At 44.9% G+C, this 143,337-nt stretch overlaps 4 protein-coding genes and 1 long non-coding RNA gene across 11 annotated transcripts in view; 2 read left to right on the top strand and 3 right to left on the bottom strand.

Annotated features, from left to right (window-relative positions):
- The window catches only part of USF3 (upstream transcription factor family member 3), an 84,136-nt gene extending 25,177 nt beyond the window's left edge, over positions 1-58,959 (bottom strand). Inside the window, exons 1-5 of one of the 4 annotated variants that reach the window (XM_050932552.1) lie at positions 58,861-58,959; positions 25,989-26,111; positions 24,944-25,036; positions 22,714-22,778; positions 14,861-14,889 (exon numbers count right to left, since the gene is read on the bottom strand). In XM_050932552.1, coding sequence (XP_050788509.1) covers positions 14,861-14,889; positions 22,714-22,778; positions 24,944-24,961 — 112 coding nt within the window. In that variant the 5' untranslated portion in view covers positions 24,962-25,036; positions 25,989-26,111; positions 58,861-58,959. The remainder of the gene's footprint in view (positions 1-14,860; positions 14,890-22,713; positions 22,779-24,943; positions 25,037-25,988; positions 26,112-58,860) is intronic. The other 3 variants (XM_050932561.1, XM_050932580.1, XM_050932571.1) reach the window with 3 other exon arrangements.
- An 8,760-nt stretch (positions 58,960-67,719) lies between these two features.
- On the bottom strand, positions 67,720-88,926 carry NAA50 (N-alpha-acetyltransferase 50, NatE catalytic subunit). 2 transcript variants are annotated; one of them, XM_050932715.1, is made up of 5 exons: positions 88,785-88,926; positions 76,602-76,735; positions 75,558-75,677; positions 74,018-74,084; positions 67,720-71,549 (listed from the first exon to the last, which is right to left on the bottom strand). In XM_050932715.1, the coding sequence occupies exons 1-5, from the start codon at positions 88,790-88,792 to the stop codon at positions 71,369-71,371; spliced, it is 510 nt and encodes a 169-aa protein (XP_050788672.1). In that variant the 5' UTR covers positions 88,793-88,926; the 3' UTR covers positions 67,720-71,368. The 2 variants fall into 2 exon arrangements, with proteins under 2 accessions (XP_050788672.1, XP_050788662.1); XM_050932705.1 differs by having other exon boundaries at positions 76,602-76,738; positions 88,785-88,925.
- Positions 88,927-89,173: 247 nt separating this feature from the next.
- On the top strand, positions 89,174-128,616 carry ATP6V1A (ATPase H+ transporting V1 subunit A). Of its 3 annotated transcripts, none has more exons than XM_050932668.1 (15): positions 89,174-89,290; positions 106,539-106,633; positions 108,173-108,301; positions 110,278-110,492; positions 111,328-111,465; positions 113,210-113,361; positions 114,194-114,356; positions 115,904-116,012; positions 116,930-117,052; positions 117,146-117,260; positions 119,294-119,357; positions 120,249-120,452; positions 123,971-124,065; positions 126,846-127,017; positions 128,431-128,616. In XM_050932668.1, exons 2-15 carry the CDS (start codon positions 106,552-106,554, stop codon positions 128,521-128,523), a joined length of 1,854 nt encoding a protein of 617 aa, XP_050788625.1. In that variant the 5' UTR covers positions 89,174-89,290; positions 106,539-106,551; the 3' UTR covers positions 128,524-128,616. The 3 variants fall into 3 exon arrangements, with proteins under 3 accessions (XP_050788625.1, XP_050788640.1, XP_050788632.1); XM_050932683.1 differs by lacking the exon at positions 89,174-89,290 and adding an exon at positions 99,840-99,902; XM_050932675.1 differs by lacking the exon at positions 89,174-89,290 and adding an exon at positions 102,967-103,127.
- A 5-nt stretch (positions 128,617-128,621) lies between these two features.
- LOC127039310 (uncharacterized) lies at positions 128,622-130,665 on the top strand. Its single transcript, XR_007770945.1, has 2 exons — positions 128,622-128,711; positions 130,489-130,665. It is a non-coding gene; the product is annotated as an uncharacterized LOC127039310 (long non-coding RNA).
- Positions 130,666-136,711: 6,046 nt separating this feature from the next.
- DUSP12 (dual specificity phosphatase 12) lies at positions 136,712-142,779 on the bottom strand. Its single transcript, XM_050932696.1, has 6 exons — positions 142,526-142,779; positions 141,900-142,013; positions 141,676-141,794; positions 141,015-141,111; positions 138,811-138,997; positions 136,712-137,233 (listed from the first exon to the last, which is right to left on the bottom strand). Exons 1-6 carry the CDS (start codon positions 142,762-142,764, stop codon positions 137,072-137,074), a joined length of 918 nt encoding a protein of 305 aa, XP_050788653.1. The 5' UTR covers positions 142,765-142,779; the 3' UTR covers positions 136,712-137,071.
- Between the last annotated feature and the right edge of the window lie 558 nt (positions 142,780-143,337).

Below are 143,337 nucleotides of genomic sequence, written 5' to 3'. Positions count from 1 at the left end.
CACCTGATCACAAAAGAATTCCTCAACCTAATTTTTTTGCTTGTGTTTGTAAACAAGTAAACTCTCTCTTCAAGGCAAAATAATAGAAGATGGGGTTTCTTGAAATCAATAGGAATTAGGCACCTAGGCATTTCTGAAAATACCAGTCAGAACCAATGTGCATCTTTAGGCATCCAAATACCTTTCACATCTGGCCCAAGTGGTCTGAGTCATCCCAGACTTAGGGCTTGTCTACACTACAAAATTAAGTTGACTTTATCTAATTCAACCTCGAGCCCCCGAATTAATGAAATCGATTGTGCATGGCCACACCATGCTCAGTCTCGATAGAGTGCGTCCTCACTAGCAGCACCTGCATCGATGCACAAAGCAGGGCATTGTGGGTAGCTATCCCAAAGTGCAACTTGCTGCGGGTGTTTTGGGAAGTTTGTGCAATGGCAAAACATTGTCACAGGGGAGAATCGGAACACTGCATCAACATCCCATGATGCACTGTGCTCCCTCCCTCACATCAATAGCAAACAACCCAGTGGTTTTCGTGCCTTAAAGCTGCTGTGCATACGCCATAAACCCAGAAGCCTGGAGCCTGCTCAGCTGTGCACTCTTGCTGTGAGCACCTCAAACACTTTGTGCCTTCTCCTGCAGTATTTCCAGAGCCAAAGTACGGTCTGCCACGTGGAACATAGCAATGTCCTGCAAGCAGCTCTGCTGCATGCTATTGAAAAAAACAATCCACCATTCCTGATGGCAGTCACAGAGCAGCTGCACTCTGTTGAGCACCGTTTCCGGTCCTGTGAAACAAGCACTGACTGGTGGGACCGCATTGTTTTGCAGGTATGGGATGACGAGCAGTGGCTGCAGAACTTTTGAATGCGGAAGGCCACCTTCCAGGAACTTTGTACAGAGTTTTCCCTTGCCCTGCAGTTCAGCAACATAAAAATGAGAGCTGCTCTGAAAATGGAGAAGCGAGTGGCAATCACGATTTGGTTGCTTGCAATGCCAGACAGACAGTTACTGATCAGTGGAGAATCCATTTGGACTAGGTAAATCAACCATGGGAGCTGCTGTGCTCCAAGTGTGCAGAGCCATTAATCGATTTCTGTTATGAAGGGTAATAAATCTGGGAAATGTGCATGACATAGTGGATTGTTTTGCCGTGATGGGGTTCCCTAACTGCAGTGGGGTGATAGATGGCATGCATATCCCCATCTTGGCACCAGACCACCTTGCCAAAGAGTACATAAACAGAAAGGATGTTGCAAGTGCTGGTGGATAACAGGGGGCATTTCACAGACATCAACAAAGGATGGTTGGGAAAGGTTCGTGATGCGTGCATCTTTAGGAACTCGGGTCTGTTAAGAAAGTTGCAATCCAGGACTTCCTTTCCAGATGACAAAATCAACATTGACAACGTTGAGATGCCTAGAGTTATCCTGGGGGACCCAGTCTAGCCCTTGCTCCCACGGCTCATGAAGCCATACATCGGCTATCAGAATAGCAGTAAGGAATGGTTCAACTATAGGCTCAGCAAGTGCAGAATGGTGGTTGAATGTGCCTTTGGTTGCTGAAAGAGCACTGGAGAAGTCTACTAACAAGGTTGGGCCTTAGTGAGGAGAACATCCTCATGGTTATAGCTGCCTGCTGTGTGCTCCATATCTGTGCAAAAAGGGAGAAAATTTTCCGCAGAGGTGGGTAGCTGAGACAGATCACATGGCAGCCATTTTTGAGCAGCCAGACACCAGGGCAATGAGAAGAGCATAGCCAGGGGTGTTGCGTATACGCAAGACTTTGAAAAGCTGTTTCAATAATGAGTCACAGTAATGTGAGTTGCTTGTCTGCATTGTGCTTTCCCAAACCTTCACCTGGCTTGTATCACTGTCACTGTTAAGCCAACCCCCTTGATTCTACTCAATAAAGAACTTCTGTTCCTCGAATCCATTTATTTTATTTAATAAACATAAGTAAAGAGGGAGAGCAGAAAGAAAATGTAATCTTGGGAGAAAAGGGGTTGTAAAGTTGGAATAGGAGAAACAATTTCAGACCATCAAAGGTTTGTGAATGGGCCCCTTCTGTTCCTTGTGCCCCCCCCCCACGAAGTTAAATGAAAGGGATGATGGACTTTTTGCCCATGCCTCATGGAATGCTTGGGGGAGGGTCATTCTGTGCCAGGCGATGCTGGCTGTCCACCAGGGTCTGCAGAGGGACTCTACCCTCCAGCTTCTGTTCCTGCAGTTCAAACAGACACCTCAATATGTTTGCTTGGTCCCTCATAATCCAAAGCATCTCATCTTGCACCTCACATACCCGCTCATTGGAAGCTTTCTTGCTCTCCATGTCAATGTCTAACTTCTTGGACGGTGAAATCCTCCATGCTCTCAGCACTGCGTCAGTTGTCCCAGAGGCATTATCTCGGTGAACATAGCCTCTTGCGTTCTTTCTCCTTGTCCTAATCAGCGAAAGTATACTTTCAGGTGATGACCACCCACCAAAGGACACATTTCCAGCTGTCAGTCAAGGGAAAAAAAAAAATAAAGGAGCCATTGTACATGAATAAAATGTTTCCATAGCAAGGCCAGTTTCATAAAATATTCTTTATTACACTAGGTGCAAGGCATAACAATCAGAATCCATAACCGTTTACTGTGCCGTTTTGCTGCTCCCTTAGTGGCTCCCATCGGGCTGGCAGGGGGCTCCCGCTCTGGTGCATATATACCCCTGACGGCCCAACCCTCCCTCAGTTCCTTCTTGCTGGAGACTCTGACAGAGGGGAAGGAGGGTGGGAAGTCTAAGGGACGTGAACAATACATCTCGAAAAACAACAGTTATGAAAAGGTAGGTAACCATTTTTTCTTCTTCAAGTGATTGTTCACGTCCATTACACATTAGGTGACTCACAAACTTACCATAGGAGGAGGGTAGGAGTCAAGGAACAATTGATAGAAGCACAGCCCTGTTGACTGCCGCATGCTCTCTGGCCTGATGATGGACTGCGTAGTGGGCTGTGAATGTGTGCACCGACGACCAGGTGGCTGCTTTACAGATCTCCTGGAGGGGAACCTGAGCCAGGAAAGCCGTTGAGGACGCTTGAGCCCAAGTCGAGTGAGTTGTGATCTTCAGGGCTGGCACTTTGGTGAGCTCATAGCATGCATGGATGCAAACCACGATCCACGATAAAATCCATTGTGCCAAGATAGGGAGGCCCTTCATTTTCTCGGCAATGGCGACGAACAACTGTGTCGACTTGCGGAAAGGCCTCGTTCATTCCAGGTAGAACGTGAGGGCCCTACGGAAATCTAGGGTATGCAGGCTGCAGTGACTCGGGTCCGTGTGTGGTTTGGTAAACAAATGACCTGACCCACGTGAAATTGTGAGATCACTTTAGGGAGGAATTTAGGGTGTGACCTCAGCTGCACCTTGTCCTTATTGGGGTCTACGAAGTGAGGGCCCTCAGCTCTGACACCCTCCAAGCTGACGTAATGACCACCAAAAATGCCACCTTCCGTGAGAGGTGCGTGAGAGAGCAAGAGGCTAGGGGTTCAAAAGGTGGTCCCATGAGCTTAGTTAAGACCAGGTTAAGGTTCCATGGGGGAACCGGTGGGCGAGAGTAGGGAAACATCCTCTCCAGCCCCTTGAGAAATCGGACTACTGTGGGGTTGGAAAACACGGAATGTCCAGACTCCCCAGGGTGGAATGCCGATATGGCGGCCAGATGTACTTTGACTGAGGAGGCGGCGAGACCCTGATGTTTGAGGTGCAGTAGGTATTCTAGTACGGATGGGACGGAGGTCTGAAGAGGCTGTATGAGCTTAAGTTCACACCAGTGGGAGAACCTCTTCCATTTAGCGAGGTATGCTGCCCTTGTGGAAGGTTTTCTGCTACCTAGGAGAATTTGTTGGACCTGGCGGGAGCACCTACTCTCCATAGCGTTTAGCCACAGAGATTCCAGGCAGTGAGATGTAGAGACTATAGGTTCGGGTGCAGCAGGCGACCTCTGTCCTGCGTGATGAGATCTCGGTGCAGAGGCAGGGCAATCGGGGCAGTCACTGACAATTCCAGCAGGTTCGTAAACCAATGCTGGCGTGGCCAAGCTGATGCGATGAGAATCATCAACGCTTTGTCCCTGCGGACCTTGAGCAGGACTCTGTGGATGAGTGCGAGTGGTGGGAAGGTGTCCTTCAGGCTCCCGCCCCACGGAATCGCAAGGCCATCTGCCACCGAGCCGGGGCTGCAGTTCTGGAAGGAACAAAACCGAGGGCATTGGCTGTTGTCCTCAGTGGCAAAGAGATCTGTTTGGGGAAATCCCCACCTCCGGACGATTGATCTCAGGGACGTCTGTTCTTAACGTCCATTCGTGCACTTGATACGATCTGCTGAGGTGGTCCGCCAGCTTGTTTTGTACCCCCAGAAGGTATGACACCACTAGTTGGACTGAGTGGGCTATACAAAAGTCCCACAGAAGAAGCGCCTCGCGGCAGAGAGGAGAAGAACGGGCACCACCCTGCTTGTTTACGTAGATCATGGCGGTAGTGTCGTCCGTCAGAACTGTCACGCTGTGGCCCTCTATGGTAGCATGAAAGATCTGGCAGGCGAACCGCCCTTAGCTCCTTTACGATGATGTGGAGCGACATTTCCTCCCTGGACCACAACCCCTGCATTTGCAGGTCCCCCAACTGTGCTCTCCATTCTAGGTCTGATGCATCTGTTACCAGCGTCAAGGTGGGTTGTGGTGTGGTGAAGGGGTCCCCTTCGCAAACTACCTGCTGATCGAGCCACCAGCGGAGGGAGTCTGAGACTCGAGCCGGGATTGTCACTACAAGGTCCAAGGAGTCTCTGCTGGGGCGATACGTTGCATCGATCTGAGTCTCAGTCGGGCATGTTTGACTATATGGGTGCATGCTGCCACGTGCCCCAGAAGCTGCATGCAGCAGCTGACTGTTGTTGTGGGGAACCGTTGCATAGAGATTACAGTTTGCTGGATGGCTAGGAATCTGGGAACCGGTAGGCTTGCTCGTGCCTGTACCAAGTCCAGGACTTCCCCTATGAAGTCCCGTCTTTGCGTAGGTATCAACAAGGACTTGGGCAGATTGACTAGGAGACCTAGCTTGTGGAACAAGTCTAGTGCCATCGTCACATCAGAATGGACCTCATCCTCGGATCAGCCCGCGAGAAGCCAATCATCCAAGTACAGATACACCCGCATTCTCTTTTTTCGAAGAAATGCTGCCACCACTGACATGCATTTCATGAACACCCGTGGGGCCGTCGCCAGGCTGAAGGGTAGGACCGGTAAACTGGCAATGGTGCTGGTTTATGGTGAACCGCAGGAACCGCCGGTGAGCGGGGTGAATGGCGATGTAAAAGTACGCAACTTTCATATCGAGGGCAGCGTACCAATCCCCCGGATCCAGGGATGGGATAATAGAGCCAAGGGAGACCATGCGGAAGTGGACCTTGACTAGGAATTTGTTGAGTCCAGGTAGGTCCAGAATGGGTCGAAGACCCCACTTTGCCTTGGGGAGAAGGAAGTATCTGGAGCAGAACCCTTTCCCTCTTAGGTCTGGAGGGACCTCCTCCACCACCCCTGCCCTGAGAAGGGCCTGAACCTCCTGCATCAAGAGTTGCTTGTGAGAGGGGTCCTTGAAGAGGGACGAGGATGGGAGGTGGAAGGGAGGGGGCGAGGAGAAGCGTGTATCCCACCTTCACCGTGCGCAGGACCCAACGGTCCGATGCCATACTCAGTCGTGAGCTGGAGCCAGTTCGCATGAGTTCGCAGAAACCAGTTGTTAAATTTAGAAGCCCTTTTAGAACTGGTTATCCTGCGTGGGACAACTGGTTCTAAAAGGGCTTTTAAATTTAAAAACTGGTAAGGCTCCAGCTCCCAGCCCCGGTTCCAGCTCACCTCTGCTTCCTCGGCTCCTCCCCTGAACACTCTGCCCACCTTCTCCTCCCCCTCCTCTGCTTCCAGCGAATCAGATGTTCATGCGGGAAGCCTGGGAGGGTTCAGAAACAAGTGGTAGCTTTGCAAGGTAAGCTGGGGTGGGGGCGGGCGCGAGGAGGGCTCCAGGGAGGCGCGGTGCGGCCCAGCAGAGTCCTGCTCCGGCTGGTGGCTCCGGCCCAGAGCCCTGGCGGCTAGGTATGTTGTTTTGCCTATGTCTATTATCTCTGCCCCTTCTGTGGTAAGTTTCCTGCCTGGGGCGAGGATGGTACTGTCTTTGTTGTGGAGGTTGGGGTTTAAAAGGCTCTCTCTGTGTCGCTGGGGTGTGCCTCCCCAATGACTTGAGGGTCATCCGGGAGTCTTTAAGGCTATGCAGCTTGGCATCTGTTTGGTCTGAGAACAAGCTGGATCTTTCGAATGAGAGGTCTTGGAGGGTGTTTTGGACCTCTGGTGGAAGGCCTGAAGCCTGCAGCCACGCCGAGCGTCTCATCACCACTCCCTACGCTATTGTCCTAGCAGCCACAGCCGCCGAATCAAGCGAGGCCTGCAGGGAGGTTTTGGCTACTGCCTTCCCTTCATACACAATGGCCGTGAACTCAGGCTGTGAGCCCTGGGGCAAGGAGTCCTTAAACTTGGAGACTGCAGCCCATGAATTAAAATTGTGTCTGTTTGGAATCGCCTGCTGATTTGCGATCTTCAAATGGAAGCCTCCAGATGAATAGATCTTTCTTCCAAAGAAGTCCAACCGCTTTGCCTCCTTGGCATTAGGGGTCGGGGCTTGTTGTCCATGCCATTCCTGTTCACTGACTGCAGATACGAGCAGCGAACAGAGTGGCGGGTGATAGAAGAGGAAGTCAAACCCCCTGGAAGGAGCAAAGTACTTCATCTCTACGCCCTTTGCTGTTGGCACACTGGAGGCTGGCGTTTGCCATACTGTCTTATAATTGGACTGTATCGTTTCTATGAGTGGGACCGCGATTCTGGAGGGGCCTTCAGGGCTTAGGATGTCCACCATGGGATCCTCCTGCTCTACCATCTACTCTGCCTGCAAGCCCAAATTTTGGACTACCTTGCGGAGAAGCTCTTGGTGTGCCCTGTGATCAATTGGGGGAGGCTCTGAAACTGCTGTACCCACCATGGCTTCATCTGGTGAGGATGAAGAAGTTAAGGCCTTTTGCACTTCATCCTCTGGCCCTTCCTGTGAACCTTCACAGGCTAGGGGCTCCTCTGGGGTCTGCCCAAACGAGCATGCTTGAGACGGCACTGGGCTTGGTGCCGTACCTGCCCTTTTGCGCTCCGATGCATCTAGCGGTCTGGAAACCGTGGCCTCCTTGTGAGAGGAGGGGTGCCCACGAGGGGAGCGGGACTGATGTCCTGAGAAACTGGACCTCGAGGTTCTGGAGAGGGGCCCTTGTTGCTGGTGGTAGGTCCATGGTGTCCAGAAGGTCCACTACCCTGGCGGGCCCCAGTGCGGGTACCACGAGGTTTGGTGCTCTCTGCTGGCTGGTGCCCTGCGGGCATAGGTAGAGTGGGCTGGGTCCACCTTAGAATCCACGGACGGTAACCTCGAGGGCCACGGCGGTGCCGAGGAACAGTGCCGGTCAGGGACTGGGGAGAGGTCTCACATGGACTGGGATCAGGAGTGGTGCCTTGCCGACCGGGATTGGTACCAGTACCCTGGAGACCGGGAACGATGGCCAGTAGTCGGGCCCGGCCTTCAAATGTCCCAGTGCCTGCTTGGAGAAGGAGCCGGGGAACGCTGGGGTGGGTGCACCATTGCCGGTTTGCCTCTGGATGGCAGTCTCGGAGGCTTCTCCTTGGTCGGGAGAGGGCTCGCGGCGGACAATTCAATGAGGTCCTTTGCAGCCTCAAACATGTCCGGTGTGGAGGGTTGTTCTGGGAGCTCCTCCAGCCCTTCCTCCTCACTGAAGGTTCTTACCCTGGGGCTCGATGGGCCTTTCGGTGCCGGAGCCACTGGTACCAGGGTCTGTCCTGGGGCAGCACTGCCCTTTTGCGCACTCGAGTCCTTCATGGGCGCTGTTCTCTTATGTGAGGAGTGCCTTCAGGCCTTCGGTTGGCCCTTCGACCAGGTAGGTGAAGTTGACCGGGGCCGTTTGTGTTGTCTCGGTGCCGTAGGCTTAAGATGCCCCAACGGTGCTGGATCATGAACAGATGCTGGGGCACTCCACACTGAGGCCGCCGGAGCCATGAGATGGTCCGAAGTTGAGGGCTGTAATGCAGCCGCCATGAGCAGCTGCTTAAGTGGAAAGTCTTTCCTTTTTAGTTCTTGTCTTGAAGGCCTTACAGATTTTGCAGCACTCTGTCTGATGCGATTCCCCCAGGCAACGGAGACAGGAGTCATGGGGTTTGCTAATCGGTATAGGCTTGGGGCACATGGCACAAGCCTTGAAGCCTTGGGCGTGCGGCATGCTCCACTGCCCAGGGCCGGGGCCGGAATTTATCCAAAACCTAGAACAAAGGAAGTTTAACTATCTACTAAGATACTGCTAACTACTAAGAACTAACAATGCTAAGGGACACTCTCAGTCGAGAGATAGGAGTTGCTCCAACGCTGCCACGGATGGTAAGAAGGAACTGAGGGCCGGTCAGGGTATATATGCACCTGAGCGGGGCGCTGTCTGGTGGGGCCCCCCTGCAGGCCAGACAGGAGCTGCTAAGGGAAAAGTTTCCGAAGTCTGTGCATGCAGAGCACGCATACCTAATGTATAATGGACGTGAACAATCACTCGAAGAAGAAATAAGACTGCCCTGCCCAGAAACTTTCTGCAAAGGATTGAATAGTACCTCCATGAAAGTTTCCTAGAGATATCCATGGAGGATTCCTGGGCTATCCCAGTCCACATCAACAGTCTTTTCCGGGGCCACTCTCTGCATAGCTGGAGTGGCCTCTTGTAAGCAGAGAACCACAGCACCTCACTTTTTCTTCACAGTAAACATGCAATACCACCGAATGTGTGTGCCTGCTAAAGTTTAACTGGACTTTCATTTTAAATGTATACTCACCAGAGGTGCCTTCCCTGGCATCACGGTTGGCCACCGTCCTGCCCTGAGACCCACAGGGCTCCAGGGTTAAAAATATTACCTGGCTCTCAGGGAGAATGGATCCATCGCTCGTCTCTCTCCCATTATCCTCCTCTTCCTCTTCCTCCTTCACCATATAATCCTCCTTGTTGTCCTTAGACTCACACACCTGTGAGGTGTCCACATTGCTTGTGGGAGTACTCGTAGGGTCACCCCTAAGAATTGCATGCAGCTCGTTGTAGAACCAGCATGTGTGGGGTTCAGCACCAGAGTGACTGTTCACCTCCCTTGTCTTCTGGTATGCCTGGCAAAGTTCTTTTATTTTCACATGGCACTGCTGTGTCCCCCTTGTGAAGCCTTTCTCCTCTATTCCACGAGCGATCTTTGCATAGATGTGTTTCTTCTGCTGGATCTGAGCTCTGCCTGCACAGACTCTTCTCCCCACATAGCGATGAGATCCACCACCTCCTGTGCAGACCAGTCTGGGCACGTTCCCAATGCTGATCAAACAGGAAATGGGAATTCAAAAGTTCCTGGGGCTTTAGCAGGGGAGGAGCTGTTTCTTGTGTACCTGGCTGCAGTGCAGCAGAGTTGAGAATGATGTCCATAGCGGTCACAGATGAGCATTGTGGGACACCACCTGGAGACCAATTAAGTCAAATTACACAACACTGCGTATGCACTACCTCACAGTCGGCCCATGAAAACTGAACTAAGTGCTACGCCTCTCAAAGAGGTGGATTACAGAAGTCGACATCAGAGGTGACTGAGGTTGATGTAAAGGACCCTGTAGTGTAGACATATACATTAACAGGTCGACTTAAGGAGGCTTCCTTCGACCTAACTCTGTAGTGTAGACCAGGCCTCACACACTGTGCAGTCACATTACTATCTGTGCCAGGTGAGGGCAAAGTGGATTTGCTCAGGTGCAGGGTAGTAAGAATTCATGCCCCAAGACTGGAAAACTTCAGCCCAATAGGTGAAAGTTTTGAAAAAATAAGAGCAACTGAAATCAGGGCCTTAGAATGGCAACACTTTGACAAACTTAAATATATATTTCACTAATTATAATACTAGATTGCAGAAAGTTTATTTGTTAACACTTGGCTAATCTTCTAGCATTCTACATCTTAATAATACTCTGAATTACTATAACACTTCTCATCTCAGGAGCTGAAAGCTCCCTACAAACATTAAATTTCACCACTTTTCTGTAATACGGGGAAACCAAGGTACAGAAGTGCAGAGACTTGCCCATAGCCACTGTAGTAGGACAGTGCCAGAGCTGAAAATAGAAACCAAGACTCCTAATTCCTGCAATTCTGCTCTAAGCACTGAACAATTTTCTTAAGGTTTAGGAATGCCACTAGTTACCACTATTCCAGGTAGGCATAGATTCTGACTGCTTGGAGGCAGAACTGGATCAGAACTCTTGGGATAAACTAGTCCAAACACAGAAGGGACTGCAAGAGTCATCTAGGCTAACCCCCTACCAAGACGCAGGATTTGCTGTATTTAAACTATCCAAGACAGATGGATATCCAGTCTCCTTTTGAAAACTTCCAGTGAAGGAGCTTCCACAACTCCCTAGGTAGCCTGTTCCATTGTCCTACTGTTCTTACAGTTAGGAAGTTTTTTTCCTGAGATTTAATCTAAATCTGTTTTGCTGTAGTTTGAACACATTGCCTCCTGTCCTGCCCTTTGTAGCAAGAGAGAAACTTTTCTTCATCTTTTTTATGAAAGTCTTCCAAGTATTTGAAGACCACAATCACGGACCCCTCTTAATTTCCTCTTTTCCAAACTAAACAGATCCAGTTCCTTCAGTCTTTGCTCATATGGCTTGTGTTCCATCCCTTTGATCATCTTTGTTGCTGGCCAGTTTCTCTATATCCTTTCTATACACTGTTGACCAAAACTGGACATAGTACTCCAGCTGAGGCCTAACCAGTGCTGAGTAGTGATAGTATCACCTCCCATGACTTGCATGACATGCCTGTTAATGAAATCTAAAATTGCATTTGCTTTTTTTTTTTTTGCAACAGTATCGCATTGCTGACTCATACTGAGGGTGTGATCCAACACAACTCCCAGATTCTTCTCAGCAGGGCTGCTGCCAAGCCAGTTATCCCTCATTCTGTATTTGTACATTTGTTTTTTCTTCCCCAAGTGTAACACCTTATTTACATTTGTCTTTGTTGAATTTCATTTTGTTTTCAATAGCCCCGTTCTCCAATTTATCAAGCTCCATTGGAATTTTAGCTCTAGCCTTCAAAGTGTTGGCAAATCCCTTACCACTCAGTTTTGTGTCATCTGAAACTTTGATCAATATGCTCTCTATTCCTACACCCAGATCATCAATAAAGGTGTTAAACAGCACTGGATCCAGAACAGTTCCCTGTGGAACCCCACTTGAGACCACCTTCCAATCTGACATCATTCCATTAATAATTACTCTTTTGTTTGTGGTTGTTTAACCAATTTTGTATCCACTTAATGATAATTTCACCAAGCCCACATTTCTCCAGCTTACCTATCAGAATGTCATGTGGGACTGTGTCAAAAGCCTTGCTGAAGTCCAGGTATATTATGTCCACTGCATTCCCCCTATCCACCAAACCAGTTACTCTGTCAAAGAAGGAAATCAAGCTGGTTTGGAATGATTTGTTCTTAGTAAATCCATGCTGGCTGCTAGTGATCACCCCTTTGTCCTCCATGTATTCACAAATTGAATGTTTTATACATTGCTCTAGTAGCTTCCCAGGTATCGAAGTCAGGCTGACTAGTATATAGTCCCCCAGCTCCTCCTTTCCCTCTCTTTTAAAGATGGGCATTATGTTAGCCCTTCTCCAGTCTTTTGGGACCTCTCCTGTCATCCATCAGTTTACCAATATTATTGCCGGTGGCTGTAAAATCTCTTCAGCTAATTCCTTCAGATACCATGAGGTGTATAGCATCCGGCACTACTGATGGGAATTCATTCAAATTGGTCAGAAGACCTCTGATGTCTTCTTTACTTATCCCATCTGCATCCCTTCTCCTTTATCATCTATGGTAACTTCCCTAGCCATCCAACCACATTACTTTTGTGAGACTAAAGCAAAATAGGCATTGAGCAGCTCGGCTTTCCTATCACCTTCTGTTACCAGCTCATGTTCTCAATTGAGCAGTGGACCCACACCATCCTTGACCTTTCTTTTTTGTCTGACCTATTTGAAGAACCTCCTCTTGTTATCTCAAACATTCCTTCCCAGCTGTAATTTTGCAATAGCTCTCCTGATTTTATACCTACATGCTTGTGCTATTCCCATGTATATTTCCTTGGCAACATACCCCTTTCCATTTTCTGTATAGAATCATAGGACTGGAAGGGACCTTGAGAGGTCTTCTAATCCACTCCCCAGCATTCAAGGCAGGACTAAATATTATCTAAACAATCCCTGACAGATGTTTGTATAACCTGCTCTTAAAAATCTCCAATGACGGAGTTTCACAACCTCCGTAGGCAATTTATTCCGGTGCTTAACTACCCTGACAGTTAGAAAATTCTTCCTAATGTCCACCCTAAACCGCCCTGGCTGCAATTTAAGTCCATTGTTTCTGATCCTATCTTCAGAGGCTAAAGAGAACAATTTTTCTCCCTCCTCCTTGTAACCATCTTTTATGTACTTGAAAACTGTTATCATGTCCCCCCTCGGGTCTCTTCTCCAGATTTAAAAAAAAAAAACACATTTTTTTTCATCTTCCCTTATAGGTCATGTTTCCTAGGTCTTTAATCATTTTTGTTTCTCTTTACTGGACTTTCTCCAATTTGCCCACGTTTTTCCTGAAATGTGAGGCCCCAAACTAGACAGAATACTCTAGCTGAGGCCTAATCAGCGCAGAGTACAGCAGAAAAATTATTTCTTGTCTTGCTTACCAATACTCCTACTAATACATTCCAGAATGAAGTTTGCTTTTTTTGCAACAGTGTTACACTGTTGACTCCTATTTAGCTTGTGATCCACTATGACCCCAGATCCCTTTCTGCAGTACTTCTTCCTAGGTAGCCATTTCCCATTTTGTATACATGCAACTGATTGGTCTTTCCTAACTGGAGTACTTTGCATTTGTTTTTATTGAATTTCATCCAATTTACTTGAGGCCATTTCTCCAGTTTGCGCAGATCATTTTGAATTTTAATCCTATCCTCCAAAGCACTCGCGTCCCATCCTAGCTTGGTATCGTCCACAACCTTGTTAAGTGTACTCTCTCTGTCATTATCTAAATCATTGATGAAGATATTGAACAGAACCAGACCCAGAACTGATCCCTGCAGAACCCCACAATATGCCCTTCGACCTTGACTGTGATCCACTGATAACTACTCTCTGGGAATGGTTTTCCAACCAGTTATGCCCCCACATTTATAGTAACTCCATTTAGGTTGTTAAACTAGGCAAATACGAGAAGGTCATGCGAAACAGTATCAAAAGCTTTACTAAGGTCAAGATTTACCACATCTACCACTTCCCCCCATCCACAAGGCTTGTTACCCATCAGAGAATGCTATTATGTTAGTTTGACATGATTTATTGCTGATAAATCCATGCTGACTGTTACTTATCACCTTATCTTCAATGTATGTATCTGGTTGGTTTTTAGATAGCTAAAAAGCTCCTTGTACAGCCACATTGGCCTCCTGTGGTTCTTCTTATCTTTCCTCGGCATTGGAATAGCTTACTGTTGACTCTCCAGTACTGTATTACATCTTTTAGAAACTGCCAGCCCCCTTCGACTCCTTTATTCCTAATTGGCCTTTCCATGGGACCATGCCTACTATTTCTCTGAGTTGGTTGAAATCTGCCTTTCTGAATGTAACTTGACCCTCCCTGTCCTACGGCTGTGAGTTCCCAAACACTGCTTAAGCTGGGAACCCACAGAGAGGAAAGGGCATGTGTTAGGAGACAGGGAAAATCTCCACAAAGCACAGACTGGTTCTATGGAGGATTTCTGGACTGGTGATGTTCAATGGAATGCAATGGAAGTTTATGCTGCGATGTAATCCCATCTCAAAATATTTAACCCAAGACCTCTAAAAGTTAAAATGCATTCTATGCGTTAGATGCCTACCCCTGATTTCCATATACTTTATATGATTATTCCCAAAAATATATTCACACAAAACCAATATCTGCTTTTGCTTATATCTTCCTTTGTAGCTGAACAGAAATTGTTGATTCACTGAGTTCATTAGCAATGAAATGAAAAGCCAAGGTGTCCACAGAGGTGTTAGGGAGGAACAAGGGACATGAGTGAAGGGTCATAATCAGAGGTCCTCTCCTGTTTATCCAAGGTATTATTTCTATTATTCTATACGTTTTCCATAGTCTAAGCAAACTAAAGGATGGTTACAGCTGTCCATGAAGCAGCCCTGCTTCAGGTGTTCCATGTGAGGCTCTGGAGTCTTTTCATGTAATAGATCCATTCATTGGAGTGTTTCTCCATTCCAAACGCACCAATCCTTGTATGCTTTCAAGCAGACTGGAGTAAGGGCAGGTCTTCACTACCCACCAGATCGGTGGTCAGTGATTGATCTATCGGGGATCGATTTGTTTCATTTAGTGTAGACATGATAAATTGATTCCCGATCGTTTTGCCGTCGACTCCGGAACTCCACCACTGCCGAGAGCCGGAAGCGGAGTCGATGAGGGTGCACTGGCAGTCGACCCAGCGCCCTGAGGACACGAGGTAAGTCGATCTAAGATATGTCAACTTCAGCTACGCTATTCTCGTAGCTGAAGTTGAGTATCTTAGATCGATCCACCCCCTTAGTGTAGACCATGGCTGAGGAACTCAAAGAGCTGTGCAGCTCAACTCTGAACAGTAAAACACTGTAGTTCCTACCTGCATTGTGTGTCTCCCGGTTTTTCTTTCTGTAATACAAGAGAGCAAAAGAAATTACGTGAAATAAAAGGGAAAACCTCCACATGAACGATTGTTTCTTTTATGTTTTAAGGCAATTTCATTGTTATAGTTAAAAAATACATTTAATACAAAATTCTGCTTTCTTGGCAAGAAAGAATATACGGAAGAGAGAAATAAAAACACACTAAAGTAGTTCTTGGTATAGGAATATATTATATTAATGATTTCCGAGAAAAAATCATGACTGTTCAGACTAAATGGATTAGAGTACAATTCTACATGTGTGTTCTGTGTGTATTTGGTACGATTTATACATATATAAGGGCAGGGATGGTTTCTTCCTGTGGGCCCCCGATGCTCACTGGAGTCTTTAGGCACTATCATGATATAAATAAAAACTAAACAGATTTCCAACCAGTGAGAAAGCTCATCTCATGAAAACGTGCTCTGTTTAGTGCAGCTAATTTTTTTTTACATACAGCCATGCTAGAGACAAGTATTTTGTTGTTCCCAGAGCTTAATGGAAAAGGCAGAAAAGGAACAAATTACTTACTTTACAGTAAGTGCAGTCCTTTATGATATTTGTCCACATGGTTCCCACTCTAGGTGCACATGTGCCTTATGTACATAAGACTGGATTCTTTTGGCCAGCAATGTCTGTAAGGGCCATGCCTGAACACTGCATGTCCTCTTGCCCCCTACCCAAGGGCACAAAGGGCAGAGTGGGCCCAGCCACCATTCAGTTCCTTCACCAAGATTAAAGGACTCCACATTAACAGGAAAAGAGGTTCATGGGATCAGCGTGCCTGAGCACTTCCTGTGTGAAGCTTGGAGGTAGTAGATGCTTCTTTTTGATGGAGGGTTTCAGAATCAGACACACCGTTCCAATAAAAATAATTTCAAACAATCATCTTGGACTTTCTAAGGGTGTTTTGAAAAAGGCCTGTATGTTGAAACTTGTCTGGAAGGCAAATAAAACATTTAATATTCCCATCATTTAAGGGAATGGCTGCCTCATAAGCAAGACAGGCATGTTAACCTGCTAGAAAAATACAGAAAAATTAACATTGAACTAATACTAAAGGTAACAAAGAGCTATGAGGTAGCAACTGGACACTGTCCTGTCTTGCTCTCATAAGCAGTAAGAAGGAACTAAGTTGCAGTTGAGACTCACTCTGCTCTGTATGCCCTCGATTAGAGGCATAAGGCCATGCAGGGCGCATGCACTGCCCCAGACACTTGCTGGCCAAAAGATTCCAATCTTGCATGCACAGGTGCATGTGCGCCTTGAGTGGGAGCCATGTGGACAAATACTTGAAGAAGCACAGCTGCTTGTGAGACAAGGAGGGAAGAAATGCAATGGATCTCAACACTCACTTTTATTTAGCAGCAGACTGTGGCCTAGCTTAAAGTAGGCCAAGGCCTCAATTCAGGAAAGCACTTAAGCATGTGTTTAAACACCCTTCCTGAATAAGGACTCCTTCTTGAATCAAAGACTTAAAACAAGAAAAACTTTTCCCATATCCTTTGCCACCAAATAAATAAGTTTTCTGTTGGGAGAGTGAAAATGAATGCTAAATTGCAGATCTCACTCAAATCTCATTGTTGAGATGATCCCATCAGCTAATCCAGTGCCTGCTCCTGGTTCCACTGAAATCAGCAGGAGGACAACACAAGACCTGATCCTCAAGGGTGCTCTCTTTCAGGTGACACATAAAACTGATGACCTGGTGAAATTTCATCTTGGGGAATTACATTCTCAAGCCTGCTAAATGTTGTACCTTGTGTGACACTCACACATTTAGCAGATCTGTCATGTCTTCTCCCACAGCTGATAGAATGCTATGCACTTGAGAAACTCACACACCCTTCCCCAGCCCCACCTCCCAAAACCTTGTAGCCTATGGAATGTGCACTTAATCTTTCCCCCAAGCCCTCTCCACTACTCTTTTCTTGATCACTGGGGACAATACCACCACCCTGCTTGTCAGGGACTACCATAATCTGGGTGTCATCTTCAACTTGGAACTCTCTCTAGGTCCTTACATGCAGGCTATGTCTAAGTCTTGCAGATTCTTTCTGTATAACATCTCTATCCATCCACACAGCTAAAACTCTCATCCAGGCTCTCATCTCAGTTACTGCAATATTCTTATCTCTGACTTTGACAAATGCAGTCTTGCCCTGCTCATATCTATTAGAATGCTGCTGCAAAGACACGTTTCCTAACCCATTGCTTTGACCATGTCACTCCTCTCTTTGCGTCTTTTCTCTATTGTGTCAAAGATAAGCTATTTGTCTTCACTTTCAAGCCTCTTCTCTACCTATTGCCACTCCACTTATCTCTCATTCAAATATCAAAAAGGACGATGTCTGTCTTCATTGCCCGCTTGTTAAACAAGTACTTTCCTGCTTTCTCCAATGCTATCCCTCAGGCTTGGGAGGAGCTCCCTGAAACATCTGCAAAACTAAGTCAATATTCTCCTTAAAAAGATTCCTTTTCCGTGATGCCTACAAAAAACTTGACAACAATTAGGCTGCTGGTACACGGTCTTATTGTTTCCTTGTACTCCCCCATCCGTCTGCCTGCAGCCACCTGTTCTTTCTTGTATTATACTTAGATTGTAAACTCATTGGGGCAGAAACTGTCTTGTTTTCTGTGTTTGTATAGTGCTTAGCACAATGGGATCATGGTATGTGTCTGGGGCTCCTAGGTGCTATGATAATATAAGTAAATAATAATGTAACACCAGGAAACCACAATCTCTAGTCCCTCCTTTCTCCAGTGGCTGCTCTTTATATTTCTATGCATTTCAAAACCTAAATTATGAACCACAAGGTGAAGCAACTGTCTTTCACCCATTTCATGGATAAGAGAGCAGAGAGGTTGTTCATGGTAATTTCAGCCACAGCAGGGAATGAACCCAGGCAACTAATACGTTGGGACTGAATCTGATTTGTTTTGCCGCAAAGCCTTTCTGAATGACTGTGCCAAATTATGTGCTTCAATATGCTGCCTCTACCACACCCTGACCACATTCTGCTTCCAAGAGCCAGGAACAGAACGCATGAATACCTAGCATTATAGCACTGTCTCATGTGGAAGAGGCTTGTGTTGTGGATCTGAGGGTCCTGGGTTCAAAGCCTACTCTTAGGGAAAAAATAGTGTATAGTTATGTGATTAAAGACTAGGGGTAACATTTTCAAAAGCATCTACATGACTTAGGTGCCCTAAATACTATTGACTTTTAATGGACTTAAGCACATTTGAAAATTTTATCTTGTATCCTAAAGCATCATAATTGAAGTGATACGGCTAACCTGAATTCTGGAATTTTCTAGCTTTTCTATGCTGACTTTGCAACCTTAATTTTATCTTCTACCATAATTTTAAATGTTTTATATATATACAGTCATATATATAATACACACACACACACCTCTCAAGCTAGTGTGAGGAACCTAGAATAATCTTAATTGTTGAAATGATATTAGAGGTGAATGTGGATAATGCATTAATAGTTATTTTATTACTGTATTATTATTTATATTTTTGTTAATGGAAGCTGTCCCTTCAAGAACAACAGTGTGTTTGATGTAGACAAAGCAGTATGTGGGAGATTTTGCCTGTGTCCTCAGAGTGGGAGACCGTGCATGTGCAAACTCCAAAGAGATTAGAATTTGATTTAATAAACTTCTCTCTCCAAAACATAAGCCTCATTCTTGAAGGTTAGCACTTACTGGGGGACTGGATACTTCAGTGTATTGCTAAGGACCTACAGAACCTTTTGACAGTTTGAAGCCAGCCTAGCTTAGCGGTAATTTGAAAGTTGTTTCCATTTAACAGATATTTAGTGGCCCCCTATGTGAGTCTGATGGGTCTTAACTCCACATCAAAACCCGCCATCACATATGGCGGTAATTGGCAGACCTAGACTAGAACCCAAGAATTGTATGGGCCACAGAGACTGAATTACCCCATTATCTCTAGAGGAAGCTACCGCTAGATCAGAACTGGGGCATACTCAGCAGGGTAGTTAGTATATGTGAGAAAAAGAAGGTCACTCACCCTGTGCAGAAACTGAGGTTCTTTGAACTGTGTCCCCCGATGGCTGCTCCACTGTAGGTGCAGCAGTGCCCCCTATGCCTGGGATCGGAGATCTTTGGTAGCAGTACCCATTGGACCACATATGCGCTTCTGCCTATCTTGTGCCACAAACGTAGTGAACATATAGTGCTGTGCAGTCCAACTGCTCTCAATTCCTTCTTGACTGCAGGGCTTATCTTTCAGCTCCAAAGCAGAGGGGAGGAGGGTGGGTAGTGGAGTACCTTAGAGACACACATCTCAAAAGAACATCAATTACTGCACTGGGTGAGTAACCTTCTCTTTTTCCTTCTTCTTCTGATGTCCCTATGGGTGCTCCACTATAAGTGACTGTAAAGCAGTGACCCTAGTTGGAAGCCTCGGGCTTCAGAGCAGCGTTTAGTGAAGACGACAGGACAATGTGTCCTAGCAGGGCAGCTGATGCTGAGTAGTAATTGTGCAGTGATGGCTAAAAGTGTCTGTGGAGGCCCAGGTGGCCGCTTTGCAAATGTCAATAATTAGGATATTGTTGAGAAAGGCAATCGAGTTGGAAAGAGAGTGGGTAGAAAGTGCTCAAGTTCCAGAAGGAGACTGTTGATTGTGTAATTGGTTGAAAAAGTGTATACATTGGGAAATTTGCTTGGAAAGGCATTGTTTGGTTATGGCCTTTCTATCTTTTGACCATTGATAGGAAATAAGCATGGCTATTGTGTGAAAGATTTAGTTCTATCCAGGTGAAAAGCTAATGCTTGCCTGACATCCAAGGTGTTGCTATGTGATTCGGCAAAATGCAGGGAAGGTGGATAGGTTGATTTAAATGGAGGAAGTTGCTACCTTGGGTAAGAATTTTGGATGTAGACATAAGGTGACCTTGTCTTTATGAAAAATTGTGTACTGGGTGTATGTCCTGAGAGTGCCAATTTCTCCTACCTGTTGAGCCGATCTGATGGTGATGAGAAATGCTGTTTTCATGGACAGATGAATATAAGAGCATGTTGCCATGGGCTCCAACAGTGGTCTGGTGAGGCAGCGCTAGATGAGGCCAGGGTCCCAAACTGGGGTCTGAACTCATATGTGAGGGTAAAAGTTTTGGAGATCTTTCAAGAATCTCTTCATGAGTGGGTGGGTGAAGACAGAGTGGCTGTCTATATTGGGATGAAATGTTGTGATGGAGGCTATGTGTACACAAATGGAACTTGTGGATAACCCTGATATTTTTTAAGATCCAAAATATAGTCCAGAATGAGTAAAAGAATATTCATCACCATGACATGATTGGTGGTGCACCAGGATCAGAACCTTGTCCATTTCTGGAGATAAGTGCGTTGAGTTGTGTCATGTGTGCTAATCAAGCGGACCTCTTTTACTGCCTCTGAACAGGTCATCTCTGAATCCTGAAACCAGGGAGGACTCATGCCTTCAGATATAGGGGATGTGGATTGGGATGGAGGTTTTGACCCACATCCTGTGAGAGGAGGCACTGAGCTGGTCACAGAGTAATCAGAGGACATATCTCCTTCGCATGATGGTGGGTATACCAAATTGGACATAGCCATGTTGGAGCTATAAGGATGACTTGGGCTCAGTCCCCCTATATCTTATGAAGCACTCTGAACAAGGGGGGAATGGTTCGGACGGCGTAGAGTAGCACGGCATCCCACGTAATGAGGAACACATCTTACAGGTACCTGAGGGTGTAGGCCTGCTCTTGAGCAGAATTGAGGGCATTTGATATTCTTCTGTATGGCAAAGAGATCTATGGTTGGGAATCCCCAGCGGCTGAATATGTGGTGTAGGGTTTTTGTATCTAGCTCCCATTTGTCATCTTGGGAGAATTTCCTCCTCAATGAGTCTGCCAAGGTGTTCTGATGTCCAGGGAAGTATGCAGCTGAAATGCTGACGTTGTGTTGGATACATCATTTCCATAATTTCAGGGCTTCCGAAAACAGGGAGTTGGACCTTGCTCCACCTTGTCTGGTGATGTAGAACATGCAGGCGATATTGTCCATCATATCTCATATAGTGTGATGTCTGATCAGTGGTAGAAAATGCCAGCAGGCACTGTGGACCACCCATTGCTCTAGAAGATTGATGTGCAGGATGATTCCACTAGGGACCATCTGCCCTGCACTATATGGGTGAGACGGTGTGCTCCTCCACCGATTAGGGAGGCATCAGTTGTTAGTACCAGGGATGGTGCTGGTTGAAGGAAAGGAACCCTGACACAGATGTTTTTGGATTGTGTCCACCAGAGTAGTGAGCCATTGACCTTGAAATGCATGGATAGGAATTTGTGAAGACTGTGCCTGTGAGGTACATAGACAGTGCGTAGTCACGCCTGGAGACAGCACTCATGCAACCTGGCGTGCTTTACCACAAATGTGGCTGCTACCATGTAGCCAAGCAGCTGGAGACATGTCCTGGCAGAGATCTGGGGACAGGTTCTCACTGTGGACACAAGGTCAACTACTCTTGAAAATCTGTTAGCTGGAAGAAAGCTCTGGCCAGTATCACATCCAAGTGTGCCCCAATAAACTCCAGCTGTTGTACAGGTGACAGCATCAATGTTTGTATGTTTATATGGAGGTAGAGATTTGAGAGAAGGTTTGTTGTCTGCTCTATGGCATGAACTGAGTCAGGTTTGGATGAAGCCTTGAGGAGACAGTCATCTAAGGATGGGAATATGACAATGCCTTGTTTGCATAGGTAGGCTGGCACTTCTGCAAGGACTCTGAAGACGACTCAGGGGGCTGTAAAAAGTCCAAAGTGAAGTACCTTGTACTATTCATGATTGGTCCCCATGATGAATCTGAGGAACCATCTGGTGATGTGAAAGGCAGAGAACCAGTCCCGCTGTTTCAGGGCTGGGATAATGACGGATAGCGTAATCATCTTGAACTGTTGCAGTTTGATGAATTTGTTGAGATTTCATAGGTCTAGGATTGGTCTCCGCCTGCTGGATTTCTTTTGGATCAGAAAATAATGGGAATAAAAACGCTTCCCTCTGTGTTGGGATGGGACTGATTCTATGGCTCCCATTTGCAGGTAGTTTATTTCTTCTCATGGAAGGTGTTCATGAGAACGGTCCCAGAAGAGTGACAGAGAAGGGTGTGGGCAGGTGAGATAGATAGGAATGGGATGCAGTATTCTTTGTTGATGATTTCTAGGACCCACTTGTCCAAAGGGAAAGAGCTTCCTGGTTGGGAAGGGCAGGCAGTGCGAAAGATGTATTCTAAGCTAAATACTAACTGGGAGGGAAGAACAAGGGAGATTTTTTTTTTGGGGGGGGGGGGGGGAAGGGGACATTTAAAGGAAACTACTAATTACTAAGCTAAACAGGTAAGGATACTATCTAAAGACTCAAAGGACAGAAAGGCTCTGCTCCAGATTCCATCCCAGACCAAAACCAGTTGAGAAAGAACTGAGACTCGTTGGACCACACAGAGCTATATATAGATCCTGCTCACCATGCAAGATGGGGAGGAGAACATGTGAGGTCCAACAGACAATGCTGCCAAAGATCTCCAATCCCAGGTGCAGGGAGTGCTGCTGCCCTTACAGTGGAGTAGCCATAGAGACATCACTCAAAGAAGATTTTGTCTGTCTGCTGCCCTGTAGATAATCAGAGGACTTCACTTAGGTTGCCAAGGTATGTTTTCCTTGGACAGATGGTCTAGCAGTACAGCAGAGGCTCTATAGAGTTTTCGGCTAGACAACACGTGCCAATCAATTGGCCACAGATACTTACCGGTGCTGTTTCTTCATAGGAGTCTCATTCTCAGTCATCTCTGGCATGGTTTCAGAGAGAAGGGCCTGAAGAGGAATGGGCAAAAGAATTAGCAAATACAGACCTCCCCAGAACTGTATTAGCACAAGAAAGCGTCAGCTCAATCTTTAAGATTTCAACTATAAGGGCACGTCTATACTACCCACCGGATCGGCGGGTAGTGTTCGATGTATGGGGATCGATTTATCGCATCTCATCTGGACACGATAAATCGATCCGCTAATCGACGTCCGTACTCCACCTCGGCAGAAGGAGTAAGCGCAGTCGACAGGGGCGCCGTAGCAGTTGACTTGCCGCTGTGAGGACGGCCAGGTAAGACGAACTAAGATACTTCGACTTCAACTATGCAAATAGTGTAGCTGAAGTTGCGCATCTTAGTTTGAACCGCCCCTACTAGTGTAGCCCAGGCCTAAGTGCAAGATCTATTTGAATGAGCCAAGAAGTCCAGCACCTTGATTTAGCACATCTTTAGGCAAGAGCAAATCAAAAGAGTAAGTGTGGTCCCTGTAGTGCACTGCTGCTATATGTGTTGAACAAATTTCCATTCCCTGAGGAGTGTGGCTTTAAAAAAACAAAAAAATCCAGAAGCAACTACGAAAATTACACCATTTGGTTGTTGGGCGGAGGGTGTTGAATTCTTCATGACATACTCACAGAAGATATGATGAAACTGGACAGTCTTTCATTCTAATATGTCTACAGTTCCCAGTTTTGAATAAAGTGAATAATAATTGCTGAGCAAAGTAACAAACTAGATTGAGAATATTTTATTAAATAAAAAGTATATCAGTGGCAATGTGGTTTTTCTTGTCAGCTCTTGTTTTTGTACAGATGATATATAAAAGCACTTTCATCAGTGTTTCTTGGTTTAGTCTACTAAGTAAGTATTGGACTCCTTTTGAGCATTACTGTGGCAAATATTCAGAGCTGAGCCCTAGTATAATTAGACAAAAAAAACAAACCCTACATCAGTATACAGTTAAGGTTGCTACAAATAGTATACCATGTTCTCACAAACATCAAAGTCAGTAAAAACAAAGATAAATATGACTATGTTTCCCAATGCACAACATGACTTTACATATAACCATTCCAAAGAGAGAATACAATCTGTGCAGTTTGTACTAAGACCATTAAAAATGCTAAGGTGACATGATAGTACGGTTACATGAATCTGAAGATGAAGTTATGCCAATGATGGCTATTTTATTTATATACATTGTGTACAATCTCTAAAATCTTTCCTCTCCATAATGGCACGCACATATATATGTGGGCATGTGCGCGCACATGCCATTATGGAGAGAAAAGACTTTAGAGCAGGGGTCGGCAACCTTCAGAAATGGTGTGCCGAGTCTTCGTTTACTCACTTTAATTTAAGGTTGTGTGTGCTGGTAATACATTTTAATGTTTTTTAGAAGGTCTCTCTCTATAAATCTATATATTATGCAAACTAGTGTTATATTGTAAAAGAAACAAGGTTTTCAAAATGTTTAAGAAGCTTCATTTAAAATTAAATTAAAATGTTGACTTACGCCACCGGCCTGCTTAGCCCGCTACAGCAGCGTGCCATTAAAAAATCGGCTCGCATGCTGTCTTTGGCACGCATGCCACAGGTTGCCGAACCATTTTAGAGATTGTACATAATGTGGAATGTGCTGTAGATGACAGCAGGAAGATTATTTCTTACAGAATTTTTTGTAATGTTCTTTATCCTAAAATTTAAATATGTTTTATGTATGCTACTGTGTTTGTATGGAGGGATGTTTCCAGTGACCTGTAAATGAAGTGGAGATGTCAAAATGTATTCAAAACTACATTATCAATCAATTAATATTGACATTTAAAATAATTCTTAGCTATCAGTTAGCTTCCAGTACCTAGACTCTATTTACATTTAATTCAATTCTAAAAAAAACAGGATAGGGGATTTCCCCAGACCTCTGTTCACCCACTTTTCTATGCACAAACTAGAACCAATATAACCATTTGTTGTTAAGTCAATTTTTTACTAACTTAAATCAAAATTTGCGACTCAGTCTGAAATAAGAGCGTCTACATGCAGACTTGCACCAAAATAACCAAAAGGTGTGGCTTACAACCAGTTTAGTTATTTTGATTACAGGTTCTGCAAAAATAAGCCCTTAGGTAGCTTGAAGGATCACTATGAAGAAATGTAATACACACATACCAACATGCAGGAAAACATCACTCTGCTCCACACAATGAAAGAGTTGTGTGATGAACGTTTGTGGATTAAACAGCAGTAAATCTTCTGTGTCTCCTTCAAAAGAACCAACACAAACCCAACTGTCTACTCACAGAATCACAGCTGCAGAATCAGTCACGGTCAGTTTCATTATCTGAATAGGACTTTTCAAAATTCCTTGACCATGAAAAAAATTACTGTGCAAGGAATCTAGGTTACCTGGGTGTTAAAAACACCCAAATACAATAATGGGCCAGACCGTGTTTCCCCCTGATATACACTGTTGAAGGTGGGCTCAACTATCTTCACGGCATTGTTCCCCCTGAACCAGATGAAATGCAGATCCCTGAATTCTCTACACAGTTCAGTGGTCTGCACTTGGGGAAGGGCAGAGTCTTGGCAGGAGGAGTGAATAGGTTGTAATGTGCAAACATTTAAATTAATTTAAACTCTTCTGAAGTTTCCATGTCTCAATCAACATATGGTTAGAGCAAGGAAACTCATAAAGTGAAACAAACTAGATATCAAAGTGAAACACCAAACAGGTATGCACTGACCAAGTAGAAGGACATGCAAAAACGTCAACTGAAAAAAATACTGAAAAGTCAACTAAATTTATTTAAATCATTTCACTTAAAATAAGAAAAACAACCTTTTAACTGTCTTTTTATCTTGTCATTTTCCTGGTAGGTGAGAAAAATCCCTTACCTGTCGTATGATGGCCCCAAATGAGCAAGATACTTAAGCAGATGAACAGTCCCTCTGCTTCAGAATTTGGCACATGCTTAAATACCTTGCTGACCTCAATCCCAATATTTGGTTACTTTACACCCTTTTGTTGGGCTGCATCCCCTTTCTTATATTAGTCAAAAAAGTGGCCTCTAAAGGAGAAAGGAGCATGCTACAAAAGGGTATTTGAGATGGATTTAGAAAGCAATGTGTGAAGCCCAAAACACAGTATCTCATATTATCAACTGGGTATGGTATCCAGTAGACCTTTGGATCGTGCTAATATCCTTTCACTCACCAACCTGTAGCTGGAATTCTTCACATGAATTCTCAGACTCCTCCAGCTTCACCTCACATCAGTTTCTGATCCAGACACATCAGGTTCCACTGGCAGACTTCTTAGGTTTAACTTTTTTTGTTACTATACAGGAGAAAAAAAAAGTTATATTAAATTTAGACACCAGGCAATGTTTGAAGTTTCTGTAACTTGACCCAGATGATACTGATGTTACAAGTAAGAAGATTGCATAAAGTCTAAAAGTCAGCCATCTAAAGAGCGCCAAAGTTTAGAACTGTATATATGAGAGAATTGAGGGAAGGCATACAGAGGCACTGTAAAAAAAAAAAAAAAAAAAAAAAATCTGAAGAAATGGGGTTTTTTTACCCACGAAAGCTTATGCCCAAATAAATCTGTTAGTCTTTAAGGTGCCACTGGACTCCTCGTTGTTTTTGTGGATACAGACTAACAGGGCTACCGCTCTGATATAGAGGCACTGTATCTACTGCACACAGAAATTAAGTTCAGACTCTAAGCCTCTTATGTCCTAAATAGATGACTGAACAAGAGACCTATACTTATCAAGACAACCAAGAAAAATATATTCTAGCTCTGAAAGTTGTACATCTCTAACATCCCTTCCCTGAGCATGAGATGGATACAGGGAATATCACCAGCCTGTGGAGGAAAAAAAAAAAAACAACCTGAGGTCATGTCTAGTTGGAGATACTTAAGATCCAATTCTGCAAAATTCCATACACCTTCAACTCCTCAGTCAGACTTGATGGTGCTCAGAGCGTCATAAAATTGCATCCTTAATCACCTCTAAATCAAGTTTCCACAGTGTCACCATATCCCAATTGGTATTATACATTACCCAACTTCACCCCATCTAAAATACAGACATCAAATGACCTTCCTATGACCTGACAGATGCATGTGGGTTCTTTGCTGCTTTTACAGATCTAGACTAACACGGCTACCCCTCTGAAAGTTGAAAAGTGTTTTAATTATATAATCACCTGTGGCTGGCCCATGTCAGATAACTCTGGCTTGCATGGCTTGGACTGCAGAGCTATAAAACTGCAGTGTAGACAATTGGGCTCAGGCTGAAGTTGAGGCTCGGCTCCAAGACCCTACCTTTCACAGGATCCTATAGCCTAGGCTGCAGCGCAAGCCTGAACGTCTACAAAGCAATTTTATAGCCCTGCAGTCCAAGACCTGTGAGCCCAAGTCAGCTGACATGAGCTAGCTGCAGATGGTTTATTGCAGCGCAAACATAGAGTAAGAGTTTGGACGTCTGAGGGTATTTCCCTAATATTAATGTTTTTTCTAAGGCCTGGTCTACACTACAAATTTAGGTCGGCATAAGCCAGCTTAACTCGATCTAATAATGTATATGTCTACACTACCAAGTCCCTTCCGCCAACCTAAGTGGCTGTAAAGTCGACTTCTGTACTCCACCTCCACGAGAGGCGTAGCACTTGATTCGACATACACGGGTTGACATGAGGACAGTGTAAACACTGCATTGCATAATATCAATGAATTGGTCTCCAGATGTCTCACAGTGCTCCACTGTGACCGCTCTGGAGAGCGCTTTCAACTCCACTGCACGTTAGCGAGGTACACAGAAGGCAGACAATCATTTTGGTTCTGCCCCACAGACATGACACTTTATGAGGCGCTGCATGCGATTCTCGGTGATGACACTACTACCCCAAAAAGCTCTATGGATACCAGGGTGTCCTCAAGCAACAACGAGCACATTGTTGATGAGGAAGAGGAGGAGGAGAATGTGAGGCAGGCAAAGGGAGGATCCATTCTCCCTGACAGCCAAGAACCGTTTTAACCCTTGAGTCCATCCCTTCACAGGACCAGCAGGCAGCGGAGCATGATGCAGGGGAAAGCATTTCTGGTGAGTCCACATTTCCAATCATGCTATTATTACATGCTATTATTTTTTATGTTTAATCTGAACAAAAAAGTATGTGTCATGCGTATCAGTGGCCACTCCAGCTACGCAGAGGGTGCTCGCTGACAAAGACTGTTTATGTTCATGGGAATGGCCCTGGAATCCTCCATGGAGAACTCTAGGAAGCTTTCAAGGAGGTACTCTGCAATCCTTTGCAGAAGGTTTCTTGGAAGGGCTGTGTCATAGTATAATTCCCAAATCTAAACCTTAGGGTCCAAAATATGGGTACTAGCATGAATTTTCCTAAGCTTAATTACCAGCTTAGATCTGATAGGCTGCCACCAATCAGGACTTAGGTAGAGCACCTGATAGACTCTGGTCTCCCCAAACCCTTCCCTGGGGACCCCCAAGACCCAGATTCCCTGAGTCTTACAACAAAGGGGAATAAACCATTTCCCTTCCTCCCTCCTTTCTTCCTCCCAGCTCTTTCCCGCCCTGGGTACACTAGGAGACCACCGTGATTCAAATCCTTGAATCACCCCTTCCCCCTCCCTTCTTCCCCGGAGAGAGATACAGAGATAAACGCAGAGAGCAGGTTTTTCTTCCCTCCTCCCTTTCCTTTCTCCCACCAATTCCCTGGTGAGTGCAGACTCCCCTCCCTGGAGTTTTACAAAAGATAACCAAAAAATCAATTAGATTCTAAAAAAGAGAGGAAAACTTTAATAAAAGAAGAAAAAAACATAAAACTTGTCTCTGTAATCAAGATGGTAAATATACAGGGTTTTTATAGCTTATAGACAATAGAAAGCAGCTTTCTCCAGCAGAAACACAATTTCAGGTACTTCCAGCAAGTACACATCTGCAAATAAGAAAAACAAATTAAAAGACTATAACCACCTTTTTTTCTCACTCACTATTCTGAATAGATAAGAGACTGTAGCAGGGAGATTGGCAGAAACCTGGTTGCACCTCTAGTCCCGTCCAGGACCCCGAGAGAACAACCCACAAACCCAAAACCCACAAACAAAGGCTTCCCTCCACCTAGATTTGAAAGTATCTTGGTTTCCCGATTGGTTCTCTGGTCAGGTGTTTGGGTCCCTGTTTGTTAACCCTTTACAGGTAAAAGAGACATTAACCCTTAACTATCTGTTTATGACAGGCTGCCTTATTTCGTCCACCATAGTGGGGACACTCTCCCGCGTCACTCCAGCATTAACTCAGCTGGCATCATTGCAGCACACAGCATTGCAGCATAAGGACCAGGTCTGTACATGCTTGAGCATCTGCTCCCCTGTTGCCTCTGTTACCCTCAGGAGAGTGATATCGCATAGGATCACGTATGGGAAGCGGGAGAAGTTTTGAATGCTAGCCCTTAAACTGAAAACAATTCAACAAGTAATCCACCCCGTTTTGTGAAATCCGGGTCACACAACCACGCTTTCCCAAAAACACTGTGGTTGTGGTTGGAAGAGAACACCGTGCATCGCAAGCCACATTAAAAAAAAAAAAAAGGGTGGGTGGGTGGGGATGGCAGCTTCCTCTTTGTCTCCCTTCCCCCCAAACTCAGTGCCGCTTATGTAAAAAACAAACTATTGGGGGGGGGGGGGCTTTACACTGGTGCCTGTCCTCAAGGACCATCCATTTTACTAGGGGCAAGGAGGCTTTTCTAAAGTTCCAACCTGTGATCCCAAGGATGTGCCAAGAGATCTTGTGAAGACAAGACCTCTTGGTCATGCCTCATGGACTTACTCACCATGGCTGTTGCAGCAAACTGTCTCTTGCAACAGCCAGCAGTTGTGATTAGTGAGGTGTACTGAGGAGTGTTTTGTTTTTTTAAATAAAAAGAATTAACCTTGCCAGAAACACTGTCAATGCTACCCTTGTGCTCTGTATTCCTTGCAGCTGAAACCTTGTCCGTCGGCACATCCTCCACACTGGGACAGAGACTTTCCCAGATTAGAAGGCAGAAAAAGGAGACTCAGGAGGACATGTTCAATAAGTTAATGCACACAAGAGTGACAAGACAGAGCTCAGAGAATAAAGGATCACACTGTCTGAGAAAATGGACATGGGCATGAACAGGAAGGACAGCAGAGCATGCAGGGAACAAGAGCGTGCCATGCAGGAAGAGATGCTGCGTATTATGAAGGAGCAATCAGACATGTTCAGGCATCTGGTTGAGGTTCAAGAAAGGCTGCTAGAATACCTCTGCAGCCTATGCTGAACCTGCTGCCATCATCGCCCAGTTCTACATCCTCCTCCCCTAAACATCCCATGGGGGAGGAGGAATTTGGTATCCCTTGCACTCAACACCAGGGAAGGGTACAAGGACCAGAAGGCACCCATTTCCACACCTTTGATTGTTACAGATGCACTGCAGTAAGCAAGTTTTCCTTGTTTCTCCCCCTCCAGTTTTATCAGCCCTTTTGCTCCCAGTTATCTTACTTTTCTTTGCTGTCTCTCTGTGTGTGTGTGCATAATAAAACTTCATGGATTGAGGAGAAAAGGCTCTTTATTTGCTCAATACACAGTGGTTGGTGTGGGTGGAGTTTACAGGGCAGAAATGCACTGGAGGGGACAGTTTGGTAAGGTACAACACTGATAAGCAATGAGCCACACTCAGCAATGAGCCAGAGTAAACCCGTTTTCAAAGCCTCACAGAGATGCAGATCCCCTCGATGTGCTCTTCTTACTGCCCTGGAGTCAGTCTGGCAGCCAATTCTGAGCAGCCAATCTGCCTCAACCCCCTCCCTCCCACCAGAAACTTTTCTCCCTTTGTTTCACAGATATTATGGAGCACAAAGCAGGCAGCAATAACAATGGGGTATTGCTTTCACTGACGTCTAACCTAGTAAGCAAACAACGCCAGTGACGTTTTAAACGTCCAAAGGCACATTCCACCACTATTCTGCACTTGCTCAGCCTATGGCTGAACCAGTCCTTACTGCTGTTCAGGCTGCCTGTGTACGGCTTCATGAGCCATGGGAGCAAGGGGTAAGCTGGATCTCCGAGGATCACAATTGGCATTTCAACATCACCAATGGTTATTTTGCAGCCTGGAAAGAAAGTCCCTGCTTGTAACTCTCTGCACAGACCTGTTTCCCTAAGGATGCACACGTCATGCACTTTTCCCAACCATCTCCCGTTGATGTCAGTGGAACAGCGCTGGTGAGCCACCAGTGCTTGCAACACCATTGAGAAGTACTCCTTTTGGTTTTTATACTCTTTGGCAAGGTGGTCTGGTGCTACAATAGGGATGTGTGTTCTGTCTATCGCCCCACTGCAGTTAGGGAACCCCATCATGGCAAAACCATCCACTATGTCCTGCACGTTGCCCACAGTCACTACTCTTCTTAGCAGAAGTCTGTTGATGGCCCTATAAACTTGGATCATAACAGATCCCATGGTAGATTTACCCACTCCAAATTGATGGCCCACTGACCGGTAGAAGTGTGGCATGGGAAGCTTCCACAGAGCTATTGCTACTTGCTTCTCCACTGTCAGAGCAGCTCTCATTTTAGTATTGCTGCACTTCAGGGCTGGGGAAAGCTCTTCACACAGTTCCTGGAGAGTGGCCTTACGCACTTGAAAATTTTGCAGCCACTGTTAATCATCCCATAGTTGCATAATGATGCGGTCCCACCAGTCAATGCCTGCTTCCAAGGCCCAAAAATGGCACTCAACCATGTCAAGGTGATGCATGACTGTTGCCAGCAACTGTGATTTGTTCTGCTCTAGGTCTTCCACCAGGGCTGCTTGCGTGGCATCACGTTGTTCCATGCAGCGGCTCCTGTATTAGCTGTGTAAATAGTGCAGGATTAGGCACAAGGTGTTTGTAATGCTCACAACAACAGTGTACAGCTGAGTGGGGTCCATGCTTATCATGATATGGCGTCTGCATGGGTAACCCAGGATTACAAAAAAAGGCATGAAAAAGGCTTGGTTTGTTTGATGCTGATTTCAGGGAGGGAGGGAGGGAGGTAAGTGCATAATGGGAGGCTAACGCCATTTCCCATAACCATTTGTGCCAACATTTTGGTCCCATAAGGCATTGCAATCCCAACCCAAAATTCCATTCCATTATGTGCATTGTGGGATGGCTACCCACAGTGCAGTGCTCCATGCGTCGATACAATCTCTGCTGGTGAGGATGCACTCTACCGACACAATGAGCGTAGTGTGGACACGTAAGATTGACTTGCTTAAATCGGAGGCTCAATGTCGACTTACATGAAGTCGACTTAACTTTGTAGTGTAGACATGGCCTAAATTTTGCATTCCCTACTTTGGTACTGTCTATTCCCATGACTATTTCTTGAGAGAACTTAATCTCTCTCAGCACAATTACATTTTGAAAGTAATTTAAATACTTTCTATTAAGAATTCTGTGGTTGGGTCCATATTAAAGGGATAGTACCAAAGCCTGCTACTAAGGTTGCCCCACACTTTCAAATATAAAACCATGTTTTCAGTTGCTTACAACAGTGGTTCTCAAAGTCGATCTGCCACTTGTTATTTGAAGCCCCTGGGGGCCCGGGCCAGTTTGTTTATCTGCCGCATCTGTAAGTTCGGCTGATCGCAGCTCCCACTGGCCACAGTTCGCCGCTCCAGGCCAATGGGGGCTGCAGGAAGGGCAGCCAGCACATCCCTCGGCCTGTGCTGCTTCCCGCAGCCCCCATTGGCCTGGAGCAGCAAACCGTGGCCAGTGGGAGCCGTGACTGGCCAAACCTGTGGACGCGGCAGGTAAACAAACCGGCCCAGCCCACCAGGGGCTTTCCCTGAACAAGTGGCGAACTGGCTTTGAGAATCACTGACTTTGAAAAGCCTAAACGGTTTGGGCTGAAATTTTCCATGCCAGCTCTCTGCCTCTGGAAATTTTTCAGGCAAAATGGTTTAGCCATGTCAGAGAACAAGGCTAGGAAAAATAGTTATTGTTTTGTTGTTAAAGAAATTTGAGACTCTTTTTCTGAACAGCTCCAGCACCCCATGCTTTGAAGCAGGGACTTGAAATTTCACATGGTCTTGGCTTTGGCCTTTGTGTCAGGGATGTCATCTTCAAAAATCTGTACATATCTAGCCAAGTTATAAGCTTTTGAAAAATGGCAGCTCACACGTGCTCATTAGAGACTTCTATTTTAACTTTTAAAAACTCTGAAGAGTCCATCCTCACTGTGCATGCTCGATCCCCTCACAGCTTCTATGCTTGGTCAGATGGTGCCTGTGCCATTTCCACCGAGTTAGTGATCATTCCAGCCAAAGCCTATAGGGGCTCAGAAGAACCTCCGTGTAATGGCTGCTCCAGGCCAGGGTGGAGCCAAGCACTGGAACTGAAAGCAGTGAGCCTGTCTATCCTATGCTCTCAATGACCCATCCCCTCCCCGAACCCCAGCTGGCAGCTAGGCTGCCTGAAGGAGGAAGCCATCAGATCTGAAAATATAAGGGAGGGAAAGAAGTAGATTGAGACAAGGAGTCTGATGAGCGAGGGATCGGAGTGGTGATGGGTGAAATGTAACACCCCCATTATTATCTCTTTTCATTTTGTCTGGCAGATAAGTTATTCAGGGTATTGACAACTTAAATTCTACTGGAAGGATGGGGCACTGTTGTGCAAGAATGTTAGTAGATGCTATCAACCATTTCTTTCATCTTTAGAGGATTACCTGACGGAAGTTGCTTGGACTACTAACCAGATGCCAGGGGACCAATGTAACCCCCATTTTCCTCTTCGTGTTTAGACTGTCACCAAAATAAACAGAGTTCTACCAACTGATATATATAACATTCCCCTAAATTTTGGAATTGATTGGATGTGGTGTTCAAAAGTCTTCTGTTGCATCCAAAACAGAAAAATACTATCAAGTTGTATACAGAGTTTTGGAAGCCTGGCCAATGACTAAAAGTATGTGTACGTTTATATTCCTTATTCTCCAATTTAAATCTCCCTGTACTCCTCCATAACCAAAATTTGTTCTGAGGGTTACCATAGAATTATCTATTTAAGGTGAGAGTTTTTAAAGGCTTGCAAGAATTAAGCACAGGGCTGTCACAATTTTGGTTGAACGTATTCCTGGAGGTATCATCACATGACAATCTTTAATCAGATTAATCTTTAATTCCTGGAAATTCCAGAACAATTCTAGAGGGTTGGTAACCCTAAACAAGCAACATTTCTGACACCCTCCATCCCCTCAATATTTCCAAGTGTTTTTATTTGTAGCACACAGAAAAAATAAAAAAAAGACACAAGGCAGCCAGTTAACACGTATAGCACATCATCTTCCAAAACAATTCATATGAAGTTCATTCCAGATTTTGACTGCCTCCTGGAATTTTTGCAGAACAGGGAAGTTAATCTTATAACGTGTCTACTGTGTCAGTTATACATAACTAAGTGTTTTATTTTTGTAGAGGCCAATGAGAAATGAGAGCAAGTTTTGATTTTCACTGTCGTTTCTTTCTTCACATTGATAGACAATAACATTGTGTTTTGCCTCATATTTTAAAACCCAAGACATGACTAAAGCTAGCAAGTCCCTGGAGAGGTACAAGTATTGAAGATAAGGGTTATGTAAGATATAATAAAATGTCATCTGCACAGAAGGTATTTTTGTTCCATGGTTTTCGTTTTGGGTCCTGTAACATTTGTAGTAAGTCCAGACAGCTGCTTTGTAACTAGAGCAAATAAAAATAGTGAACTTGGACATTCTCATTTTACTCCTCTTTTAAGGGATTCACTTACTAGAATACTAGCTTTCTGAGTTTAGTATAAGGCATTCACTTGTTTTGTAAAACTGGACATTTTGTGCAAGTCAAGCTATTAAAAATGGTCACTCAACTCAGCTCAAGGTCTTCTCTGCATCAACAGATAAAAAGAACGAATTCCTGTTTCTTCAACCGATTGAAGGGATGCAATTGAACATACATCACAGGCTGGCTTTATAGCCATCCAGTCCTGGGGTTTTCTAAAGCTTTAAGGTGTTCATTCATAGCACTTTAAATCTTGGCTCTAGATACGGGGTCTTCTAATTTAATTAAATAATCTTCTGCTAGAAATGACAGAGGTGGTTTTTAGAGGATATGGTGTGGGGAGTAAATATTAATTTTGCCAATGCTGTAGGATTGTGACATATAAAAATGGGATAGAAATCCTGAAAAAGATGATTTAACTGATCTAAAAATCTCTCATCCCCCCCCTTCCTGTTTTGACAAATTACCTTCTTATGAGCTCTCCTTCTCAGACAAAAATTCAGAATGTTATCAGTTGTCTCACCCTACCATAAAAAGGTTATTTTAGCTAACTTTATTTGATACTATCTTTTCACTCAGTAGTATAATAAATTACCGCTTTAAATTTTATACGTGCTCTGTACTGCTTTTAGATTTAGCATATCTTTGTGAAGAGCTTCCACTTTTGCAAAATAATTATTTCCATTTGTTTTTTCTTTAAATTATTAGCTATATCAAACAATCTTCCTCAGATTACTGCTTAAGCTGTTTCACAAGGATCAGCATCACTTGTATCTTCCACCTAATTTGTTTTTATATATTTGTGTATCTTTTTTTAAACATCGTGATGATTCTAGTTCTACAACAGAATATCATTTTTATTTGTATCATTGTAATGGCTAGGAGCCCTACTCATGGACCAGGACTCTCACTGTACTAAGTACTGTACAAAGAAAAGAAAAAAAAAAAAAAAACTATCATTCAATGTCCAGTGCTTGCCTTATTTTTCCTCCTTTACATTCTGTAAAATACCCCAAAACAGGGGCATGATCTGTTACAATAATACTGCTGATACCAACTTCACAAATCTTATATAGATTACTTTACCCTTTCACAGTCCTGGAATGGTTCAGTTTCAGAGAATGAGCATTGATTACGCAAACAAAACAGTCAAGTTTTCTCTCCCCCAAGATGTAGCTCTCTCTACATATTCACTAACTACATTATAGTGATTGCTTTTGAGTCTTCTATTAACATGTTCCCCAAACTCAATGTACTTTTTTTTTTTTAACCAGACTAACTAAAATCCACTATCGTAAATGAAATGCTTTTGAAACGCATGGCAAGATTCAGATATATGTTAACTATGGTGCATTTTTTAAATTGGGTTTACACAGATTTATAAAGGGAAATGTCTAGATCATCAACAGTTGCCTAAGGTATGTTTCTATACTCCCTATCACATAAGACCTGCATTACTTGAACTGGTAAGGAAAGAAGCCCCTTTTGGTATTTTCCTCTCTTATAAAAGAGAATACACAGATTTCCAGTCTAATCTTTTTTCAGCCCACTTTACGATCCTCCAGGAAGATGAGGTTCTTGTATACTTGCAGTATCTGGATGTAATTTTTTTTTTTTTTTAAAGATAGCTGGGTATCTTTTTCCCTACCCCTTTCCTGGATTATTAGATAGATTAACATTCAATTAGACTATTGCATAAATCCTGTTTATCTGCATTATGTGGTAAAATCTAGAAGACGTAAATTTTTCCTTATTTCCCAAAACCTTTAAGAGGGAAAAAACCTCTATTAACAAGATTTAACATTTTAATGGGTATGCCTACACTTAAAACCAACTACCTATACCAATGGGAGGGGTTCTCCTGTGAAGGAAGATAATCCACCTGCCTGAGAGCTGGTAGCTAGGTCAATGAAAGAACTCTTCCATCAACCTGGCACTGTCTACGCCAGAAGTTAGGTTGGCATAGGGATTTTTTACACCCCAGAGAAACATAGCTATGCCAATACAAGCAGAGTAGCCCTTAGATATTGATACAATTAGATACTAAACAATCACTTTTTCCCTTCTCATAAAACAGTTGCCTTATTTAAACAATGTTTAAAAATATCGTAACAAATAAAAAATGTACACAGTTGTAGTTGCTAGATGCTGTATAAAAATATTTTAAAGTAAGAAAATAAAGGAGACATTGATGCTTTTCAGAGCTCATTTGTGATCTTCTCATCTAGTTTCTGTTAATGGAGAGCACACATTCATTGCTTAAATCCATCTTGATTTTCCACAAGCTGCAGAAATGTCATCAATTCCTCCAGATTATTAAAGATTTTAAACTGATTCCAACACAAGGCATGATACCATATCTTTTTGTCTGAGAAAAAAGTTTCTCCTTCTGTAATTAAAGTTTTCTTCCCTGGCTAATTTTAAGATTTTGGAAGGATGAAGAATTTTATTATTGCTCTTGGTGGTTTGATCATGTGATTTCAAGAAGGTGCTGTAGTGGGTTCATCCATCTTTAAAAAAAAAAAAAGAAAAGAAACCCCACCCAACAGCATCATATTTGCTTAAATTACAAAAAAGCAACTTCATTCCTTCCTCTTCTTCATGGAGACCCACTGTTCTTACAAGACCTCTTGTTTTATCCTCCAAGCTACCCAAATTTTCTTAGATCCTAGCAATTTCAGTTGAGTTTTACAGATTTAAGCTTGGGGTGAAGCTTTTCCTCTTTCAGTGTTCAATCTCTGATAAACTTGTGGAAACCACCCATACTAGGTATAATATCTACATTTTAATGAAGAGAAGTCATTTTGTTCAGAAGGAAATATATTGCCTTTCTGAATTTTGTGTTTTGCGGAATTTGTTTTTCCACACATGGACCTCTCTGCTCAGAAAGACAAGGAGGGGTCAATTCCCCATCACAGCTGTCTAGTCAATCTTAAGGAAAAATAAAGGTAAATTCCTGATTTTTAATCACCTCCCTGAGTTAAAAATATGGCAAATTTTAAGATCTGATGACCCAGTGAACCCTAGTAATGCATTCTTAGTCCATTCAGCAGAGCTATAAGCCCTCTGCTACCTTGGGTGACAGTTTGTGTCACAGCCTCCAGGATCATCAATTGAATGACAAGGACAGGTAAAAACTCTGGCTAGGATAAAAATTTGTGAAAGATTGCTCCTCCACCTCTCACTTTTATAACAGATGATTAACAGCATCTCTACCTGCAGGCTAATGGAAAAAATATATAGCTGGGAGAACCCCCTTCCTCCCCCACAAAGAGCTGAAAAAAAAACCTTCCCTATTTACATAGCTTTTAAAAATAATTTTGCAATACATTAAGTCAGTCAACCAAGCTGAGAATAACTATAATAAATGACTATTTTTGAAGTGACAGATTCCAAGGCCACAAGGGGCCATTATGATCATATAGTCTGACCTCCTGTATAACACAGGCCATAGGACTTCCCCAAAAGAATTCCTAGAGTAGATCTTTAGAAAAAACCATCTAATCTTGTTTTAAAAATTGTCAGTGATGGAGAATCTACCACTACCATTGGTAAATTGTTCCAAAAAAAATTTGAAGGTACATAACAAAGGACACCCACCAAAAGTTGTCTGAGCAATGCAACACCAACATTAAGCAAGGTGGAAAATCCAGACTTCAATCTAGACATGGCATAAAATTTTCAAAAGCATTTAAGTGACTGAGGAGCCCAAGTTAATTTTTGTCTAATTCTGCATATATGTTAGGCCTTGTTCACATTGCAATATTTTAAACAATTTAATGGGAAGTTAGATGGTTTTCAGTACTTATATGATTTTCATCATCAAACAACAAAGCAGAAGTCTGTAGAGAGTAAGCTCAAAGATCTGCAATTTGCACCTGTGCATAGCTGAGGGAACTGGTAAATGGCTAGGTCATTAGTGGTCTTCTCTAGGATGGCTTTTCACTGTTATGTATGAAATGAGTGTGATGGTTCCAGTTGCGTCTGGAGTGGTCAGATGCTCCCATCACTAATGGTGACACGCAAATGATTGTTCAAAAATTGAGTTTGTGGGGGTTTTTTTGGGTTTTTTTTTTTGCTTCTTCATGATGGATAATGTGATAGATTAACTTTCACTGTCTCTTATTGGATCAACATTTACACCAAGTCTCTAATTATAGAATTTTCCAGATTACATACTGCATGAATTTTGAGAAAGACCCTTTTCAGTCCTCTTTATACACAGTTAGGAAACAAAAAAGTGCAGGGACAGGATAACTGTTTTAGAATAATGAAAAATCAGCATCCTTGGTAACAGCAGCTAAGGTGCCAAGCATGGACAAGGTTCCTTAGTATTCACAGTCAATATTTATCTGAATCTCTAGAGAGGATCATTCTATGAAATGGTTTAGGTGAGGATTTCCTAACTTTTTAAAGCTTATGCTTCCCTTCAGAAAATGAAACCCAATTAATTCTCCACCTTCAACTCCAGCATATGTTAAACGCCTACTCACAATTTTAATTAAAATTATAAAATATTTTAAAATATGTCCTTATTTTTATTTTAAGGAATGACACTTAATTAGAAATTAAAAAAGGTCTGAAATTCTTGTTGGAAAAGTTATTTTAATATTTAACACTGAAATAGAACACTTTCAAGTTTACAATAGGAGCAAAAACTAAAAAAAAAATCACTAGTAGGTAGCAACATTTAGATGGTTGCTTAACACATTACCTCTCTTGTGAAGCGTCAATCCAGGTTGTTGCATGTGTTCAGCAGACGGCAGTAAGGAATTGTCTCCTCACCACAGCTGCCAGGCATGCACCAAAATGATGGTTATTTGGTAAACTGTTTGAATCTTCATAATATGATATTTTCTCCTTCTCTTACAAGCTTTGATCAACTGTGAAATACCATCCTTGGCTTCCGAGTTTGCACTCACAGAAATAAATGGTGAAGTTGACACCTCAGAGCTATTATTTCAGACTCTACAAATTCAGAGACCTAGTCTACAAAACAATTTTGTACCAGAGACGTGTCTATCTTGGTTACACACTGATCACATTTGGAAGGTTCTCTTCCCAGCTGCAACAGCTGGACACTTAGATCTGTTTTTCCTTTAAGTTTTGCTGGCACAGTTATGTCAGTGAAAAAGCCACACTGCTAACAAATAAAGCTATGCCACTAAAATTCCTAGCGTAGAGGCAGTTATTCTGGCAAAAAAAAGGGTCCTTTGGAAGAATAGCTTATTTAGTTTAGAGAACTGTCAAATAAAGATATACAGAAAAAAGAATTCTTGTGAGAATTTAACTTCCAATTTTAAAGGATGCCTTTTTGCTCCACCATTTACTATGTTGACACTTTTTTGGTCCTCTTACTTTTAAAAAAAAAATTATTTAGGGATTTCATTTAGTTTGAGCTTCTATTACGGTATTTTACATAGCCTCCATGCAGCTTGCACACATTTCACCCTTGTGACTATTCCTTTTAAATTTCTGTTTAACTAGCTTCTTCACAAGAGAGTTGCCTCTCTTCCCTTGTGGGTTCCAGGACAGGCTGCTCCAAGAAACAGTTATTTACGGTGTACATAAAGTTTATTTCTGAATCCATTACTCTAGCAAAGTCACTGAGAATAATTGAATTCACCCATTATTACCGTGTTTTCTGCCTTTGTGAAACACTCAGGAAGATTAGAAAGGCTACAATTACCAGCATGTTGACAGTCAGGTAGTTGGTAGCATATTCCTATTACTATACACTTATTGTTCAAGCACGGAATTTCTATTGCTAGAGACTATGGTATAGTTTGATTTAAGATTTTTATTTTAACTCTATGCTTTCTTTCACCTATACTGCCACTCTCCCACTAGCACTTCTACCCAGGACATGAGTAAGGCTACTTTTCTAAGCAGCAGAAAAAGTTTAATGCTTTACACACACACTCCAACTCTTTCTATCTGCTGGAAATAGAGGCATACTCTTGATAGTCCACAGCACGAGACAAGTTATATTCTGTGCCAAGGAGTCTGATATATGTACTGATGATCAGTTTCTCAGGACCCAATATCAGGTCGCTGTTTAATATTCAAGAAGATCTGCACCAAGATATTTTTATAGTGATTTGCTTCAATCACTGGCTGGAAACAAAGCAAGAATGGTGTAGGGTATCCACATAAGAGATGAACTAGCCCAGGAGCTAAGTCAGATATCTTATTTTAAATAAGGTGTGCTAATCTTCTCTCTTCTGAAATAAAAAGACTTTCTTGGACAATAACTTAGATGCTGGAGTTTTGTGAGGGCTGTAATTGGCCCTTCCACTTGTTTGCTTAAAACCATGTTTCTGAAGGTTTTTAAGGAACAGCTGCTGGGCCCTGATAAATGATAAAGGTCATCCCAATGAGAGTAGACGTGTATCCCTTTCACTTGAAAGGAGGAATGATGTGACATTTGCGAACACCACATGGAACTGCAGAGTCCAAAACAGGAGTAACTCTACTGGAAATGCTTCTTATAGCAGAAGCTAAAGTATCTCTAGATTACTCTATAGCCATATCGTCACTAGATCTCTAGAAGGTTTATTTTCACATTCAGAAGTTTTGGGAAGATAATAGCGTAATGATAGATTTTTGTATTTTCATCTGAATACCAATCTCCTTATGGACTTGAGACCCAAGATCTAAAATAGATTGCATGATACAGTTTCTCTTTGTGAATCCATAGAATCTAGTGCCCTGTCCAAAACAGTGGATTCTCCACAGAACTGTTGCATCATTGCAGCATGTGGAAGATAGACTATTGCACTTTTCATCTTCTGATGCTATGAAGGGTCTTGATGATGTGTTGGTTTATTTTAATATACTTTTGGGAAAGGATAAACTTGTACCTGGGACAATGAGAGTTCTATCGAACTAACTTCCCTGATTATCTCAAGCACCCATTTTCCAAATTAGTTTACTCCCAGATGAGGGCTCATGCTGAAGCACCTCCTCCAGAGGGACAGGGAAATCTGTCCAGACTTGGAATGAAAACACATACCCATTTTGGGCTTGGATGGCTTGCCAGAGAATCCCAGCAAGAGGATGCCTTTGCTGTCTTTCCTGAATGTGTAGTCTCTAGGCTAGAACCTGGAGAAGCCATGGCTTCAAGTGAAACACCTGCTGAGATAAGGTAGTTTGAAGATTCTCTCGCTGAAAGGAAGGAGGAAATTCCCACCTTGTCTAAATCCTCAAGCTTCAGCAACTGCTCTATGTCTGTGCTCTCCAAAGAGCTTATCCTTCCAAATTTTTAGTTACCAGTTTAGCCTGGAATTCCAATTTCTTCAAGTGGCGCCACAGTTGCTTGAAGAACACACCTTTGTAGTTTTGAAAGTACAGCAAAACAAAGATGAAGCTTTGGTCCTGAAAAAGCTGCAAGGGAACTAAGTTTAGAGTCAATTTTACATAGGGTTTTTAGGGCACAATCCCAATGACCTCCTGGTTGAGCACATACCTTCACAATGGGAAAATGAAGCCAAAACTTTCAAAGCCGAGGCTGCTGTATCCAAGTTTAGCTTAAGTGATGATCTTATTCTCCTTACTGTGGGTCTGGCTAGAATGGTTCCTGAGCAAGACTACGTCCTTTACTAAGGAGATTACAGCAGGCTTAAGGTTAAGTAGAGTAAGGAAGACCATTTAGTCCCTTGGTACAAGAAGATCTTGAAAAGAAATTCTCACTGCACCTTAATCATACCCTTCCAAAAACATAAGTACCTGCTATAAAGTTAGGCCCACATTTGTACTTGGTTCTGGGAGGTTTAGTTGAGAGTCTGAGATACTGTATCTCAGAGTACCAGTATTAGAGATTTCTCCTACTTTTTAGATAGGGTTGCCAACTTCCTAACAGCACAAAACCGAACACGCCCGCCCTGCCCCTTCCCAGAGGCCCCGCCCACCCCCCACCCCTTCTCCAAGGTCCCACTTCCCGCTCACTCCATCCCACCTCCCTCTGTCGCTCACTCTCCCCAACTCAATTTCACCGGGCTGGGGTGCCACCAACTAGCCTTTTAATGGCCTGGTTGGTAGTGCTGACCAGAGCTGCCAGGGTCCATTTTTTGATCAGGAGTTCTGGCCAAAAACCGGACACATGGCAACCCTATCTTTGAGGATCTAGAGGGGAGACTTTTTTCATAAGAGCGTTTAAAACTTCGTGCTGTCCCTTAAAAGCCAATTGTGAGCAATATCTTTCTCAGGGGCTCAGCGCATGGACTGATGAGAGGGCTTGTGAGGGGAAAAATACAGTACAAGGGAGATTGAAAAGACAGTCTGCAGAGATGTAACTTGCATGTTTCCTTAAGGAAGTTAGTAGCCACTCTGTGACCTCCTATGGGAACCTCAGAGGCTAGATGGGAAGAGGAGGTAGGTTAATCTCACATGGAAGGGGAATCTAAAACAATCACTTTATCCTAACTCCCTGCTGCTGAGTGCAGGCTGAGTGGGGACAGATCACACACAATGAGTGAGCCAGAGCTATTGGAGATAGATGACTCATTGGTATCAGAAAGGTCACTGGACCTGGCACCTTCCGTAGCAGCTGAGGTCTTGCTTGGATGGTAAACTATCTGTGAGAAGAGATGGCTGCAGTCTTCTCAGCCATCTCCACACGGACCTTGCTTATGTGCTGGCTGGGAGCAGGAATTTCTTCCTCCTTCTTGCTATGCTGGTGATCTTTCCTCCCCAGCAGATTTAGGAGGTTTTCCTATGTACACTACAAGCAGTGGGAATAGCAGTCCCATGCCTAAGGTGAGGCAGAGGTCTTGGAAAAAAAAGTTAATCCTAGTTCCATGCTACTGATTCTGGCCTAGTCTCAGTGAAAGAAGCTTCCATGAGACCTACTCAACTGTCCCAGTATGGACCTTACCAACATGTGGCCAGGAGCTGAAGTTGCTGCAGCCTACTGTCTCTGCCATTTTTTCATTTGAAAGTTCTGTTCTCTAAATCCTCCTCAAAAAGCCATGTAAAAAAAAATAAAAAAAAGTTTAGTTGTTTTGAGAAAAAACCTCAAAGCCAATGAGGAAACTTGAGATTATTAAACAAACAAAAACAAATGAAAAAAAGAAAGCTCTGCACAAGCTGTCACGTGTGCTGCCTGGAGGCAGAGAACTCTGGAAAGTTGTTCCTGGGGGGCAGTCCTAAGTCCAGATTCAGAACAAAGATCTGGTCTGTCTCCAGCTGCCATGGAGGACATCTCACTATGCAGACTGTCTGACTTGGAGAGGACTGAGAATGCAGAGTTCTCTGTATATGCCCAAAACCACGTGAAAGAGGAGAAAGAGGAGGAGGAGGAGGAGATATGTCTTTTGTTACTCCAACATTGTGCTGCACACTAGCTTTTTCTAGTTGATTAACTCCAATGAATTCCAATACTGAAAAGTACCAGACTGACAGACATGGAACCTGAAGCTTTAGCTACATAACAGAGACAGAATGGGGAAGGCATCACCACCACAAACAACGTAGCTTAGCTGACATAAGTCAGTCACTTCAACAAGGGTGAGTGCTGTAGACAAGAGTAGCTCTTTGTGGCCAGAATGTGATCCCTAGTTTTAGCTATTTAATACAGTGCGAGGGAGCAGAGAAGCTGCCATCTGGCACAGCGGGGGTTAAAGAAAACCTTTGTATTCAGCTAGGCCCCCTCCATCCTGCTATACTTGCAGCCAATGCCAGGCCTGGAGAGGAGAGAAAAAGAAGGGAGCCTGGCTCAGTTGGGGTCTGACTGGCGAGGAGGAAGCAGCTCTCTGCCGGCCTGCCCAAAGGGATGGATCAGCAAACTGCCAGCCAGCACAGCCACTTGAGGCAAGTAAAGCTTCCTCTGCCAAGGGGAGTCTGCAAATAAGCCAAACTGTGGGGCAACTGGATGAGCAGGGCCAAGCCCCAAACTAAAGAGACTTGTAGGAAGTAGCCCAGGGAAACTGGTCTTGACCCCTCACCAGGAGGGAGACCTATCTTCCCTGTTTAGGGGTTGAACTACACAGGGCCTTGGGCTGGGACCCGGTGGAGAGGGAGGAGCCGTGTCCCCATACTTCCCCCCTCTGGCCTTGCAGACCACAAGATCAGCGGTTGAGCCACTAGGCCACAGAAAATCCTGTCACATAGTTTTCCACAAAAACAATTGCTTAATTTTATAGCTTTACTCAAAGCCCCATCAGCTGCAGTTTATGCCACCACAAGCTGCTTTGATGGATTTCCTATACAGTACTCTCTTCTCTCACACCCCTCACTTCAAGGAGCCAAGCTTATTTGCAAGCACCAATAAACTAACCAAAACATAACATACATGAAAGCATACTAGTGAACATCATGAGAGTTCTGTCTTGGTCATGAAAGGAGGGGTTTCTGGAATAGAGATAAGGAGGAGTAGTCTGCTTGCTACCAGGGAACTGGTGAAGAGTAACTAAGGAAAAGTAAAGGTTCTAATTTAAGTCAGAGATACTGGCACTGGTGAGCTTCTATTGTGGCAGCCAACACTGATGCCTCATCATCCATCTGCTGCTTTGTCCATCTCCTCTCCTTCTTCACAATCAGCATTCAAAAGTCTTGCTCCATGGAAGAAATAATTCTCCCTCCTCACTCATCAGTTGATGAAGATTGTTCTGATCACTTTCTCTCAGCTTTTTGCCCCTCAAATCATTGAGAGCAACAGTTTCCTGGAAATAGGAGGGCAGATGCTGCTCACTGTAAGCTGGTCTGAGGTGGACCAAGCAACCTATTACTAACTAGCTCCTGTCTGTGGGTGTATGAAGATTTTAATATATCCTACATAGAAAGCATTAAGAACATCCAAGCTGCAAAATGAAGCACTCAAACTAGTAAATACCAGAGTTATGGCTGTATGTGCACCATACTGTACATCAGCACGGTGACAGTAACTCACAGATTAAGACCAGAAGTGACCATCATGATCATCTGCTCCGACTTCCTGCACATTGCTCCTGGGGGAATTTTGCACCACTGAGCGCCCACATTGAGACCCCCACACCAATGACCCCCAACTAGCTGCACCCAGATCCCCACCTCACCAAGCCCTGCTCCCCCAGCATGCAGACCCTTCAGGTGAGCCCCAACCACTTTCACCAGAAAGCCCCTGCAGAGTCTCATTGCCTCTGCACCTGAAACCCCATCCGCAACAAGCCTTTGTGCATTCAGATCCCCGCACTGAGCTGCCTGCACCTAGATTGTTCCACATAGAATCATCTCACTCTACACCTGTGTCATAAACAGATAGTTAAGGGTTAATGTCTCTTTTACCTGTAAAGGGTTAAGAAGCTCGCTGACACCTGACCAGAGGACCAACGGGGGGAAAAGATACTTTCAAATCTTGGTGGAGGGAAGTCTGTCTTTGTGCTGTTTGTTTTGTTTTGTTGTTCGCTCTTGGGGCTAAGAGGGACCAGACGTGCAATCCAGGGTTCTCCAATCTTTCTGAAACAGTCTCTCATGTTCAAAATCGTAAGTACTAGCTAGAAAAGGCGGATTAGTCTTATGTTGTTTTCTTAACTTGCAAATGTGTATTTTGCTGGAAGGAGTTTTACCTCTGTTTGCTGTAACTTTGAATTTCAGGCTAGGGAGGAGGGAGTCCCTCTAGTCTAGATGAGCTGAATTACCCTGTAAACATTTTCCATCCTAATTTTACAGAGATAATTTTTCACTTTTTCTTTCTTTAAATTAAAAGCTCTCTTTTTTAAGAACCTGATTGATTTTTTCCCCCTTGTCTAAGACCCCAAGGGGATTGGGTCTGAACTCACCAGGGGATTGGTGGGGGGAAAAGGAGGTCGGGGGGGAAGGTTAATTCCTCTCTGTTTTAAGATCCAAGGAGTTTGAATCAGTGTAGCCTCTCAGTGTAACCCAGGGAGGGGAAAGTCTGGGAGGGAGAAGGAGGGGAAATGGTTATTTCTCCTTGTTTTAAGACCCAAGGGGTTTGGGTTTTGGGTTCCCCAGGGAAGGTTTTGGGGGAAAGGGAGTGCACCAGACACTGGAATTTCTGGTTGGTGGCAGCGCTATCAGATCTAAGCTAGTAATTAAACTTAGAAGGGTACACGCAGGTCCCCACATTTGTACTATAAATTTCAAAGTGGGAAAAATACCTTGACAATCTGGATCCCCCTCGACACTGAGCCCCTCCAATCTTAGATCCTACCTGGTTGAGCCTGCCTGCCCCACACCTGGTGCAGGGGGGCAGGGCCCCAGGGTGTTTCAGGGGCAGGGCCCAGGCCTTGTGCTGTGCCTGGGGCAGGTGCAGCCTCACCACTGAGTCAGTGTCCTGGGGGTAGGGAGGTTGCAAGGGTGATGTCCCACCTTTGAACAGCCAGTGGTCTGTGCTCCCAACTGCCATGCTGGAGCCTTTGCATTTATTTGTTGGCAAATAAAACCTGCAGGATTTTAAAATATTGTGTGCAAAATTTTTAATTTTTTGGCACAGAATGCCCTCAAGAGTAGCACATTGAAGGCCACAGAACCTCAAACACTCACTCATCTTGTAGGCCCATAATCTTTTGCTGAGTTACTGAAGTCCTCAAAGCTTGATTTAAAAAACTTCAAGTTACTGAAAATTCACCATTTAACTCTAGTTCAAACCAGCAAGTGATCTGTGATTCATACTGCAGAGGAAGGCAAGCCCGCCTTGGTCTCTGCCAATCTGACCTGCGTGGAAATTCCTTCCCAATCCCAAATACTGTGATCAGTTAGATCCTGAGCACATAGGTGAGACCCACCAGTCAGACACCTGGGAAAGAACTATCTGTAGTAACTTAGAGCCTTACCCATCTAGTGTCCCATATCCAGTCGCTGGCGATATAAGCTAATATCAGTCATGGACAGGCCACGTCATTATAAGCAACCTCATACCATCCATAAACTTATCAAGCTCAGTCTTAAAACGATTCAAGTTTTTTGCCCCCAGTAATCCCCTTGGAAGGCTGTTCCACAACTTCACTTCTCTAATGGTTAGAAACTTTCGTCTAATTACAAGCCTAAAAACTTACTGATGGTCAGTTTATATCTCATTTGTTCTTGTACTAATATTGGCTCTTGAACACCGGGGAAGTAAAAAGGAGCTATTTATTCCTCTGCTATAACAGCTGCTCACTATAAAAAAATCTCCCCTGAGCCTTCATTGTGTTAGGCTTAAACAAGCCAAGGTCCTTAAGTCTCCTCTCGAAAGATAGGTTCTCCATTCTTCTAAGCATACTAGTAGCTCTTCTATGCCCTTGTTCCAGTTTGAATTCATCATCCTTAAACAAGGGAGGCCAGAATTGCATCCAGCGTTCCAGATGAGGGCTCACCAGTGCCTTATATAAGGGTAATAACACTTCCTTATCTCTATGCAAATACTTCACCTGACAGGATTCCATTAGCTTTTTTACAGCTCTACCATACTGGCAGCTCACAGTCATCCTGTGATCAACCAAATAGACCCAGATCTTTCTCCTCCTGTCACTTCCAAATGGTACATCCCCAGCTTATAGCAAAAATTCTTATTGTTAGTCCTTAAGTACATGACCTTGAACTTGATACTATTAAATTTCAACCCATTTCTATTCCTCAAGGTGAGCCAAATCTTTTTGCATGTTATTCAGGTCCTCCTCTGTATTGGCAATCCATCCAAACATTGTGTCATCTGCAAATTTTAATCAGCACACTCCTACTGTGTGTGTCAAGGTCATTAAAAAAAAAAATCCATGAAGATTGGTCCCAAGACTGATCCTTGAGTAACTCCATTAGTAACCTCCTTTCAGCCTGAAGGTTCATCTTTCAGCATTCCCATTGTAGTCCCCATGTAACTAGCTCCTTACCTACCTTTTAACTCTAATACAGGTTGAGCCTCTCCAGTCCAGCCCCCTCAAGACCTGACTGTTCCCGAAACAGAGAATTTGGCAATCATGGGAGGTCAATGCAGAGTGCCAGCGGATCTCCATAGGAAGGGGGAGGGGGGAGTGCAGCACCCCCAGGCTTTTCACCCAGTGTGTCCTCTGCCCCCAAGATGTGATCATTTCTACTTCCATATATTTGTTCTCATTAGCCACCCTGTCACTGCCCCCATGCTCCTCATTACCCTTATTAAAAATAGAGGCAAAGTAGTCATTTAGGTATTGGACCATACCTAGATTACCTTTAATCTCCACCATGACTTAGCAGTCCCACTTCTTTCCTTGTTTACTTTTTTATTTATATGGCTAAAGAATCTCTTACTAGTGATTTTAATTTCCTCTGCAAGGTTCAGTGCTGTTTGGCTTTTGGCTGCTCTCACTTTTTTCCCCCTATACTTGCAGGCCTCCAACTGGTAGTTTTCCTGGCTGATCCATCCCTTCGTCTATTTCTTTTTGGCTTTCTGCTTTCTCTTAATCTGTTTGAGATGCTTGTTCATCTAGTTTGATCATCCTACATGATCATGCACTATTATTTCCACATTATCCCTCTCTGATTCAGTGTGCATAGTTCTCATTCACTGAGGCAGCAGAAAGACATTTAAACTTAATAGATCAGAAGCGAAAGGGACAGCTATAAATAATTTCTAGACCATTGTAAACATACACATACAAAGGAGTAGAGTTATACGTGTATGTGCCACCTTAATTTGGCAATTACTTACTTTTCAGTGTTTTAAGATTTTTTTTCTCTCAAACATTTTTCTGCATGGAATTTCCAAAGATTTTATTTCTTTAAAACAAAACAAAAAAACAAACAACTTTCATTCCTTGGTGAGTTTTTCAAGGCACTATCTGAAGACCATACAAATGTGTACCCAGTTGTGCAGCGAAGAGGCAAGGGAAATATGTGTAAAAGTGTAGTAACCAGTATACAGTTAGGCAGAGACAGAGCTCCACTGACTACAAATGTTTATTACAGCACTTTTCTGCTTACTTTTTTTTTCCCCTCAACATATTGCAAAACTATGAGGTAGAGCTCTACTTCATTCACTGTGCAACTGTGCTACATTGTCCCCTATAAAGAGGATTCAGTCATGCATGTGCAGTGTGGTCCTCTCTCCTAGTTCATTGGGAAACAGTTCAGAGTATTAAATGCACTACAAATTTCAAGGCAGTTTCCTCTCCTCCCCCTCCAACACTGAAAGACATCTCTACCAAAATTTCTCCCACTGCCTTTAGTGCTCACTCCGTTAAATTTAAAAGTGTTTAGATTAATAAAATAAATAAATAAATGAATAATAAAAATCCCCTTGAGGCAGAGGAGAGTGCTGGAAAATTTCAACTCAAAGTGAAAGTTTCACAAAATTACAAGAAAAAGTAACTGCCATCTCCGATGAGTGGCTCTTCAACATATGTTGTCAATATATACTCCATTATTGGTGTGCATTGACTATGCCCTGACTATCCTAGTGCCTCCAACCAAAGGCATAAAGGGCAGGGCAATCCCACCTGGGTCTCTCTTTTTTTTTGCCAGTAAAGAATCCAGGTGTCAGACTACATAATAGGGGGTGTGGAAAGGCAGGTCATGGACTACATATAGACATCACATTTCAAAGAAATACATTTACTGTAAGGTATGTAACTGTTTCTTATTCTTTGAGTTCTTGTTCGCATACATTCTGCTACTGGTGATTCACCTACATTACAAGAAGTGGGCGCAGCAAGTCTAACCAATGATTGTAGGACAGCCCTACCAAAATTAGCATCATATCTTGTTACTTCCACTATGGAGTAGTGCTGAGTAAGTGTGTGCTTTGAACCCTTGGTAGCCGCCATGCATGTTTCTAGTACTGAAACATTTCTCAAAGAAGCTGCTTGTGCTCTTATAGAATGAGCTATCACTTATTTGGAGGAGGGAGGGGGGTGTCTATGTTGGCTCATTCACAGCACAGGCTGATACAAGCAGAAAGACAATTAGAGAGTCTGTTGAAATGGCTTGACTTTTCACTCTGTTCCCATAATCTATGAACAATCTGGGAAACGCTCTAAGGCTGCATCTATACTACATACCACTGGTAGCAATCTGTAGTGTGTGTGTAGCTACACACCACAGTAAAATGCTTCTCCTAGTTGTCTCCCCCTGCCAGAACCTTTTCCTGAGGCAGGAAAAGGCTCCAGAAGTGGGCAGACAGAGGAACACTACATTGCTCAAAACAGCAGTGTAAACAGGAGAGGAATGACTTGGATGAGTAGAGAGCCAGGTAGGTACATACCCATACCCTTCAGGTGTGTCTCTACTCAGTTAAGCCATGTCTCACTGACTAGACCAGGGGTCGGCAACCTATGGCACGCATACCAAAGACAGCACGCGAGCCGATTTTTAATGGCATGCTGCTGCCTGCCGGAGTAACGACAGGCAACAGCGTGCCATTAAAAATCCTGCCCAGCCCACTCTTCTCTGCCCTCCGTTTCCACCCCCCTCCCTGCGGGGGCAGGGGGCAAGAGGCAAAAGCTTGGTCCTGCTGGCTCCCCTGCCTCTTCCCGCAGTGCGCTGGGTCCCTCCCTCCCTGCTGGCCGATCAGCTGATGGCCCTTGTGAGGGAGGGGGTCAGGAAGGAGTAGAGTCAGCATGCTTGCTGCTCCCAGTGGAGGCAGAGAAGAAGCGTGGGGGAGGGGGTGTGTGTGTGTGTGTGTGTGTGTGTGTGTGTGTGTGTGTGTAAAATGGGGGCATAGCCCCTCCAGCCCCCTGCCCTGACCCCTCCCCACTCACACACACAGCCCTCTGCCCCGAGCACCACACACACCCCAGACTCATGCCCTGAGCCCTGCACCCCCCACAAACCCAGCCCTGACTCTGGCACCCCCACATGCCCCCAGCCCTCTGCCCTGACTCTTGCACTCCCCATACCCCCCCATCCTCACCCTGAGCACCAAACGGGAGCTCCTGTACACACACACACCCCACATTCCCACCTGCACCCCTCACACCAAATGGGAGCTGCCCAGGTAAGTGCCCCATACCCAAACCTCCTGCCCCAACCCTGAGCCCCCTCCCTCATTCTAGCTCCTGGCCAGACCCTTCACCCCTAGCCCTGTGCTCAGTGCACTCCCACCCTCAGCTCAGTTCAGAGAGAGAAAGAGAATGGGCCAGAACCAGGGAGAAGGTAGGTACCCACTGTATGTGGGCAGGGCTGGGACCCCAGACTGGCAGCAGGCTGAGTGGATCTAGCAGCTGGGATCCCGGCTGGCAGGAGCCGGTGGATGGAACCCCTGAGCGGCAGTGGGTGTGAAAAAGTGGAAAACTCCTGAATTGAAGGGTTAAAAACAAAATTGACAGATAAGGTCAGTCAGGGTGCTCAATGACAGTCCAGATTTCTTTAATGATAAAAGGTACATCTATATGACTGGTACCTGAGCTAGAGACTGAAATAACTAGTTTTGAGCAAAGATAGTCCATCATTTCCATTTGGCAAAGTAAACCTCATAGAGTTCTTTCTATTGTGGATGAAAATGTTGCGTGCCTCAGCTGAACAGGTTGTCTCAACTGATATTAGCCAGCCAATATACATGCTGTGAGATTCAAGAAGTGTGGACCTCAAAGGAGGACATGACAGTCTAAGATATTACACTTGGCTGGAGAGGCAATTTTTTCTTTTTTTGAGGATGGATTCTTTAGGTCCAAGAATCATAACTATCTCAGCCACACTGGAACTACTATGAACATTAAAACCTAAACTTTCTGAGAACCATCATGATTAATAGCATTGGAGAATAAGCATACATCAGATCCAGACACCATGTGTATGGGGGTAGGAATCCCCAACTCCATCCTCCTCCAGACAGGGCTGGACAATTCTTAGGTCACTGTGACATGTGTTGCTTGGAGGGTCTTTCACACCCCTGTGCAATGTAAGTTAGATCAACTTAACCAATAGCGTAGACCTGCCCTCAGAAAGCAAAAGAAAAGGCAATACCTGAGGGAGGAGAGGCTGTGTCTCTAAAGGCTGGGAGGAGGATTTTCTTTGTTCTGGAACTTTGTGAATAAAACTAGATCCCCCCCAAAAGGGCAGTTATTAGACTGGTGAAAGTCTGTTTTGAGCTTATTGAACCATCAAGAGAGGAAACTGAGGTAGGGTACCACAGAGCCACTTCTAGCCTCAAGGGGATGCACAGGAGGTAGCTGACCCTGTTACAAGGACATTGAAAAATTGGAGAGGGCAAAGAAAAGACACAAAAAATGATTTCAGGGCTAGAAAAATGCTGTACAGTGAAAAAAAGTTAGAGGTCAGTCTGTTTAGCTTATCAAAAAGACAACTAAGACACACCTTGATTATGATGTATAAGTATCTTCACATGGATAAAATACTGGGTTCTAAGGGGCTATTTAATCTAGTAAAGAAAAGCAGAACAAGCAGCAATGGCTGGAAGCTGAAGACAAATTCAAATTAGAAATTATGTGCACATTTTTAATAATGAAGATTATGAAAAACTGAAAGACTAGCAAGGGAAATGGTGGATTCTCGTCTCTTGTGGTCTTCAACTCAAGAGTGGATACCATTGTAGAAGATATTTTAGTCAAAACAAAAGTTGTTAATAGGTTTAATAAGGGGTAATTGGATGAAATTCTCTGGTGATATACAGGTCAGACTAGATGATCTACTGATCCCCTCGGACTTGAAAATTTCTGAATCCTGCAACTGACTCTTCTGTGCCCATAGTTTTATCAAAGTTTCCCCATCCATATGGAGGTTTTGTGAAACAGTTGGTTATGCAAGGATTAGAGACTATGAAAATCTCCCTATGGAAGGCAGACAGAACCAAATTATGCAGAAATTCTATGCATAAACTTCCCTTCTGTGCAAAGCAGGGTCTTACACAAATACTTAGGAATGCTTAAACATAGGTGTCGCGGTGGTCAGCATTAACGGCAGCAACAATTGTTCAATTAATTACTTTTATTACAGTGGATACTAACTTCTTTACTTATTTTAGGTCAGTATCAAAGGGAACAGGAGTAATGGATTAAGTCAATTGAATACACATTTTATAATGGTGAGCCATGCATTTCACTCACTACACTTGCAGTTAAGTCTGATCACAGAAAGATTAAAAATTTGACCCTCCATCTATTTCCATCAGATATTTTTGTGCAGGATAGCAAATACATTGGAAGAAAACAAAACAAAATTTTGACAGATGCATCTCACAGTAACAACATATGTTTTTTCAGATATCACTTGATGACTATTCAGACAAAAAAGGAAATATGCCAACTCCCAAAGAATTCCTTTATCTGCCCTCTCCGTAGAACTTGCAGCTTGAACAGAGCATTAATATTAGGGCTGTCAAGTGATTAAAAAAGTAATCATGATTAATCACACTGGTAAACTATAAGAGAATACCATTTATTTAAATATTTTGGATGTTTTCTACATTTTCAAATATATTGTATTCTGTGTTGTAATTGAAATCAAGGTGTACAGTGCTCACTTTATATTTGTTTTTGATTGCAACTATTTGCACTGCAAAAAAAAGTATTTTTCAATTCACCTAATACAAATACTGTAGTGCAATCTCTTTATCATGAAAGTTGAACTTACAAATGTAGAATTATGTACAAAAAACTGCATTCAAAAACAAAACAACGTAAAAACTTGAGAGCCTACAAGTCCACTCAGTCCTACTTCTTGTTCAGACAATCGCTCAGACAAACAAGTTCGTTTACATTTGCAGGAGATAATGCTGTCTGCTTCTTGTTTACAATGTCATCAGAAAGTGAGAACAGGCACTCTCATGGCACTGTTGTAGATGGCGTCACAAGATATTGATGTGCCAGATGCGCTGAAGATTCATATGTCTCTTCATGCTTCCACCACCATTCAAGGGGACACACGTCCATGCTGATGATGGGGTCTGCTTGACAACAATCCAAAGCATGTTCATTTTTATCCTCTGAGTCAGATGCCACCAGTAGAAGGTTGGTTTTCCTTTTTGGTTATTCGGGTTTTTTTCATTTCTGCATCCGAGTATTGCTCTCAAGATTTCTGAAAGCATGCTCTACACCCCATCCCTCTCAGATTTTGGACGGCACTTCAGATTCTTAAACCTTGGGTTGAGTGCCATAGCTATCTTTAGAAATCTCACACTGGTACCTTCTTTGCATTTTGTCAAATCTGCAGTGAAAGTGTTCTTAAAATTAATGACGTGCTGGGTCATCATCCAAGACTGCTGTAACATGAAATATATGGCAGAATGGGGGTAAAAGAGCAGGGACATACAATTGTCTCCCAAGGAGATAAGTCAAATTTAATTAACATTTTTTTTAAATGAGCGTCATCAGCATGGAAGCATGTTCTCTGGAATGGTGGCCAAAGCATGAAGAGGCATATGAATGTTTACCACATCCGGCACATAAATACCTTGCAATGCCAGCTACAAAAGTGCCATGCAAATGCCTGTTTTCGCTTTCTGGTGACATTGTTAATAAGAAGAGGGCAGCATTATTTCCTGTAAATGTAAACAAATTTGTTTGTCTTAGCAACTGGATCAATGAGAAGCAAGACTGAGTGGACTTGTAGGCTCCAAAGTTTTACATTGTTTAGTTTTGAGTGCAGATATGTAATAAAAAAAAACTACATTTGTAAATTGCACTTTCATGACAAAGAGACTGCACTACAGTACTTGTATGAGGTGAACTGAAAACTACTATTTCTTTTGTTTATCATTTTTACAGTGCAAATATTTGTAATAAAAAATATACACTTTGATTTCAATTACACCACCAAATACAATATATATGAAAATATAGAAAAACATCCAAAATATTAAATAAATTTCAATGGTATTCTATTGTTTAACCCTGCCATTAAAACTGTGATTAATTGCGATTAATTTTTTTTAATCACGATTAATTTGAGTTAATTGCGTGAGTTAACTGCGATTAATCGACAGCCCTAATTAATATTTAAAATGTTTCAAACATTGATTAGTTCAACAGAAGTCATTATCAAAGTTATCTGCATAACAGAGTCTGTTAAAGCAAAGGTATTGTGATTATAGAATCATAGAAGATTAGGGTTGGAAGAGATCGCAGGAGGTCATCTAGTCCAACTACTTGCTCAAAGCAGGACCAATACCAACTAAATCATCCCACTGAGAATGGCTGAGCTTCATCCTCTTGTTATCCTTCACATCTCTTGCTAAGCTGCAACTCCAGTTGTGCCTTGGTCTTCCTGATTACATCCCTGCATGCTGGAGCAATATTTTTATTGCTCCTCCCTAGTCTTCTGTCCAAGTTTCTACTTCCTGTAAGCTTCCATTTTGTGTTTAAGCTCACCAAAGATTTCTTTGTTGAATCAAGCTGGTTGCCTGCCATATTTGTTATTCTTTCTGCACATCGGGATGGTTTGTTCCTGTGCTCTCAATAAGGTTTCTTTAAAATACAGCCAGCTCTCCTGGACTCCTTTCCCCCTCATATTAGCCTCCCAGGGGATCCTGCCCATCAGTTCCCTGAGGGAGTCAAAGTCTGCTTTTCTGAGGTCCAGGGTCCGTAGTCTGCTGCTCTCCTTCCTTCCTGAACTCAACCCATCTCATGGTCACTGCTGCCTAGGTTGCCACCCATTTCTACTTCTACTAATTCTTCCTTGTTTGTGAGCAGCAGGTCAAGAGAAGCATGGCCCCTAGTTGGTTTCTCCAACACCGCACCAGGAAGTTGTCCCTAACACTCTCCAAAAACTTCCTGGATTGTCTGTGCACTGCTGTATTGCTCTCCCAGCAGATGTCAAGATGACTGAAGTCCCCCATGAGAACCAGGGCCTGTGATCTGGAAACATCTGTTAGTTGTCTGAAGAAAGCCTTGTCTACCTCATCCTCCTGGTCTGGTGGTCTATAGCAGACGCCCACTGCAACACCACCCTTGTTGCTCTCGCCTCTAAACTTAACCCAAAGACTCTCAAGAGGCTTTTCTCCAGTTTCATACTGGAGCTCTGAGCAATCATACTGCTCTCTTACATACAGTGCACTCCTCACCTTTTCTCCCCTGCCTGAACATCCTGAACAGTTAATACACATCCATGACAGTGCTCCAGTCATCTGAGTTATGCCACCAAGTCTCTGTTATTCCAAATCACATTATAGTTCCTTGACTGTGTCAGACTTCCAATTCTTGCTGCTTGTTTCCCAGGCTTCTTGCTTTTGTGTACAGGCACCCAAGATAACTAGCTGACTGCCCTACTTTCTCAGTAGGGATCAGGAGGCCTCCCCTGTTGCACTCTCCTCCTTGTGTTTCCCTCCCGGTATCCCACTTCTCTGCTTACCTCAGGGCTTAGGTCTCCATTCCCCAGTTAACCTAGTTTAAAGTTTATAGGTTTGAAGTTGTTGGATAACATGCAACATTGGGAACCATTTTGCATGTTTCCATAAATTTGGTCAAATTCAGAATAGGCATTTCAATTATGGAATTTTGGAATTAAAAGGGAAAGAAGGTGGAACTATTCTAGCCACAGATAAAGAGTTGCTCAAATTCAATTAGAGAGTACCAAGTCACAATGCTACTGTGAGACTTGTACAGCAACAACACTAAAGATACTAGCTGGTTTAGCTAACTGTAGTATATAGGATAAAGTAGTATTCCTTTATGTGAATGAGTTTGTGAACACTCATAGGGTTCATTGTTTTCTATCTCTTAGAAGCCATGAGAAACCACTCACAGCAGCAGTATGCATTAAGCTAGGCTTTGTATGTTTTCATACAGTTAATAAATGATTTGGTACTCAACTGTGCCCACGTACCATCTCCATATTATTTTTCTTGCATAACAAGCAAAAGATACTACACTAATCATAAAAGTTTTTAGTTGTTACAAATAAATGTTTTTAAATTTAGATATTTTTCCTATTCTTAATTTATCTAACAAACCTAAATTCTTAGACTTCATTTGCAGATATAATTTCTGTAAAAGTATTACAGCCAGATTTGCAATGAACTGCTGAATATTGCTTTTTGCTGATTTTTACATGCATACTGCATATTCAGGAACAAAAAAAAATAAAAATTTGGGAAATATATTTGTCAAATCAGAAATCAAGATTCATCTCTGGGAATGACATAGCCGTATCTCTTCATAATGGAACAGCAGTGCGGAGATAGGTCACTTAGGATGACCCAGTAATTTTGTGATATAGCCAGTCAAAAGCCAGCTCCTTATTCAACCCCTATTTTGGAAGTGGCACGGAGGCATAACAAGTGGCAGCATATTGCTCACAAACAAGGGAAGTGGCATATCTCTCTCCTTCAGAGCACTAAATCGCAGGGATGTCTCTCTTGGGGTGTTGTCATATACAGCTAGTCAAACCCCAGTTCCTTAATTGTATATTAAATAATCAGATAAGTATTTGGTAATTTAACTGTTCATCACATTCATTCACATTAACCTGGTGAACATTCTAAAATTGTAGTTGATATATTTTAAAATAATTACGGTCTTTGAATAAGGAACCACAAGTAAAGACATAGCCCCATGATTAAGGAACCAACTTCAGTTTCACCTAGTATGGATGCAGCTACAGCAGTATAAAGGTATTTATAGTGTTATAGCTTATTCCAATAGAAAAAGCAGAATAAGCTATACTGATAACAACAACGTATGTCCCTTATGAGTGCATCCATACAGGGGCTGTACCTCTGTAACTATTTTGATTAAAACCTCCACACCAGGGATAGTCAGTTATTTTTTATCAAGGTCCAAATTTCTTTGTCAAAGTATAGTCAAAGTCCAGACTCGGGGGAACCAATAATGCTAATAATAAGTAAATACAAAGATTTCAGGGTCAGTTGAAAAGCTTCTGGAAGTCCGGATTTGGCCCATGGCCCATCTACTGACTACTCAACACCCATAGCCAAAACAGTTATAACCTGTACACACAACTACTGTTCTCCTGGGTCTGCCCCCACAGGGAATCCCAGCTCAGGATTAAGGCCTGTGGACTCACCAAGCGAAGGAGCCTCTGAACGGAGCTGACCCGGCCTGGGGCTACAGCGGGCGCCCTCCCCTCGGGGCGGGTTTACCCGGCGGCACAGACAGACAAAGACGGGTCCGCTCCGGGGGTCCCCGCGGGGGCCGGTGCCCCGGGCAAAGCCGGATACTTCCCGCTCCTGGCCTCTCCAGGGCGCCCCTGGGGTCCCCCCCATCGGCACCAGCCCCCGGCAAGGAGCTGGCACCTACCCGCGAGCCCTCGGCCCGCAGAGCCCCGCTCCGTTAACGGCTACGGGACGGGACGGGACGGGACGAGGCTGCCCCGACCCCTGCCCAGCAGCCCCCGCCGCTGCGTCCCCCCTACCCCCAGAGCGGCACTCACCGGCGGGCAGGGCAGACTCAGCAGCCCCACCGCGGGGACCATCCTCCGGACAGGCGCCCCGCGTCCCCCACAGGTACCACTCCGATCCCCTCAGCACCCTTCACTCGCACCCTAACCTGCTGGACGCGCACGCGGCCCGCAGCAGCCAATCAACTGCCACGCACTGTGCTGCCTGCACCAATCGGTGAGCCAGCCACGGGGAAAGACCTGCGCCGTGCCCATCGCAGCCCTCAACTGACCAATCAGACGCAGAAGAGGCTGCAGAAGTGTAAAAGCGAACAATTTAGGTTGCACAAAACAGGAACTGCTGGTGATTGGCAACCCGCGGAGCAAGTGAGCAGCAGGAATAGGAAACAGAGGGCGGGAATATTCCTTAAAGGAGACGCTGGGAAGTGCGCGCGGAGAGGCTGGCAGGGAGTCGCTAAAGGGGTTTGGGTCCTTGTCGAGTCGGGCGGCGATTGCGGCCCTAGCAGAGCCCAACGCTCCTGGGAATGTCCGATCCTGGGGGCGGCACGGCTGCCCCTCCACTGCCAGGCTCCGCCCCAATGCTCCGATCCCCGCCCTCGCCACCTCCCCGGGGAGGGCAGAGCAGAGTCTGGTCCCCCCGTTGTGTGTAGGGGTGGGGGCGGGGCTCCCTGCGCCAGCGCTGATTGGCTGTTCATCCCGGGGAGGCGGGCATCTGGGGCAGGCAGCCAATGGGAGGGTTCCCCCATGCCAGAGTTCAGAGCCCCTAGAGCTCTTGTTGTCAGCCAGGGGTGGGGGTCTTCCAGGGGCTACATCCCCTTATCGAGAGATTTGCCGTGTTTTGCAACAGGCTTCATAAAAAGCACTAGTGAAATTAGGCTGAACTAAAATTTCATGCAGTGATTTGTTTATATACTGTACCCTGAAGTGTAAGTACAATACTTCTATTCCAACTGATTTATAATTATATGGCGAAATGAGCCATTTTTCAGTAACAGCGCACTGTGAAACTTTTGTATTTTGAGGTCTGCTGTTGTAAGCAAGTAGTTTTTAAGTGAGGTGAACTTGGGGTACTCAAGACAAATCAGACTCCTGACAGGGGTAAAAGTAGTATGGAAAGGTTGAGAGCTGCTGCCCTCGAGGGCTAGAGCTTTGTAGCCCCAGGCTGGCTCTGACCCCAGCCAGAGCCCTGGCCACCTAGTACCAGAGCTGATGACCCTAAGCTGGGGTGAAGGTGGGCCATTGCCATTCTTTTGCTCAATCTGCTGTAGGGGGTTCAATACACCTGAAGGCTCCTATGGAATTCCTGCATTGGGATTCCTCCTGGGAGGGGGAAATGGGGTTGTCTGCTGGACTCCTTGGATTTGGCTCACCCAGGGAGGGGCTCACATGCCTTTAGGCATCACACTGACTCAGACAAAACTATATTGGTTTACACTCAACTCCCCTTTTGAAGGTTTTCTTTGCAATTATTAAGGAGTGGCAATCAAGGGATTTTTTTAGGGTGCAGTGGGGGCTTTCTCATCTATTCCTGTGGATTTAACAAGGTCTGCAGGATGTGAGAATCTCCAGTTACCTATCAGAGGCTTACTCATCTTTTCATAAGCCTAAGAACCCCACTCCCCCAGCTCAAAATCCTTAGGTTCACCGCTCCCTTAGCCACAGTAGGGTAATTAATAATGTCCCCATGAGCCTTAATGAGTTTATTAATCCCTGATGGGCCTATTTTGGTTCTCTGCAGACAGCTAACCCTATTTAGCTTGTTTGGGATTGGGAATTTACTAGACCTGTGTAGGTAGCCAGACGATTGGAGTGGGAGGGGAAGGTAGAAGAAATGACTTATATTCCTTCCTTTCTGTCAGCCTTCTGAGATCTGCAGGAGGGAAACTCAGCCCCCTTAGGACCACCATTCCCAGCCCTCAGGGGGCTTGTCAGAGGTCTAATATATGTGGTCCCTCATGAGGTGCACAGCTGTGCTGCAATTTCCCCATGGAAGTCTCTCTTCTGCAAGTTGCTAGGCTGGCCTGAACATCCAGTCAAATCAGATCTCTTCTTCTAGGGTATACAAAAGGTTCAAAACAACAAAAGAGTCCTTCCCTTTTGGTCACAGAAATTTTCAGTCACTCTACCACTGCTGTGGAGATTTCCCAAAATCCTTCACTTCTTGATTTTTCCACCATTGCCTCCAGGTAGTGCTATAGGGGAACCTGGGCCATCCCTCTACTCCAGGAGCCTTATGGCCCTATGTCATAAAGCAGCTATCTGCCTGTTTCTAACTTTGTTTACACCTACAGTGGTTCCCACACTTTTTCATTCCACCACTCTCTTTGGGCTCACCTCTCTTAATGTGGCCCCATGGGGTCTGAAAGGTGGTGGTGTGGTTTGAAAATTAAAAATGTAAAAAACTGTTTTTAGAGCACCCCACTACTCCAAACATGGCAATAGTAGGATCCTAAATTTACATTAAAAGTTATAAATAGGTTTGCCACCTCAGAGGCACAGAGGAAAACAGCCGCTGGCCATGCTCCACCCCAAGCCTAACCCTCCTCATCCCCTCTCAGGTGTCCCCCTCATCAGCAGCCTGACCCCCCTGGTCCATTGGCCGCTATATCCACCCCTTCCCAAGAAGCTGCAGCCTACAGGGGAGCCAAGCTGCATCCCCCTCCCCAATGCCTGCTCCTTATCCGTCCCTGCTGGAGAGCAGTCACCAATGCTCAGAGGACCAGAATCCTCAGCTGGCACATTGAGGTCCTGGCCCACCAGAGTGGGACCTGGATGCCATTCCAGCATCGTTCTCAGGGCCTATGTGAACTGTGTGCCAGTAGGAACTGCATGGCTGCCAGTGCCCTTTTTTGTTTTATTTTTTTTCTTCTTTACAAATGTTTTCTTGCATTTTCTTTTTTTCCCATGCCTCACAACCATTCAGTACACTTTCGCAGCCCCCTTGGGGGTCACATCCCCCAGTTTGGGAAATGCTTGTTTAGGGTCTTCTCTACTAGCTTGTCCCCAGCAGACCACTACCTGGGGTCTGTGCCCTGCTTCTAGCTTGCAGTCAATTATCAGAGGGGTAGCTGTATTAGTCTGTATCCACAAAAATGAGTCCAGTGGCATCTTAAAGACTAACAGATTTATTTGGGCATAAGCTTTTATGAGTAAAAAACCCACTTCTTCAGGTGCATGGAGTGAAAATTACATATACAGGCATAAATATACTTGAAGAGAAGGGAGTTACAAGTAGAGAAACAATGTTGAAGGCCAATTCAGTCAGGGTGGATGTGGTCCACCCCCAATAATTGATGAGGAGGTGTCAATACCAAGAGAGAGAAAATTGCTTTTGTACTGAGCCAGCCACTCCCAGTTCCTATTCAAGCCCAAATTGATGGTGTTAAGTTTGCAAATGAATTGTAACTCTGCAGTTTCTCTTTGAAATCTGTTTTTGAAGTATGGCTAAAAGGGAGGAGGGTTAAGTGTGGGTTGGAGGAAGCATTCAGGGCTCACCTGGGAATCTGACAGAGGTTAGATGGATGGAGAGAGCAGAGCTTGAACAATGGGGTTCACTACAGCTTGACTAGGCTCTGATCTAACCCGAATGGGCTATGCTTTATTCTTCATTCCTCTATGTCAACCTAGGGACTATTGTCTTTCAGATGCCTAATAAACCCTACTGTTTTGACAATGCTGTGTGAGTGTCACTGCAAATGCTTGGAGATATGCACTGATCCCTAAAAGCGTACACATCTCCATTAGGGGTCTGTCTCAGCTAGACTCGCTGAACAGAGCTCACAGTGTGAAGCAGATGTGCTGCAAGCCAGAGGTCCTGCCTAAGGAAGCAGTAAAGTCACATGGCTTATCCTGGAGGAAGAGTGAGAGTGTGGCACACTGTAGAAATTCCTTCAGAGACCATTCCAAAGCTGGGGCCATAGCACTGATCCTGTGAATCCCTGACACTACCCCCCATTCTTTTTGCAATTTGACAATATCCATGTGGCAATCTTAGCAAATTCTCTAACTGCACAGTTAGGAGAGATAGCTCAGTATGTCCAGTCTGATCACTAGACCACCCACAACTGCACACTTATTTTGAGAAGCTCTGTAGTTGAGTGGATTTGGATCTGCCATATGAAAGACCTGGCTTCTATTGTCAGGTCTCCATGAAGTGATGTTGAGCAGCTTCACACTTGTAAAATGAGGTGAGGGTTAATACTGAAGTGTCTTGTAGGACTGGAGTATAAGTAGAACCCTGAAAATCTGTGGATCATTGTTGCAGATCACATGCAGATACAACTTTTTTTTATCTGCACAGGGCTGTAAACATAGGATCTCATAGGTGGGGAAGCAGCTGTCTGGAGCTCATAGCCTATGAGGCTGCGCCCTGCCTTCCAAATCCTGTGTTCCCCATATGTCCTCTGTACGTACGTACTTAGCAGAAACAGCTGCCTCCCTCTCCAACTGACCTTATACCACAATAATGAAGTTGGGAGAGGTTTCCTAAATAGCTTGGGTACTTAAACTGTTGTGATAGGACCACAGGTCTTGATCTATCACAAGAGTAGGCAACCTATGGCACAGGTGCCAAAGGCAGCATGCAAGCTAATTTTCAGTGGCACTCACACTGCCTGGGTCCTGGCCACCATTCCAGGCGGCTCTGCATTTTAGTTTTATTTTAAATTAAGCTTCTTAAACATTTTAAAAACCTTATTTACTTTACATACAACAATAGTTTAGTTATATATTATAGATTTATAGAAAGAGACCTTCTAAAAACATTAAAATGTATTACTGGCAAGCAAAACCTTAAATTAGAGTGACTAAATGAAGACTCAGCACACCACCTCTGAAAGGCTGCCAACCCCTGATCTATCACCTCCCCTATCTCAGTATGCAGGGGAGAGGGAATACAGGATGCTTCCCTACCTTCCAGATCCTATATTCCCTCTCCCTGCATATACAGAGAAAGGGGGACGTGATGGATGAAGAAGCAGTTGCCTGCAGCCCATAGCCCATGAGACTGCTTCCCCACCATCCAGATCCTCATAGGCTATGAGCTGCAGCCAGCTGCTTCCCCGCCTTTGAAATCCTATATAGCAGGGATGGTCAAACTTACTGATCCTCTGAGCCATGTACAATAATCTTCAGAAGTTCAAGAGCTGGGAGCACCACATGGATCTCAGGAGTTCTGCCCTATGGCAAGGTAGTGGGGGGCTTGGGGCTTTAAACCTGCAGGGAAGGGTATCTCTGGGCTTCAGCCCCACTCCTGCTGAAATCCCAAGCCCCAGCACCCTGCTGCAGGGCAGAAGCTCTGAGCTTCCCCCCACCTACCTCCTCCCAGTCTGGTAGGTGGAGAATGGAGGGAGAGCGCACTTCAACTGTAAGAGCCGCACGTGGCTCAGGAGCTGTGGTTTGGCCACCCCTCCTATATGCAGTACATGCACACACACAAGCCACTCCTCCTGAGAGGCACTGTGAGATAGCATGCTGCTGTGGGTGTAGTGCAGGTAGATAAAAACCTGAGTGCAGATCACAGGTCAGATACAAGTTGATTCTTGCAGATGCGGATCCACATTTTTGTATCCGCACAAGGTTCTAGGTAAATGGACCTGGTCAGCAATAAGGGGTATGAAGTGCAGCTATATAAACAGTAATCAGTAGACAAGACCATAATTCACGTTCTCCCATGTTCTCCTAATTCCCATGGTTATGTCCATCTCATAGATTGCAGGCTAGTTCAAGAGTGACATTTACAGCAAAATCATGTAGACTTCAGATGCCTGTTCCCTTCTCTTCATTTCTATTAGGAAATTATTGATGCCTGTCTAAGCAAGACACATATCCCTCAACTGTGCTGTTTTGGGTGACAGTGAGCAGCAAAGACACACCTACAAGGCAAATTGGATGAGATGTGCTAGATGGACTTTGATAATGGAGTGGAGGGTGGGGGCTGTAATACTACAAGGAGCAGAGATTGCAGTCCTCAGCTGATGACTCTCAGCAGAAGTGAAGAGAGCAGTCCAGGGGCAAGCAGACATGCTCCACAGCAGCCTCTGCTGCCACCCCCCCATCTCCCTGTTGTCTTTCTGGTGCTGGGATATCACAAATAAGGAGCTTGAGATGATGGCAGCTGCAGCACTGTGGAGCACAATTTGCCAGGTTCTGCAGCTGCTGGTGGGACCAGAGCTCTAAGTTCCACTTCTGATACAGCTTTAGCACCAGCTGTGCCCTTAGGTTCCCTAGTAAGTCAAGCGACAGCTAGTATCCGCAGCTCCGGCAGGAGTGCAGCTAGCAGCTCAGCCACAGCATTCTATCCAGGCTCACAACAGCCGGGCAACCCACATTGCAGACCCAGTAACTTCAACTACTGCTTTTGGGAGCAGGTTTTTTTGCGACAAGACAATGGCTGTGAGCAGGGCAAGTCCCATGATCTAAGTTATATGGGTACTGCCCACACCATTGTCCAGCTTTGCTCAAAAAGCTAAACTGGAAATTTTAAAAGCAGGTAATTTTAATGAGGGAGTTTATAACTTGGGAATCCCTTGATCGAGTGATCACATCTGCTTGCACAGCAGTTTTCAGGCCAGTTTGACTATACACATACATTTTAGAGCACTATGAAAAATTACTGTTATACAGAAACTGCATCAGAAGCTTAAGTATGGGGCAGTTTCTGGTGCCTCATATTTAGCATTTTGGGATAAAGTTGACCTACAAAGTAATTCTTCTGGGATGTATTAAGGAAACAGATGCTGCAATTACCATATATACTTGTTCATAAGCCGAATATTTGTGGTAAAAAAAAAAAAAAAAAAAGTGATGCATCAAAGAACGGGGGTTGGCTTATAAATGGGTCTACACCAAAATTTGATGGATTTCAAACTCTGTGGAATCATTGAATTGAATATCTAATACATTGTCATTTTGTTTACCTGGAGCATCTGCAGACACAGAGCCTCTCAGCTCCCAGTGTCTGTGGTTTGCCATTCCCAGCCAATGGGAGCTGTGGGAAGTGGTGCCACCTCCCACAGCTCCCATTGGCTGGGAACGGCAAACCACAGACACTGGGAGCTGAGGGGTTCCATGCCTGTGAACGCTCCAGGTAAACAAAACGTCCAGGCCCACTAGTGGCTTACCCTAATGGGCCAGGAGCCAAAGTTTGCCAACCACTGAAATATAGAGTCGGCTTATGAAAGGGTTCTATAGTTTTTGCTATTTTTACCTAACCAGCTTGAGGGGTCGGCTTATAAAGGAACGGGCTAATGAAAGAGTATATACGGTACTTTAAATTGGTCATTTCTTTTGTTTGCAGTGCTTAAGAGTCTCTTACAGCCTTCTGAGTTAATGGGAGTTTTTTAAAAAGAAAAAAAAAATAGGCAAGTTTTGCCCCTTCCTAGTAGTAGCTCCAGGCACTGTCTGACAGATTGTCCATGCCTCTTTTAGAGAGGACACTATCAGCAATCCTAAAGAAACCTCTTAATACTACCAAATCTCACTCAATCATTGTCTAAATTTCACTTCCCAGAGTAAGGTTACAGTGATTGACCAAGTCCAGCAACATGCTTGCCTCCTGCAGCATCTTAGATGATTATCCCTTCCACTGTGGTTTAAGATCAGAATATAGCCTAACTTTAAAAAAGAAAAGTTCGGGGCATTTCCAGCTGCTTTTGGGAGGCAAGGGAACTAAGTGTAGCCAAAATCCTTGTCATACACTCCTCCAGATTATAATTTATATTGCACTTGGCAATTTGCATGCAGGGTTATATATTTATAATATAAAAATATGCTTTTGTGGGTAGCTGTGGGGGTTGAAGTAAAGGAGAGCAATAGTGGGAAAGAACTGGGAATGGAAATTGCAAGTGAAAAAGGGCAAGAAGTAGGTCTGAGCAGGAAACATCTTTACCTTCCTGCAAGATTTTTTTTTTTTTTAAATCTCAAAAAGTTCCCATCCCGCATCAGGATGAAAAAAGTCAACTTAAAAGTTTTTACAAACCAATAAATGGAAAAAGTTGGTTCAGGTCAATCAGAACATTTCATTTTGATAATTTCAAAGCTTTGTTTTAATTTTTTCACTTTTGTCTTTAGCTTTTTTAAATAATTTTTTTTTATAAATTTCTAAACAAGAAGTTTCAAATCAAAACTTGCAATTTTTCATTTAGAAAATCTTGAAACAAGATCTTTTGATATTATCAAAATCTTTTCAACATTTTTCAAGTTTGGAAATTAATTTTGTACTAACTGTTTTGGTTTTGTTGAATTGGCATTTTTCAGCAAAAAGTGTTTTATCAAAACCTTCGTGACCAGCTCTAGCAAGTAACGCTATGAACGAGATGAGGCTGGGCAGCAGTTGCAGCAGCGGGAACAGGATGAATAGTGACATTTTCTTTGATCCAAAACAGATTCACAGTGCTCTCTGCATCTTAAGACCACTTACTTCTACAGGTATAGACTACAGCTGCTTACTTTTATAGTATTTCTCACAGGAAACATACTATTTGTTCTTCATGATCTGCAATGGCTATCAATTATTTTCCAGAGACAGTTTAGTGTTTAACCTACAAAGCCTAACATGTTTTGTGTTGATGCCCCTTTCCTTGTGCAATACCACAAAAGTAGATCAGCTAAGTGTCCACAATCACTCTGGTTCCACGTAAGGCAGGGGATTTCAGTGAGTGGCCCTTGATGTTGGAAAAGTCACTCCCCCGATAGTCAGTTACACACACCAATCACCACACTACCAGATCCATACCACAGTTCATGGTGCTCAACTTGTTGAAGATCATAAGGACAGGAAAGCTGCATGGCCTGTGAAGAACCTCAGTAAAACCCCACCCCTGATTTCAGACAGACCCAGGATTGATGGAAAACAAAGCTAAGTTGCAAGAAATGCACAAGACAAATCATGGATGACATAACTCCAATAGTGCACGTTTATTCTGAACAGTATTTTTAAAAGTTTTACTTTCAAGAGTTTGAGAAAAACAAAACATGCTCCTGATGTACAAGGGCAATGATCTAGATTAAAAATGGACCATATATTTGTAAAGAATTTGATTACCCCTGCAATTTAAAAGTCATAACATTGAGGATGCATCTGTAAGCTGCACAGTGCACCGGCACATTCAGACAAGTCCTAATCAAAAGACAGGGCAATCCTAGCCATATTCAGTACGAGGCAGTTGCAGATTTCGAAAAAACATCCAAGTCAGCACACACATTACAAAACAGACTCTGTGCATAGCTGCTGACCCTGGATCACAGCACAGGGGAGGAGAATGTAACAGTGGGGGGGTTTTGGTTCAAATTTACTAGACATCACAGGGCACCATCAAGAATTAATACAATATCACTTATTTCTTTTAGCTGTAACAGCATGTCATGTTCAATCGGCAGGCTTAACTATTAACTGCACCATATAAACCCAGCCCATTTGTGTATACAAAAAAACCCAAAACACTCCATCCCCCCAAATGAGGGACATAGTTCTGGGTGCTTCTTTTCCCTTGCCTCTATATTATAGTTTCCTGGTAGTGAATGTTTCTTTATGGAGGACATTATCTTCATGGTTCAACTGATGGATGACGTAAACTATTGTAGAGAGGTTTCAAAGCAACTTGCATGTACACAGCCTAAATTTTGCATGCAAGCTCTTAATCCAGAACAGAAGTGCTGGTGATTATTTCATAGACACTACTAACTTTTTAAATTGTTGTGCATATGCTGTTATTTTCAAGCTAATGGGAGGTCCTGCTGCAGTAACATTTGAAGTAATAGAAATTTACTGCAGACAAACTCATACTCAACACTGTTCCAGTGTCTCCTACTGACAGCACCGAGGTAAGTTCTCCTCCCATACCCAACAGTCTGGGTACACTAATATTAACACAACCGTTTGATAGCCAGAACCATTGCTCTTCTTCCCAGGTATGGGGTGCAGCTTTTGAAGAGGTTTTAGATTAAACCTATTATGTGTGTGCTTAAGCGTACAAAAAACCGTTTTCCAAGACTAATAGTCTGAGAAAAGGAGCCTTGATTTCTGGTTTCTCTCCCTTCCACTTCCTATAAAATATTTAGTTAGAAGTTAGGTGAGACTGGTTTGCTGTGGAATGGGAGTTAAGAGATTTTTTGAGGGATACATTCATAGAATGATGGCAGCCCAAAGCAAAAACGGATAGAGACAAACCAAGATAGTCCAGACACCAGACTCGTTTATGCTTTTGAAACCTGCAGGAAAACTGCCTGCAAACCACAGATTTATGGAAGCCTACAACAGCAGCAAGTCCTAAAAAGCTCACCCCTATACTCCCCTCCCCAACGCAAACACTTACCACTTAATTCTAGAAGAATCAAGATCGCTTGGCACAAAAAACAGCTATGGTCTGAACTATAGCTGTGCTGCATGAACATCCTCCAATGCATATTCTCTCCCCTCCATTAACACCTTTTAGACCGGTCTACAACTAGTCAAGAAAACCACATTGGCATCTGAGGAACTAATTGTGCTTCAACACTATTCTTCCTAGAAAGGTGCTGGAACTGCCTCCATAATCAGTGTAGGCAGGGTCTAACTATGCTATAAAACTTTTAAAAAACTAGGTAATCTGTGGCCAAGGAAACACTGTCAGCACTTTTCTAGCTAGAGCCACCAAAGGGTGATATGAACACAGTTCCCCTGGCCACTATAGCTGGGCTTTTACAAAGCCAACGGGGAGTTCTACCACCAAGCCTTAACTAGCATAAACCCAGAAACTGAAGTCAATGAGCAGTTATCCAGTTCAGGCTCATCAATGTATTCAAAAAGCTACACTTCAGTAACCTCTGTGCACCTCATGAGTAGGGATAGTTTTGGGGTTGCCTCTTTTTGATACCAGGGAAGTAGACTGCATAACATGAGGTGAGAGATTTTTTTCCTGCCTTATTCTCACCCCTCTAACATCAAAATCCTTGGTTCCCAAGTCAGCCTCAGAGCAACAGCACCTGCTCACAAGATGTATACTGCTATGTGCACCATGGATTGGAGGCTTTTGAAGCAGACAGGCTCAACAGGCAGCTGAATTAAAAAAAACTAAACCCACTAATGGCAAAGGAATGCAGTTTAATCTCAATCTAAGTGACGAGGAAGGAGGATCAGTTTCAATTCAGTGCATTTCCCAGATGCTTTGAAGAGTCTTAGGTCAAGCTGGTATGTAACTGCTGGCAACAACGTGTACAAGGTAGCACTGAAATTCATGCAAATGAAGCATGAAAGGATGCAAAGCAGAGCTCAGTAAAAAGTTTACTATAGTTTTTATGTTACAGTACTAGGAAGAAGCCAGTCAGCCAGCCTATTTTCCAAATTCCCTAAGATGTGCCAGTCTGAGCCGCTTTCTCTGGTGCTCCATGAAACACCCTTTCCAAGAGGAGAACTGCATCACTGGCAGATGGGAGAAAAGTCTTCAGAGGAGTTCAAAGACAAGTTTGTAATCCCTTCATACCCACAGAGCATATAAACTCAGCAGAGCCCAGGCCATTTCTGAGATCCCCTGCAAAGCTATTTGATTAGGGTCAAGACTCTGGTTTCCCTTCTCAGTCTCACTGCCTGGTTCCTCCACCCTTGCTCCAATCTCAGGTTTCTTTGTTACCACAGGTTTGACATCCTTAGCACCAAACTAACACTTGGACACAGGCACTTGCCTTAGAACTGAAGTGGACATGATGCTTACAGTCCCTTCTCCCATTCCAGTAGTCTGGATAAAAAGAGCTGCCCCTTATGGACAGCTGAGTCCTGGAGAATTTCACTTGTTCTTGAAACAAGCACATCACCTCAGGATACATGTTTTTGCAAAGCTCTTCTTGCTGACATTAGATTCAGCTCTTACCCTGACAAGAGTCTGGTGGGAATGGGGTAGGATGAATGGTGATGGTAGCTGAAAAGGAAGAAACTAAAACTCACTCTGAATCCTTTTTCGGGTCAATCAAGGAATGTAGCACCAGCTGGGGTGATAACTTTCAGCCCAGGCACAATAAATGTGCTAGTAAACCAGCCTGCTCTTCTCAGCAAGAGATGGAGAAAAAGTCAAACAGAAATATTTGGAAAGATTAAACATTTTGGGGGGCCTGGGGAAGGAGAGAAGAGGGACAAGAGAATTGCTAAAACGAAGTTCACACATATTTCAGGGGGCTGAAAAAACCAAACTGGTATTACAGAACTCAAAAGGACAAGATATTGCTTTTTCTTTCAGTACACAGATTTTTTTTTTAGGCCCTACTTTTCAGTGTGAAAGCACAAGATAAATCACTCTCTGAAGGAAACTGACTTCAGGAAAGCCTACCCAAGCCCTCCACACCTCAAACTTAAAGAGATCTGTACACCTCTTCCCATCCTGGTGAACAAAAAGGAGAGCTAAAAAACCCAAACATGATTGGACAATCCTTGGGAAAAGCATTACATTTTGCTGGAGAGAGGGCAAGAAAACAAAGTAAGATGAAGGGAAGGGGAGAAAAAAAAAAATCAACAGGCCTCTCTTTCCTTATTTGGCGACAAGCAAGTGCAAGAAAGTGTTCATTGGGGTTTTGTTCAGTTGTCGGTCTTTTGCACATCTGCGTTCTGGCCAAGACAAGGGGTTTTGAGGTTTTTCTGCAGGACATGAGCATCTGCTGGCTCTATCCTCTTGTAATAGTTTTTCTTCGTCTCAATGATCTCAAAGCCAAACTTTCTGTAGAAGTCGATTGCTGACTCATTGCTGATCTGGACATGCCTAGAGCACATAGGAAGATAGAGAAAAAGACATCAGCATTTTCTGTAGTATAAAACATAGCCTACACACTCAGGAATTGTATATCCAGGGAGAGAGAGAAAGGGCTTGTCTACATTGGCAATTTACAGCGCTGCAACTTTCTTGCTCAGGGGTGTGAAAAAACACCCCCTGAGCGCAGCAAGTTTCAGCGCTGTAAAGTGCCAAGTGTAGACAGTGCACCAGCACTGGCAGCTACGCCTCTTGTGGAGGTGGGTTTTTTAGAGCGCTGGGAGAGCTCTCTCCCAGTTCTGCGCCGCACCCACACAAGGCACCTTAAAAACATTGCCAGTGTAGACTAGCCCTATGATCGAGGTGAGGGGGTGATGCTCTAGAGTTAAGTGTCATGATCTAATAGAGCACAGAATTGAGAATTAGGAACTTGTGACATCTAATCCTGTGCTAACAGAGATTTCCTTTGTGACTTTTAGCTAATCACCTAACTTCTCTGCCTCTATTTCCCCATCTGTAAAATAAACTTAACGCCTCTCTTGAGAGAACTGTTGTGGGGACCAACTAGATAGCATATAAAGTGCTTTGATAATATGAAGTGTTAAGTATTAACAGTATCAGCTCAGTAGCTTCAACCTGTCTTGAAATGGAAGTGGTAGATAGGGTGACCAGACAGCAAGTGCGAAAAATCGGGACGGGGGTGGGGGGATAACAAGAGCCTATATAAGAAAAAGACCCAAAAGTCAGGACATCTGGTCACCCTAGTGGCAGGTATTTTGTGAAATATAACAATACAACCTAGTTTCACTGGAGCCACTACTGCAGTTTGATTGTGTAACTTCCTTCAGTAACACACACTAAACACTACAGTAAAATAAAGCTCATCAATGACAATCGTATCATGGATTCTACCACAACATAAGAGTACTCCTATGGTATTAACACATGCCTTGGCCCAATACACACAGGCAAGACCCAACTGCTCAGATGTGGTTTGGACTTTGCGTTACAGATACAACAGTTTTTGTAGCACAGACAGATTCTGTGAGGTTTGGGAAACATTTCTCCTTCTTCTTTAGAGTTTTACAAAGCTTGGGAGAACAGAAACTCTTGGGGAGGTGGCGGATAATCCCCCTAAACCAGTGGTTCTCAAAACTTTTGTACTGGTGACTCCTTTCAAAGCAGCAAGCCTCTGAGTGTGACCCCCCCCATAAATTAAAAACATTTTTTAAATATATTTATTATAAATGCTGGATGCAAAGCGGGTTTTAGGGTGGAGGCTGACAGCTCGCGACTCCCATGTAATAACCTCACAACCTGCTGAGGGGTCCTGACCCCCGTTTGAGAACCCCTGCCCTAAACAGCCTTTAGTTTTCTATGTTAAACTGCTAGGAGACTTAATTGCTGTCATAGGTCTTATTAAAAAAGATCTGTTTCTTTTTCTTTGCATTTTGTCAAATTTGCAGTGAAAGTGTTCTTAAAACGAACAACATGTGCTGGGTCATCATCAGAGACTGCTATAACATAAAATATAAGGCAGAATGAGGGTAAAAGAGATGAGAAGACATACATTCTCCCCCAAGGAGTTCAGTCACAAATTTAATTAATGCATTTTTAAAAACAAAAAACAAGTGTCATCAGCATGGAAGTATGTCCTCTGGAATGGCGGTTGAAGTATCAAGGGACATATGAATCTTTAGCACATCTGGCATGTATATATATCTTGTGGCACCAGCTACAATAGTGCCATCCAAAAGCTTGTTCTCAGTTTCAGGTGACATTGTAATTAAGAAGTGGGCAGCAATATCTTCCATAAATGTAAACAAACTTTTTTGTCTGAGCAATTGGCTGAACAAGAAGTAGGACTGAGTGGACTTGTAGACGCTATTTTGTTGTTGAGTGCAGTTATATAACAAAAAACCCCCTACATTTTAAGTTGCACTTTCATGATAGACATTGTACTACAGAATTGAAAAATACTGTTTCTTTTATTTAATCATTTTTATAGTGCAAATATTTGTAATAAAAAATAATATAAAGAGAGCAGTGTAGTCTTTGTATTCTGTGTTGTAATGGAAATCAATATATTTGAAAATATAGAAAAATATCCAAAAATATTTAATACATTTCAATTGGTATTCCATTGTTTAACACTGCAATTAATCATGATTAAATTTTAACTATGATTAACTCAAGCAATTAACTCAAAAAAATTAAACTGTGATTAATCAACAGCCCTACTTTAAAATTCAGCACTACTTTTGAAGGAAACCTTCCAAAATTAGGGAAGCTTCTGCTACTAGGCAGTGCCTGGAACAAACCCAGAACTTAAACGCTGACTGGCTGGGCAGTACTTGTAAGATGGGACCACATTTGACCCATCATTCCACAGCAATTGAAACTGAAATGATATTGCACCCTCCTCACTCCCCTATGGAGCCTCTCTCAAGTCCAGGAGAATAAGAGTGTCATTTACTTACAGATAGATGTTGTCAAAAGTGCCATCTTTCTCACAGATGTTTAAGACGTGATTCAACATTTTAGTTCCTGCCAAGGAATAAAGAAACTTAATCACCCCACAAATGTGCAACCAAATCAGTTTAATGTTTGCAGTCAGCACTGTAACTGTTTAATTCCTTAAGCAGGGACATACTGCTCTTAGTGAATTCATATGACATACTCATAGAGCATGTGCTGAGAGCATTGTTATGATACTCTGAAATTAGCATACTATACTGCAGTTCATGTTTTAAGTGTTATTTGAGGCTGTTAGGAACATTAAAATGTATACACTGGGTATTTTAAACAGTAACTTAAAATTAAGTTGCCCAAATTCAAAGGCCTCAGGGAGGCTTAAAAATATCAATCACGAAGAGGACTTCCTGTGAAAGAAGACATTAAAAAGAAGAGAAACCTCATGGCAGAAGACCAGGAAACATACTGCGAACAGAAAAGATTACTGAACAGAATAGTTTGCTCTTTTGTAACACCTTTCATGAAAGATTTCAAATCACCTTACAGATTTATGAATTAAAGCCTCCCAACACCGTGTGATGTATTTTCCCCACAGGTGAACAGATGCAGAGAGTTTAAGCAAATTAAATTAAGGTTAATAGGCCTATCTTTCCTCCTTTAACTGTTCGCAAAATCTGATTCTTTATCATTTCTTTTAAGAAAATGCTTTAATGCTTTTCAAGCTAACAGAAAAAGCTTAAAGCCTAGCAATGCTCATAAGCAACTCTATGTGGTACCAATGATTTGATTAGAGAACCTTCTTCAAAAGCAAGCTTCCAAGGCCTTAAAGTGAGCAAAGAATACAATTAAATTTAAGTAATAGCAGTGGCAGTATTATTAACATTACCTGACAAGCAGGTAACAAATAATTTAAATGAATAAAACTTCGTTTTTTACTTCAGTTTGTCCCAATGAAACATTTTAATGAAATAAAAGGCCTGGATTAATGTGAGAAGCCCATAGATCTGGGAGAAAAAGCTGAAAAAACCCCCAAGCTATACACGGTGATGTAGAGAGAAAATAGCAGCTCCCCTCAAACGAGGAAAGATAACTTATTGTGATGGAAAAAACTAACATACATGGTGAACGGAAGGAGCATTGTCCAGTAGGAAGAGCAGGTTATATTTCTACGTGTGCCACTAACTAGCTGTGAGACCCTAAGGCATGTCATTTCACCTCACTTTGCTTCAGTATTTTTTATCTGTAAAACAGAATACCTACATCACAGGGAGGGTCTTAGGCTTGATATAAAAGAGCCCTTTGAAATCTTGAGTTAGAAAGCACTATAGAAGTGCAGTCTCACTTCCACAGGACAGGGAAAGCAGAGTTCACTATAAACCAAGTTCTTCTTTCCTACAGTTCCCTTCCTAAGACAGGAATCATCCTCTAATAAAGCATTAAATTCTGCTGTATCAAAGGAACTGAAAACTTTGGAAAAGCATTCAGAAGGCTGGCCCAGAACTCATGTTTCTTTGAAGACACAGATCAAAATGCAGATAGCCTTACCTATTCCTAGCCTTCGGTAGGGTGCCAGGCATCCAAGTGTCATGATGTAAAGTCTCTTCTGGTTCTGAGAGTGATCCACTCTGCAGCACACCGCACCCACTGCAATATCATTGAAATATGCTGCCAGGGAGGGAAACAGTCAAGTTTTGGTCATTTAGAAATCTCAAGTCTTATAAATATCCTATCCTTCATTTGTCTTCCTTCACTTCTTTCCCCACAACCACTTTTTCCGGGGAACATGGATAATTATATTCCTCCCTAAAATACAATAAAATTTAAGTCAGATAAGTCATATGGAGATTTGTCCAATTAACTCCTTCCACATTGCTCCAAGACGCCTTCAGGTAAATGTTAAATCTTGGCTAACATTTTCTGGGCGATGTTTACAATGTGGTGCTCAGGTCAAAGGATTTGATTAATCAGAAGTCCAGCCAATGAACCACTTGGGGAAAAGGGGTGAGATTCCATGTACATCTTCCTGTGCTTCCGCTGGTAATGGACAGAACACCTACTCCCAATAAAGAGAGACCCTATTTAGACTGCAAGTTCTTTAGGGTAGGGCAGGGGTCCCCAACGCGGTGCCCGTGGGCACCATGGCGCCCGCAGGGCCATCTTAATGCGCCCACATCCTAGCCCCCAGGAGAGCACCCGCCAAAATGCCGCAGTGGCATTTTGGCAGGGACGCCTCTCGATGACACCACTTGCTGTCGACAAGTGATGTCGTCGAGAGGCGTCGCTCCTGAATTTCGGCGGGGATGCCTCTCGACGACGTCGCTTGTCGACGGCAAGCGATGTCATTGAGAGCCGCCGCAATGCTGCCGTTTTCGGCGGGTGCTCCACCGCCACAATGGTCCTTCAGCTGGTGCCCGCCAGCCAAAAAGGTTGAGGACCACTGGGGTAGGGACTGTGGCTTCTTCTGTGTCTCATACAGAGCTACGCATATTTTCACTGCTTAACGGAACAGGAGGAGCTAGTATCACAAATACCAAGAACAGAGGAGGGTAATACTTCCACCCACCCCCAAACTACTAACAAAAACTGTACCTAATTTGGCTAGTTCGCCAACCTCCAGCACGTCCTTGTAGAACTTGTCATTGTAGCTGACAGGAAAAATGACCTGATTTAACCTCTTCAGCTGCTTAATGTTGTGTGGCGTCACATCTCCCAGCTCGATCCGGCTACTGGAACAAATCAAAACATGCTTAACACCTCTACAAACCCACAATTTATAAGTATATCAAATATTTAAAACCAAGCATTTTATTTATACATAGAGGGCTAGTTAGCTGAACAACCAATTGAATAGCTACCTGAATCATTGGTGTGGGGTCAACACGCACACACAGCTCCTACTCCCTCTTTTGCGGACAGCTGCTTTAATACCAAGAAAAAGTCCCAATCAGTACCATAAATTCAGAAGATGCTAAAGGTCTTGAAATGGTTACACAAGGCTGGCACTCCACAAAATATTGTGTGTGGGGCGGGGGTTGTGGGAGCTTTGGAGAAAGAGAGCAAAAGGAGAACATGACAAGAGAATGTCAGAATCTCCCTGTGAGCCAAGTGGCACTAGGTTTCAAACCTTCACCTTAAATTTTTACCATAGATTCACTAAGATTGTCTCTGTGCCAGCCTCATGCTTGCCTCTCTCCATCTGTTCAATGTACAGAATAAGCTCCTTAGCCAAGTCCAACTACTAACAAGATAGTCCTGAATTTGTGCTTATTTTCAACAAAAGTCCTTAGTGGATAAACCTAAGAGAAGTCAAATTAACACACAAAAGGCAGATCCTCCCTAAACCTCCTTCCCAGAGAGTCCTGGAGACTGCACAAAATATTGCCACTAGCACTTAGCTAGATCTGTTTTAATATAGTGGTGAACTACTACCTGGGGGGACGGGGCGGGCGGGGGGAAGGTCACAGATTACAGTCAAAGTCACCGTTGCTGTTAAGTATGACAGGAACAGAACTGAAATACCATTATGATGAACAATACTGAGGAGAAATAACATGTCCTTTCATAAACCCAGAATACAGACTCCTGGTAGGAACATGATGCATCCAGGACAACAATGAGTGGGGATATCAACTGTACCCCCCATCCCTGCTAATTTCTCCCCAAGCTATGGAGGGGGACGTAAAAGAATGCTTCCACAGCTTTAGCAAGGACTAGCATAATGGAAAAAAAACCCTGTTCCAAGTGGACATCACTATATATAGGGAGCTGCCAGCCCATTGTGATGACTGAAGAGCAAGCATGGATGATTCCAGAGTAGTCTACAGCCTCAATTTTATTGACTAATGTATAGACAACTAGAATTTTCTTCTGCCCAAGTGACACCATTAGTTTTTTTTTTTTTTTTAAACTCTAACACAATTCTGTTTTCAGGAAGACCATTTTACAAAGGCTGGCAAGGATCGACATAAGTACACGTCTCTAGAATTTTGATTTCCTGCGCTTTTTCTTTCCAAACAGCTAGAGCTGTTCACATGGGTTAGTGTCTTTGGAAGAAAGAAAAAAAAAAGTATAGGTGACATATGCAGAATAGAGTAAAACCAGTACGACCTCTGCTGAACTAGGCACCTTCCTGTCTTCAAGTACCTTGCCCCAAACATGTGCGATACATGTTTTATTAAGAGATCAACTTCTTTTAGCAAACAATTTTTTAGTCTCTTGATTAGCTATTGACAAGTTCAACTGTATTTAAATGCTTTAGGTACAATATCCATCTTAACTAACTATCAAGTCAACTACCACCAGCAACGAAGGAATTTAGGTTTTTGTTTTCTAAGCATAGTGTTATGGTCTGCAAGAGCTACTACAGATCTAAGGGGCACATGAATAGAACCCCCAATATATACTTTAAACAGTGTACACAGCCCAAACACACTTTATAAAATGTCCATTATTTCTGTATAGCTACTGTAGCATTCACAAGGTCTGCAAGGCTGCTTTTCATTCATAGATTCTGACTTAGATGACAACAATGATCCTTCTGAGTCTGATCTCCTGCATAACAAAAGCCATAGTTTCTCCTAGTGATTCCTGCATTGAGCCCAAAAACGTGTGGCTAAGCTACTAGAGCATATCTTATCTTTTTAAATCAAGACTGCATGGCTTTTTAAGATTCAAGCGATAGAGAATTTACTGCATCCCTTGGCAATACGTTCCAATGGTTAATTACTCTCACTGTTAAAAAAAACACTGCATCTTATTTCCAATTTGAACTTTGCTGACTTCAACTTTCAGCCACTAAATCTTGTCATATATTTGCCTGCTAGATTAAAGAGCTCTCAAGTATCAGGTATCCTCTCCCTCTGTAGATAATTATAGACTGATCCAGCCCCCTCTTAACATTTCCTTTGCTAAACTAAATAAATTAACCTTGGTTAGTCTCATTGTAAGGTGTGTTTTCCAGACCATTAATCATTCTTGTAGCTTGTTTCTGAACCCTCTCCAGTTTTTCAATTTCCCTTTTAGAGTATGACACCAACACTGCACGCAATATTCCAGTAATGACATCACCAATACCATGTACACAGCTAATATCACCCTACTTCTACTTTGTAGCTTATTTTAAGACATCTGAGCGTATTAAACACAGGAATGGCTGGGAACCAAGTGGCCTTGTTGAGCTACTCCACAAAGTACCCATTTTTCCTGCCTCCCTCGCAATCGTTGCCATTCCCTCTGTGTCACTGCTATCTCTTTTGCCTTAGGCTACTCTGAGCATGTCTACATTAAGGATTTTGGCACTAGTGCATCAGCGCAACCTCTCTCTCTTCTTTTCCTCAGCGTCATCGCACTGCACACGTGTAAAGGAAGGCTTGAACCAAAGTGACTTACTCTGGAGCAAGCGGTGATGTTGCAAGCCCCTATTTTCACTGCTGCAAGAATACCTAACATGCCATTAGTGCAGGGTCTCATCTAAACATTCACTCAGTGCTCTAGATATGGTTCTTCAAAATCCACAAGCTTGCAAATACTCCTTTAAAATGCATCAAACCCAGTTCGTGATAGCAGTTGTAACTAGATTTCATCTAGAAAGTCAGTGCCAGCAAGAACAGAGGACCAGGTACAATGCCACAGAGGAATCTTTTGTTGAAAGCATATTTTCAGTATATATCACTACATGATTAAGTCTTCCCATAAATTACACCCCCAAAACCTTCATGAACTGCAGGAGAGCTTGGCCCTCCATTTCTCAACACACAGGCCTCCCTCTCCAAATGCCCCTCCAGTTTGCACAGGACTTCAAAGCTCAACCTGGCCCAACACTGCTCTTCAGAGCACCTGCATGGACAATATACAACTTCCATAACAGGCCTTAAAAATCTGAAAATCACATATACTGCACTAGCTGCGAAAAATTGTGGACAAAGAAAAATAAATTCATTTTGTTTAGGGAGAGATAGGACAGCATGAGTGCGTGGAGAACAGAGACCGTTCAGCACATACATGCTGAAGATCACCATCTGCAAAACTCAGTATGCACAGAAAGTTTTATGTCTTCAAATCTAAGGACTTGTAAAGTTGCCCTAGACTAAACAGATCTCTGACAAAGCATCTGTGACAACAGAAATATTATTTGGCCATGCTTTTCTCTTAATTTGCATCAGTGACAACACAGGCCACTCCTGCATCCCACCTCCTGCCACAGGCTCAACCCAGAGCCCCCTCTTACACTCTGAACCCCTTGGCCCCAGCCCCCGCCCCATGAAAGTGAGTGAGGGTGGGGGAGAGGAAGCAATGGGGCGGGGGATGGAGTGAGCAGGGCAGGGGCTCGGAGAAGGGGCAGGGTAGATCCTGGGTTGCACTTATTCAAAAAGTGATCTTGTGTGTACAAAGGCTGGAGACCACTGCTCTAGGGTAACAGATGCAGTCACATATACTAGAGTCTTCAGACAGCCTGAAACAATCAACGAGATGAAATGTCCCTATCTTAATGGAGTGTTAACACCGAAACCTACATTTCACTAATAATTTTAGCAGAAACATCCATGTAACGTCCTCATCTCATAATCTCAAACTATTCTATCACCTATACAGATGTCAGGAGTCCCACTTGTCCCCTACCCAGATGCCATAATGTCTTGCTCTGACAACCTACTACCAAAATTTCTACCTCACAGTTGGTGTTTTAAATACAAAATTCTGCAGCCCATTAAACTTGTCAACATAAAATAGAATTTAACAACAAATTAAAGCAAAGGGTCAGGACTGTACTGTTTCTTACTAAAGTAGATAATAGACTCTTCACTGATGATCTAAATTAAGCTGACAAAGAATTTCCAGTGTGTAGTGTGATATTGTGATGAAATTCAAGGGGCCTCACTATAGAGTTTAGGGCAAGTGTGTCACAGAGTACATGCAACTTCAAGTCTGGTGGACTGTGGGTCCATTGGACAAAAATACTACACCATTCCTCTTCATCGACACTTGTGATTTTTAAAAAAAAAAACCCTCATACTGAAAAAAAGTGTTTGTTTAATTTAATGTCCAAAAAAGTCTACTTCATGTTTTCAAAAAGTCAAGCTCGACTTCCAGCGTTAAGTTACAAGGATGTCTGAGAAAACTGCCCTTACGATTAGAAGTCTAGCTGCAAGCTGAACTCCAAAGAAACTTTGATCTTTCCATACTATGGCACTTCTCATCCCACAAACATTATGTAAAGGGAACACTTCACTATTGAAGGGCACCCACCACTTCTGGGGTCTAATGCAGCTGCTGACAATGCACAGAAACACGACACACATTTAAGAAAGGAAGCAAAGAAGGATTCTAGATCAAATTGAAATGGAAGTGGGAATTTAGTGAGGTGCTATATAGTTACTGAAACTGGAAGCCTGCCCAGAACACTGGCATTAACACTTCCACTCTCAGGATCACTCCCTATATTCTTTCAAGTGCTTGCCAAACAGAAGCCTGCTTTCCCCTGAGATCTAATTACAACTCATTGTGGCATAGGTTGAAAACCATACATAGGTGAGCGCAGAATTGGTGTTACTGTGCAAACTAGAGATTTGAAGTTGGTAGGTAAATAACCGATTTGGCCCTGGTGGAACTGATGAGTCCCCCTCACTTCACTGGCAGCTGCTTACACCAAGGCTGAATGTGTCCTCTTGATAGCGTATTCAAAGGAAGCAATGCTATACCAGTTTACAGTTCAAAAGGAATTCAAATCATTTCCCAGAAACATGAATCATGAAGAGAAACTTCAGTGACAGTCAATATTCAGAGTTCTGAAAACCAGTTAGAACCCAATATGAAGAAGGGAAGGGGAAATTCCAAGTTTCTTAATGTTACAAGAATCTCAGCCCCATTCAACCATAAGGTTATGTCTACACTACAGCCAGTATTGACGCTCCGAGATCAATCCCTCGGTGGTCTATTTAACAGGGTCTAGTGAAGATAGGCTAGAGAAAGAGCTAGACAAATTAGAGGATTGGGCCAAAAGAAATCTGATGAGGTTCAACAAGGACAAGTGCAGAGTCCTGCACTTAGGACAAAAGAATCCCATTCACTGTTACAGACTAGGGACCGAATGGCTAGGCAGCAGTTCTGCAGAAAAGGACCTAGGGGTTAAAATGGATAAGAAGCTGGATATGAGTTAACTGTGTGTCCTCATTGCCAAGAAGGCTAATGGCATTTTGGGCTGTGTAAGTAGGGGCATTGCCAGCAGATTGAGGGACGTGATCATTCCCCTCTACTCGACATTGGTGAGGCCTCCTCTGGAGTACTGCGTCCAGTTTTGGGCCCCACACTATAAGGAGGATGTGGAAAAATTGGAAAGAGTCCAGTGGAGGGCAACAAAAATGATTAGGGGACTGGAGCGCATGACTCATGAGGAAAGGCTGAGGGAACTGGGATTGTTTAGTTTGCAGAAAAGAATGAGGGGGGAATTTGATAGCTGTTTTCAACTACCTGAAAGGGGGTTCCAAAGAGGATGGATCTAGACTGTTCTCAGTGATACCAGATGACAGAACAAGGAATAATGGTCTCAAGTTGCAGTGGGGGAGGTTTAGGTTGGATATTAGGAAACACTATTTCACTAGGAGGGTGGTGAAGCACTGGAATGGGTTACCTAGGGAGGTGGTAGAATCTCCTTCCTTAAAGATTAAGGTCAGGCTTGACAAAGCTCTGGCTGGGATGATGTAGTTGGGGATTGGTCCTGCTTTGAGCAGGGGGTTGGACTAGATGACCTCCTGAGGTCCCTTCCAACCCTGATATTCTACAATTCTACGATAGGGCGGGAGGGATAGCTCAGGGGTTTGAGCATTGGCCTACTAAACCCAGGGTTGTGAGTTCAATCCCTGAGGGGGCCATTAAGGGAACTGGGGTAAAAATCTGGGGATTGGTCCTGCTTGGAGCAGGGGGTTGGACTAGATGACCTCCTGAGGTCCCTTCCAACCCTAATAGTCTATGATTCTATGATAAGACCCACCAAATCGACAGTGGATTGTTCTCCCGTCGACCCCTGTACTCTATCCCCGACAAGAAGAGTAAGGTAAGTCAACGGGTTCTCCCATCGACCCCCCAACGATAACTCAACCTAATGTATGTTGACTTCAGCTAGGTTATTTACGCAGCTGGAGTTGCACAGTGTAGGTTGACTTAGGCTATGTCTACACTACCGCAGTAAGTAATGCAAGTCCCTTCCTAAAGGGATGTACCTGACTGAAACAGATTTCTGTGTAACTGATAGCAGAGCTCAGATTTATCTAAAGCAGCTGGTGTTCTAAATATAGCAGAACAGAATCTCCAACTCACATATTTTACTAGAGGTATCAAGGAACAGTCAAAGTGGGCTAGGGGAGAAAAAATTTTGAACAAATTGAGCACTTGGGAGAGGGCTTGTTGCCCAATATGCAGCAAGTTAACTTTATTGCTTCTGTTTTGGCTTGCAAGTTAAAACAGAAGTGCAGACATATCACACTCCCATAAAATAAAACAATCAGAGCTATGAAAGATCTGCAAAGTATAGCTTTGCTTAGAATCTCCTTTAGAGCCAGAAGAGCCTCTAGTTTTCTTAAACATATTAGCTTTCTTGCTAGGCAAACAGGTTACTCAGGAGAATGTCAGTTTGTTTCAACTATCCCTAGAAGATCTGTGGGTTGCACACCTACTCCTCTTCCCCACAGCATTTTTCAAATGCAGCCAACTGTGGGCTTTTCTTGAGGCCACAACCTCCTGCGGGAAATTGAGGGGTGCAAAACAGGAGCCCCTCCTCCCATGGCTGACAACAGGGGTTGGGCCATGCCCTCCTCTGGAGCCAAAAATGCAGGAGATGCAGGCAGCCAGTGTGAGTTTCCCCACTGTCCTGGGGCTGGTGGGGTTTGGGCTTCAGCCTGGGGTGGCAGACTCATTGTGGGGCTTGGGCTCTGGCCATGGGACTTCAGGAGCCGATTCCAGGCTCAATCTTCGTCGTCATCCCCCCCCCCCCCCAGCTCCTCGCTGCCTCCTACAACAGTGGGGCCCTGGCTGTTTGGCAGCAAGTGCCAGCCCCAGTCCCCCATCCATCCCATCACCCCTGCTACCTCCCATCCATACTCCCATGACCACACTGTCTCCCTACCCACCTCCCCATATAGGGCTTCAATTTGTTCCCCAGCTTGCCAGGGCTAAGTAAATGTGTGTTTCTCATGTTGCTTCTGATGCATCCTGCAGGGTGCTGTATCAAATGCAGCTGTTGTGTGATGGTCACATTCTACCCAAGGTAGATGAAAGCACAGGATTACCAGACCTAGGATCTCAGTTCAGGACTCACTTTCCTAGCCAACTAAGGAATGAGAACATTCCTGTATTACTGTGGCAGACTACCTGTACAGGTACAGCAAGGAGTCCAGTGTGAGCACAAGGCTTCACAAGCTTGATCTGCAGTTTGATATCCTCAGGCATTAGGGCTTTAAAAGTTTCCTCAATACCTACTCATCTGAGGAGTAAGCCTAGCCATAGCTATTCATTATGTGCTCTTCAGGTGTTTCATGCACATTACCACCACTTCTCTGGCCTATATTCAATGTTCCCAACTGTAGTCTCACCTCCATAAGCCCATACCTGTCTCTGGAAGAGTTCATCTGCAAGGCTTCCGAGTTTCAAAGCTTTTTTGGGAGATGAGGGGCAGCAAAGACCGTCGCTTACTATGCATGTGTGTAGTATTCTAGCATAGTAGGGTCCTGATTTCAGTTGGGTCCCTTGGCCCAGTGTTTCTCAACCTTTTTTGATCCCAGGGACCAGTTTGCTGCCTTCCTAAACTGTGTCAAGGAGATCTCAGGAACGAGCGCTGGTCCATGAACCAGTCATTGAGAAACACCATCCTGGACAATACCATAACATCTGAATCAACCTATTGTGTCATCCTTAAGGCCACAGATGGGCGCTTTCTCAAACGCTCTTCTGTTTTTCATTCCTCTTTGAAGTCTGCCTTTTGGCTACACTCCTTCTGCCTCAGCAAGTGGCATAAATTCATTTTCTGACACATTACAAATCCCACAGAAATGTTAATCAGCAAGTTGTAATTTGAGCTCTTGCAAGTCAGTGAGAACTTCCCTTTCTACAGTCTGCTTGGAGGCAGCAATGTAACAACTTTAACAAAACAGTGTAACGGAGTGTGATATAGCGAAAGGGATGCTATTCGCATCTGCTTTGCATGCAAACAGTGAGGTAAATGGGAGTAGAGTTGAAGTTCCTCAAGTTTTCCCCCACTAATCAGAGCCAATATTTTTAATTAAAAAAAATGAAAACTAGGTTTATGGCAAAAATAAGTGAAACAAAATTAGATCTCCATGGACCATCAATTTCACAAGCTGCAAAGTGAACAAACATGAAAAAGTTTTGCAGATAACCTTTACATTGGATAAACTTAGGCCTGGTCTACACTACAGGATTAAGTCAACATAAACTGCCTTGCATTGACCTAGCTCTGGAAGTGTCTTCACGTAAATTTGGCTCCTGCTGATGTAAGTGCCTCTCCAAGTCGATTCAGTAACACCACCTCCCAAAGCAGCACAGAATCATGATCGACATAATTAGGTCAACACAGTGTCAGCGCAGAAATGTGTGCTGCTTACATCAACTGTTATTGGTTTTCAGGAGCCACCTCACAATGACAGTACAATCAGTACAAGCACTAACGGAGAGAATGTGCACCGCTGATACAAGGAGCCAAGTGTGCGCGCACACAAGCGATTTAATAACTGCGGTGGCTGTATGCTGACATTAAGTTAGGCTGACGTAATTATGTAGTATAGACACGGCTTAAGTCATGAAAAAATGGAGAGAGTATAGAAGATGAGAAAAACAAATATGATCATGATCTTCAGAAAAACAAAATGAGATCCTGATAATTACCATTCCAAAACTCTAATGTTTAACCTCTTGTAAAACACAAGAAATCAAAGAAAACACTTTTTCACAGCTAGATGATTTCACATCCTCCTTGAAAGAAACCATAGCTCTTCTCCAGAGGAGGCCATCTTATGCAATATCCCTCAGCAACAGAGATTTTTCCTGCTATAACTTCCAGCACTGGAAAGTCCAATGGACAGGAGTTTTAAAACGGAAAGAGGCTCCCTCCAGTAGCATAGGTCTCCTTAGAAGAGAATCATGGGAACTTCTGCGAGCACCAGCAGTGGAAGACTTGTTCAGAAACTGACAGTTGGGCTCACACACTGGAATCCAAGGAGCCACAACAGCTGCCAGCAGAGGCCCCTTTACTTCTCATTGATTTCTCCTTGCTCTCAGCAGAGGGGGTTCTGGGCCTGTGCTGATGATATGGCCACACTGAATGATATGGTAGACTCCACATAGTATATGAAGCAACTGCACAGGCAGCTTCACTGCTGCATGTTCTTTCAAATTCAGAGTGATTGGGGAGAAGAGCCACAAACCACATACACTGTGCCACTGCCTCCTTAGATCTGAAGGGTCACAGAACATTAGGGAACTGTGAATGGCTTCTTCCTGAATTGACCTGAATGGAGCAGGATTGGGGACATAAAATTCAGAATTAAATCACTATGAGGGGGTGGTGGTGGGGTGTTTTACTTGTATGGGAGCCCCAAACTCAGAAGTCACTGAAAGCCAAGAGTACAGAGAACTCGACAGAGCTGCACTAGAGGGATAGTGCAGCTCTCAGGCACACTTATGAGTACTGCCTATAACTATATCCTGACAAGAGACCCCATTCTGGTCTGCCCTGACGTACACAGACATACACATAGCGTATCCAGGCCCAAATAGCTCCTCTGCCTGATTCACAATTAAGATGGAGTCAGAGAAGAGCCAAGCCATAGAAATCTGTGAGATAGGTTACAAAGAAAAGAAAAAAGACAAAATTCTAGTTCCAGCAAGAAAGGAGCTGACCTACCTTAATAACTATGCCAACTGCTGGCTCACCTTTGCTGATCAATTCTATTGCCCTTCCCATATACTTGCCTATGCCAAATAAGGTAACTCTGACTAGCTCCAAGGGAGTGGGAAGAGAGACAGGAATCCATCACTCTTGTTGGGCAATCTTTTATTCGTATGCATTTCTATGGAGTCGTTACACATTGTTACCTGATGTCCAAGTTTTGGAGTCTGTTTTTTTTCATCTCTCAGCTTCACTGACTCAGTCCCCAAAAACCATTTAAAGTGTTTGAAACTAGTCATGAAAATGAGAGAGAACCAAGTTTTTATCATCAAGCAGCCTTGGTATGTGACCTCATCCCAACTGCTAACAAGTTAATAACAAATGGTAAGGGGTTTAAAAACCTAAGTACTTCACCTGTTATTCACCTTGCCTTAAGCTGCCAAACCAGAACAGTAATATCTGACAATTCTACAACACTTTTCAAAAACAGTAATTATTTGCAACACCACCTCTGGAAGACAGCTTAGGAACACCCTTATTTCATAGAAAAAGAAATTGAGACACTGGTGAAATGACTTGCCCAAAGTCACATAAACAGGCCAACAGAGCTGGGAACAGAACCCAGATCTCAGGACTTCCAGTCCTGAGTTCAAAGCACTAGACCACATTGCCGCTGTTCAGCAGTGGAATCAGTGTTTCATTTACCACGTTTGAAATCCCTATACTACACTTTCACAAGACAACCAGAAAGGGAGGGAGATTGTGAACAGATTGCACTGCAGAAATCATTGTTAGCTATAAAACATAGAACTTTCTCATTCACCCATGTCCTGCAACCTCAACGAGAAGTGAATGGAATTTAAAGGCTACATCATAGCAAATACTCATGGAAATTACACCATCCTTTCAATCCTCCCTATAAAGCAGTCACACAAAACTCTGCCTGGTCTACACAGGCAACATTTTAAGATATAACATTATTTCCAAGGCTGGTCAATCCAGGACTTTGCTGAGTGACTTCCAGCTACCAATTTGATTACACTGGTTATATCTTCATTATTATTATAATCGTAAAAGGAGCCTAAGGAGATTGTAAACTAGAACGAATTCGTTTTTATATCAATTTGGCAAGATAACTTCACAGGAAAGACTTCCACACAAAACGATAATCTGCACTTCTTAACAGCAGAATGGAAGGAAGCAGCTCTTCCACCCAGTATTTCTGTAGTGAAGCAGATAAGGTGAGACAAGGAATAGGAGAGCTGCTTTCGTCGTGCAAGTGGGGAACTTTGGAAGAGCTGTGAACTTCCTGTAGTTAAGTATCAGTGTTTACCAGACAGACCATTAACGGGCATTACTTTAACACTGAGCACCTCCCGCAACTCAATAGCTGAGCTTTCTCCAGCCCGTTCCACACACAACATAAGGCAACCAACAATCCAAGGGCCTGGGCCAGCAGCAGGCCCTGGGGGCCGGGCACAGAGAGCTGGGAGACGGGAACGGGGCTGCCCGGAGTGACCCAAGCGGGGACTTGGCCGGGAAGTGGCGGGTCACGACGAGGGGCGGACAAGGCGCGCGGAGCGGTTGGAAAGCGGTTAACGTCTCGCTGGGGAGCGGCGGCCCAGGAGCAGGGCTGGCTCCGGCGGGCGCGGGAGGATCGCACCGCCAGTCCCGGCAGCCCGCGCAGACTGCGGGCCCGGGTAGGACCCAGCGGCTCCCGCTACTGACCCCGCGGCGCCTGGGGCTCCGTACTGGCCCGGGCAGAGGCAGGACGAGCCGCCGCCAGCCGGGGACGCCGGGCGGGAGCTCAGCAGCGGCAACACTGAGCCAGGCCCCACAGGGCTCACAGCCGGGCGGGAGCTCGGGGCCGCACTCACCCCTTCATGGTGCGGCCTGGCGGGGCCGGGATCCGCGCTCAGTGCGTGCGGGGCCCGACGATGCGGCTCCGAGCTGCGGGCTCCTCCTCGGCGCTGGCGGTTCGCCCTGCAGCTCCCCCTCCACATGGGCCTCGGGCCGCCAGTCCAGCGCGCTCCGCTCTGCTCCGCCCCACTCCGCCGACGTGACCCCTCGCCTCGCAGCGGCGTGACTGGGCCGGCGCTATGCGGCGCCGCCCACGTGACCTCCCCCGTGGCCACTTCGCGGGAAGGGCCTTATCCTGTCACGTGGGCCTGGGAGGCCAATCGCCTGCCTCCGCATCCGCCACCTGTCATTTAAAAAAGCCCCTCATTAACTAGCAGGTCTCCCGATTCGCTCACTTCCGGGGGCAGAGGCTACGCTCGTGACAGGGCGCATGCGCCGCATGGGCGAATGAGCAGCTGATCGCCGCTGCCTGCCATTGAAGAGAAGTGGAAAGAAGTGGTTCGGCTGCCCCCGCCCGCGACAGGTGAGTCCCCCCCCCCCGCACGGTCGCGAGACGCGATCACCTGGCCGATGTGCGAAGCTCCGAGCGCGCGGGGTCTCTCCCCTTCCCTGCGCTCGTGACGCCACCGGGCGATGCTGTCTCGGGCCGGGGGCGCAGGGCCGCAGTGACGTACCGAGACCGGCCGTGTCCCAGCGCGTGTCCCCCGGTGTCACTCCGGTGCCCCGGCCTGGGGGGCCCTGCGGCTCGCGGGGGGGTGGTGCTGCTGGGGGCCGGGGCCGCGGGGTCCCTCGCACGCACTGCCGGCTGGGGCAGGCTGGGCTGCGGGGGCTGTGTCTGGTCAGTGGTTACGGGGTGACCCAGCAGGGGGTGGGGCAGGCTGGGCTGCGGGGGCTGTGTCTGGTCAGTGGTTACGGGGTGACCCAGCAGGGGGTGGGGCAGGCTGGGCTGCGGGGGCTGTGTCTGGTCAGTGGTTACGGGGTGACCCAGCAGGGGGTGGGGCAGGCTGGGCTGCGGGGGCTGTGTCTGGTCAGTGGTTACGGGGTGACCCAGCAGGGGGTGGGGCAGGCTGGGCTGCGGGGGCTGTGTCTGGTCAGTGGTTACGGGGTGACCCAGCAGGGGGTGGGGCAGGCTGGGCTGCGGGGGCTGTGTCTGGTCAGTGGTTACGGGGTGACCCAGCAGGGGGTGGGGCAGGCTGGGCTGCGGGGCTGACACGTGACCTGGTGGCCTGGGCACCCTGCTGGTTGCTGGGTGAACGAAGACGTGCACCGATTGCTGCGGTCCGGGGGCAAAGCCTGGCAAATAGAAGCAATGAAACCTCTCCCCTGAAATGCAGAGCAGTAGTGGCTAACAGGAGGCTGGAAGGTGGTAGCGTTTAGCAGCGGATCCATTGCGATGTCTGGTGTTGCACAAGTAACCCCTATAAATGTGATTAGGCTGCTGTGCTGAACCTAATCTTGAGTGGGTACTCCCTGTAGGAATTAGCACAGCAATTTCGAGGGCCCCAGAGGACTTTCATTTCAGCAATGGGAAAGTAAGAGAACATAAAATGACTCTTGAATCTCTTTAATCTAGAGCTACATTGGCTGTATGCTTCTTACTACTTTGATAGGAGATCTGGAGTATCTCTTTCTTGTCTCCCCTTTCCAATCTCTTGTACTAACCTCGTCCAAACACTGCTCTCAACTAAGGGAAGGGGGTTTGGATGGTTCTGTTGGCATTGAACGTTGTCATTTGAAGCCACTGTAGATCAGCTGATAAGGTGACTCAGTCCCATCGGAAGAGTCTCTTTATGGCTCCCTATCCAGTGTCCCGCTACACCTTTGTCTTGGCATGATCTGGTGGTATGAGACCATAGGAGCGGTTCTCTAATTTTCTTAGCTCCAGCAGCTTTAGAGGGTATGTCTACACTACGGGATTATTCCGATTTTACATAAACTGGTTTTGTAAAACAGATTGTATAAAGTCGAGTGCACGCGGCCACACTAAGCACATTAATTCGGTGGTGTGCGTCCATGGTCCGAGGCTAGCGTCGATTTCTGGAGCGTTGCACTGTGGGTAGCTATGCTGTAGCTATCCCATAGTTCCCGCAGTCTCCCCCGCCCCTTGGAATTCTGGGTTGAGATCCCAGTGCCTGATGGGGCAAAAATCATTGTTGCGGGTGGTTCTGGGTAAATGTCGTCTGTCATTCCTTCCTCCGGGAAAGCAACGGCAGACAATCATTTCGCGCCCTTTTCCCCTGGATTGCCCTGGCAGATGCCATAGCATGGCAACCATGGAGCCCATTCAGCTTTTTTTTACTGTCACCGTATGTGTACTGGATGCCGTTGACAGAGGCGATACTGCAGCGCTACACAGCAGCATTCATTTGCCTTTGCATGACAGCAGAGATGGTTTTCAGTTGTTCTGTACTGTCTGCTGCTGTCATGGGTGCCCCTGGCTGAGGTCGGCCGGGGGCACAAAGACAAAAATGGGAATGACTCCCCGAGTCAATCCCTCCTTTGTGGTATCTAAAAATAGTCAGTCCTGCCTAGAATATGGGGCAAGTGTACTAGAGAACCAGAGAGCACAGCAGCTCTGTGTCAGATCCCGCAGAAATGAGCTGCATGCCATTCTAGGGGGTGTCCCTTCAACAACCCCACCCATTCCTTCCCTTTTCCCCAAACCTTCCTGGGCTACCGTGGCAGTGTCCCACCCATTTGTGTGATGAAGTAATAAAGAATGCAGGAATAAGAAACACTGACTTGTTACTGAGATAAAATGAGGGGGAGGCGGCCTCCAGCTGCTATGATAGTCCAGGCAGGACATTAAGCGCTGTGAGGGAGAGGAGCCCAGCATCCCACTGCTATGATAGTCCAGGCAGTACAGAATCTTTTCTTTACACATGAAAGGGAGGGGGCTGATGGAGCTCAGCCCCTAGTTGCTATGATAAGGATGGTTACCAGCCGTTCTGTACCAACTACTGGGAATGACCAGGAATCATTCCTATTTTTACCCAGGCGCCCCCGGCCAGCCTCACCTGAGGCCAGCCAGGCGCACTCACGGGCTGATGATGACGGATAGCAGTCATATTGTACCATCTGCCACCGGAGAGGAGAGGGGAGCGGATACTGCTCTTCACTGCTGCAGCATCGCGTCTACCAGCAGCATTCAGTAGACATAGGGTGACACTGAAAAAAGTCAAGGAACGATTTTTTTCCCTTTTCTTTCACTGAGTGGGAGGGGGTACATTGACGAGCTATACCCTGAACCACGGCGGACAATGTGTTTGACCCTACAGGCATTGGGAGCTCAGCCAAGAATGCAAATGCTTTCTGGAGGCTGCTGGGGACTGTAGGATAGCTGGAGTCCTCAGTACCCCCTCCCTCCATGAACGTCCATTTCATTCTTTGGCTTTCCATTATGCTTGTTACACAGCACTGTGCTGTGGACTCTGTATCGTAGCCTGGAGATCTTTTTCAAATGCTTTGGCATTTCATCTTCTGTAACGGAGCTCTGATAGAACAGATTTGTCTCCCCATACAGTGATCAGATCCAGTATCTCCCGTACGGTCCATGCTGGAGCTCTTTTTTGATTTGGGACTGCATCGCCACCCGTGCTGATCAGATCTCCACGCTGGGCAAACAGGAAATGAAAATCAAAAGTTTGCGGGGCTTTTCCTGTCTACCTGGCCACTGCATCCGAGTTCGGATTGCTGTCCAGAGCGGTCACAATGGTGCACTGTGGGATACCACCCGGAAGCCGATACCGTCAATTTGCGGCCACACTAACCCTAATCCGATATGGTAATACCGATTTTTAGCGCTACTTCTCTCGTTGGGGAGGAGTACAGAAACCGATTTAAAGAGCCCTTTATATCGATATAAAGGGCTTTGTTGTGTGGACGGGTACAGCGTTAAATCGGTTTAATGCTGCTAAAATCGGTTTAAATGCGTAGTGTAGACCAGGCCAGACTGTCTTATTCTGGAATAAGTGTCTCCACATGTGGACCTGTTCCTGAGGAGCTCCACGTGTAGACCAAGCCCTAACTTCTTCCATAACTCTCTGACACCGCATCTAAGGCTCTTATTAATTTTCATTAAGTGTTCTCATGCTCCTTTTGCTTGCACAGACACAGGCCCATCAGCCTGAGATCGATCTCAGATGAAATAATGGAATAGCTGATAGGGGACTCAACTAATAAAGAATTAAAGGAGGGTGAGTAATGCCAATCTGCATGGATTTATCAAAAATAGATCTTGGCTAAATTGCTACAATTGATATTTTTGATGAGAATACAAGTTTAATTGATAAAGGTACTAGTGTTGATTTAATAGACTTATGTAAGGCATTTGATTTGGTACGCATGACATCTTGATTAATAAACTATAACAGTACAAAATCAACATGGCACACATTAGATGGATTAAAAACTGATTAACTAATCGGTCTCAACGTGTAATTGTAAATGGAGAATCATCAAGTGGATGTGTCCCACAGCTATCGGTTCTTAGCCCTATGCTATATAACTTTTTTTTCTGGTTTTTATTAGAGGAAAAATATAAAAATGAATAGTCATTAAAATTTACAAATGACAAAAGATTGGGGGAATGGTATATAATCAAGAGAACAGGTCACTGATATCATGATGGGTAAGTAGCTGAATATTAGCTACCAACATGACACTGGTCAAAGGGCTAATTTGATGCTTGGATGTCTAAATGGGAAACAGAGAGTAGGAAGGTTATATTACTTCCTTGTCTGGCACTGCTGCAACCCCTGCTTGAGTAGTGTCCAGTTCTAGTGTCCACAATTCAAGAAAGATGTTGATAAATTTTAGAGGGTTCAGAGAAGGGCTACAAGAATGTCCAAAAGATTGGAAAACGTGCTGTATAGCGAGAAGATGGAAGAAACGCAGTCTATTTATCTTATCAAAAAGAAGATTCAGTGGATGATTTGATCACCGTTTATATATACCTACCAGGGGAACAGGATTTTGATAATAGATGGTTCTTTAATCTAGCAGACAAAACAAATAACAAAATCCAGTGGTAGAAAGTTGAAGCTAGATGAATTCAGAGTGGAAATAAGGTGTCAGATTTTAACAGTGAGGGTGTTAACCACTGGAACAATTTAACAAGGGTTGTAGTGGATTCTCCATCATTGGACATCTTTAAATCAAAAGTAAATGTTTTTCTAACATATGCTGTAGTTCAAGTACAGCTACGGGATTTGAAGCAGGAAATATACAAGGAAAATCCCATGAGCTCTGTTATACAGGAAATCAGACTAAGGCCAGAAGTCTCCGAAGAAAGTCTGTCTCTTTAGGTGGAAGGTAAAGATCCCATCTTTAAAATAGCTAAGGGATTATACAATATCCCACCTACTGTTTTGCCTCTGTTAAAACAAGTTTGACCATGTTGGGTGTGAGCTCCTGTTGGAGGGGAAGAACAAAAATATATACATTTTTTTCCTTCAACATGACTCCAAAATTTTCTTTTGACTTGAAAATATTGCTGACTCTTTTTTCCTGAGTAGTCAAGTCCGCATGACCCATTGGAGGGGAACAGCATCAAGAAAACCAGACAATGGACTGAGCTGGAATATCATGCCTGTGTGTTTCACCCTTACTCACTGTGTATTCTGATAAGTGTGACTACTTCAGAGGGTTAGAGTAGACAGGGGAAAACAGAACAGTTCTCTTCCTTTGTGGTACAGCCATCAACTCCTAATGTTGTATTCTAGGGAAATAGTGGATCCAGAACTACTTAATCCTCTTTTCCTAGGGGTGATTAGTCACTATGTGTGCATTGGACTTAAAAGTGACCTACCAAGGGAAAAAATGGCCTTATATCCATTATTTTTGTTTCTTCATAGTGAAAACACAAGTCCTGAAAATTTTTTCTGCTTTTTTTTCATTTTGGAAAGTAGAAGGAGAAAAAAGGAACTGACATGCTGAATCAGAGCAGTGGTCTTTTAGTCCAATATCCTGTCTGCCAGTGGCTCATACCAACTGCTTCAGAAGAATCACCCTGTAATAGAGGCAAAAAGGGTATATCCTGCCCTTAGGGGTCCTAACCCTCGGCTGTTAAAAATGTCCTGAGGTTTAAATGTTGATATCCTTCCTAAAACTTTTTTTATTGTAACTTTGTGTTTGTTTAAATGTCTAATACACCTCTACCTCGATATAACACTGTCCTTGGGAGCCAAAAAATCTTACTGTGTTATAGGTGAAGCCGTGTTATATTGAACTTGCTTTGCTCCACCGGAGTGTACAGCCCTGCCCACCCCTGGAGCACTGCTTTACCACGTTATATCCAAATTCGTGTTATATTGAGGTAGTGGTGTACTTCTTTGATTTCTTCAGGGCAACTGTACCTATGTCCCCCTTGGTGGTCCAGCAAGGGCACCCACTATAGGTTTCCAGGTCCCTAGCTGTTGCCCCTCTTGGGTGGAGTTAAGCATTTCTCTTTCTTCTACCTGAGATATTTCCAGGTTGCATGGTCCCTTGAGGATACTGTAAAATCTCCAGCAGAAGACAGGCTGCCAAAGCAGGCTTCTTTTGCCTTCTCTTCAGAGACCGTACACGGTGTAATTGCCACAGTAGAAGTTGCCATGCAGTTCTTTCTAAGCAAGCCTGTTTTATTCTTAAGTTAAAAGGAATACAAAGAAAACATTTTAAAACAAAGAACCCTCAGATACATGCCAAAAAGCTTAGCAGTGGTCACCCCACCTGCAATGTGGACTCAGGCAGGAATAGTCTTTCGACCCCCACTCATATTTATCCTTTGTGTCACTCATTTATCCAGTTTGGCTCTTTGAAGAGACCCTGAATAGGTAATCAGCCAGACAATGGGTATCTGCTCAAAGTGCAGCTTCAAAAAGATGGATTCTGGGTGGGTTATTTGCATTCTCCTCCCCCTTGTAGATTTCCTAGGAAATACTTTCACATGTATTATCCCCCAAAAGGCCTTTGAAGTTCCTAATATCTCCCAGAAGATGCATTAATCCCACCTTCCTCCTGAGAAAGTTCTATACAATCCCACAATAGCACTCAAACATTTGTATTTTGAATGCAAATACAAAATAGAGACCCAAGCCTCTGTTTGCCAGAAGGTGGGAATGGGCAATGGGATGGATCATTTGATGATTGCCTGTTCTGTTCATTCCCTCCGAAGTACCTGGCACTGGCCACTGTCAGAAGACAGGGTACTGGGCTAGATGGACCTTTGGTCTGACCCAGTACGACTGTTCTTACGTTCAATAAACCCCAACAGTATGAAACTTAGTAAGGTTTGTCTAGGATATTGTTGTCTTCTCTCACAAGGACCTTCCAAAAACCCTTTATTTTTTTTAAAGCTGTATGTTTAAATGTCTAACTCTTGCCTGAGTTCTAAACTCTCGGCCTAGTAATATCTTTTGGCAATGAGTTCCACAACTTGAATTTGCCACATTCAATTTCTTTGAATGTCCCTTTGCTCTTGTATTATGAGACATAGTTAGTAGAAGTTCCCAATTTACTTTACCTATACCATTTATTGTATTACATCCTTTCTTATACCTTCTCTTTAAGATATGTAGTCCCAATCTTTTAAATCTCTCTTTTCATGAAAATATTTGCAGGTTGCTAATTACTCTTGTCACCCGTTTCTGAAACCCCTGTAATTTTGTTGTGCCCTTTGAGCTATGGTGACTGGAATTGGTACAGTATTCCAGGTGAGGGTATTCTATTGATTATATAGTGGCATTATAATTTCTGTAGTCTCTACTGTCTGTGATGAAACCCAGTATGTTTGTTCTTTTGACTGCTGCTGCACACTGAGCTGTGTACAGTAATGCCCTGGTCTTTTCCCTGAGTTAATACAGTTAATTAAAAATGCTGTAAGACATCTGAGTAGTTCAGATCGTCCACATTGGAGGGAACTACTTTGCATTTGTAAAGATTTAATTGCATCTGCTATCATGTTGCCTGTTGACCTACTCGTTGAAGTCTCTCTCAAATTGCTATTTTTTTTCTCTGGTTTCAACTAATTGAAATAGTTTTGTCATGTTTAGCATCACTGTTTGCCCCTTTTTGAGATAATTAATATCTGTAACAGTGGTCCTAGTGCAGAATTTTTTTTTTCCCCTGACCATTTATACTTTGCATTGCCTTCACTGCCTTGAAACTCTATGGATGTCTGCAGACCTCTTAGTTATGAAATCTCAAGTTGTAAGGAAGTGAAATTTAACAGAGGAAGCTATTTTTAAAAACAGTTTTATACAATTATTAAATGCAAATTACTGACAAACGGTTGGGAGGCATGATCTCTACAATTCAACACAATTGCACCTTTAATTAGGGTTGAGACCGCTCCCAGGCAACTTTTCTGAGTCAGCCAAGAAGTTCTCAGACAAAAGGATAACAAGACTTCACATTCTTGATATTTTTGAAGAAAAAACAAGCAAGAAGGGAAAAAATCTTTGCCGCCTCCAGATTAAAAATAGAATTATTTTTACCCTCCAGTGCTGCTTCTAGTGCAGAGGTGGGCAAACTACGGCCAGTGGGCCACATGCTTCTGGCCTACAAGACTAGCCTTGGCCCCTCTCCTGCTGTTCCCCCTCCCCCACAGCCTCAGCTTGCGCCACTGCCAGCGTAATGCTCTGGGCAATGGGGCTGCAAGCTTCTGGGACAGAGCAGCTGCAGAGCCCGGCCTGACCCGATGCTCTGTGCTACTCGGTGGCAATGGCGTGGCTGACTCCAGCTGGGTGGTGGGGCTGTAGCACCACCAGCCACTGGTGCTCCAGGCAGCGCGGTAAGGGGGCAGGGAGCAGAGGGGTTGGATAGAGGGCAGGGAGGTTCAGGGTGGTGGTCAGGGGACCAGGGGAGTGGATGGGAGTCAGGGCGGTTAGAGGGCAGGGAACGGGGGTTGAATGGGGGCAGGGGTGTGGGGGGTGGGGGCAGTCAGGAATGAGAGGAGGGGTTGGATGGGGCAATGGAGGGCAGTCAGGGGCAGGGGTTCCCTGGGGCAGTCAGGGGACAGGGAGAAGGGGTGGTTGGGTGGGACAGGTATCCTGGTGGGTGGGGCAGTCAGGAATAAGAGGGGGGGATTGGATGGGCTCGGGTGAAGTCAGGGGTAGGTGTTCCCCTGGGGAGTCAAGGGACACGGAGCCAGAGGTGAGGAGTGGATGAGGCTGGGGTTCTGGGGGGCCATCAGGGAACATGGGAGTTGGATTGGGCAGGAGTCTGGGGGGAGAGGAGCTGATAGGGTGTGGGCATCGGGCCACGACCCCCTTCCCTAACCGTCCCTTCATACAATTTCCGAAACCCGATGTGGCCCTCAGGCCAAAAAGTTTGCCCGCTCCTGTTCCAGTGATTGGTTCTCAGAGCCTCTGCAACATGAAATCTGTCTGGTTTTGAAATGAAGTAATTGGCAACTGAGGAGGACTTCCAAAGTCTCATTGTGCATGTGAAAAACTCAGTGCACTGGGCAGTTGAGCTGAAACTTGCTCAGTCTCTTTCAATGCAAAATTCTGCATATTTGGGGCGGGGGGTGTTGCATTGAGACTGGGCTTCTGCTGTCAAACATTACACTACCATAAACCATGCTCATGTGACAACTTCCCTTAAAGCCACATCATCTACTGAGAGGCCTTAAATACGGGGCTTGTCGACATTTCTGTGCCCTAAATAGGAATACTACTAATGAAAGCAAGTTTCTGTGAAATTTAAAAACTTTCCCTCTTCCTCCAGTGTTGAGAGCCCAAACATGGTAGTGTCAGTAGGGTTGCCAATTTTGGTTGGGCGTGTTCCTAGAGGTTTGATCACATGACATCTTTAATTCAAGATCGATCTCCAGGACTGTCCTGGAGGATTGGGAACCCCAGCTGTCCATGAATGCGAAGGAAAGTAAAACACTTCTCTAGTGAAATGCAAAAAGCACCCAGCAGCAAATGACTTGAGAAGGGGCGCACTTGTATTGTCAGTCGGGACCTAAAAGTGTCTGTCTTCTAGATCCTTAACACTTAGTTACACTACATCACAATTAAGATGTCATTTTTAAAAATACACCACCACTTTGGCAGCACACACAATTATTAACACCATTTTAGGAATTCTCCAAGTGCTGCTGGCTGGTTTTTTTTTTTTTAAAGGCCCTGTAATCTGACTGAGCTTATTTCTACAACTCAGTTAAGTTAGCTAGTTTTCCTTCCCCTTTCTCTCTCCACCTTGAAAATTCAGCCATAACTTAATATCCCCTTTCCCCTCTTACAACATTACCTCACAAATTCGACCAAATTCAAAATTCATCATAACCTCTCCTAGAGGAACTCATGAATTGTCCTATTGTACTTACCTATAGTATTAGACCAGTTTCTCATAAAGACCTCTTTATATGAAATTAATTCAGATACCACTTTCAAACCTCCCTTTTCTTAAACTGAAGATTTGGTAGCATTCATCTTTCTTTACAAAGGAATCTTTAGCATCACAGTATCTTAAATATTCTTGTAATGTTAAATGAACAAGAAATTCTTTCCTTTAGAAGAGATCTAATCACCGCACACTAAATTGTTTAAGAACTTGAGCACAAATGTCATTAGCAAGTTTAGTTTTCCTTTCATTGCGGCATCTATTAGTCCAGGAAATATATTTTCCAGTGGAGAGGCTTGTGCCAGGTGCAGGTATATTTAATGAATTAATGTATGCGAAATCTTGGTCCTTGCTAAAGTGCTAACAGCAACATCTCTTTCCAACGGTCTTGTACAACCTTTATCTCTTACAAAATAGTAATATAGGCCAGAATTGTGTGCTTCCAGCATAAGACTATGGTTTATTCTCATTTTTTATGGGTTGGCAAGTAGAATATGGTATCTCAGCAACAAGATATGTTAAAATTTAACGTAACTTTGCACCCAATTAACTTTAACTGGATTGTAAGGAAGGGCAGAGTTTAGCCTGAAATGTTGAAATGAATAAGGTTGATGAAAACCTTTCTCTTTTGGAGGAACAGAGACTGGCTGCTGCGCAAGGCATATGACTGTAAAGCCATTCATCCCCCACATGTGATACAGAACCCTGAATTCGGTCTTTTCTATCTTTTGCAACGGCTGCCCTCCCTCTGAGAAGAGGCTGTCATCAGTTATTAGAAGACACAAGCCCAAACTTGGGTTTTGGTAGCTAAAAAACCCTTATCCTTCCTCTCTGTTTTTCTTGCAACTTAATTCTCCATAACTACCAGTAATTTGTTAATTATTTTTGCATCCCAAATGCTTTATATTTAACATTGTTGCATTTAATTTAATTTTTTTAACGTTCATTCTCATTTCAGTATTTCACTGAAATGTCAAATTCTCTGATTCTCTAGAACAAAGAAAACATGACTTGAACACAGATTTAGCTCCCTATTGTTTTAACTTCGATCCATGTAGGTGTTGGTAAGCCTTGGTAAAGTCTCTAGAATTTCTAGCCATTTTAGCAGTTTGGTTCGTTGCCATGCTGGCCACTCCACAGTTATTTGGTACTAAAGCACTTAGGGTTTGTCTTCACAAGAAAACTTCAGCATGTCTGAACATGACTGTCAAAATTTGTTAGCCTACATAATGCTGATTATGTCTGACCCTGGTTAGTGTAGATGAGGACAGACTGTCTTCTGTGTCAAGTCAGCTAAATTGTGACTAAACCCTGAGGTTAGCTGGTATGATACTGGAGATTGGTCAGTTTTTTCAGTCATGGTCAAACACAGTACAGTTTTCTACTGAAGTCAAGCTCTTGGGTTACTGCTGAAATCTACCAACTTTGAATAGGAATCTGAGTCTTTGAACATAGATGTAGGCTCTAAGGCCTTGGCTACACTGGTGCTTTACAGCGCTGCAACTTTCACACTCAGGGGTGTGAAAAAAACACCCCCCGAGTGCTGCAAGACACAGCGCCGTAAAGCAGCAGTGTAAACAGTGCCGCAGCGCTGGGAACCGCTCCCAGCACTGCAAGCTAAACCCCACCAGGATGCAGAGTACATGCAGCGCTAAGAGAGCTCTCTCCCAGCGCTGGCGCTGCGACCACACTCGCACTTCAAAGTGCTGCTGCGGCAGTGCTTTGAAGTTTCAAGTGTAGCCATACCCTAAGCTAGTGAAGAACTAAGAGCTACTTTGAAGCAAAGTTTCAGTATCTCTGTTACTGTGGAAATGGGCCATATAAACATCTAAATAGGACCAAGGTGTCTGTTTTTTCTGTTGGTGGCTTTCAAAACAATGGCCAACTGATAGAGCTAGAAGAATCTTTAATCAGAGTTTAGATGGCAAGACGCCTGGGGCAGTTATTGTGTGATGTGCCTCCATGGGAAAGCTAAGGCATAGTGTCTACAACAGTGACTTTCTATCTTCCAATATCATTCTTATCATGATAATTATATCGGTGGGATAGTAAACTTCCTTAAAAACTTGCAAAATCAGCATTAATCCCCCTTGGTGCCTGCAATTCTAGAACATGTCAATCCCGTGCAGTATGCAGGTGGGGTTACTGTAAGCCTTCATTAGCTCACATCGCAAATGGTTTGTACAGAGTTCTGGGGGCTCTGCTTCCATTCCCCAAGGAGAATGACCCTTTATTCTACCTAGGAAGCAGAAATGTTGTTGGTTTAACTTGTGTATTTGCTTACAATGATTCAGCTGTTATGTCCCCCTCCCTTCCCCCCATTCCACGCTCCTTTAAAGTTTTTCTCTATTGGAAAGGGAAGTATTAACTGGCCAAGTGACGGGAAACTAATTGCAGTGATGACTGTATAGTGTTTGTTACTAATTACAGGGCCCTGACCACACGCCCTGAGGTTGCCAAATAGTTGGATTTGCACAGTATGCTACATTCCACTCCCCTAATGGGCAAAATGAGCATAGGGAGACACGTTTTATAGGGGCGCACTGTTTACAACAGGATCCATAGGCCTGTGTGAACAAAACACTCTCAGCTGAGTCTGGCTGATGGGTTGGGAGCTACAGTAACTCAGTACGAGGTGAGAACCTCTTCAGCCTGAAGAAACTTCTCTGGAAAACTTTTTTGTTCTTAGTTCAGCAAATGTGTGCTGTGGTACCAATTCAGTAAGGGTTCCTGGACAGTGATCCTGTAAGCTTGTCTCCTGGTGGAAATCAAAACTGACCAGACAGTTTCACTGCATTTGAAACAAACCTCTGCCTTCTCGGTTTGGTGAAATGACCATGGTAGGTTGAATCCCAGCATGTAACTTACTGAGACAAAACCACTGGGCCAGCAGGATTCTTCATGTCAGTCCCATGCAATGTGCACGGTGGAGTGGCAGCATCTGTGCTGTTGTCCTAATGAGAGGGGTTAGTAACTGTATGCTTATTTTGTTGTTTTTGAGGCAACTATTTTAAGATGGAGGACACTTCTTCAAAGACCTACTGGCTCCTTGGAACAGGGCTCACGTCCTCCCATTTTTTGTGCAGTGTAGAGCATGCTGTTGTCATGTAACTATTTTCCACAGCAAATTCTAGCAGTTCCTACTCCAAGAAGAACATTGGTCTCCATAGCTAATACCCTTCTGCTTGCTAAGCAAGAGAAGGCTTTTAATTTTAACAGCACTAAATCACAATATGGACTTATTCCTTATCTTACCATGAGTTCATTCCCTATTTTAAGCACTTAAGTAATCAGTAGTATTGCAGTTTCTCTCCTGTTTCTTCACTGTATCAGTTGTGTTCCATTCACAGGCTGCTGATTGACTGTTTCTTAATGCTCAACATTCTTTAAAACTGCGTTAGAATTAGTGTGTCATGTTCAGCTAATTACTGTTGTGCTGCTTGACGTGCAAGCATAGCTATTTAAAACCACCAAGAAATAGCTAGATAGAAAGAACTTTGCACTGAAACTGTTGTATGAAATCTGAAAGTGAATTCACTGATTGTATAGACTGACTTAAACAAATAATAGAAAGTGTCATAAAATTCTGCATCCTTTAAGAGCTTTGTTTAAGAGTGTTAATTTCCAAAGCTGAATTTACCGCTTTTCCCCTAGAGACCATTGCAGGAGGAACTTGCTATGAATGGTGATGTTCCTTTTACCTCCTGACGGTTAATACAGTAAAGCTGTATGTAGGAACAAGAGCTCAGATGGGCCTCCGGCAGCTTGATTTGCTATTGCAGCATTCTCAGTGCTGTTGGGGAGAGACTGATGAGTCATCAAGTCAGGTGACTGTGTCTTTGCTGTGTGTCTGGAATTTCTTCCCCCTCTGCAGCAGGCTTTTTGCATCCCTCTGTGCAGGTGGTTTGAGGGGGCTTTTGGGGAGGACAGTCATTTGCTACTAAATGCTGCTACTTTAGTGCTGAAATCTGGGGTTGCCTCATCTGGCGTGTGGATTTTTTGCCTATCCTTTTCCCTTACAAAGCACGGTAAGAATTCCTTTGATATTTATGGTATGATAAATCTAGAGTAATTTGTTTCCTGCTACAAAAAGGCACTTTGATTACCTCACTTGGGGCTTAATTTCTAAAACAGATTTTTGTCCCAGGATATGGGGCTCAAAGTTTGAACGGCATTGAACGTCTCTCCATCAGTGATTACATGTCACATTTAAAAGGCAAAAGATAGTCATCATGACAGAGAATATTGGGTGCTTTCTTACACTGGCAGCAGAAGAACCTTTCGCTTCTTGGGGGACAGCTCTGTAGCCAAGTGACTTTACTGTGGGGAATCGAGGTTGAAAACTGTTGGATTTGGGGCTTTTCTGTCTGTTACTTATGGATCTGTTACCTTTTTTAGTCTGTTACATTCTATGTAACTGCTCTGCTCACACTTCAGGTAACCAAGGAAGAGTGAATTGTGTGTAGCCTTTAACCCCAAGGGCTGGGGGAGTCCTCTTAAGGGACTAAAAGAATTTAGTAAAATCCTTGCGTGTCCAGCTCTGTTAACATAGTAAGATGGTCTTGGCCGATGAAGGTCAGTAGTGTGGTGGTGGTTAAAGGCTAAACACAATGCGCTCGTAGTGCAATGCTGGCTGGCAGATAGCAGCCTCCCATAGCACACTGATATGAGTTCCACCAGTGTGGGGGGCACAGTCCAGAATATAGTGACACAGTCCTTGCCCCCTAAGGAGATGACTGTACAGTCTGAGATGAAAACCTACAGAACCATCCTGAGCGCCAGCTACCAGGTAGCTCAGTGGCAGGGATGCAGAGCAATGGTTTCTGAATAGTGTTCAGTATTTCAAGGATTGTAGCCCCTTGAGAAAGGTGTCCATGCTTCTGGGCCTTGTGGCTTGGTGCACCAGGATGTTGAGGCGGTTCTGACCACATGGGAGAAGGATTCGAAGGGAGTGCTTAGACATCAGGTAACACTTGACATGGAGAGAGTGGTGGGTGAAGAAGATGACTTTGGTAGCCTTCTGGACAAAGTGCAGGGAAGCAAAGGAGGAGTGGAGTGAGTCTGTCTGTCTGGATGAAAGATGGACAAGATCTAGGTAGGGTGTGTTTGCTGCAGGTCTAAATGCGTGTGCTTGTCTGTCCTTGGAATGATTGCTATTGCCTCGTGCTGTGGGCTCTTCAAAAGCTCTGACTGAAGATGAGTTAAACTCTTTCAAATAACATCACTGGCTGTGGCTCACACCTGACCTTCCTGAGCTGAACGGTTTGTTTGAGCTCCAGAAGGAGCTGACATAGAATGGTGTGACCTGATCCAAATCCCTTTTATGCCTCTGTTAACCTAGGTGAGAGCATGGATGAGGAGCAGCAACTTTTTACCTCTCATGGTTCAGTCACATCAGACTGTAGATTGGTTTTTCCTTCAGCACACTGTTTTAAGGATTGTGTTGGTAGGAACTAACCCTGCAGTAGTGTTAATGGCTCTGGAGCGTCCACTGGTGAATGTTCTCTTGGAGTGAATGTTCTGGGTGGAATTCAAAGTCCTGCTGCTTTTTCAGTGGGGCATGTGGAATAACACAGCTGGAGCTGCTGCTGCACCGATTCCCTTGCTTGCGACTTCTGAGCTTCAGGTGGCCTTTTGGTGACGACACCCTCTTGAAGTTGTCAAATAGCTGATGGAATTCTCAACAAACTGTTTAAAATTGGCTTCTAATGCTAAGCTACACAGTATAGCTTCAGAGTGCTGAGGACTCCACTCTGTTCCTGAGCTACTGCATGGTCACAGGACAGTTTGTGCCCAGAAGGACTAGGTGGCTCTAGGAATTAGAAATGGAACACCCAGTCTTTCATCTCTAGGTTCCCAGTTCCCATTCCGGTTGGCAGGGACTGAGTCATGATCATCTCTTTGGTGGCCTGCGAAATGAATAAATCGGTATTCACATCACACAAACCACTTCTGTGAGTGAGCACTTGGGCTTGGAAAAACCTGCTTGTTCAGGGTGAGTAGGAATTCTGGCTGAGTGGGGCTAGGGAGAAGCAGAGGGCCCATGTACAATGGAAGAACAGGGGGACTGAGCCCTATGTGCCCTGGAGAGCAGCAGCCTTTTCTCTACTATCCCTAGAGAGCAGACTGGAAGAGGAGCCCTGCAACGAGGGTGGTATAGGTGATGTGTATGTGCAGATGGAGTAGCAGCACATGCATCTTTCACTAGGGCTAGTAGGTTTTGGGGCAAGTTTTTCAAGCCTTGATGAACCCTCTTGTTAACTGTCTCAGCAGAGACCCTGGGCATAGGGTGCTCTATGAGCCTGAACTCAGCTCTCCAGGGTTGGTTTGATGGTGGGGATGAACTGCTCTTGGCTGTATCCAATCTGCAGTCTGGGTACACAGAGCAGTCAGTCTCCTGGGCTTTTCCCAACACTTTATTTGGATTTGTTCTAGGAATGAATTAACATAGGGGGTAGCAAGTGATGCCCACTTAGATCAGTAACACTGTGGTGAGTTTCCAAGGTAACACACAACAAGCAGGATGATGGGTGACGAAGCAAAGAGCTGTTAAAGGCTGTTATCGGCACCTAAAGCACAGTGCAGCCCAACTGCCAGTTATTACAGGAAAAACATGGATCTGCAGTCTGTTCATGGCCAGTCAATGAGGAGTTATTTTGCAAATCCTTGTGTTTTAAGCTCTAAATCTATTTTGTCTTTCCCAATCAGTAAGTGTAAGGCCCCCTGTTAGCCCTGCAGAATGTATCCAGCTGTCTAACAATGGAGCGTATAGTAGCTGGATGCTGTGGTGTTGGCATCACTTGACTTATAGAAGGCGTGCATTTGATGTAGTAGTCCCAGAGAGATAACAAACACTAAACAGTGACGCTGTAAAAATGCAGGGGGATTCCAGGCGTAGTGGTGTTTTAGCCTGCATACAGTACTTATGCCGGTCAGAAATGCTGGTTTGAAAGTTGTGAAATCACTTATCATTCTAGTAAAATGTTGCAGATTGAAGTGAGTTTTACAGCAAGGGGGAGGGGACTGGGAAATGAACTTTTGGGCTTAAAATAATACATTCAAAGCATAGTTTGCTGTACTTAGTGGTGATGTCTGCTGTTAAAATCAGGGTGGAAATAGTTCCACAATAAGCTCCTGGGTCTCTGTATTGCCAGTGTCACAATGTTGTTAGTAATAAGGCTTGTTCAAACTGGTATGTCTTGTTGAATTAAAAAAACAAGCAAACGGCTATTAACTATAGCTGGCCGTGAATTCATAGTGGTGGAGGGGGGGAATTAAGGTGTATCGGGCCATGTGAATTTTGAGGCTCCTGCACTGGGCTTTCTGTTAATTGGAAGCAATGGGAGAGGGGAGCTGAAAAGGGGAGTCTGCTACTCACTGGGTTAGGTCTCTTGCTGATCTGTATAGAATGAACTATTGATTGTCTTCTTACTGGGCAGGTAAACGGGCAAGATGAACTTTTCCAAGCTACCCAAAATCCGAGATGAAGATAGGGAGAGCGTGTTTGGCTATGTCCATGGAGTCTCAGGACCGGGTAGGTGCTGTTTGGTTGGGAAGGTGTGGGTTCAACATTGTATTATGAAAGCTGTTTCATGGATCTTTATGTCCTCTTGGAGGAAGCACAGTGAAACTTTTCCAAGTCATTAATTATTTTTCCCCGCACGCGTGCACACATACTCTACCTAGCACAAAGCCCTCAAAGAGCTGCCTGCTGCTTTACATACATGTACTAAATTGAGAGCCACCAGCATGGGAAACGTCAGTAAGGAGTTACTATGTATTAGTTTTATTTTATTCATAGCATTCATAGACTTAAGGTCAGAAGGGACCATTATGTTCATCTAGTCTGACCTCCTTCACAATGCAGGCCACAGAATCTCACCCACCCACTCCTGTAACAAACCCCTAACCTATGTCTGAGTTATTGAAATCCTCAGATCGTGGTTTAAAGACCTCAAGGTGCAGAGAATCCTCCAGCAAGTGACCCGCACCCTGTGCTGCAGAAGAAAGCAAAAAACCTCCAGGGCCTCTGCCAATCTGCCCTGGAGGAAAATTCCTTCTCGATCCCAAATATGGCGATCAGCTAAACCCTGAGCATGTGGGCAAGACTCACCAGCCAGCACCCAGGAAAGAATTCTCTGTAATAACTCAGATCCCACCCCATCTAACATTCCATCACAGATCATTGGGCATATTTACCTGCTAATAATCAAAGATCAGTTAAAATTATAAATTATTATTATAAATCAGCCACTGTTAATGCATGTCCTCCTGTGTGTCAAACCCTGTGTATTAGAGGGCATTGTACTGAAGAAAGCAGGACAACTTTAGGAATCTCTTGAACATAACAGTCACATTTCTTTCGTAAGCCAATGTATAAACTATTGCAATTAGCTTCTCCTCATTTAGGATAGTGAGAGTTTTAGGGCCAAAATATAATCTGCTTTAAAATAGTTCTAATCAGGTGGCAAAGGCTCTATCAACTTTAAAGATCTGTTTAAAAATCATCTGTCACTTTCCTGCGAAATCAAGTCTATCAAATACAAATAGTAACAATCAAATCGCACAGTCCCTTTCCCCGCACACTCCATAAGTTAAATAGACAATACACCAGATGGTCTGATGTCAGAATAGTGGGGGTGTCATGTCATACTTTCTTTTTTCTTTCTTTTTTTTTTTTAACTTTTCCCAGAGGTGAATGTGCTCATGGTGGGCTTTGGGGAAGGAGTGTCTTTTTAGCAGAGATTTGGGAGAATAGTCATTTAGAACCTTAAACCATCTTAGTCTCTTGCTGAGTGCAGGGCATATCCTGGATATTAATTACAGCTGACTATAGATTACTAAGGTATGATGGCGGCTCGCCATAGGCCCCGGACAGCGGGGGTAATAAGCACAAGACATTTTTGTTTTGGCTCATAAGTTCTGCAGCTGTCCTTTGAGGACTTGCATATTACTTACATGACTGACTGGGTACCGGACCTCTGCTTTCCAGCACTCTACATTCTCTGCTGGGTTAGCAAACTTCTTCAGACAAGATGTGAAATAGTTTCACCCAGGCATTTTTCTTTTTCAGTGGTCACTGCCTGCAACATGGCAGGGGCAGCTATGTACGAGTTGGTACGAGTTGGCCACTGTGAGCTGGTGGGAGAAATTATCCGGCTGGAGGGTGATATGGCTACTATCCAGGTGTATGAAGAAACCTGTATCCTTCTCATTGATGTCTTTGAGGCCTGTCAGACTAAGTAATCCTAACAGGTAGGGTGTGTACAATAGTGCAAATAAACAAACCTCAGTGGGACCAGATCACAGTGGTCATAGGCAGAAGCCATCTCTGTTCCTTATCCCTTACACAGGTTTTGATGGAGTGTGTGTAAAAAGTGCATGATTACATTGTTATAATTGCACAACCCTGGTAATGAGAGAGTCTTCAAAGTACATAGCTGCTTCTATAAGACTTGCATAATATATCCTGTACCTATTGTTAGTTCAAGGCAACTGCACCTGTATTTATCCTCTGGTCCATGAAGCGCACCCACTCTAGGCTCCCGGTTCCTCAGCCATCGTTTCTCTTGGACAAAGACCTGTGTTTCACTCCCTCCTGACCAGAGTATGTCCAGGCTGCACAGTTCCCTGCCTACACTGTGATATTCCCAGCAAGCCAAGTTGCCTATACAGGCCGGTGTTTGGCCTTTGCTTCCTTTCCAGAGGCTATGAACAGAGAAATGGCCAACAGTTACAAGTTACCACACAGCTCTATAAAAAAAAGCACCTTTATTCTAAAAGTGAAAGCAATATCAGAGAAAACGTACTAAAAACAATAAAAGAATCTACACGCATGCTAAAAAGCTCACGAGGGTCACTCGAACTCCAGCCTTGGGCTTTAGTAGGAGTCAGTCTTTCAAAACCCACAACTGGACCTACCCCATCATTACAAGTTCATAACTATCTCAGACAGAACCAGAACGCAGACTGGACAGATGAGTCTGTTTCTTTTACAGCTCAGGCCTTTGATCGCCAACTCCCGGAACAGGTAATCAGCAGAATGTCATCTTCTCCTCAGATGTACTGTCAAAAGGCTGAGATTTTGCATGACTGGAGGTGGGGAATTTGCATCAACCTCTCTAGATATTTCCCCGGAAATCTATTTGGGGTCCTACATTCATTCCTGCCTTTCTCAGTATAATCCTTTGAACTCCCACACCTCACATCACATCTCCCCCCTAGAGAGGTTATGTACAAGCCCAATAAGGTTTTTCGGGGATATTTGAAGAAAATTTCCATCATTCTCACATCTCCTTAAACCTCAATCCTGATTTAATGTCTAATTTCAGTTACACTTGAACTGGGTAACTGGACTGTATTTGTTCATTGACAAAAACAAACGACAAACACCAGAGCTACCAAGCAAATTCAGCTTTTGGTGATTTAAAGGATTCACCCTTTGGGTGGATTCAGATTTCTCTGCTAAACGTAAGCATATTACACATGTATCCTTGGGAAATCCATACTGTTGATCCAAACTTGCTTGCTGCAAAAATGTACCATCTAGTATTGGTAATAGATAATGACACTGAGGAAGGAGGGAGAATATCTGGGAGGGAGTCATTAAACTTGGAGTCGGCCACAACGTCTCCATCTCTGCGCAAAAGTATTATGTGGGCCATGAAGTCTCGCTGCAGTTCTATTTTGAGGGCTTAAATGGAGAATAGACTTCTTGCCTACTGACTCCACAGGTTAATTTCACACGGGAAGAGCCCTTATACAGCCCTCATCACCGTGGTATGTGAACACCTTCCTATAGCACATTAAATGGCAACTGTCACCTGTGACTCATTCTCTTATCCTCCCCCCAGGAGGCGTAAGTCACATGAGGCTCTTTAGAGATGAGCTAGCTTTTATCTGTCCTCTTTGGGTCTCTAAATATGATTGTGGGTTTCCAATAAACTTTTCCATTTTGTGGCTCGGGACTAGTTATCATAAGGGAAAATATTTAGTGTCTCCTCTCTGGAGAGTGAAAATATCAATCTTAATTATTCCAGCCTGAGGTATGAGAATAGAGGCTGAATGCTTATCTCCTGTGCGATACATTGCATTGCACAATCTGAGCCATTGAATGGGTGAGAGAAAATGTCTTTTGGTAAATGCGTGGATGAACTTTTCCTGACCCGACCTCTTCAGCTGGTGTCTCTGTAGGAGATCCTGTACTCCGTACTGGCAAACCCCTCTCAGTGGAACTTGGCCCTGGCATTATGGGGGCCATTTTTGATGGTATCCAGAGGCCTCTGACAGACATCAGCACTCAGACCCAAAGTATCTACATCCCCAGAGGTGTCAACGTGTCGGCTCTGAGCAAAGACCTCAAATGGGACTTTTCACCTTCCAAAAACCTGCGGGTAGGCTATGACAAAGCTGCCAAAAATCCCCCAGGCACATTGCAGTGTGGGGGAAGAATGTGCAGTGCAATGAATTGTGAGTCACATCTTCAGATACATTGTGTCTGTGAAACAGAAGTCCAGTGAGCTTGAGGGTGGGCATACTGGTGGATTAAGGCAAAGTGGCTATGAAAGAGCAGGCAGTGAATGTCTGTACTACTGATGTGATGCTTGGTGGCACTGTTGGTAAATACGGTGGTACCTATTAGACTGGATGTCTTTACAGTACAATAAAGAGAATTAATGGGAATACGCTGGGCATAGCAAATAGGATAGCTATAGCTCTCTAATGCATCTGCTTTCTGGGAGAGGGTGGTATAACCTCTGCAAATGGAATACTTCTAGCCAAGTTATTTTTTCAACCCTGAAGACAGCCTTGCTGCTGAAATGTGATACCTTTGATCTGATTGCCTTCTTCTAGTACCTCACTTTCCATTGCCTACAAATTGGTGCATTCCATCTCTGCTGTACTCAACAAGTTAGTCTGGCTGATGGGTAGAAAAGAGGCCAGGGAATCTCCAGTACTTGTCCATAATCACATAGCTGTCTGAGCCTTGCAAGCCTCATTGCATATAATGATTGCTGTTCTTGTGTAGGCTGATAGCACATTTCTAGCAGCGCTGTCACAGTGCTAGTAAAAGATGCAAACAGGCTTTTGTGCTGTTACAGTGCCTTACACAGAAGACAGTCAGGGTGCTAGATTTAAGGACTGTTCTATAAAGCCTTGTGCTTCTTTCTCTAAACCTGAAGCTTTCATTTGTATGACTAAAAGAATACTTTCTTCTCCTGATCCTAGGTTGGCAGTCACATCACTGGGGGAGATATTTATGGACTGGTGAATGAAAACTCCCTTATCAAACACAAAATCATGTTGCCCCCACGGAACAGGGGTACGGTAACATATATTGCTCCACCAGGGAACTACGACACATCAGTAAGTTTTCCAGATGGTGCTGGCTAGTGCATTGCACACTCTTGCCAGAAAGTGTGTGCACCCCTTCTGTGTCCTGCAGCACCAGCCAAACGGCATTTTATGCAGCTGGGTTTTGGAGATGCAGGTCACCTGCTGCCAACTGGCCAACAGTGATCACGCTAATACCTTGTGAAATCAAGCTGCTCTGTATGGTAGAAATTCAGCCTTGCTTACGTGCGTAAGCAGATGCCCTTTAAATACACCATGTTTGCCACTCTACTGTGGGTGGTCCTGCAGTGTCCCAAGTATATGCAGAATCAACAATGGTATTTTCTTTAGCTACTGTATGTCACGATTATTTGAAGCTGAGGCTTTATGCTTACACTTGATTTCCTACTCCTTTGGAATTCTGTGCCAAAAAATTCTGCGCACAATATTTTAAAATTCTGCAAATTTTATTTGTCAAATAAATGTAGAAGCCGCTGCATGGCATTCGGGAGCACAGGCCATTGGCTGCACAGAGATGAGAGATCACTGTGCAGCACCCACCACTACCTTCCTCGGACATGGACTCAGTGGTGAGGCTGCACCCAACTCTGACACAGTGCAAGGACTGTGGCAGCCCCAGAAACACTCCAGTGCCCTGCACCTCCATATCAGGTGTGGGCAGGCAGGCTCAGCAAGGCAGGATCCAAGTGTGGAGAGGCTTAGTGTGGGGGGCCCAGGTGTGGGTGGAGAGGGTTCTCTGTGGGGCAGTCTGGGTGCAGGTGGATCTAGGTGTAGGGAGGATCTTGATGCACATGAGCTTGTTGGGGGTGGTGTTTCTGGGTGCAACAGTAACGGGACTCTGCAGGTGGATCCAGATGATTGGGACTCAGCAGGGGGGTGCATGTGTGTGGGGAGGAATAGAGCTCGGCAGGGGGTTCAGATGGTGGGGGAGTGGGGCTCAGTGGGGTGGGGATCCAGGTGCAGCTGGTTGGAGCTCTGTGAGGGAGGGATCTGGGTGCAGGTAACTCATTGGGGTAGTGCAGGGGGAGTGGGGCTGGAGGGTATTCTGGGTGTGTGTGTTGAGGGGGGAATGAGGCTTGGTGTGAGGGGGTCTGGATGCATAGGGGTTGGGCAGATGGAGGAGCAGCTCCCTGTACTGTGATCCCTCCCACTGCAGCTGGGGATCAGTGAGTGCAGGAAGCATGGGGTGAGGGGAATTTGAAGAGCTTCCTACAGCTGGGGGAGAAATCTGGAGGTTGGTCTGACATGGCCCTGAATGGCATGCAGGGGAAGAGGAAGTCCTGTCCTGCCCAGCTGAGACTGGCAGCTGAGCCTGGCGCAGGGTAGGGGCCACCAGCCGGGTCCTCCCTCTGCCCCACAGTGATTTACCTCTCTGCTGGCTGCCCTGGGCACCCAGAACATACGGCTGGGGAGGGTCACATGACAGCTCTTGTGGCTCCTCTTTGCTTCTCCATTAGAAAATTATTTTTCTTCTGGGAAACAGAAATCTGTGAGGGACATAAATTCTTCACATGCACAGTGGCGCAGAATTCCCCCAGGAGTAATTTCCCTGACATTGTAAATATGGGAAGTGAGCTTCCCGCAGGCAGGAGCAGAACACTGAGGTGTCTGGAAACCTATGGCTCTAAAGAATAACTAGTCATTAATGGTGTGCATTGCTGGTGGGATTCTGTATAGACTTGTGAGAATGAGAACTTGCACATTCCACCAGCATCTATCTGTCTGCTTACTCTGGGTGTCTTCTGCCTTCTGGTAGGATGTTGTCTTGGAGCTGGAATTTGAAGGGGTGAAGGAGAAGTTCACTATGGTCCAGGTCTGGCCTGTACGTCAAGTCCGTCCCGTCACTGAAAAATTACCAGCCAACCATCCATTGCTAACTGGCCAACGGGTCCTTGATGCCCTCTTCCCGTAAGTACCACCTGGGGTTCCAAGGGGCTTGGTTCTAATCTTTGTACAAGAATTCCTTTTAAGAGGAGTGGAAAATATATATAAATCTCCTATGCCCCGGAGCAACATCCCAAAAATGGTGATGCAAGTACTTCAGAGAAATCCCTGACAAAAGCAAAATCTCTGTGCACCAAAAGGAGGAGGAAAATGTCATAATAAACAGGCCTAGTAAATACTATAACTGGGGAGTCTTCACATATAAATAGTCAGAGTTGAAGGTCTTTTCACTGAGAAAGCAGCTTGTACAAGGGCCTACATTTTCCAAATTGGAGGCCTAAAGTTAGGCACCTGCAACTCCCAGTGACTTCAGAGGCTTGGCACCTGTGAAAACAGACCACTTGTTTAGATGCCTACATATGGATTTAAGTGCCTAACTTTAGGCATCTATGCTTGACAACATCGGTCTAATGTCTCATGTCACTTCTTTTCTTGATGCTTCTGAGTTGGATGTTCTCAGCCTGCTCATTCCTCAGACATCTCGATTGGTGAAACATATTTTTGTATGGATCCTGTTCCAGCCATTGTCCCAGCACTAGCTAGTTACTCTGGGAACAGTGGTAGGTCCTGTTGGTGTAGGGGAGGGACAGCCTGTTCCCTTTGTTCTGGCATTTTGAAATATTGTATGTACTCACGACATGGGGTAAATCTGGTTCCATGTGCCATCTTTGCCGTCTTAGGTAAATGACGTGAGAGAGCCTCAGACGGTGGAGAAGAAAACTTATTCCAATATGCAAACGGGACATAGCTTGTCTGTCTGAGTTCAGTATAAACCAGTCTGGCTTTCTTTCTTCAGGTGTGTACAAGGTGGTACTACTGCTATCCCCGGGGCCTTTGGCTGTGGAAAGACTGTGATCTCGCAGTCTCTCTCCAAGTACTCCAACAGTGATGTTATCATCTATGTAGGCTGTGGAGAACGAGGAAATGAGATGTCTGAAGTACTCAGAGATTTCCCAGAGGTCAGTATGGGATGCAAGGATCCTTTCCAAATGTTCCTGGGAACAGAGGTGTTGCATGTGTCTTGTTGATATGGTGGCTTTGAACCACTGAATACTGTCAGACCCTCAGCTATTGCAGGCCTTATTTCATGTCCCTCCAGACACCATGTGGCATGGTAATCTGTTGTGCTGTCATTGTTCCATCCAGGGAAGGATGTCCGTTTTTGGAGCTCTCAACACAACATTTGAACTAACATTGGGATAAACATTAGTTTTAAAACAAACCCAAAATAATAGGCAACATTACATAAATGTTGAGGTTTTAGTTGCATCCATGAAGAAAATCTTTTCAAAAGCTGTTTGAGTTCTGCCCCTTTGTATGTATACACTAGTGTTGAAGTAACTGAGAATGTAGGTGCTCAGCACCTCTGCGCATCAGATCCTAGGGGGTGGTGTTGTGAGATAATACAGACAATGTGCTCTTCAGTGCTTCTTTCTTTATAAGGGGAAAGGGGGGGAAAGGGAATCCCTGTCACTGACTGCTGTTGCCTAATGGTGGGTCTCATTGCCTGGGGTGTGATTTTATGGAATTGAAAACTCATGTGATTGGGTTGTTTTTTTTAATTTAAATCTAAACCCTAATGTAGCATTAAGAATGTGTTTTTCACATCAATTTATTAACTTGACTACTTTTGGTTCCTTCCTATAGCCCTGTGTTTTCAAAGCAATATACGAAGTTCCCTGCTCTTCCCTCTTCCCCCCTCCCAAATCCACCTCAGTTGTCGGGAGAGTTGGGTCATCCCTTTACAGGGATGCAATAGTAGGGAGGACAGATGTGCCTCCTGGGAGAGCTAGCTTCTTCTAGAAATTACAGAGCACAGTGCACAAACATGTAAATCGATTCTTTTCTGGCCTCATGGGGAGGCTGAGGAAAATTGTGTAATTAAATTCACAAAGACAATATGCTCCACATTTTCCTCACAAGTTTACTGAACAGTAACACTGCTAATACTAAAATAAGCCAACAAAATGGCAAACGTAAGAACCAGAGAGCATTAATATAGCAATACTGCTCATCTAGCATATTTACAGGACATGGTCTGAGCACAGGAGTGACGCTGTGAGTTCTAATCCCATGTCCTGCTCTAGAAAGTCATTTACCTTTTCTGCCTTAGTTTCCCTATCTACATATTGTCCACAAAGATTCCAAAGTACAATTGTTTGTACAACATTTTGAAGGTGAAAGCATTTATATACGTTCTAAGTGGTATTGAGCCAATTACCTGAACAAGCTTTACCTCTAGTAAATCTGTCCTCACCCTTTCACCAGTGGGCAAACCAAGGCATGTAAATTAAGAGATTTACCCAATTCACTTGGGGTCTCAGTAACAGAACAGCATATAGAACTCATGAGCCCTGAGTCCAATCTCCTGCTCTAGTTGTTAGACCACTTGTGAGGGCAAATACTCTTGTACTGGGGCTTTTTCTGGCACAGGAGTGTGGGGATAATCACTGTAGAGTTATACAGATTCATGTGCTGCTTTTGTTTTTTTTTTTTTTGCCTTTAGCTCACGATGGAAGTTGATGGCAAGGTAGAAAGTATTATGAAGAGAACAGCCTTAGTAGCAAATACCTCCAACATGCCCGTTGCTGCCAGAGAAGCCTCTATTTATACCGGTAAGAGTTACAGGAGAAGTAAAGGCTACCCGGGACAGGTGTCATCTAGCCCTCTGGTATATCCAGATACTGATGTATTCTCTGCTCACTAACTCTGTTTAGTTTCAGAAACTGATCTTTCTAAACCTTCCTTACCCAATAGGTTTTGTTTCTTAGTTTGATCGTCTCTTAGCCATAGGCTGCCAAGGAATTGCATTTGCCATTTTAATCCTATTGTGGACTTTTTTGTCAGTTCTGATCCTGTAGTTGTGTAGTATCAACTCTGTAAAGCTTAGCTCATTCTGGAGAGAGTATGAGTCTGATTTCTTGACTGTGGCAAATACAGCTATGCACCCTTTTATCTCTTTACATTCCCCAATAATCTGGTGGGATGAGGGTTATGCCCTTCATTTTAAAATAGAAGCTGTTTACTGAATGCTTTCAAATACTTGAGATAAAACCCGACCTCCCTTAAAGTTATTGTAATCTGCCAGTTTAGAAACCAAAGGATGGGTCCCATTAGTTTTAAATCCCCTTCTCTACTGTAAAGGATGGTTTTAAAGCCACGCTTTGGGGATAGCCTCCCTGTCTGTTACACTGCCTCAGAGGCAACCTTTCAAAAGAAGCACAAGTTAACTAATGGCATAGCTCTTGAATCTCATGGAGGAGAAGAATGAGAATGGGGCACAGTCCACACGGCTCACCAAAGGGTAGAAAATCTGTGTTCAGAGAATAGGAGCAGAGAGGGAGAAGATACCAAATCAGTGAGGAAACGCTTAGGAGTCCAAAAGGAGTAACTTTCAGCCTCCCTTGTCATCAAAATCGAAATGAGTATTTCAGTGTCACTTGAAAAGGCTTCTTGCCCTTCTAGGAAAGGCATGTGAGCCAGAGTACTTGTCTGAACTGTAACCTGCAGTGTGCTCTTCTCTTTGTTCTAGGAATCACGCTGTCTGAGTATTTCCGGGACATGGGCTACAATGTCAGTATGATGGCTGACTCCACTTCCCGATGGGCTGAGGCCCTTAGGGAAATTTCAGGGCGTCTAGCTGAAATGCCAGCTGGTGAGTAGTCTTTGTTCTTGGTGTTCAGCCACAGGAAGCCTTCCTGTAGATACTGAGCCTTTGCATGACGTAGTTTCTCTGTGGTGCTTGCAGACAGTGGCTATCCTGCCTACCTCAGTGCTCGTCTGGCCTCGTTCTATGAGCGAGCTGGCAGAGTGAAGTGTCTGGGGAACCCTGAGCGAGAAGGGAGTGTCAGCATCGTCGGGGCGTAAGTACTGAACCTTTAAGCATTTCCTGGATTGCAGGTCTTCCTGGGGGTGGGTGATGGGAGCAGTGACTTGGTGCTTCCCAGATGGGCAAGCAGAAATGGCCCCTGCCCTGAGGAACTCCCAATCTAAGGACAGAGTGACAGGTAAGCAGAGTTTGGACAGGGAGGAAATAACATGCCTGTCAGCAGTATTCAAGAGGTCTTTAAGAGGTACTGAAATGCAGAGAGGATAAGAGGCCTGTGGGTGTGCTCAAGGAGACTGTACCGTGCTCAAGGGGCTGCATGGATGGAAGATAGTATCTAGATGATTGTGAGAAGCTGGCACATGAGTGATTGAGAGTGGGAACACAAGCAGAGCAGAGAGGCCAGTGGGGCTGGACAGGAACTCATTGTGATGTGAGAGAAGCTTGCATAAGTAGGGAGGGGCAGAGTTATGGAGAGCTTTGATAGTGATGAGACACTGCTTGAAATTTCCTCCACCGACTCTCTACCACTATGGCATCAAGCTGAGGGAGGGGAGTGACCTGATCAGAATGACAGGCAGAGAAGCTGATTGTCTCTCCAGCAGAGAGGTTGAGCAGGATGAAAGTATAGGCTCTTGAGACTTGGACAGGAAGAGATGCTGGAGACCTTTGAGAGCAATTTCTGTAGACTGTGGCAACAGTTGTAGCCAGTTTGCTGGTGAAAGGGAGGAAGGAGATGAAACAGCTGTCAGCCCAACTTGGCATTAGGAAGGTAACTTTCCCTAGACTTGCAGGAGTGTCTCTGATTTCTTCTATGCTCAATATCCTAATAACTTTGATATCTGTATATCTGTCTGAGGAGCTCGAAACCTTTAAATTTAAAAGCAACTTCACTTTCTTATCTGAAAGTGGTGGTTGATGGTTCTACTGGTTTCTAATGCCCATCCTTTGCTCTGGGAGGTCTTAGAGAAATTAAAATGTTAATCAGTCATCCATAAGGCTACGTTTTAGTCACGGGTATTTTTAGTAGAAGTTATGGACAGGTCACAGGCAGTAAACAAAAATTCATGGCCCACGACCTGTCCATGACTTTTTCACTAAAAATACCAGTGAATAAAACTTTGGAGGGTGGCCCAGATGCTTGGGGGTGGGGGTGGACGGTGGCGTGCAACCTGGGACCCTTACTGTTGCTGGGGAAGGGGGGGTTTGGCGGGGCCAACAGGCTCCCTACCTGGCTCCGTGCCTACCATCTTCTCCCCCCTGCCCCCTCCAGCAGCAGCAGAGTTTGGGTGTGGGAGGGGCTTGGGGCATGGGACAGGGTGAGGTGGGCTCTGTGCGGCACTTACCTGGGGGGCTCCCCGGAAGTGGCGACCTCCCCCTCACTCAGCTGCTAGGCAGAGGTGTGGCCAGGCAGCTCTGAGCACTGCTTCCGCCTACAGGCACCGTCCCCGCGGCTCCCTCTGGCCGTGGTTCCTGGCCAAGGGAGTTTTTAATGAGTCATGAACACATTTCTTGTCCACATTGAAAACTCCCTCCCAGCACTTCACACTTAACAGCTGTTTGGCGGCACTTAGGATTTTCTGGGAGGGAAGGGGAGGAGTGGAGATGCAGTGCTTTTCCCCCCTCCCCGCCCAGTGCTTCCTTGCTGCCAAACAGCTGTTTGGCGGTGCTTAGGACTTTCTGGGAGGGTGGGGGAGGAGTGGTGATGTGGCACTTCTCTGCTCCTTCCCCTCCCTCCCAGAAAGTCCTAAGCACTGCCAGGTGGGGGAAGTGCTGGAAGGGAGAGGGAGGAGGCAGAGAAGCAGAACTTGTGCAACGCTCCCTTGTAAAGTTGCTGCTCTTCCACAGAATCTTACAAGCAGGCAGCCAAACAACGTTATAAGGGAGCATTGCACAACTTTAGACGAGCATGTTCCCTAACTGAGCAGGACATAACATTGAACCAACGTTAAGCGGGAGGACGTTAAATGAGGAGTTTCTGTATTGAGTTGTGGTGCTGGGTTTGGAGCTTCAGTTTAGCCCTGCACTAGTGCTGCTGATCACCGCTTTCCTTTCTCTCTTCCTGCTCAGTGTATCTCCCCCTGGTGGTGACTTCTCAGATCCTGTCACATCTGCCACTCTGGGCATTGTTCAGGTATGTGCCACCTTGTTGCAGTCTGTGTTGAAGCTGTATTCTCCTAGTTATTCCACTAGGGTTTGAAATGAATGCACTGTACCAGAAGTGCTTGCATGTACAGTGACAGCCATTGTGCCTAATGGCCATGGTGTGAATGGCTTGGTTTGCAGAAAGGGGATTTTGTAAGGGTTGTTTGAAATGTTCTGGCAGAATCAAGGCTTGCCCCTGTGTAAGATGTTCTCTCAGGCCTGATGCAGCCAGGATTCATCAGGAAGTGGGGAGGAAGGGCAGCTGCCCCATCCTCATGTCGTGTCCTCTCTATTCCTGACACACACAGGTTTGTCCTGTTGGCTGATTCCCCAGGGTTATTCATGTCCCTCTCAGAGGGCAAATGCAAGGATGGCAGCCTTGTACTAAGATGGGGAAGAAGAGGGGGCTGCATCCCTAAATGAAAGAGCATTGAGACTTGAACTGTTTTCTAGAGGGGGTGAACTGACAGCTCAGCTGTGTTTTTGGAAGACAGGTTGATTTTAGGTATTGGCAGTTAGTAGGGCCCCACTTAGTTCTGCAGGTAGCAGGGCTGGAATCTGTCCTGTGCAAGGCAATCCCTCCAGCCTGACACTAGGATAGTATTCAAGACTAAGTTTGGAGCTGGGATCCAGCATCATGAAACGAATGTCTAGCATGTATTGAGTTGATATAGTGGGGGAGGATCTCTTAGTGTCTAAGGGACCCCAGTTATGGTCCCTAGTGTGGGGAGGAAAGATTCTCTTTCAAGCCTCTGTCTGGAGGATCTGGATGGTCTTTGCTGTACTCATTGTTCAGAAATGTGTGGGAGTTTGACCATCTTCAGTTAATAACTTGGCTTCTGCTGGGAGGGAAACTCATGAATCTGTTTGGATTTGGCAGGTGTTTTGGGGCTTGGATAAGAAGCTGGCTCAGCGCAAGCACTTCCCATCTGTCAACTGGCTGATCAGCTACAGCAAGTACACACGGGCCCTGGATGAGTATTATGACAAACACTTCACAGAGTTTGTCCCCTTGAGGACAAAGGCCAAGGAGATCCTGCAGGAAGAGGAGGACCTGGCAGAGATTGTGCAGCTTGTGGGGAAGGTGAGCAATGACCACTGTGAGTGAGGAGGAGTATGGTGTCTTAGCAAGACTTTCCAAAGAACTGATCTGCCTCCACTTCACTGCTCCTAGCATAGACTATAGACACTATCCATGGGTAGATGGGGCTAGTGTTAGCCAAAGTATGTGGATATTGATGTGCAGGCACTGAGAGCTGGAGGGAAGGTAATAAGAGTTTAAGAACATAAGAGTGGCCATACTGGGTCAGACCAGTGGTTTATCTAGCCCAGTATCCTGTCTTCTGACAGTGGCTGTTGCCAGATGCTTCAGACAGAAGTGTTTCTGAAAAACAGTAGATTTGTCTGCCACTAGCTGTACTTAATTTAGTCTCTTCTACTGCTCTGGCATTGGAACCAAAAAGCAGCCCTTGGAGTAGTCTAGAAATAGGAGAAATCCCCACACCTGCAGCCCATGAGTAAACTCTCTTGCAAAACAACTCTGCAGCCAACTGCAGTGCCCTTCTTGTTTGTTAAGGGAAATGCTCTGGCTGCAGTGAACCTGACCTGATATTTGTTTCCCCTATCTTTTTGAACTAGCCCTGCAGGCTCAGTCTCTAATTTTAATAAACATGTTGAAAAGTTTCACTAGTATTTCTTTCAGTGCCCCATCCTCTGGTGAAATGCCAGTTCACAGCCATGCAGCAGTACAGTATCCTGAGGCCTCTTCTCCTGCACCACCCTGACAAGGGCTATTTTCAAAGCACTGCACTGACACGCTAAATTCTGTGCTCAAAGTACAGGCCTGGAGAGTGGGTTGCATTTAAATTTTGTCCCATTACAGAGTTTAACACAAAACAGTGGCACGATGATACAAAGAATTAGAGACGAGTGCTGTCTGGTCTCTGCAAAGTGGCTGTGTAGTCATCATGCCTAGTGTTAGAGACCTATTAACTGGTGTGTGTAGTGACCTCCCATTCTGCAGGCTTCTTTCAGTTTCTCAGTGTACCTCAGCATTTCAGGGTAGAAAGCTAAACCTAGCCAGAGAAACTGCTCTAGAGGAAAGGTGTCGTCAGGGTCCCAGTGAAAACTGACTTTTTATTTCAACCGATATAGATGCTATAAAAACTGTAGATCACATGGGCATAGTACACATGAGCCAAGCCAGCCTACATGTATTAACTTTAATTGGAAGAAACTGGGGGAGGAAAGTAATGGACAGGAAGAAGGGCTCCAGCAGCCCCAGAAGGGGCCTGCCCACCAGAGCTCTAAGCTCTGCTTCTCTGTGTCCTCGGAAAGAGGAAAATGTGTGGGGGGAGGTGCCTCTTTCTTCTTTGTGATGTATGAAGGTCCAAGATGTGTATTCCAGATTTTTTTTTGCTTGATTTGACCTTGTCTATATTGGTTTCTAGACAAAGTAGTAAAACCCCTGTAGTATGGATGCATTTATGCTTGACTGACGGTGCTTATATCTGTATGCCTCATTCACCTTACAGAAATTCTGGCCTCTAATAAATCTCTTCTCCCAAGGGTTTTTCATGTGTTGGAGTTAAATGTTGGCAAAAGCAAACCACTTTAAGCAGTGTGGGGGATTGGAAGAAGAAACTGCTTTTTTCTCTCAGATTTCACTTCTGTGGCTTCTCTGTCTACCTACCAATTCTTCACTCTCCAGGCAAAATGATGACCACAGTTTGAATTTCTGATGTGAAAAGAGCAGGAAAAAAATGGAAAAAACCTAAACAACTCACCCATTCAGGGCTTGTCTACATGCTGCAAAAAGGCACAAACCCAATTCTTGTTTGTGCCAGATTTAAAACAGAGCATGGAGCATTGCTGGGTGGCCTCCTTCTGACTGAAGCTGTCCTTTCTCCTGGTCCCTTGCATCCATATCAGCAGCTCTCCAAGGTTCAAGACTTTGCTTCTGTCCCCATCCAGTTCCACAATTTGTGACTCACCTAGCTTTAAACCTGGAACTGCGCTCTGGTAAAACTGTAATGCTTCCATTGTGTGTGTCAGTTACACATGTCCATTTTTTATTTGTTTAAAATTGGATGGGCTGGCAGACCTGGAAGTAAGAGATTTATTGAATGAGTGTTTCTCTGTAACCCTACATCATCCAGTGGGACATGCTAAATTGTGCACGTGCACTATTTCACTTTGGCTGCTCTTCTGCTCTCTAGCCAAATGACCTAGAAGAACAGTGAATGTGGTTTGGACTCTTCTGTTTGTTCCGGGGGTAAAACAGGACCTTCTGAAACAAAAACAGGAACACTGAGGTTGCAGAGTGAAATGTTGAAGTCAGGAGATGCCAACATTAAGGTAGCCCATGCAATCTTAACTCCTGCCCCATTCTGGGCATGCATGACTGTAGTCTTCGGTTACAAGACCACAGCTCAGGTTGTGCTTGGTGGGTGAGGCAAGGCAGCACTCGCTACCAGATAAGATTAAAATTGTTTCTTTATTGTTAAAATGGAAGCAGTTTAACATGTTATGGGTGCAGCCCTGCTCTTTGCTGTGGTTATAACAGGTTATTTTGGAAAATATCCTACTCCTGTTTCATTCACTAATCACCATTCAGCCTGCATATTGAATAAGGCTGAGGTCCTGTGAAAATAGCCCATGATCATGGACTGAGACTGCTGTAGTGCACCCACACAAGGGGTAATTTAGGTCATGTGTTTGTCTTCAACTTTGGCATTCCTTTTTTGAGTGCTTAAACATGCTACTTGGGCAGTATTTTAATTATCTTTTATATTGTAATTTTCTGTGGTGCCTCTCACATGACTCTCTGAAAGCACTTCCCAAACATACAAGCCTCCGTCACCCCCTTTTGAGAGGATAAAATTGAGGCAAAGATGAAGTGACTGAGTGCAAGATAACAGCTCAGGAGGAGGGGGATAGATGGCTCTGCACAACATGCTATTAAGAATTTTCTTACTGCTGACTTCATTTGCGCACTGGGGAAAAGCAACTACTGGCTTCAGGGATTAGCAGCAGCCTCTTAGCGGAAGACTTCTTCTTTTTATTTTTTGATGGTCTGAAATATCATTGTTTTACTGAAATACCCTCAGAAGCATTGTTGGAGTTTGGCTTTCCTTGTGTGGACATGCTGGAGCCAGGAAGGGAAAGCAGAAGTGCTCGCTCCCTGACCTACAACAAGCTTGCATTACAGCTGCCTCTTAGCAAGCATTGTCTAGTGCCTGTTGTTCTGCAGGCAAGCAATTAACATCGAGGGAATCTCTCACTTAACTCATTACTTAGCATCTGCAGGAATCCCAACATAGGTTGGAAACGTAACAGTTGTGTTTAACGCTGCTTGTAATCTACTGGTGGCTGATTGAATAATTGGCTTTATCAGTGAATGGGAAATATGCAAAAAACCTAATCTGTATTTATAGTGATCTGAAAGGGGTGGGGGGGGGGGGGACAAGCCACATGCCTGTAGATGAAGGTGATGGTGTAAACAAGTAACTGGCATTATGGGCCTAAGAGTTAGGGAGCTAACACCCAGCACTCCCATACACAGAACTTGGCACCAAACTAAATTTGGACTTTGCCTTCTAGGCTTCCTTGGCAGAAACGGATAAAATAACCCTGGAGGTTGCCAAACTGATCAAAGATGACTTCCTGCAGCAGAATGGCTACAGCCCGTATGACAGGTGAGGGCCAAGAGGCTGTGTGCTCCCCATTCATGCTTCCATGTATTGTTTCATAGAATCTTAAGGTTGGAAGGGACCTCAGGAGGTCATCCAGTCCAACCCCCTGCTCCAAGCAGGACCAATCCCCAGACAGAATTTTATCCCAGTTCCCTAAATGGCCTCTTCAAGGATTGAACTCATAACCCTGGGTTTAGCAGGCCAATGCTCAAGCCACTGAGCTATCCCTTTTCTCCCCCCCCCCCCCCCTTTTCAGATGGGAAATCCTATTTGGGAATAGGATCCAGTTTGATGTGGCAACCAGGATCTGTTTTCAAGGTGATCTGAGAGCTGCTCATAGGAAAATGCAGCCTGTGGTGGTCCATCTAGGCCAGGGGTTCTCAGCCTCTTGTACTGGTGACCCCTTTCATACAGCAAGCCTCTGAGTGCGACTTTTTCCCCCCCACCCCATATATTAAAAACTTTTTTATGTAACACCATTATAAATGCTGGAGGCAAAGTGGGGTTTGGAGTGTAGGCTGACAGTTCACAACCCCCCATGTAATAACCTCTCAACCCCGAGGGGTCCTGACCCCTAGTTTTAGAACCCCTTGTCTAGGCCATTGGCTCCATGTTGTCAGGGAGGCACAGTATGCAGACCCCTTCTGGCCCAATGGTAGGGTCTTGGCTATATTGATAGTTTCCCCAGCATTCTGTCCATTGAAATGAGCACTGCTAATAAAACAGTGCTATGAATGAGCCCCTTGCCTGAATAAACGAACTCCCTCTGGAAAGGGAGAAGAGGACCATTTAGTCTGAACTGATATTCTCCCCCCCCCCCCCCCCCACATCCCCAATAAGAATCTGTCTAGGCCCCAGTGATACTCAGGAGTATCACAAGAATCTGGTTCAAGCTACTTACTCTCCACTATCACCACACAACTCTAGCCCATCTACAACTCTTAACTTCCTCTTACAGCCCCTACTCAGCCTGGTGCTCCACTCAATCTTCCCTCTCAATGACTCCTCTTCTCTACTTTGTACCCTGTTTCCATGCTATCCCTTGTGTCTGGAATAGCCTTCCATGGAGTTCTTCAGCCTTCCCTCCCCTCCCCAAACTCCAGACCCATCTGTGCTGTGAAGCATTCCCCCTCCAATGGCAACTTGCTTGTGGTGCTCTGTTGTAGCTGCTTGTGCCTTTAGACCAAGTTTTGGGAAGGGATTCTGTTTGCTATGCTCACCTGTCGTATAGTACAACAATGCACTGCATAAATAACATGGCATTTCTGTGGTATCTGTCAAGACCACCACTTGCTTTGCCTGGTCTCTCTGTTTTGAGTGGATGGCACCAGCCCTAGGGGCACTCCCTGTGCTGCCAGGCCATGCTAGGAAACACTGCAGCTGCCATCATTCCTCCAAACAGGTGGGAAGGGAAACACTCTGAAATGCACTGTATCCAAATGGAGTCAGCCACAATAATAGAGATGATGTGACTTGATGCTGTGTTGTCAATATGTGGTGATAATGTGTCACTACAGCTTGGAATTGTAATGCAAGGATTACACCATCATGCCAGGCCACTATTTTAAGATTTCAAGTTGCTTGTGGCTGAAATTGAAGATCCGTTGCCACTGGGTCAGACTTTTGAAAAAGTTTTCAGCCTGTAATACACAGTTGACAGTGAGTGTATCAAGGGTTTTGTGATGTAGCTTTATGGGCTGAAATAGGCCAGCACTCTTATACTTCCCCCCCCCCCTCCACCAAGTGAGTCTAGCCTCTGTGAGAGGGTTATGTTAGTCATGAAGGCACCAGAGCTCTTATTTCATTAAAAATCTCAACTGCTCTACAGCCTGGGAAAGTCATTAATTCAGGGGTCGGCAACTTACGGCACATGTGCCAAACATGGCACGCGAGCCCATTTTGAGCAGCACGCAGCTGCCTGCCGCAGTCCCTGCCCCACTCAGCCCCCGCACCCACCGCTCTCCCCTGTGGGGGCAGGAGGCAGAAGCTTGGTTCTGCGGCAGCCAAGCTTCCTCCTCCCCTGCTTCTTCCCCTAGCGTGGTGCTTTCCTGCCCCGTCCCCTCTCCGTCCCTGCACCAATCAGTTGATGGCCCTTGCGAGTGGCAGAGGGCGGGGGAAGAGCGGCAGCGTGCACACAACTCCCTAGAGACAGCAAGAGGTAGGGATGGGGCCTTGGGGAAGGGGGTGGAACAGGGCACATTCCTTCCAGCCCCCTGCTGTGAGCCACTCAGGGCAGGGAGCTGGGAGCACCCCTATGAGCCGAGCACCCCAGTCCTCTGCCCTGACCCCCCCAAACATACACACTCAGCCTTCTGCCCTGCCCCCAGAGTCTCCTGCCCTGAACCACACCCAGCCCTCTGCCCTGATTTACCCCCCCGCCTTCTGTCCTGACCCTTGACCCCCCCACACACCCTGCCTTCTGCCCTGAAATCAAACCCCCCCCGGGTCTGGGGTCCTGGACGCAGGCTCTGCTCAGCCTGCTGCCAGCCTAGGTGGACAGAACCCCAGACCAGCAGCAGGCTGGCGGCATGAGATCAATGTTTTAATTTAATTTTAAATGACGCTTCTTCAACATTTTGAAAACCTTGTTTACTTTTACTTACAATAGTTTAGTTATATAATATAGCCTTATAGAAAGAGACCTTCTAAGAACATTAAAATGTATTATTGGCACGTGAAACCTTAAATCAGAGTGAGTAAAGGAAGACTCAGCACAGCACTTCTGAAAGGTTGCCAACCCCTGCATTAGTTGTTCATATTGGGTTCTATCTTGTTTCCATCAGGTTCTGCCCTTTTTATAAGACAGTGGGCATGCTTTCCAACATGATTGCATTCTACGACATGGCGCGCCGAGCTGTAGAGACTACAGCTCAGAGTGACAATAAGATCACATGGTCCATCATCCGAGAAAATATGTCTGAAATTCTCCAGAGACTCGTTTCCATGAAATTCAAGGTATGTCTGTGGGCAGCAGGGCGTTGGCTCCCTGGTGTCTCTGTATGGCTACCTGCTGCATTGGAATAGTGATATTGACACTCCTTTGCTAAGGAGACAAAAAGTCCTACGGAAGCCTTCAGTGCATCTACAGAGCCATTATCCTGGGTTGCCTGTAAACATTTTTCTTACATGAGGAGAAATGGTTTCAAAAACTGAGACACTTGCTCTACTTTTTTTGATTGATCTAAAATGCCTGTCTATGACTCTCAGCCTAAGCTACAATCAAGTACGTGGCCCTCGTTCTTTTAGCTGAGAACTGCCTTAGTGGATGAGCACAGAGAAAGCAGCTATGTTAATGGGGTCACACCCAACCAAATGGCCTTGGGCGCTGCTAGGTGGCTTAGGTCCAAAATTAGATAGTATTGTGTTTTAAGTGTCTGACAAATGTGTTCATGACTCATTAAAAACACATTTTTCAAGTAAACGTTCAGTAAATGATGGGCATTGTCCACACAACACACCATCCAATCTGGAATGCAAAAGCAGCATCCATGACTATAAAAGTACCACCTTGTGAAAAGGAATCTGGTACAAGAGGCACAAACTGTTCTGTTAGCATTTACATGGCCCACATCCCACAGTTTGACATGAGCTTTAAAGAGAAATGTTGAGTAGATTAAAAAGTATGATCCATCTGTCTAGACACATCTGTGGCCTTCCTCACTCTAATATCATTATGGAGTGTGCAGTGCTAAGGGAGAGGAGAGGTGAAGATCCAGCAGATCAGGTTATCTGAGCCTGTCCATTAAATGGCTTCTCTGGAGCTGTGGCCTTACAGCCTGTCTTCGGTGGGAGTGTAGCCGCAAGTTCCATTTCTTGCTACAAATGGAGGGTGGCTGGGGCCTTAAGAGAATTCTGTGACATAAAGTGAAGGTGGTGTGACATGTTCTTGCAGACCTGTACTAGCTCAATTTCAGTGGAAAGGATTTTGTTTGGAATCTGGCCTCTGCGCTATGAGGAAGATGAATCTTACAATGTGCTTGATTTTTATGCCATTTGGCCCTGGCTAGAGGGGCAATGGTATTTAATCATTGTAACACTTATATCACGTGGCATCACTGCCAGTATGAGCATTACCTCAATCCTTTTAAACTTAGTTTTCATCTGAGAAGTTTCTACAAACCATAGATCCAATTTCCAAGTAATGGCTAGGAAAACTCTCCATTATCCTATTAATTGTGTGTTATGTGGGAGAGACATAAACCCAGCTGTCTTTTAAAGAGGCTATAAACATCCATGTTCTCCAGAGTGTAGTGAGCAGATATAAGCCCAGAGGTCAGGAGGGAGTTAAGTCAGTGGTAAAGAATTGTCAGACTGTATGAGGGAGCAGATGTTTTTCAAGACTAACTTTTTCACTTGCTGCGTTTTCAGGACCCAGTGAAAGATGGCGAGGCGAATATCAAGGCAGACTATGCTCAGCTCTTCGAGGACATGCAGAATGCATTCCGTAGCCTGGAAGACTAGGCTTTGCCCCCATTCCAATGATCCCCTTCAGTTTAAATTTCTCATCTCAGCCCCTCTGCTTCCCTACTGTGCAAGACTGAAATGAGAGAACCTGAGTTTCTCATCTCAGCCCCTCTGCTTCCCTACTGTGCAAGACTGAAATGAGAGAACCTGAGTTTAACAGTCCTACATGTCCTACTTCATACTCAGTAGGTCTTTATAAAACATTCCCCTTAATTTGTTTGGCTTCACTGTGTGTCTGAAATGATGAGTGGAGTTAGTGTGAATGGGCCTGAGAGAAAGTGAGGAACTGCAACTGTAAACTTGTAGGGAGGGGGATTCTCTCCCCCTGCCGCCGACCCTTCCACTCCCAAATAGATGTGATCTCTTAACAGCCCGGCTTTTGCTTCTTGGGGGAAGTAAACCAAATAAATTGTGGTGGCAGAGGAGGTGAGACTCTTAGTGCAGTGATATGGTACATTCTGAGGTGGTGATGTTAAGGGCATACATGCCTAGCTTTTAGCCAGTGACTATCATGCAAAGAATGGGCATTTCCCCTGCTTTGAAATAGGATTTATTCAATGTTTCCAATAATGAGCTGCTACTACCAATATATAGTGTATTCTTTTGGTACAGTTCCCCTTCTAAACCTCCAGCTGAGCCTGTATTAAAGCAAGTGTATTACAACACAGTAGTTGTGGAACTCTGCAAGGTGTTAACTAAGAGGAGAAACGTGAAAGCAGCCGTCAGTCTGAATTTGAGAAGTAGCATTTATTTTCCCACCTAATATTTAAATAGGACTGTTGGACTACACTTTAATTAAAAATCAAAGCCACAGCTGCTCAACTATCAGCAAAATTTTATCCCCTTGCTTCCCACTTCCAACAGAAAATGGCATGACACTCTGCTGCTTCAGTGTAGCTACTTTGTACTACAGGACAGAACAAGACAAGCTGTGGTGATCCCATTTGTACAGAGCAGGAATCCCATCCTGCCTCAGTGGCACACTGCATGCCATAAGATTTGCCTTCTAGTACAATGTTGAGGTCACCACGCTTCCAAAACTTTCCCTTAAGATACCTGAATTAGATATTTGTCCGTCCAGTTGTGGTATGCACGGTCCTTTTTAGAAGGAATGTTCCAGTGCTAAACTTTCTTGTTGGAAGGTTCACTGTGATCCCAAGAGGAGCTGTGACTTTCTTTTTTTGTACTGCACTCTAGAGGTGTGTGTTTGGTGTCTTCAAAGCATTCAGAGCTACTGCTTCTTGGACTTGTTTAATAATGGCAGAGCCGATATGTGATGAGGACTAAATACAGAGCAGTATTTTGTCATTAACCTGCTAGAGCCAGAACTTATCATATTGCTTCACAAGGGGTGAAATTAATAAGGGAGTTGGCAATCTTTTTGATCTTGTATTTCAGGAGGAATTAAACACTTTTTTTGCCCTCGGGGGAGGGGGGGCCACGCAACATTAATCCCAGACACATTCCAGCTCATGCCTTTCAGCTGTCATTCAGATTTGAATGACAATGGACCAGCCTCTACTGCTTCCTGTGTTATGTCAACTCACTGTCTGGCATGGAGCCCAGCTGAAACTTTAAAAGGCTCTTCAAATATTAACCTCTTTGATCTCTCAAAATAAACAAAGATATTCAACCTAGTGCTCTGGTGAATGGCTGACAGTTTACAGTTCATTTAATTTCAGTGTATGCTGCCTATTCAGCATGGTCATGTATAAATGAGTAGTCGCTATACAAGCCCTTACCAGAATCCTCATTGTTCATACCTATCACAGGTGTACTGTGTTTGTAGCATTCCATGCTAGACAACAGATGTTCTATTTCTCTAAATTAATAGAGGATGTTATAAACTTTACATGTCTAAGATAATGCAGCTGTAATATTTATTGTGCTGTACATGGCCCTAAAGTGTGACCAGTTCAAAGTTGCATATATATATTTTTGTTTTGTCTTGTCTGTTTTCAGTGTTGAAATTCTGATTTTCACTGTGTTGCTACAAATTTTTCCTCCACACATGTGGAAGGAATGAAAGGATGGGTAAAAACGGATCAACACCTGCTCTTCCTCCATATTTCATAATGGATGTTGCTGAAAGTCGTGCAAAACTGTTCAAGTCAATGAGAATAAAGTGGATTTAAAGTATTTGTGGACTCTTCCTATTCATGGTCTATAGACCCTCCCTGCAAAATCAAAACAACTTCTAGGAAGTTAGAGAGAACATACTACAAATGAAGTCTGAGCAAACTGTATGCTACTACCCCCTTACACTAGTGCTTTCAGAATCACTTTAGGTTTTAAAGCAGTCATTCAGAAAGGAAAAGCATCCTGTTGCAAGAAAATGAATGTAAAACTGGACAAGACAATTCTAATCTAGTATCACCTACTGCTGTAAGAGCAAGAAAGACCTAGTGTTCTAGAAGCACTTTGAATCTTATGTGATTAAAGGCATTTATGATACTAAAAAAATCCATTATTTAAATTTATAACATTTAAAACCAGGAAGTGAAAAGCTTATTCAGGAATTTTTAGGCTTACCCTAGCAGATCAGTGTTTGAAATTTCAAGTTAGTTTCAACTACTCCTTACAAAAGAACCCAACTGTCAGTCTTGCTTCTCTTCAATTCAGTCTCAAGAATGTCTGTGCAAATGGCTACTTACTTTTGCTCCATCCAGTTCCCCTGGGAAGGGATGAGGACCTCCCTCCTAAAACTGCCTTGGCAGACCTAGTTGAACTTCTTCCCAAGCATCTAGCCCTTTCCCTTAGAAAAGTCAATCAGTGCAAATCTAATGGCTACAGGTGAAAGGCTGTCTCTGTATTTTCCTAAAGATAAGACAGAACTAGTGACCTTTATGGCTACTAGAGTTGGTCTTTTAGCATCTGAAAACTGTAGTCCCAGGTTAAGAGGCTGTTCCCTGTGCTATTAGTCACATCATGTACCTTTCTGCCTTTGTTTCTATAGCTATGAAATGGATTAATATAAGCCATGCATGCTGATCAGTAGACCTGTCTTATTTGGACAACTGGTCCCTTCTTAAACAGTAAAATGTGCTGGGTCCATGTATAACAAACTGGGCTGTACTTCTGCAACAGGAGCTTGACAGCCCATCCCTTCTCACCTTTCCCAACCCTCATACTATGGAGGCAGTTGTTGGGGCTCTATATTAATAAGCTGTGCACTTAAGGCAGGAAGATTCATCATGGCTGAATACCATACCTATAACAACTGAACAGTTTGAGAATTTACATGTAAAGCCATTAGCTAGTATGGGAGTAAAAATTAGTTTATAATGGATCCTTTAAGAAATTATTTGACTTATCCCACATCTCTCAGTTCAGGCATCCCTACAAAGTAGATGAATCTTGTAGATCTGGAGCAATGAATACTTTTTGAAAAATGGGATTATTTTTCCTTCAGACACTGAAATGACATCCCCCAAAAAACTGTTCCTTCAAAAATGGCAGCCACCTCCTGTTTGTATTAGTGCAGGACCTGAGACCAGGACTTTGTTGTGCTGTCTCTCAGAGCTTACAATTCTGCAAGGGAATGACACCACTAGCTACCCTTCACAAAGATGGTCCTACCACCATCCACCTGTTCCCCTCTCCATCCTGACAACAGTGAGCCATCTTCTCAAAGGGCAGCTTGGCATCACTTACAGTACAGGCAGAGGCAGTGGCCCTCTGCTAAGGACAGCCTTTATATGGCCATTTTGAGAAGATCTTAAAAGTGAGGGCAGATACGGGCTCCCTCCCACTGAACTGTGGGTGATAGTGGATGTTGAAAGATGGCAATTTATATCTGACAGCCTTGTACAAATAGCTACTGAAAGAGAAACTTATGAAGAATGACAGACCTTTAAATAGTCATTGGAGCAGGGGGAGGGGAGCCTGGGTCTCCCATAGGGGGCCCTAACCAGTAGGCTGTAGAGCTGTGATCCCCTAATTGTGGGGCATGTCCCATCAGGGGGCACAGAGGTATGACGGGGATGGGACACAGCAGGCCTAGGCCTGCCCCCTCAGAGGGCAGGGAGGGAGCACCTCCCAGCCCCACTCTGCTCTCAGTTCTGCCCCAGTCCCAGACACTAAAAGTCCAGTTATCTGCAGTAACTGGCCTCTGCCACCAGTAGCTGGGAAGAGCAGCAACTGCTGCTGGCAGCTAGGGGAGCACTCAGGAATAGCTCCAGCAAGAGAAGTAGCAGCAGCTCCCCACTCCTGCCCCAAGTGCAATTGTCCCTCCCATCTCCCTCATTCATCCCCCCACCCCCAGAGCACAGTTCCCACCCTGCCCCACCCACCCCTCACCCTGGCTTCCAGGGGAGTGCAACTGGGTAAGGGGGAAGCACAATTGAAAAAGTTTGAGAAGCACTCGTGTAGAGCAATTCTCACGCTCTTCTGGCTTGATGTTCTACAGTGGAACAGTTTCAAGGGGAAAGGCTAAAGGAGACCCACAACAGAATATCACATAGGCCAGTAGTTATCCCATAGCACCTCCCTTCCCCCCGCCCAAGGATTTGAACAGGGGTCTCCCACCCTTTTTCCCCCATCACGCAGATGGGGGAAGTGAATCTATGTCTCCCAGATGAGTGCATTAACCACTAGCAAAAAGTTAAGGGAGTGTTGGAATGATTATGCAGGTACAACTAAGACGCTAATGTAACCATAAAGTCTTTTAAGTCTAAAGGCCTAATAGTATTTTATACAATTTCTCTGAACATGCCTAAATAGCAGCAATTTAATACATCCAAAACATTTATAAGCATTTGATCAAGATACTTACAAACACGCCAAACCCAGAAGTGCTTAGACCCATATTGGGCAGCTTCAACATGGTCAGGCAGGTATTAGCAAAGCACTCTTTAACTATTACTTTTTATACCCTTTAACAAACAAGTGCTGTCAGCGCCAATTACTGACTTCAGTTAAAACCAATTTCAGACCAACTTCTAGTCTTAATTCAGATAAGATTTACAACCTCCTTTCTTTCTAAGGCCTTTCCTCGCTCATTCCTCCCCACCTTTTTGCTGACCAACAGTTTTTCCTTTGCACCTGGGTTCAAATAGGTTTTAACACTGGTATGTGGGTTGGGAAGGGCCATGTTGGCTCATTTTAAAACATTCTTTTTGTCTTATTTAAAACCATCTGCAATCACTCTTGTCGATCATAAGTCTTCTTTTTAAAAATATTCCATTATCTCATTCGTCGAACCAGACTTCCTCGGTACTTTATTCCTTCTGACCGTAACTCATTTATTTTCAAGGCCTTTCCTTCTACTTGGTAGTCAGGGCCTATATATATACATACATATATATATATATATATATACATACATACACACACACACACTCACACCCCTCCTTAATCAAATTTAAGCTAGCCCATATTCTTTAATTTCATACCCTATAGAGATATATCACCACCACCTGCAAGAAACAGCTTAGGTGCCTAGTCCACCTGACACCAGGAGAAGGGGTGCCAGCTATAGATCACAAGCAGAGATGTGTAACTAACTCCATGAGAGGAGTGGGGCAGGCCTTAGGACACACCGCTCTCCTCAGCATCCCCTGTTGACCAGTTTAGATAGCTCCCCACCTAGAATCCACAAAAGCCAGCATGATATTTGCAGAAATCCATCTCTCCCCATTCACTGCCTAGGCACCTAACTCTGGCTTTGTGGATCCCAACGTTGTTCCAGTGACTTTCTAGGTGCTTAAAAGTTAGGCATTATGTTCCTTTGTGGATCTGGCCCTTCATCCTCAAAATAGCAAGAGAGATGTCTTTCAGCAGAGTCATGTGTTATAAGGACTCATCTCCTTTAGTAGTAGCCCACAGTAAACTTTATTCTCAGTACAGTGCAGAAGTCACAGAATTGGAAAGCAGAGATGATAAAGCTCTGTTAGATTATCCCGCCTCTCTCTTGGAGACTGAAGCATTACAGGTAGGAAGACAACTGAGACTCTCCCCCAGGGCCGGATTAACTTTTTGTGGGCCCTGCGCCAAACATATTTGTGGGCCCTCATGTGGTTGTGATGGGCCCCTTCCAACTGTGGGCCTGGCCTGACAGCACCATTGATGCCATAGTAAATGTAGTACGGCCAGGATAGGGATGAAAACATTTATTTGAAAACAAAATAAGATATTTGAAGCCACACTGAGACCCCCACTCAGTCCACAGAGAACAAACTGGACTAACATCAATGTACCCAGAATACCAGTGAATTTGGTTTGTGTGGGAGGAGGTTGTTTGTTAGTTTTGTCTTTTTTCTTTAAACACTCAGGGCCTGCTTGGGGCCCTGAACACAAGTGTTTAATTAGCACACATATGAGCCATATTAAGCCTGGATGTAACAGTCAGTGGTGTCGCACTTGCATCTCCCCACCACCACCTCCTCCACCCCAAAGCTGTGCTTTGTAAATACATTTTTTGAAAGCTGCATTTTCTACTTTGGTACAATAATGTTTACAAAACTTTGAGGAGGAGTGTGGGGAGGAAAATTGCTGGTGCCCATCTTCTGCAGGGAGAAAGGGCCACTGAGAGAAAACACACACTTTACCACAAAGGCTACCACAATCCAGTCTCCAGCTCTTACCCCAATCTTCACACCTGGGCTCTCCCCCCCATCCCTCCTATTGTTCTCATCCCACACAACTAACCTGCTAACAAAGGCTCTCTTCAGTCTCCCTGCTACTGCTCACCGCCACACACATTTTCACCCCAGGGCTGTCACCTCCCTCTTCTACTACCACCCCACACACACTGAGCCAACCCCCACCTTCAACCCAGACTCTCCCCTCCCTCCGCCCCATCACAGCAACCCCACCTTAACACCCTGCTTCTCCTACATCCCACCACACGGAGTCACCGCCAGCTCCCCATTGCACCCCACCTTGCCCCACAACTGCCCCTTCCCCCCAAAACTCGGTTGCACCCCCTCCCCTCCCCAGAGTGCAGGGAGGCAGTTTCTGGGCATTCCCACTGGCAGGGGGCATGGCAGCCAGCACTGACAAGCCCCACTGTCACTGCGCCACCTGCTCCCAGGCACCAATGACAACCACTCCCCACCCTGAAGTGCAGGGTTGAGACAGTGCCCAGGAGCCCCCAGGCATCATGTTCACTGGGGGGCTGCCCCCAGCTCCCCACCGCCCCAGGAGAGTGAGACTCAGGGGTGGGGGGAGCCAGAAGCTCTAAGAGGGAGGGGAATGCAGCAGGATTAGCCCCAGGAACCCAGTCCCTGCACCAGACCATTTCCTTGCTCGGGGTTTCTTTTTCGTCCACTCCAACTGGGGTGGCTGGTAGCATGGCGCAGGGCATTCTGGGACTAGTCGTGCAGCTGGCAGCGCAGGTCCCAGGGCCACAGTGGAACACAGTAGTGTGCAAACTACAACTCCCAGCACACCTTGCAACACCCAGTCCCTTTTGCACATGCGCACTGCGCTCCTCAGGATGCTGAGCATTTCAGCTGGCACTGGGAAGCTGCTGTCTCTTCACATTGCTGGGCTGTGGCAACCCTTTGTGGGGCCCTTCCAAGTGTGGGCCTAGCACCATCAGAACCATTGTAAACCCAGTACTGCTCTCCCTCTGCTACCTATGAGGTCTGTGAAAAATTGTTCAGTGACTTATTTAGTTTCCTGTTGAAAATTGTCTCAACTTCCATTTACTAACCTCACTTGAAACAGTTTTTTGATTTAAATTAAACAAAAGTTGAAGAACTAACCTCAGAAGAGACCATCACCATGACTAAACAGTACATATACAGCACCTTCTATCCAAAGATCTCAAGTGATATACAAAAAATTATCACCATCCTTTTCCAGCTGAGGAAACTGGAGAGATTGGGGCAGAGGAGAAGTAGCTTGCCACAGCTGCACACACAGTTTACAGAAGAGAGTGGAACAGAACTCCTCATCCCCAATGCTGTGTTCTGGCCATAAGCCCATATCATACAGAATGCATTCCCTTTTCAGAACACTTCATAAACATCTGCCTTCACATAGGACCTTTGGAACTGGTCTTACAGAAAGGCTACTATGAAATGATAGCCCACAAGCAAAAGCCACATGCAATCGTCCTTCTAAACTAAAGAGCCTTCACAACACCACTCTGGTTTCAAAATTTGCCTTTCTTGCTCTGTATTTACCAATGTCAAATATGTTCCAACACTTTACCAAATATTTTGCAAGACCATAGGCATGACTAGATGGAGTTTATTAGCACTTCACACTTGCAGGCTCTACGATCAGCAATATTTCACCAATGTTTTTTTTAAAAAGATGTCAGTGGATTTTTTCTATTAATTTATATGGCTCCCCAAATCTATGAAATACAAGAAGCCCCAAGGAGAGTCATCCAACCCATCTTTAACAACTCTCTTGCACAGATACACGTGTTCATAAACACTAAAAGCTTGTGCTACAACTGTATGTTCCAGCAGCGCCAAATTACCCTCAGGCTAACAGAAAGAGGTGACTGCTGACCACAGCAATACACTATAACAGACAACAGTTCTCAGAGAACCTCAGGGGAGTCACTAAAGACGGCAAGCACCAGCATTCACGTTTTGGCAGTTTGGAATCCACAAACTGGCAGCGCTTTCATTTCATCCACCCGACTCTTGTGAATCTGGAAGGCAGGAGTCACCCAGCGGCCACACGAACACTGTTCACCACTCCAACTGAAGGAGCCCAACTTTGAAGTGCATTTGGGGCACAAAAGCTGCAATAAAACACAAGCAACCATATATAAGGCTCCTTCAAACAATTCACTTCTCAGACTTCAAGACTAGAACTTCTAGGAAGCAGCTACAGAGCCTGGGGCCACATCAACAGTTTCATAGATTCCAAGGCTTGAGGAGACCATTGTGATCCTCTAGTCTAGTGGAGTCGACCACAGGGTGTGAGAGATGATACTATGGCAGCATGCAACTGCATATCTGCCAGTTTGGTGTGTGACGATCGACTCTAAACTGGTGCGCAGTATTCTGCCACCGAATACAAGGTGGCAAGAGCTGTTGTGCGCAAAGTTGGAGCATGAGCACCCCATAACGAACCTGCCAGTTTGCTAAGAGTGTTGCGCTTCTTAACTTTAGCTGCTGTCTTCTTCAGGTGGGCATGGTAACTCAGTGTGCAGTCTAAGGTCACACCTAGATAGATCAGTTCTACTTCACGCTTCGCCTTCTGACCATTCAGTTCTTGTGTTGCGCTAGCGTGATGAAGATGGAACAAACTGGAGACTGTTTTTATGACACTTGGCTGGAGGCATCAAGTCTTACAGTAGTCAGCTAACTTTATCTTGTCCCGGTTTAAGGTGGCATCAAGCTCATGAAACGTCCAGGCCTGGGTACCACCATAGATGTCGTTTGCGTAAATGAACTTTCGTGACTCCACTGTTGGCAGGTCACTGATGTAAAGGATGAACAGGGTTGGAGAAAGCACAGAGCCGTGGGGTAACCCATTGCTCTATCATCTCCAAGTACCCGTCTTCTCCTTCATATAGGTCTGAACTGACTATCGCAGAGGAACAGTTCAACGACATCTGTGACCCAAGGTAGCAGGACCTGTGATACCTTCATGAGCAGGCCAGTGTGCCGCATCATATGCCACTGTTAAAGCGATGAAAACAGTACCCGTTTTCAAGTTTCTCTGGAAGCCATTTTCAACAAATGTAAAGTAAAGTGATCATGTTTTTCTGGAATGTGGGAAGAAAGAGGCAGCAGAACTGCACACAGGGTGAAGCTGGGATTTTTGGGAGGGCAGAAGAGAGCTGGGAAGAGTCTTCTGGCAAAAGTGGAGCTGAGAAAGCAGCAAACATACAGTTTAACTCAGATTTACAGTACTGTTATGAAGACCCACCAGTCCAGGCATCAAATCTACTTATCTGTCCTTAATTTTGATGATAATGAAAAAAAAAAAGATATGCTTGTTCAGCAACACAACACACAATCTCTAACAGGGTAAGTGAAATTCTGCAAGGTTTCTCTAAAAACATCTGCTGCATAATCACAATATTACTCAATAGAGCTATTAAAAGGTGTCCTAGGGCTTAATAATCTATTGTCATGGAGAATACCTGAAGCAGAATCCCACTCTGGGTATTATTTACAGCTTATTAACGAGCTTCAGGGGTGGTGGAGACTGAAAGGACTGTAGCTTAACAGCGATGTTGCACAAGCAGTAAAACCAGGAGATTTAAGGAGTTTGGTCAGATGCACAGAATCATTAAAAAAAAAAAAGTGAGAATGTCTCTTAAGGGAGTTTCATAGATAAACAATGTGAAGTGCTTGCTCCCCTCACCTGTCCTTCCATCACTCCTAACAATACTGGCTCCATCCACTGTACAGGCTCAATGAAATAAGAGGTACATTTAACTCGACTGTCATTACGAAGCTGAGCAGGATCTGTAATCCTCTTGTGAGCGAAGGCTGCTGGTCCACTTCCTTCAGCATGGGATAAAATGCTCGAACTACGAAATAGGTAACGTCTATTCTCCAGAACAAAAGAGAGAAAGAAAAAGGCTGAAATAACTGACTGGACAACAGTATAGTACAAGGCAACAGTAGCAGCAGCAAATGGATGGGGTTATACAGTGTACGTTTTCTTTCTTCATTTGACAAGGTGAATGAAGGCTGTCCCTTTTTAGGCCCCCTCCTGACCTCAGCAAATCCCATCATGCCTGTAGCCCTGGTCCTCTTTCCCACAGTTCCACTTTGTTTCTTATGTAGTTACACCTCTACCCTGATATAACGTGGTCCTTGGGAGACAAAAAAATCTCACCGTGTTATAGGTGAGACCGCGTTATATTGAACTTGCTTTGGCCTCCCCATTCCTTGTTCCCCGACCGCGCCCTCCAGAGACCCGTCCCTAATCATCCCCAGGATCCCACCCCCTACCCAACCCCCCTGCTCCCTGTCCCCTGACTGCTCCAACCCCTACCACACCCCCCGCCCCCTGACAGGCACTCACTGGCAGCGGCAGGAAGCAGAGAAAAGTGGCCCCACCCCGCTCCACTCCGCCACCTCCCAGCTGCAGCACTCCGATTCCCACCCCTGGTAAGTGCGGGGAGGTTGGGGAAAGGACACCCCCCCCCACTCACCTACAGCAGAAAGCAGAGCGACACAGCCCCAGACCGCTCCGCTTTCCTTGCCCTGGCCCCAGCCATGTTACGAGGGGGGAAGGGGGGAGATTGGGGGAAAGTCCCGCACTAACCTGTGGCTGGAAGCGGAACGCCGCAGTTGGGAGCTGGCAGAGTGGAGCGGGCTGCTCTGCTTCCCACTGCCAATGAGTGCGGAGAGGTTGAGGAAAGGATGACCTCCACACTCACCGGTGGCGGGAAGCAGAGCGACGCGCCCCAGCCCCCTCCATTCTGCCACCTTCCAGCCGTGGCGCTCCGCTTCCCGCTGCAGGTGACTGCAGGGAGGTTGGTGAAAGGATGCCCTCCGCACTCACTGGCATCGGGAAGCAGAGTGATGCAGCCCCAGCCCACTCCACTTTCCTCGCTCTTGCCCCAGCCCCAGCCCCAGCCCCTGCTGTGTTGCTGGGAGAGTAGGGAGGTGGGGAATGTCCCGCACTCACCTGCGGCAGGAAGCAGAGTGCCGCGGCTGGGAAGTGGCAGAGTGGAGCGGGCTGGGGCCGGGCTGCTCCGCTTCCGCTGCTGCCAGTGAATGCGGGGGGCAGGGGGTGTCCCTTCCCCCAAGCTCCCTTCTCCAAGCGATGTGGCTGGGGCTGGGGCAAGGGAAGTGGAGCGGGCTGCTCCCGGCTCCCCACTAATCCCCCAGGCCACTCTGGGACTGCAGGGCCCCCAAAAATTGCCTCCCTCCCACAGTTCCTGCCTCCTAGACCCTGCGGGGGGACCCCTGACCACCCCCAAGACCCTCTGCCCCTTATCCAACTCCTCGGCCCCAGCCCGGCACCCTTAACACGCCACTCAGAGCAGCGTGTCAGAGCTTTACCGCCTTGTATGTGAACCCGTGTTATATCGGGGTAGAGGTGTACTTTTAGCAAACTCCTAGCTAATGAAACATGAGATCATCTAGGTGCATGTGTCTGGGAACTGTACAGCTAGAAAATAGGAATCTCTCTTATTTCCAATTGTTAAGGAAGAGAGGCCGAAACAAGACTAGACAACTGACCTATGGAGTTAAGAGGCTTCTTTGGGAGGGGAGGAAGGGGATCAGATTTTGAACAGTTTCAACTTAGTAAACTCGGTTTTAGTTTTGTTGTAAGCAGAAGCAACTTAAGTGGAGTTGCACCAACTTACAGAAGATGTACACTTAGTCCCAGAGGTTCTAAGGGACTTCAGAGCCTGAGAGACATTTTATTTTTCGTGATCACAAAACAAAGATTAGGCAAAGGAAAGTATCATGCGTACTTTTGATTCAAAGTTTTTCAAAGATTTATTCCTGTTCTGAAAGAGAAAAACCCAATAAGCTACAAAGGCTACTTTCCTTCCAACAGTTTATTTCAAAGTAACACTTTGTGAGAAATGAAAGGCTCCATACCTGCATTTTCTACACCTGTAGAGAACCTCACTGTTCAGAGTTTGACAAATGCTGGTTGGGTCAACTGCAAAGACTTCTTGTGGCAAGTCTTGCAGCTCTGCAGAGAGTGAGTGATACAAATCTGTGAACTGGACTCAAACTTAATGACCTATTTATAATTAAAGCACTACGCCTCTGCCCCAGTCTTCACACTTCCTACCTTCATCTTTCTTAGGAAGTTCCTAAGAGATAAGCCTCACCACTTAGTGCCTCAAAAGGGGAGTTCCACTGTGCTAATTACAAGAAGCTTTGTATCTATAGATAACATGTCTTGATCTTGTCCTGATGTACTAATGGCTCTCAATGCACAAAACTTTATACACACAACATGCAAAGTTTTCAGACTATTGAGGTTTTTACATGCACAAATCATCATATTTGAGCACTATCTGCTCTCAGTTGCACTAGTATAAATCACTAGATTTGCCAAATCAAGCTAAATTAGAGCCAGCAGTGTATAACTGAAAGGCTGATTCAGATAGTGCTAATATTTCAGTCCTGGAACAGGTATCTACCCTAGAATAAATATATTATACCATCCTTCTGCAAGTTCAATAACTCTTAGCTACTATGGCTCTAGCTCCCCTGAACACACAGCACCTCAGACACTATCTTCACTCACCAGGATATTTCTCTGTAACTTTTTGCAAGCGATACTGTTTGTAAATGGCACTGCTCACATCAACTTTACAGCCCATTGCTTCATAGAGTTTCAGCTGCCACTCAAAGCCTTCGTTCATTCTGGAACAATAGTGAAAATCAGAGGCACATTTCCTAGGCTATGGCAAACGTATGTATTAGTTCGCACAGGGACAGAAAGGATACTTAATAGGGCAAAGAACTCACTTGGCATCTGATTTGAGAGCTTTGATAGTGGCATAAGCCTCTTCGAAGGTGAGATTGTTGGTTTTCATTAAATACGCGGTCACTAAAGCAACACTTCGACTGACTCCAGCATGGCTGAAAGACAAAGAACTCTTTAGAATAAGATCAAGAACAAAACGGGGGAAAATTCACTAGGGGAATCAATTCACTTCAAGCCTCACTTCCATTTTTACTGATCTGTTTCTGGGGAAATTAATCTTTTTTGCTCTGCTTCTGACACCGAGATTGCCTGTTCCTGAGGCCGAGGTCACTGGGGGCGGGGAAGGGAGGAGAGAGAGGGAGGGAGGAAGGAAGGGTCCGACCACCTCTCACTTCTCTGGGGGGGTGGGCCGCTGGCACAATCTGCACAGTGCAGGTGCTGAGAGCCATTGAAGCAAACTGTAAACCCTGTATATGAAGAGACCCACTTCCAGCCAGAGGGTGCAGCTCCCCCCCCACCCCCCACCCCTAGTGCCAGCACCTCCGCACGTCTCCCCAGACACAGGACTAGGGCGCTGCCTGCCCTGGTGCAAAGGGGCGTCGGACCAGCCCGGCAACAACAGCTCAGCCTGCGGCCGCACAGCCCAGGAGCCCGGCCCCGCGCTCACCATCGCACCAGGGCGGCGCCGCCCCCCGTCCGGGCCGCGCTGAGGAAGGCGGCGCAGGAGTCGAGGTGGCTCAGCAAGTCGGTGCTGGGCTCGTCCCGCGCCGGGACATGCAGGGTCCGGATCCCCGCCACCGGGGGCGGCTCCTCCGCGTCCACCGAGAGCAGCGCCACCACCCCCGCCGCCTGCAGGGCCCCGGCCGCCGCGCCGCCCACGAACAGGCCAGGCAGCACCGGCACCATCCGGCCTCGCTCCCCGCTGCCAGCGCTTGGAGCGCGGCGTGGCCCGGCCAGCGGCCCGGCTTCCGGTCTGCCCCTCCCCCCACGGCCACCGGCCTGGAGGCTTCCGGTCCGCCCCTCCCCCCACGGCCACCGGCCTGGCGGCTTCCGGTCTGAGCCATTGCCACCACCAACATGGCGTCTTCCGCGCTGCCCTTTCTCCCCCCCATTGCCACCACCAACATGGCGACTGCCGTCCTGGCCTCCTAGTGCTTCGTTCAGCGCCGACAGCCGGACGTCCTTGGTTCTAACGTGGAAACTGCCCTCTCGGTACCTCGCCCACCAATAGGGCAGTTTCCACCTTTTCCTCCTCCGGTAGTTGCTCGCGCACACACCTGTGCACTGGGATGTGTACACACCATGCGCACAAACCAAAATGCCCCCCCGCAGCCGAGTTGTGGGTGTTCACACTGTATGTACAAACACATGTAGACATGCACCACAGCTGAGCTGTGTGGACGCACCATACCTGAACACACAGGCACACACACCCCCTCTGAGACCTGCATATACATACACACCATGATACACACAAAG

This window comes from Gopherus flavomarginatus, chromosome 1, assembly GCF_025201925.1.
Source record: "Gopherus flavomarginatus isolate rGopFla2 chromosome 1, rGopFla2.mat.asm, whole genome shotgun sequence".
NCBI classification, from domain to species: domain Eukaryota; kingdom Metazoa; phylum Chordata; order Testudines; family Testudinidae; genus Gopherus; species Gopherus flavomarginatus.
This window is presented reverse-complemented; position numbering and strand designations above follow the sequence as displayed.

Excerpts from the sequence above, each read along its gene's own strand:
- NAA50 (XM_050932705.1), bottom strand. Across the intron at positions 75,678-76,601 it reads TGGCGAACTAGCCAAATTAG|CATATTTCAATGATATTGCA; the intron begins GTACAGTTTTTG and ends CCTCCCTGGCAG. Across the intron at positions 74,085-75,557 it reads CTACCGAAGGCTAGGAATAG|GAACTAAAATGTTGAATCAC; the intron begins GTAAGGCTATCT and ends ATTCCTTGGCAG.
- ATP6V1A (XM_050932668.1), top strand. The coding sequence starts at position 106,552 with ATGAACTTTTCCAAGCTACCCAAAATCCGAGATGAAGATAGGGAGAGC. Across the intron at positions 117,053-117,145 it reads TCTAGCTGAAATGCCAGCTG|ACAGTGGCTATCCTGCCTAC; the intron begins GTGAGTAGTCTT and ends TGGTGCTTGCAG. Across the intron at positions 119,358-120,248 it reads CCACTCTGGGCATTGTTCAG|GTGTTTTGGGGCTTGGATAA; the intron begins GTATGTGCCACC and ends TGGATTTGGCAG.
- DUSP12 (XM_050932696.1), bottom strand. The coding sequence starts at position 142,764 with ATGGTGCCGGTGCTGCCTGGCCTGTTCGTGGGCGGCGCGGCGGCCGGG. Across the intron at positions 141,795-141,899 it reads GCTCTCAAATCAGATGCCAA|AATGAACGAAGGCTTTGAGT; the intron begins GTGAGTTCTTTG and ends CTATTGTTCCAG. Across the intron at positions 138,998-141,014 it reads TACAGGTGTAGAAAATGCAG|ACGTTACCTATTTCGTAGTT; the intron begins GTATGGAGCCTT and ends TCTGGAGAATAG.